Source organism: Pristiophorus japonicus, chromosome 5 (assembly GCF_044704955.1).
Source record: "Pristiophorus japonicus isolate sPriJap1 chromosome 5, sPriJap1.hap1, whole genome shotgun sequence".
Lineage (NCBI taxonomy): Eukaryota > Metazoa > Chordata > Chondrichthyes > Pristiophoridae > Pristiophorus > Pristiophorus japonicus.
Window position 1 is genome coordinate 286,880,835 of NC_091981.1, and position 144,179 is coordinate 287,025,013.

Sequence of the window (144,179 nt, forward strand, 5' to 3'; positions counted from 1 at the left end):
CGGACACTGGCAGATGAAAGCCATGTCACAGGTGTGAGTATGTTTTAATTACCACGCACAGTTAGGACAAGGGCAGAAATCCGTTTGGTGTCAGCTGCCTGAGAGATCCAAATTTGCAGGTCTGGCCGAGACTTCAAGTAGTCAGCGGAAGATCCCAGGTGAAACAATTGCGATTGGTTATATAGAAGTGTGTCTCTGTAACGTTGCAATTGATAATTGGTATAGGTTGCAAGTAACGGTCTCGGCTCAGGAGGAGCTGGCAGGAGATGTACCGCTGACAACCAAGAGGGTTGCAAGTAATGGTCTCACCCGTGAGGAGTAAGTAAGGGACATACCGCTGACAACCTATAGCTATGGGAAGTGAGAAACTCGGGTGGGGACCAGAGGGGTCTCTGACAAAGTACCTAGCACACAAAAATCGAAAACTAATTGAAATAATGATTCAACAAAATTGGAAACCAGACGGCCCACCCGCTGAACAAAAAAAATGGTGGGAGTCGGAAAAGAAACAAAAGGAGGAGAAATCCGACGTTTTATTCACTTGCACGTATTGTGCATTAAATGGGCGGACTAGACTATTGACTGAGAAAGCGACGAAATAAACCGACAGTGGGTGTGATGGTGACAGCACCCATCAGGATACATGAAAAGGACAATGATATAGAAGGGAGGGAGGGTTTAGAGAAGATCTCTTCACCCAGAGGGTGGTGGGGGTCTGGAACTCACTGTCTGAAAGGGTGGTAGAGGCAGAAACTCTCATCGCATTTAAAAGGTACTTGGATATGCACTTCGAGTGTACGGGGATGAGAAATTGAAACTGGTTTAAGGAATAATGGATGGTTATGACTCAATAAAAAGGAGAAAAGGGAAGATCATGTTTCTTTCTTACTGTTTTTCTTTGGTGTTTAAAGTTTTTGGTTCGGCATATTCATTTGCGTGGCTGTAGCTCCTCCCCCTTTTCCAAGTGGCATTGTGAAGTTTAAGATTGGAATTACTAAGATTAAGTAACCTATTAAAAATCAGACTTTTATTATGGTCATGATAAAATTCTGGTTGGTGTAAATTGTGTGGAAAGCCTTTAGTTCTGAACATAAAGCATTTCATATCAATAATTGGTATGTTTTTTTAAAATCTGACCAATGTGTAACTGGGAAGAAAAGGATGAAATGCTATTGTGTGCAAAGTTATTTTTCTGAATGTTTATTTTAAGAGTAAAAGCACAGAGACTTCACAAAAGTAAAAGTTTTCAATTGGAAAGTTAAACTGAAAAGGCTGCAGTCTGTGGAGCAAAAGTTGACATTGATTGAGAGTGTCTGTGTTTGTTGGCTTTCGAAACAAAGGACATTAACTCTTTCACAGGCAGCTTTGAACTCTGTTTTATTTCAGTTGGCGATACCATTTGAATATTGGAGATTTCTTAATTTGAAGAGAATATTTGCTCCTGCAGTAGAAGGAATTTTAGGATCATGTAACAAATTAACCCCTCGGTCTCTTAAGCAGAGTCACCAGAGATTCTCTTTTAATTTAAGTAGGTGACCATCGGGAAGAAGCGATATTGTTTAAAGGGGTTAGTGGATTGGGCCTGAGGGATCAGGAGAGCACACCACCATAACTGACTACCTCTGGCCCTGTGTAAATCTCAGGAATGGAAGATGGGGGGCCAGGTAACGGAACAAAACTATGCCAGGAAGTTTTGAACTCTTCCCTCCACATTAGAGCAAAATTCTAAAAGGGCAAAGTGTGTTCAAAAGGCAAGCCTGAAGGCTCTGTGCCTCAATGTGAGGAGTATTCTTCATAATGTGGATGAATTAACTGCGCAGATAGCTGTTAACGGACATGATGTGATTGGCATCATGGATACATGGCTCCAGGGTGACCAAGGCTGGGAACTCAACATCCAGGGCTATTCAACATTCAGGAAGGATAGACAGAAAGGAAAAGGAGGTGGGGTGGCGTTGCTGGTTAAAGAGGAAATTAACACAATTTAAGGAAGGACATTAGCTTGGATGATGTGGAATCGGTATGGGTGGAGCTACGGAATACCAAAGGGCAGAAAACGCTAGTGAGAGTTGTGTACAGACCACCAAACAGTAGTAGTGAGGTTGGGGACAGCATCAAACAAGAAATTAGGGATGCGTGCAATAAAGATACAGCAGTTATCATGGGCGACTTTAATCTACATATTGATTGGGCTAACCAAACTGGTAGCAATGCGGTGGAGGAGGATTTCCTGGAGTGTATTAGAGATGGTTTTCTCGACCAATATGTCGAGGAGCCAACTAGAGGGCTGGCCATCCTAGACTGGGTGATGTGTAATGAGAAAGGATTAATTAGCAATCTTGTTGTGCAAGGCCCCTTGGGGAAGAGTGACCATAACATGGTAGAATTCTTTATTAAGATGGAGAGCGACACAGTTAATTCAGAGACTAGGGTCCTGAACTTAAGGAAAGTTAACTTCGATGGTCTGAGACGTGAATTGGTTAGAATAGACTGGCGAGTGATATTTAAAGGGTTGACGGTGGATAGGCAATGGCAAACATTTAAAGATCACATGGATGAACTTCAACAATTGTACATCCCTGTCTGGAGTAAAAATAAAGTGGGGAAGGTGGCTCAACCGTGGCTAACAAGGGAAATTAAGGATAGTGTTAAATCCAAGGAAGAGACATATAAATTGGCCAAAAAAAGCAGCAAACCTGAGGACTGGGAGAAATTTAGAATTCAGCAGAGGAGGACAAAGGGTTTAATTAGGAGGGGGAAAATAGAGTATGAGAAGAAGCTTGCTGCGAACATAAAAACTGACTGTAAAAGCTTCTATAGATATGTGAAGAGAAAAAGATTAGTGAAGACAAACATAGGTCCCTTGCAGTCAGATTCAGGTGAATTTATAATGGGGAACAAAGAAATGGCGGACCAGTTAAACAAATAATTTTTGTACTGTCTTCATGAAGGAAAACACAACTAACCTTCTGGAAATACTAGGGGACCGAGGGTCTAGTGAGAAGGAGGAACTTGAAGGAAATTCTTATTAGGCGGGAAATTGTGTTAGGGAAATTGATGGGATTGAAGGCCGATAAATCCCCAGGGCCTGATAGTCTGAAGGCTCTGTGCCTCAATGCGAGGAGTATTCGGAATAAGGTGATGTGTAATGAGAAAGGACTAATTAGCAATCTTGTTGTGCAAGGCCCCTTGGGGAAGAGTGACCATAACATGGTGGAATTCTTCATTAAGATGGAGAGTGACGCAGTTAATTCAGAAACTAAAGTCCTGAACTTAAGGAAAGGTAACTACAAAGATTTGAGGCGTGAATTGGCTACAATGGACTGGCAAATGATACTTAAAGGGTTGACGGTGGATAGGCAATGGCAAACATTTAAAGATCACATGGATGAACTTCAGCAATTGTACATCCCTGTCTGGAATAAAAATAAAACGGGGAAGGTGGCTCAACCGTGGTTAACAAGGGAAATTAAGGATAGTGCTAAATCCAAGGAAGAGGCATATAAATTGGCTAGAAAAAGCAGCAAACCTGAGGACTGGGAGAAATTGAGAATTCAGCAGAGGAGGACAAAGAGTTTAATTAAGAGGGGGAAATAGAGTACGAGAAGAAGCTTGCCGGGAACATAAAAACTGACTGCAAAAGCTTCTATAGATATGTGAAGAGAAAAAGATTAGTGAAGACAAACGTAGGTCCCTTGCAGTCAGATTCAGGTGAATTTATAATGGGGAACAAAGAAATGGCAGACTAATTGGTTCTGTCTTCACGAAGGAAGGCACAAATAAACTTCTGGAAGTATGAGGGGACCGAGGTCTAGTGAGAAGGAGGAACTGAAGGATATCATTATTAGGCGGGAAATTGTGTTAGGGAAATTGATGGGATTCAAGGCCGATAAATCCCCAGGGCCTGATAGTCTGCATCCCAGGGTACTTAAGGAAGTGGCCCTAGAAATAGTGGATGCATTGGTGATCATTTTCCAACAGTCTATCGACTCTGGATCAGTTCCTATGGACCGGAGGGTAGCTAATGTAACACCACTTTTTAAAAAGGGAGGGAGAGAGAAAGCGGGTAATTATAGACCGGTTAGCCTGACATCAGTAGTGGGGAAAATGTTGGAATCAATTATTAAGGATGAAATAGCAGCGCATTTGGAAAGCAGTTACAGGATCAGTCCAAGTCAGCATGGATTTATAAAAGGGAAATCATGCTTGACAAATCTTCTGGAATGTTTTGAGGATGTAACTAGTAGAGTGGACAAGGGATAACCAGTGAATGTGGTGTATTTGGACTTTCAAAAGGCTTTTGACAAGGTCCCATACAAGAGATTGGTGTGCAAAATCAAAGTACATGGTATTGGGGGTAATATACTGACGTGGATAGAGAACTGGTTGACAGGAAGCAGAGAGTTGGGATTAACAGGTCCTTTTCAGAATGGCAGGCTACTGGAGTGCCGCAGGGCTCAGTGCTGGGACCCCAGCTCTTTACACTATACATCAATAATTTAGATGAAGGAATTAAGTGTAATATCTCCAAGTTTGCACTTGACACTACACTTTTAACATTTAGATATACACAGGATCAATTTTATCATGACTAAACACTTTTATTCTTATAATATCTATCGAGGAAACAGAGTACAAGCATGGTAATGACGTATGTGCGATCTCACAATCTAATTTCTGTTTTGCGCCTAAAGCTGTGGTCAAAATAGGCCATCGATACCTTTTCCCATGAAGAGAGGAACACGTTGAGAACATCACTTTAAACAACCTGAGATGGGAAGATGAAATGGAACAATATGAGATACCAAGCTGACAAGACATTCCCCGTCTCAAAGAACACTTGACGCAATTGAAAAAGGACACTGAGAAAGTAAAATGACATTATCATGCGATTCCGGAAGATTCTAACAGGTTGAATGAACTAACAGGTTGTTTGCAATGATCAACTTTTAGATTGCTTAATAGGCAGTTGAGATAATGCTAAGAATAACATGTTGACTTTGCAGTAACTGACCAAGCTAATCTGCCTGACTTAGAAATGGAACCACAAGGGGCCTCGGAGGTTAGGAAAGCGTTACAATGGGGCAGAAGTGAACTGTTAACAGGATATCACCTGGCCTGATCAAAGGTCAGGCTAATGACAATAGATTGTGGCCATATCAGTCATACGTTTCTTCTGGTAATGGAGGCAGTACCTTAATGTTACGCGAGCTAGGCAGAAAACATAGGCGAGTGATTATGTAACACGGAAGGAAATTAACCAATCAGTCACTGTGCACGTGGGCTTTAAACTAATCAAATTGTGCCAAAGGATCATTCACCAGGTTGAGCATGTACCTTTAAGTGTATAAAAAGGTTGTTTGAAGCTACGTTTCATTGGACAGTGACCTGGCTGGACCCACAGCAGGTCACGTCTCCACCGGTGCAAATAAAGACTGCTTGAATCTTTGAACGTAGACCAGGTGCCCAGTGTTTAATTTAAATACTCCACTTCAATGATCAACCAAACAGACTATTTTAGTGGCATCTGCAAACTTCTTAATCATACCCCCAACATTCAAGTCCAAGTCATTGATATATACCACAAAAAGCAAGGGACCTAGTACTGAGCCCTGCGGAACCCCAAAACACCAGTCCCAAAAACACCTATCAACCATTACCCTTGTTTCCTGCCTCTGAGCCAATTTTGGATCCAACTTGCCACTTTGCCCTGGATCCCATGGGCTTTTACTTTCGTGACCAGTCTGCCATGTGAGACCTTATCAAAAGCTTTGCTAAAATCCATATACATTACATCATACACACTGCCCTCATCGACCCTCCTGGTTACCTCCTCGAAAAATTCAATCAAGTTATTCTGACACAACCTTCCCTTAACAAATCCATGCTGACTGTCCCTGATTAAGCTATGTCTTTGCAAATGATGATTTATCCTGTCCCTCAGGATTTTTTCTTTGGGGGGAAGAAAATTCCCACGCTCAAATTTAGGGGTCTCAGATGAATGGTTTATGGCAGTATTGGTCTTGTTCATGGGGTGGTAATAGAGTAATGCAGATCCTGAAGGTATAAATCGTCATGTGACTATTGCAGTGGCAATAAGGACATTCTTTTCCCCACAGCAGATTGGAGGAAAGTATCTGTAAGGAATTTAAAAATTCTCATCCTTGTTTTCAGATCCCTCTATGGCCTTGCCCCCACTATCTCTATAATCTCCTGCAGCCCCACAACCCCCACCAAGATCTCTGCTCTCCTCCAATTCTGGCCTCTTGCCCAACCTCAATTTCCATCGCCCCGCCATTGGTGGCCGTGCCTTCAGCTGCCTAGGCCCCAAGCTCTGGAATTCCCTCCCTAAACCTCTCCACCTCTCTCTTATCCTTTGACTCCTTAAAATCTATCACTTTGTCCAAGCATTTGGTCACCTATCCTAATATCTCCTTATATGGCTTGGTGACAAATTGTATTTGATAATCGCTCCTGTGAAGCGCCTTGGGATGTTTACTGTATAAAAGGCACTATAGAAATACAAATTTTTGTTGTTGTTGTCGCATTAAAATCTACAGACATTATAAAAAGGCCGGGCCAGGAAACAAAACCCATTCGGCCTATCTAGCTCATTCCCTTCACAACTCGTGTGCCGTTTACTTCAGCACGCACTCTAATGCTTCCATTGAGATATTGTGGCTTACATCTCTGGAGACTGTCGGAGGAACGGAAGGCAGAGGGAAGGAAGGAGTGCCACAGTCTTCGGATCGTGGGTAAAGGTGAATTCGATTAAGGCCGATATACAGCACCTTTCACAACCCCAGGATACTTCGCGGCCAACGCAAGTACTTTTGAAGTGTAGTCTCTGTGGTAATGTCGGGAGACACGGCTGCCTACAATTTGCACACAGCAAGCTCCCACAAACAGCAACGTGATAATGATCAGACAAACTGTTTAGTTGTTGGAAATGGGAGGGGGTGGAGGGGGGGGGGAAGGGGGAACGGCTGTGTGACTGACAGTCAAGAATCACCCAATTGGCTAAGGGAGAGTGCACTCGCATTCTGATTGGCCGTGGGAAGGATGGATGTGTCGGGCAACCAATGACGTGAGCGTGTGGGGGGGGGGGCGAGGCATGTGATGAAACCTTCAGGAACACATCCAACAGGAGTTGGCAAATTGTCCACTTCTGAACCTTCCCATGCCCGCCCTGGCACTGGGTCCTGACATGGAAAACATTCCGATTTCGGCCACTAATCTCGCTCACTGAGGTTGGCGCAAAATTCACACCAACAGCATTCAAGAAAGGGACTAAAAAAATCAAGAGAGGGCCCGTCTCTCTTACCCTGTGTTGGACTCCTGAGTCCTCTGTGTTAGTTACAATACATCGATCATAGATCATTCACTCCTGGCCAAACCCTTACGGATGCAATTTAAGTTAATTTTACATGAATGCCATCAACACTTGCTTCAGATAACACCGTGTCTTTGGCTACCTTTACAACGTTCATTGCCCTCCATGTAACTGCAAGTCTATAAAGTTTGCTAATAATAGAACAGGAGAGGCTGACCTTTCACCTCAACGACGCTGTACGTTTTTCGCTTGTCTGTCTAAAGCTGGGCAAAACCAAGATCATTTGACAAAAACTCTGTCAGCTTCCAGCTCTTTGCCCACCCAAGGGGGCACTGTCAATGGTTATTGCGTAAAGTATCGGCCAACGCTACAGAGATAGAGGAGGAACGATGTGGGGCAACATCAGACGATCAGAGCTCGCTTCTGTCTGCTCTCTTTCTCTCTCTCTCTCAGTAACCTTCAGAGCTTCCTCCTGTCTGCTCTCAGTAACTATCACACAGCTCAGAAGGAGGCCATTCAGCCCATCATGCCATCTGATTGAAAGAGCTATCCAATTAGTCCCATGTAATGTATTTGCTTCATGGGTTCTTTGCTTAAGAATTCATAGCAACACAAGGGAATAAGGGATTATGGGGAGCGGGCAGGGAAGTGGACCTGAGTCCATGATCGGATCAGCCATGATTGTATTAGATGGCGGAGCAGGCTCGAGGGGCCGTATGGCCTACTCCTGCTCCTATTTCTTATGTTCTTATGTTCACATTGCTATTTGGACCCAGTTGGTTTATTAACAAAGGTTTAACAATCACACTACACATAACCAGTTCATCCACTAGGCTCACAACTACATACCTCATCGTGGATGACTTAGACCCAAGTGACTGGAGTTTTATTGATTCTTGTGAACATCACGTGACTGGGTAAGCCACTCACAATGCAACAGCTCTACAAACCTGTGAGCATGCTCACTGGTTCATACATTACATCCCACTTCCCCCCATCCCACGCCCCCGCACTTTCCCCGTAGCCCTGCAAGTCATTAACATAGCAAAAATGTCCCAAGGTGCTTCACAGCAGCGTAATCAGACACAATTTGACATCGAGCCAGGTAAGGAGATATTAGGACAGGTGACCAAACGCCTGGTCAAAGAGAGTAGCTTTTAAGCAGTCCTTTCAGGAATTTCAGGGCAGCCGGGTTCTGGACCTTTCCTGGACAGCTGCCTCCCTGTTGCCCTACCAGAACCTTCGGCCTTCCGCTCACATTCCTACCCTGCCCTGTGAGGAGAGATTGAGTAGATGGGGGCCTGTCCTCTCTGACGTTTAGAAGAATGAGATGTGATCTTACTGAGACATACAAGATTCTGAGCGGGATTGACTGGGTAGATGCTGAAAGAAAACAAAAAATGCCGGAAATCTCAGCGGGCCAAGGCAGCATCTGTGGAGAGAGAAACAGAGTTAACGTTTCGGGTCTATGACCCTTGGTCAGAACTCTGCCGAAGGGTCATCGACCCTAAACGTTAACTCTGTTTCTTTCTCCATAGGTGCTACCTAACCTGCTGAGTATTTCCAGCATTTTCTGTTTTATTTCAGATTGCAGCATCCGGAGTGTTTTGTTTTTGTAGATGCTGAGAGGTTGTTTCCCCTGGCTGGCGTGTCCAGAACAAGGGGGGAGCGGCGGGGACGGGGGCACAGCCTCAGGATAAAGGGTCGTCCATTTAAGACAGAGATGAGGAGGAATTTCTTCTCTCAGAGGGTTGTGAATCTTTGGAGTTCTCTGCCCCAGAGAGCTGTGGAGGCTGGGTCATTGAGTATATGCAAAGGCTGAGATAGATAGATTTTTGGACTCTCCAGAGAAATCAAGGGATATGGAGATCGGGCAGGAAAGTGGAGTTGAGGTCGATGATCAGCCAATGATCTTATTGAATGGCGGAGCAGGCTCGAGGCAGGAGTAGGGCCTACTCCTGCTCCTATTTCTTATGTTCTTTGAATATTTATCGGTGAATGCCCGATCTCTATTGAAGCCTGAGCTTCGATATGGTGACGGATACTTCATGCTTAACACCACTCAGATTTAGCGCGCTGCTAATTGATTCCCCCGGAGCGGATTGTACGGGGAGGGATCTGCTTAGTATTCTCAGACACAGCTAGTGTCAGTGTAAGACCTTCGGGCATCAAAAGGAGAAAATGCACCAGCTGTCTGCTCTCAGAATTCTCAGCTCCTACTTTGATATATTTTTTTTAACTGAATCTGAAATGCATTGCAGGAAGGCAATTTCCTCTCATGCAGTTTCAGGCCTCTCCCCGAAACGCCGGGTACATTTGTGGAGGAAGCGTGAAGGTGTGAGGGGAACGGGGACCTGATTCTTTGGGAGAGCCTTCCCTGCACGGACTGCAGCGATTCAAGAAGAAGGCACAACACCAGCCCTCTCAAGGGTGACCCAGGTCGGGAATAAATGCCGGCTTTGCCAACGACGCCCAATCCAGAGAATAAATTCTTATTAAACTCAATGGGGTGAAAATTCGGTTGGGGGCTAATTCGGGCGTTAATGGCGGAGAGGCGGTAAATTTTGCGCCGGGAAATGGTTTGCGCCTACAGCCACAAAATTCAGCAGCAGAGCCCCGAAGAGAGCACTAAGGGAGGCGTTACACACCTCTCTTAGGACACTAAGCTGGCTGAGTTTGGGAAAGTCCCGAGCTAAACAGCCGGCCTCGAAGCGGCCTGAGAGAGGCTTCCCTGGGGGGAAAAAATCGCCCCAATAAACCCAACAAAAATCATTCCCAATACCTTGCTCACCTTCACATAAAAGTAAATCGCTAAGCTAAAAAACAAACACAATCGCACTTACCTCGTGCAGTCATTCTTTCCCTCACCGTCGCCGGTATAGCTCGGAACGCCCGCTTTCCCGGGCGTTCCCACTCGGGCGCGCTGCGGGACGCTACAGGGTCAGCGCCAAACAAAAATCATAGCGCTGTGGAAACCGGGGGCGTTGCACACCGGCACAACACTCCGGGGCGGTACTGGCTAGCGCCCCCGGTAACCGGCACACTGAACATGCCGAGCGGCGCGAATGTCAACATTCCGACTACGGACCCCTTTAGCGCCCCTGGTCCGACCCTTTCCAGAGGCGCATTTCTACCCCATTGGGTTTTGAGCTGGAACGTCCGACATGGAATCATTGACTCAGCACAGAAAGAGGCCGTTGGGCCCAGTATCCCAGTGCCGGCTCTTTGAAAGATTTGTCCAATTAGTCCCACTCCCCCTGCCCTTTCCCCCACAACCCTGTAAATTCTTCCCCTTCATCCATTTATCCAATTCGCTCGTGAAAGTTACTATAAGAACATAAGAACATAAGAAATAGGAACAGGAGTAGGCCATACGGCCCCTCGAGCCTGCTCCGCCATTCAATAAGATCGTGGCTGATCCGATCATGGACTCAGCTCCAACTTCCCCGCCCGCTCCGCATAACCCCTTATCCCCATATTGTTTAAGAAACTGTCTATTTCTGTCTTAAATTTATTCAATGACCCAGCTTCCACAGGTCTCTGGGCCAGCGAATTCTACAGATTTATAACCCTCTGAGAGAAGAAATCTCTCCTCAACTCAGTTTTAAATGGGCGGCCCCTTATTCGAAGATCATGCCCCTTAGTTCTAGTCTCCTCCATCAGTGGAAACATTCTCTCTGCATCCACCTTGTCAAGCCCCCTCATAATCTTATATGTTTCGATAAGATCACCTCTCATTCTTCTGAATTCCAATGAGTAGAGGCCCAACCTACTCAACCTTTCCTCATAAGTCAAACCCTTCATCTCCGGAATCAACCAAGTGCACCTTTTCTGAACTGCCTCCAAAGCAAGTATATCCTTTCATAAATATGGAAACCAAAACTGCATGCAGTATTCCAGGTGTGGCCTCACCAATACCCTGTATAACTGTAGGAAGACTTCCCTGCTTTTATACTTTTATGGAGAAAGATTGCAAAGTGTCGCAGTACAGCGGGACCTGGGGGTACTTGTGCATGAAACACAAAAGGATAGTATGCAGGTACAGCAAGTGATCAGGAAAGCCAATGGTATCTTGGCCTTTATTGCAAAGGGGATGGACTATAAAAGCATGGAAGTCTTGCTATAGCTATATCAAGTATTAGTGAGGCCACACCTGGAATACTGCGTGCAGTTTTGGTTTCCATATTTATGAAAAGATATACTTGCTTTGGAGTTCAGAGAAGGTTCACTAGGTTGATTCCAGGGATGAGGGGGTTGACTTATGAGGAAAGGTTGAGTAGGTTGGGCCTCTACTCATTGGAATTCAGAAGAATGAGAGGTGATCTTATTGAAATGTATAAGATTATGAGGGGGCTTGACAAGGTGGGTGCAGAGAGGATGTTCAGGGTAGGAAGAGGTCATTTGAATGGGAAGAGGTTGGTGCGGAGCATAAACACTGGCATGGACCAGTTGGGCCACATGGCCTGTTTCTGTGCTGTAAATGCCATGTAATAAGACTGTTGGGTTTAAAGATGGGAGCAAGAGGCGAGGAATGACTATCCTGTCCAATGGAGGAAGGAACTGTGCAAGATATTGCGAACACAATTCAATCGGCGACCCCAACTGCAAAGATTAGGGAGACGTTGGCCGGTAAGGGGGATCTGATCACTGAAAACATACGGAAAAGCGTTGTGTATCGTGGGATGTTCTTCTTCTCTTCCTAGGCAAGCCCCCCAGAGTTGAGGATGACTTATATTGGGGGGTCCAGGCAGCTGAAGGCACGGCCGCCAATGGTGGGGCGATGGGAAATCAGGGACACGCCAGCGGCCACGACGAACAGGATGGTGGGTGGCGGGTCAGATGGACCTTGTTTTTTTTTTTGGTAAAGATGTTAATGGTTTGTTATTGTCTCCAGTGAACCACAATTCCGGCATTCCTTGTCTTTTCCCACCACGTTCAGGATTCCAGGCATCAGGCTGAGGAGAGACTGCCTGAGGTGGTCTCGAAAAGAAAAAGCTGGGCGAGGCGACCTGATAGAGGTCTTCAAGATAATGGGCCTGAATTTAATGAGGGCCTCCGCCCACCCAAAGTCCCGCCCAAAGTCCCGCCCAAAGTGCCGCCAATGGCCGCCGAGGTACCGGACGGCACTTTGGGCGGGATATTCATGGCCGAGGTCCCTCGAAGGTCGGCAGGCGGCAGATCTGCTAAGTAGGCCGCCAATCTGGGCGGCTGCCGGCGGGTGGTCTGATTCTCGGCGGCAGAGGCACTTGCCGCCCAGGCTGGAGTCGGGCCCAGGGAGGGTCGAAGAGCTGCAAGGCAAAATCACCAGAAAAAAAAAATCCATCGGAAGACCTTCAGCGGACCCCGTTGAGGTAAGTCGCTGTGAAAATTATTTTTTTTTTAAAGCTCACTAACCTTTTTGGTCAGGATCTTCATGCCTACCGTCGGGGACGGACCAGCCACCGTTCTGCCGCCGACTCCCGCCCGCACCAGAATCTGGCACCTTGGCGGGCGGGAGCGTACTTGCGCCACTCGGCCGTCCGCTGCCATCGGCGGGCGCTCCCCGGCGGCTCTCCCCTCCCTCCCGCTCCAGGCCACGACCAAAGTGGCACTGGGTGGTTCGACCAGAGGAATGTTGGCAGCAGTGGGCGGTATTGTGATCAAATTCGAGCCCAGTGACAGGGTAAGGGTAGAGAAGACGTTTCCACATGTGGGGAGGGGGAGGGGGCGGGGGGGGGAGAGACCAGAACTATAGGCCATAAATATAAAGCAGTCAACAATAAATCCAATTGGGAATTCAGGAGAAACTTCTTTACCCTGGGCGTGGTTAGGATGTGGAACTCGCTACCACAGGGAATGGCTAAGGCGAACAGCAAAGATGCATTTAAGTGGAAGCTCGATAAACACATGAGGGAGAAAGGAACAGAAGGATATTCCTCCTTCGAGATTCTCCAGGATCTCGGCGCTCCTCCGATTCTGGCCTCTGGCGTATCCCCGATTTCCATCGCCCCACCATTGGTGGCCGTGCTTTCAGCTGCCTAGGCCCCAAACTCTGGAATTCTCTCCCCTAACCTCCCTGGCACTATCTTCTCCTTTAAGACATTCCTTAAAACCTACCGCTTTGGTCACCTGTCCTAACATCTCCTCATGCGGCTCGGTGTCAAATTTTGTGTTGCTAACGCTCCTGTGAAGCGTCTTGGGACATCTCACTAAGTTAAAGGCGCTACGGGAATGCACATTGTTGTCGATGATGTACTGCCAGGGTTAGATGGAGAGCGAGTGGGAGGAGACGGGCAATGTACAATCTATGTGAGGCTCAGGTTGTGTGCAGTTCAGTTGGATGGTGCAGGAGCAGAAGGAGCAGCGTTGCGGCCTAGCCCAGAAGGCTGAGCGCCCCCCCCCCCACCCCCCCCCCGGCCTGCGAGCACCCTCGGAGCAGGCCGGGGAGCGGAAGGAACAGCACGTGCTGGAACAGGAGAGCCACGGCAGTGAAAAGAAACGTCATCAAGGTCCAGGTCGGTGATTGGAGAGTGGGCAGTTACAGCAGGAGCAGCGAGGTCGGGGCGAAGGAGCGGTGAGAGACTGTAGAGCGACGTGATCGGGGACCGGGAGAGGCGAGGGCCCAGGGGCAGCACGGGCCAGCCCACACTGCGATATGTGTGCGCACTAGGTCCGTGCAGCAGAGCTGGTCTCCAGTCGTCTTGGTTAACCCTTACCACTAAAAAAAAATCCAAGCACAGGCATCTTCCACCCTTCAAGATTTAATTCGGACCTGGAATTTTAGGTCCATCATTGAAACACCTGTGAACTTTTTGACCTGGAAGCAAGTCATCCTCGATTCGAGGGACTGCCTACGATGGTGATGATCAAGAATAAGGAAGAGAAAGTGCCACACTGCCACCTGGTGGGTCATTCCGTTCATGGCAACGAGCTCGGATTTGTGCCAGTGCAGGGCAGCCCTTTCTGCCGGGAGACTGAGGTTCTCAGCGGAGTAGGTCGGATTTTATTTCGGGGTCGGGGGAGGGGGGAAGCGGGGGACGGCGGGCGTGTTTGAATATGCTCGTGACAGACCAAAGGAATCGACTTTAAGCGGTCTCTTTATTAAATAGGAATTTTCACAGTAAGGTTGAAATACAGATAATCTTACAGGTCAAATAGAACGACGGAAAAGAAAAATCAGTCTTGATGAGCAAAAGGTCTGGAGCTCGAAGTCCAAGAGATGGTTAGGTGTCGCTGGTTACACAGGATATACGGCACAGAAACAGGCCATTCGGCCCAACCAGTCCATGCCGGTGTTTATGCTCCACTCGAGCCTCCTCCCGTCTTTCCTCATCTAAATCTATCAGCATAACCCTCTATTCCCTTCTCTCTCATACGCTTGTCCAGCCTCCCCTTAAATGCATCAATACTATTCGCCTCAACCACTCTCTGTGGTAGCGAGTTCCATGTTCTCACCGCTCTTTGCTTAAGAATTCATAGCATCACATTGCTATTAAGAACTAGTCGGTTTATTAACAAAGGTTTAACAATCACACTACACATTACAGTTCATCCGCTAGGCTCACAACTGCATACCTCATCGTGGATGACCTAGACCTAACTGACTGGGGTTTTATTGAGTCTTGTGAATGTCACGTGACTGGCTAAGCCACTCGCAGTGCAACAGCTCAACCAACCTGTGAGCATGTTCACAGGTGCATACATCACAGTGACTATCTTATGTTGACGGCCTCTAATTTTTCTCTTCCCCACAGGTGAAAACTCTCGCTGTGTCTACTAGATTGATCAATACCTTTTGCTAATGTGCACCGCAATATGCCAGTGAATATTCAGAAGCGGATATCCAACTGGTTGGTTTCCACAGGTCGAGTTGCAGAACTCACTCGCCCTGGAAGAATATCTGCTGCCCCCACGTTCTATCTATTGATCTAAAACACCTCCTTTCCAAAGAAGGAATGGTTCAATAAAAATAAATTAACTTCTATTTGACTCCAAGACGAGCTTCCGTCCACATGTCCTCCCCATCATCAAGACTACTTCCACCTCCGTAACATCGCCCGTCTCCGCCCCTGCCTCAGCCTATCTGCTGCTGAAGCCCTCATCCATGCCTTTGTTACCTCTAGACTTTGCTCCAACGCACTCCTGGCCGGCCTTCCACGTTCTACCCTACGTAAACTAGAGGTGATCCAAAACTCGTCTGCCTGTGTCCTAACTCGCACCAAGCCCCGCTCACCCATCACCCCTGTGCTCGCTGGCCGACATTGGCTTGCGGTCCGGCAACGTGTCAATTTTAACATTTTCATCCTTGTTTTCAAATCCCTCCATGGCCTCTCTATCTCTGTAACCCCGTCGAACCCTTTAACCCTCTGCGCTCCTCCAATTCTGGCCTTGCGCTTCCCCGATTGTAACCGCTCCACCATTGGTGGCCATGCCTTCAGCTGCCTGGGCCCCAAGCTCTGGAATTCCCTCCCTAAGCCTCTCCACCTCTCTCTCCTCCTTTAAAAGGTGCTCTTTAAAACCTACCTCTTTGACAAAACTTTTCTCTTTATGTGGCTTGGTGTCAAAATTTATTTGATAATACTCCTGTGAAGCACCTTGGGAAGTTTCACTACATTAAAGATGCTATATAAATACAAGTTACTGTTGCAATAGTGCACCTTTCACTATATTTAATATATATTGGAATATCTCCCCTTCATCCCTGAACGATCAGCCAGTGTTGCTGCTCCTGACCGCTATCCAATGACTCATGATGCAAGCACAAAGCACACGTGTGTTTTTGAATGTCGGGTAAGGACAAGATTTCATCTGGTTGCGTTCATCCGCGGCCTACACGATAACCGTCACTGTGTTGTTCCAAAGGTCGTGGGTTCGAGCCCCGCTACTGCAACACGTAATCCAGGCTGACACTCCCAGGGCAGTACTGAGGGAGCGCTGCACTGTCAGAGGTACCGTCTTTCAGACGAGACGTTAAATCGAGCTCCCGTCTGCTCTCTCGGGCGGACGTAAAAGATCCCACGGCACTATTTCAAAGAAAACCTGAGGCAGTTATCCCCGATCCCCTGGGCTAATATTTATCCCTCAACCAACATCACTAAAAAAGCAGATCGCATGGTCGCTGTTTGTGGGAGCTTGCTGTGCCCAAATTGGCTGTCGTGTTTCCTACATCACAGCAGTGACTACATTTCAAGAGCTGCTTCCTTGGCTGTAAAGCACTTTGGAATGCCTTGAGGTTGTGAAAGGCGCTATATATATGCAAGTTCTTTCTCTGTGCCAGAGGAAGCACTTCACGAAACTAGGTGGGACTGTCAGCTGTGAGGAGAACACAAAGGGGTAGAAACTGCCCCCCCGCCCGAAATGGGGCGTTTCAAGGGTTTTTGCCGCAGTTGTGGTTCAGGTCGCCTCTTGAGCAACATTCAGCTCTTTGTTGTTTTTTTTTCCTTGGCTCCCGAAGTCGCTCTTAATGGGGGCGGTGACTACTCCTAAGGGGCATAAGTGGGGGGCGTAAGTGGGGGCGGTGCAGAGGGACCGCCGCGATGATGTCATCACGGCGGCTACGTCACCACGGCTCTTCCCTTCACTTAAAGGGGAGAGCCTCCTCGATTATAAAACTTTGGCCCACTGGGCCACCAGGGAGGGTTTCGGCCGGGCCAGCGGCCTGGCACCCAAGAGTGGGTGCCAGGCTGCCTGTTGGTGGCCCGGCCGAACCCGGGAGCATAATTGTCGGGCCGACCTGGCAGTCGGCTGACAAAAAAAAAACATGGCTGCAGCGGCAGTGTGCCCTCCCCTTTAAGGGAAGCTACACTGCCGCTGCAGAAGGCCGCAGTCTCACTGGGCCACCGGGGAAAACAGGTTTTGGCACTGCCGGGCGGGCCGAAGATTTTCCGATGGGAATGTCACCGTCGGGCGGGGGTATATCGGCGGTGCGCACGCTGATGATGTGCTTACCACGGATCGGCAGCAGCGGAGTGGCAAGAGGGGTATCGGGGCAACACCGGGAAAACCCCGAGAGGGCTATCGGGCTCTCAGAGGCCGTTCCACGAGAAGTCTGTGGCCCCTCCACTCTGCAGCATGGCCGCCGATTAGCGGTGGTAACCGGCCTTAAGGAGAGGGGCAATTTCGGGCCCAAAGAATCTGCAAAGGGATATAGACTAAGTGAATGGGCAGTAAGGTGGCAGGTGGAGTATAATGTGGGGAAATGTGAGCTTATTCACTTTGGTAGGAAGAAGAGAAAAACAGAATATTTTTTAAATGGTGAGAAACTTTTAAATGTTGGTGTTGAGAGAGATTTGGGTGCCCTCGTGCATGAAACACAGAAAGCTAGCGTGCTGGTACAGCAAGCAATAAGGAAGGAAGATGGCATTTTGTCCTTTATTGCAAGAGGCTTGGAGTATAAGAGTAAGGACGTCTTGCTACAACTGTACAGGGCCACACCTGGAGTACTGTGTATGGTTTTGGTCTCCTTATCTAAGGAAGGATATACTTGCCTTGGAGGTGGTGCAACGAAGGTTCACCAGATTGATTCCTGGGATGATGGGGTTGTCCTACGATGAGAGATTGTGTAGAATGGGCCGATACTCTCTGGAGTTTAGAAGAATGAGAGGTGATCTCATTGAAACATGCAAGATTCTGATGGAGATTGACAGGGTAGATACTGAGAGGTTGTTTCCCCTGGATGGAGTGTTTAGAACCAGGGGGCACAGTCTCAGAATAAGGGGTCAGCCATTTAAGACTGAGATGAGGAGGAATTTCATCACTCAAGAGGGTTTTGCAATTCCCTGCCCCAGAGAACTGTGGTGCTGAGTGTCTGAATATATTCAAGGCTGAAATAGATAGATTTTTGGACTCTAGGGGAATCGAGGGATATGGGGATCGGACAGGAAAGTGAAGTTGAGGTAGAAGATCAGCCATGATCGTATTGAATGGCGGAGCAGACTCGAGGGGCCGAATGGCCTACTCCTGCTCCTATTTCTTATGTTCTTAAAGACTCTTCTGAGAGATGAGGCAAAGTGTTTTATAATTGTCCAGCTGCCCCTATTTCTGCTTTCAATCGAACGTCAGAGAGAAACTATACAGAGGAGTGTTCTCACTTATTGGCCCCAGGGTTTTTTCCGTGTTTTTTAGTTGCCTGTCCCAGGAGATTATTTGTCTGTGGGGTGGAACTTGCGGAGGGAGAGGGGGTCGGCGCAGGTACGTCTGGTCATGACACGCCCCGGCCATCATGGTGTGTGGGCCTTCCTGCCCAGCCTTTCCGCCTGGAGCCCCCAGGATTTGCCTTCAGGCAATGAGGGCGGAAACCGAGGAGGGGTTTTGAAAAGAAGTGTTAAAATCAAACCCCCTGTTCGCAGAAGCTCAAAGACAAACTCAAAGGCGGCAACTGTACATAGAAGTTTATTTGAATAGTAAAAAGAAATAGTTGAATTATTCCAATAAATATAATCTATACAATATACAGAGGGAGCGGGGAGACAAAACGAATGACAGCTCGGATATTAGTAGCCGATATTAGTGAACACTTCATACAGTCGGAGAATGTCCCCCTGTTTTAACACGGACTTTAACCTCTTTATTTTAACGGGATTAAACGCCTCACTGGAACACAGAGGATATGAGACAGCGCCTCGAGGCCCCATCTGGCTTGGCGCTATTTCCATACAGACAACAAGGGCTCTCCGCGTCAGAAGGTCGATGGGGGCTTTTCATCGCGGGGTTTTAGGGCAGGTTTTACCTCCGTGAACTGTTTCCTCATTGCGTCCGCGGCCGATGTTTGGAACCGGAAGGCTCCCGAAGGAGGGGTGCAGCCGAGGCCTGAGGCCTAGGTTACCCTCGCTGTGTCGCAGTCAGTGTATGAGCGTTGCTGTGGGTCCTCCCTTGTACCACCACCCCCCTCCACTCAGCCACGCCGCCCCCCCCCCCCCTCGCTCCCCACCCTTGCTCTCCCAGCTGAGCAGGATAAAACCAGGAATCTCTGTGGGCTGGAACATACTGGGATGGCAACACTTATAAAGGTGATGGAACTCGGCATGATTTCAGAAGAGCCCAAGTGATGAGTAAAATTAGCTTATTATATATTTCCGCCTTCCCGTCTTTTTATATTGCTTTAAGGATTAGAGCCTTACGGCACGGCAGGAGGCCATTCGGCCCATCGGGCCTGTGCTGGCTCCGTGAAAGAGCTCTCCAATTAATCCCACTCCTCTTTCCTCCCAAAAGCCCAGCTTATTCCTTTTGAAGTATTTATCCAATTTCCTTTTCGAAAGTTACTATTGAATCTCCTTTTCAGGCAGTGAATTCCAAATGGTAACAAGTGGCTGCGTAAAGTAAAAAAAAAAGAATGTCTCCACAAAAAAATTCTAGAACGTTCCTCGCGTCAGCCGGCGAGTCAGATCGTCCTCTCCTGCTCTAAGTGGAGGAAGTGCATCCGGGAGGGCGCTGAGCACCTCGAGTCTCAACGGCGAGAGCATGCAGAAATCAAGCGCAGGCAGCGGAAGGAGCGTGCGACAAACCTATCCCACCCTCCCTTTCCCTCAACGACTGTCTGTCCAACCTGTGACAGAGTCTGTGGTTCTCGTATTGGACTGTTCAGCCACCTAAGGACTCATTTTAACCGTGGAAGCAAGTCTTCCTCGATTCCGAGGGACTGCCTATGATGATGATGATGATGATGATGATGGAGGCTGAGGTAAACCTGCCGCTCAACCTGACCCGAGTTAAAGTAATCGGCAAACGATCCAGAGGCGCGGTGAGGGGGCATTTATTTACCCAGCGAGTTCTTACAATCTGGAATGCGCTGCCTGAAAGGGTGATGGAAGCAGATTCATCATCATCATCATAGGCAGTCCCTCGGAATCGAGGAAGACTTGCTTCCACTCCTAAAGCGAGTTCTTTGGTGGCTGAACAGTTCACTACGAGAGCCACAGATTCTGTCACAGGTGGGACAGATAGTCGTTGAGGGAAGGGGCGGGTGGGACTGATTTGCCGCACGCTCCTTCCGCTGCCTGCGCCTGACCTCTTCACGCTCTCGGCGTTGAGACTCGAGGTGCTCAACGCCCTCCCGGATGCACTTCCTCCACTTAGGACGGTCTTGGGCCAGGGACTCCCAGGTGTCAGTGGGGATGTCGCACTTTATCAGGGAGGCTTTGAGGGTGTCCGCTGCCCACCTTTGGCTCGTTTGCCGTGAAGGAGCTCCACATAGAGCACTTGCTTTGGGAGCCTCGTGTCTGGCATGCGGACTATGTGGCCTGCCCAGCGAAGCTGATCGAGTGTGGTCAGTGCTTCAACACTGGGGATGTTAGCCTGGGTGAGGACACTGATGTTGGTGCACCTGTCCTCCCAGGGGATTTGCAAGATCTTGCGGAGACATCGTTGGTGATATATCTCCAGTGACTTGAGGTGTCTTCTGTATATCGTCCATGCCTCAGATCCATACAGGAGGGCGGGTATTACTACAGCCCTGTAGACCATGAGCTTGGTGGTAGATTTGAGGCCCTGGTCTTTGAACACTCTTTTCCTCAGACGGCCGAAGGCTGCGCTGGCGCACTGGAGGCGATGTTGAATCTCCGCATCAATGTCTGCCTTTGTTGATAAGAGGCTCCTGAGATATGGGAAGTGGTCCACGTTGTCCAGTGCCGCCCCGTGGATCTTGATGACTGGGGGGAAGTGCTGTGCGGCGGGGACAGGCTGGTGGAGGACCTTTGTCTTACAGATGTTTAGCGTAAAGCCCATGCTTTCGTATGCCTTGGTGAATACATCGAATGTATCCTGGAGTTCAGCCTCAGAATGTTAATGAATGCACCTGTGAGTATGCTCACATGTTTGTAGAACGGTTGAGTGCGGAGGGGCGCGGGCAGGTCGGAAGGCCTCCTCGTAGGACTGATCCTGGGCACGGCCAAGATGGCCATCGACCGGTCCAGGCAGCGGGCGGTCGAGGGGGTCACTCAGCCCGACTGCCTGCCTCTCTTCCGCGGTTAGATCCGAGCCAGGGTGTCCCTGGAGATGGAGCACGCGGTGTCCACCCGTACGCTCGCGGCCTTCCGGGAGAGGTGGGTGCCGGAGGGACTGGAGTGCATCACCGCCCCCCGGCAACCAAATTTTAATTTGATTTGATAAAGTTCCCGTTAATTTGGATTTATGGGCTCTAGTGCCCTTTAAGAAATAGGGTACTTGATTAAAACTCAAAATAGTTGGAAGATCCCCATTCACCGTTTATTGTTAAAAAGTTTGTCGGTTTTAGTGCCCCGTTAATAAAGGGGCACTTGATTTATAGGTTCAAATTAAAATAGTTGTAGAGCTGTTGAGTTGTGAGTGGCCTAGCCAGTCACGTGATGTCCACAAGCCTCAATAAAACCCCAGCCAGTTTGTTCACGGTCACCCACGATGAGGTACGCAGGTGTGAATGTAGTGGATGAACTGATAATGTGTGGTTTGATTTTGCTAATAAACCAACTTGTTCTTAATAGCAATGTGTTGCTGTGAATTCTTAAGCAAAAAGAACCCATGAAGCAAATACATTACAGCTGTAACTTTTAAAAAGGAACTGGATAAATATTTGAAGGGAAGAAACTTGCGGGGTTATGGGGGAATGGGAAGGTGAGCGGGACTAATTGGACAGCTCTATCGTAGAGCCGGCACAGAAACGATGGGCCGAATGGCTGTACCATTCTGTGATTCTGTGACTTACTGGCGGGCACAGAGGAAGAACTGAACAGAAGTGACGTCAATTTCAGTCGACCTCCAGGCCAGTAATGGAGGCCTTGCGGGTCAGAGGTCGCGGCCTGGTGCCAGCTGTGGCTCAGTGGGTCGCACTCTCACCTCGGAGTCAGCAGGTCACGGGGTCAAACCCCACCCCCAGTGCAGTGCCTATGGAGCCGCACATGTCGGAGGTGCTGTGGTGTCGGACAAGATAGTTAAGCAAAGCCTGTCCTCTCAGGTAATATCCTATGGCCTACTATTTCATAGGATAGCAGGTGAGTTCCCCCTCCATTCCCACCCCACCCCCCCCGCCACCTCTTCCCTGCCCCCTCTCCATCCTGCCCCCCAGTGTCCAGGGCTAATATTTATCCCTCAAGCCACATCACCAAAAAAACAGATTATTTGGTCATGGATCATATCGCTGTTTGTGGGAGCTTGCTGTGCGCAAATTGGCTGCCGGGATTCCTTGCCTTACAACAGCGACTGCCCTTGAATGGCTGAGGTCATGAAAGGTGCTAAATAAATGCAAGGCCTTTGTTCCGAGAGGCACATGCAGCATTAAATTTGCCGTGGGCCGTGGGTATGGAGGAACAGGCTGAGGATGGGCCCACGCTGATTTATGCGTATGTACTAAAAACAGGTTCTTGGAGTAAGTTGGGTCGGGATCAGTGTACTCAGGGCCAAAGTTCCCTGTAAGCTGCGCTTTATTCTGCGTGGCCTCTTTTATTTAATGCGCGGTCCCTTTAAATCTCTGCGCATGCGCGGTCCCTTTAAACCTCTGCGCATGCGCGGTCCCTTTAAACCTCTGCGCATGCGCAACCTTCAACGTTTCCCATTAAGCTGTGTGGCGGCGAGGTGCTTTGGAGCTCTCGCTCAGGCCGCACTCCGGCTTTGAAATGGGAGAAAAAGCACGGAAATTTGAATGAACCTCTTAAAGGGACCACGCACCAACCCTCCCCCCCCCACACCCCCGCCCTCCCCCAAAAAAATTAAAGGGACCCTTGGCGTTATTGACACTGTAAAAGCTGGTGGGCCACTCCCCGCGCATGCCCACCTTAGCGGGGAACGTTGGTCAGTGTCTCAGTTTAACACTTCATCCGAAAGACGGCACCTCCGGCAGTGCAGCACTCCCTCAGTACGGCACTGGGAGTGTTGGCCTGGGTTTTGTGCTCGAGCATCTGAGGTAGGGGAGGGGTTGGGTCTGCCGGTTCTGCGCCTGTCACCCCGGTGTTTCCCAACGGGCAAAGTGCGCAGAGACGGAAATCCTCGGGACCCCCTCCCTCCTCCCCCCACCCCACCCTTATTTCTTTTTTTTTCTCTTTTTGTTTCTCTCTCTCTCTCTCTCTCCTGGCGGGAGTGCCCCATTCCCTTTTGTTGTTCTTGTTTTACTGTGGCTTCATTTCCATCTGGGCGCTGTCCTCCTCACCTTCCACCTCGTATTCATCGGCCTGGCCGCTGGTCAGCACCTTGAGCCGCTCAGACAGGTTGCTGAACCGCGTAGTCAGCACAAAGTCGTAGAGCAGGGAGGCCACCACTCCTCCAATCATGGGACCCACCCAATACAGCTGGGGGAGACACAACACAGGCGTTACAGAGCGAAGGGGACACGGGGAGCGATGCTGGTCAGGGGAGCTGTTGGCACACGGGGCGGGGGGTTAGTCTGACGTCAGGTGAGAGCGAGTCGGTGTGTGTGTGGGCTTGTGTGTGTGAGTGGGTGTGTGTGAGTGTGTGTGTGAGTGTGAGTGTGTGTGGGTGTGTGTGTGGGTGAGTGTGTATGGGTGTGTGTGTGGGTGTGAGTGAGTGTGAGTGTGTGTGGGCTTGTGTGAGTGTGAGTGTGCATGAGTGTAAGTGTGCGTGGGTGTGTGTGTGAGTGTGAGTGTGTGTGGGTGTGTGTGTGGGTGTGAGTGTGAGTGGGTGTGGGCTTGTATGAGTGAGTGTGGGTGTGCGTGGGTGTGAGTGTGAGTGTGAGTATGTGGGGGTGTGAGTGCGAGTGTGAGTGTGTGTGGGCTTGTGTGAGTGTGAGTGTGCATGAGTGTAAGTGTGCGTGGGTGTGAGTGTCCGTGGGTGTGACTGTGAGTGTGTGAGTATGAGTGTGCGTAGGCATGAGTGTGAGTGTGTGTGTGGGTGAGTGTGAGCGTGTGTGTGAGTGCGTGTGGGCTTGTGTGAGTGTGAGTGTGTGCATGAGTGTGTGTGTGAGAGTGTGAGTGTGGGCGTGAGTGTGAGTAGGTGAGTATGAGTACGAGTGTGCAAGTGTGAGTGTGCATGGGTGTGAGTGTGAGTGTGAGCGGGTGCGTGCATGTGAATGTGAATGTGAGAGTGAGTGTGAATGCGAGTGTGTGTGTGAGTGTGTGCGTGGGTGTGAGTGTGACTGTGAGTGTGTGCATGATTGTGAATTTGTGTGTGAGTCTGAGTGTGAGTGTGTGTGTGTGAGTGTGAATGTGAGGCTGTGTGTGTGCCTGGGTGTGAATGTGAATGTGTGTCCGTGGGTGTGAATGTGAGCGTGTGTGTGAGCGTGTGCGTGGGTGTACATGTGAATGCGAGTGTGAGTGTGTGCCTGGGTGTGAATGTGAGTGAGTGTGTGCGTGCGTGTGAATGTGAGTGTGAGTGTGGATGTGAGTGTGAGTGTGGATGTGAGTGTGAGTGTGCGTGGGTGTCATTGTGAGTGTGTGTGTGGATGTGAATGTGAGTGTGAGTATCTGCTTGAGTGTGAATGTGAGTGTGTGTCCGTGGGTGTGAATGTGAGCGTGTGTGTGAGCGTGTGCGTGGGTGTACATGTGAATGTGAATGCGAGTGTGAGTGTGTGCCTGGGTGTGAATGTGAGTGTGAGTATCTGCTTGAGTGTGAATGTGAGTGTGTGTGCGCGGGCGTGTGTGAGTGTGAGTGTGAGTGTGTGTGTGTGGGCGTGAGTGTGTGTGAGTGTGAGTGTGTGTGTGTGGGCGTGAGTGTGTGAGTGTGAGTGAGTGTGTGTGAGTGAGTATGAGTGTGAGTGTGAGTGCATAGGCGTGAGCATGAGCGCGAGTGTGTGTGTGTGCGAGTGTGTGTGTGTGTGGGCATGAGTGTGTGAGTGTGAGTGCAAGTGTGCGTGTGTGAGTCTGCATGGGTGTGAGTGTGAGTGGATGTGTGAGTGTGAGTGTGAGTGGGTGTGTGCGTGTGAGTGTGAATGTGAGTGTGTGTGTGTGTGTGTGCGTGGGTGTGAGTGTGAATCTGTGTGTGAGCGTGTGCGTGGGTGTGAATGTGAGTGAGTGTGTGCGTGCGTGAGTGTATAAGTGTGAATGTGAGTGTGTCTGTATAAGTGTGTGGGTGGGTAGGTGTGTGAGTGTCTGTGTATGAGTGTGTGTGTCAGCCTGTGTGTATATGTGTGTCAGTCTTTACTTGAGTGTGTTTACTTGCGTGTGTAATGTGTGTGTATGTGCGTGAGCATGTGCGTGAGTCTGTGAGTGTGTATGTGTGAGTGTGTGGGTGTGAGTGTGTGGGTGTCAGTGTGTGTGTGAGTGTATGTGAATGTCTGTGTCAGTCTGTGTGTGTGTCAGTGTGTCAGTGTGTAAGAGTGTATGTGGGTGTAAGTGAGTGTGTGTCAGTGTGTGAGAACATAAGAATATAAGAATTAGGAGCAGGAGTAGGCCATTCGGCCCCTCGAGCCTGCTCCGCCATTCAATAAGATCATGGCTGATCTTCTACCTCAATTCCACTTTCCTGCACTGGCCCCATATCCCTCGATTCCTTTAATATCCAAAAATTTATCGCTCTCTGCCTCTAATATACTCAAAGACTGAGCCCCCACAGCCCTCAGGGGTAGAGAATTCCAGAGATTCACCACCCTCTGAGTTAAGAAGTTTCTCCTCATCTCAGTCCTCAATGGCCGACCCCTTATTCTAAGACTGTGACTCCTGGTTCTAGACTCCCCAGCCAGGGGAAACATCCTCCTTGCATCTACCCTGTCCAGCCCTATAACAATTTTTGATGTTTCAATGAGATCACCTCTCATTCTTCTAAACACAGGCCTAGTCTACTCAATCTCCCCTCATAGGACAATCCTCCCAACCTTTGCACTCCCTCAATGGCAGGTATATCCTCCCTTAGGTAAGGAGACCAAAACTATACACAATACTCCAGGTGCAGTCTCACCAGGGCCTATATAATTACAGCTAGACATCTTTACTCTTATACTCAAATCCTCTTGTAATAAAGGCTAACGTACCATTTGCTTTCCTAATTACTTGCTGTACCTGTTTGTTAACTTTCAGTGATTCGTGTACAAGGACACCCAGGTCCCTCTGAACACCAACATTTTTCAATCTCTCACCATTTAAAAAATACTCTGCTTTTCTATTTTTCCTACCAAAGTGGATAACTTCACATTTCTCCACATTATATCCCATTTGCCATGAGTATAAGTGTGTCAATATGTATGTGAATGTGTGTGTCCATGATTGTGAGCGTGAGTGAGTTTGTTGGTGTGTGTGTTTGTGAGTGAGTGTGTGGGCATGAGTGTGTCAGTGTGAGAGTGTGAGTGCATCAGTGTGTGAGTGTTAGTGTGTGTGTCAGTGTGTGAATGCATGTGTCAGTGTATGTCAATGTGTGAGTGAGTGTGTCAGTGTGTCAGTGTGTGAATGTGTGTGTCAGTGTGTGTGTGGCAATGTGTGAATCAGTGTGTCAGTGTGTCAGTGAGTGCATGTGAGTGAGTGTGTCAGTGTGTCAGTAGGTGAGTGTGTGTGTGTGTGTGTCAGTGAGTGTGTGTGAGTGTGTCAGTATATCAGTAAGTGAGTGAGTGTGAGTGTGTCAGTGAGTGTGTGTGAGTGTGTCAGTATATCAGTAAGTGAGTGTGTGAGTGTGTCAGCAAGTGAGTGAGTGTGTGAGTGAGTGTGTCAGTGAGTGTGTCAGTGAGTGTGTCAGTAAGTGAGTGTGTGCGAGTGAGTCAGTAAGTGAGTGTGCGTGAGTGTGTCAGTGAGTGTGTGTGTGTCAGTGTGTCAGTGTGTCAGTGTGTGTGAGTGAGTGTGTCAGTGAGTGTGTCAGTGAGATTGTGTGAGTGTGTCAGTAAGTGAGTGTGTGTGAGTGTGTCAGTGAGTGTGTCAGTGAGTGTGTGTGAGTGTGTCAGTAAGTGAGTGTGTGTGTGTGTCAGTGAGTGTGTGTGAGTGTCAGTGTGTCAGTAAGTGAGTGTGTCAGTGAGTGTGTGTGAGTGAGTGTGTGTGAGTGTGTCAGTGAGTGTGTGTGAGTGAGTGTGTGTGAGTGTGTCTGTGAGTGTGTCAGTAAGTGAGTGTGTGTGAGTGTGTCAGTGAGTGTGTGTGTGTGTGTCAGTGTGTCAGTAAGTGAGTGTGTCAGTGAGTGTGTGTGAGTGAATGTGCCAGTAAGTGTGTGTGTGAGTGTGTCAGTGTGTGTGTGTATGTCAGTGTGTCAGTAAGTGAGTGTGTCAGTGAGTGTGTGTGAGTGAATGTGTCAGTAAGTGAGTGTGTGTGAGTGTGTCAGTAAGTGAGTGTGTGTGAGTGAGTGTGTAGTGAGTGTGTGTGAGTGAGTGTGTCAGTAAGTGAGTGTGTGTGAGTAAGTGTGTAGTGAGTGTGTGTGAGTGAGTGTGTCAGTGAGTGTGTGTGAGTGAATGTGTCAGTAAGTGAGTGTGTGTGAGTGTGTCAGTGTGTGTGAGTGTATTGATCGGGACATTTTTTAGCTTCTTTGGAAGTTGTTTTACAAAGGAGCTCCCTCTAGTGGTCGGGTTGGGGATGCACCGACCGACCCTGAAATGAACACACAGCCTGAAGAGACCACAGGGGGAGAAATTCGCATCATTTGTGCCTCCCGTTACAACGGGGAGCAAACGGATTCTCGCCCGGGGCTCGGGGCTCGGGGCCGCTACCACCTCCCACGTTAGCGGAGACGCAAACCGGCAGCTCCCCGGACCGCTGCCCCGTCGACGATGACGTCACCGCCGTGTGCAGTGACCCGGGTAGCAATGTCCCGCGCTAGCCTCTCGGGTCGCGAACTTGACCGCGCTCCGCCATTTTGTTTAAGTTGGCCACTTACCGGTTTGGCCTTTCGTTGAATATTTTGCAGGGCTCCGTGCCACCACATTGCTGCCAGGGCACCTCGCTCTCCGGGGGTGAAGAGCCGGCCCCTCGCCCCCGCCCCTGCAGAGCTCGCAGCGTGCCCCTCCCCTTTAATGGAAGGGGAGGGGCCCTGTTCTACCGCCAGCGCTGCGCTACCCCAAGTTCGGGCGCAGCCGGGGCGGGACCCCAAAGCCAGGCGCAGGCAGTCCCGCCTCACCTCGGTTCCTGCCCCCAAACGGGGCCTTACCACATTTCGCCCCTCTCTCCCCCCCCTCCCTCATCCACCTGTCACTGTGAGATGCACATCCTGGCTGCACAGTGGCAACTTTCTCTAATCTTCATTTCTAGTGAAATCGTAACAAAGCCTTCTTAAAAAAAAAAAATGTTTTACGATTTCAGTGGCATTCCTGAACAGAGCTCTTCATAAAGATATTTACATTGTCGCTGTACTCAGTAAGTGCACTGATTCTTGCCCCCAGTCAACGGGACAATAAAACAGATTATCTGGTCATTATCACAGTGCCGTGTGTGGGAGCTTGCTGTGCGCAAAATATCTGCCGCGGTTGCTACATTACCACAGTGACTATACTCCAAAAGTACTTCATTGGCTGTAAGGCGCTTTGAGACGTCCGGTGGTTGTGAAAGGCGCTATACAAATGCAACCTTTTCTTTCTTTTTCAGGCCGACTGTGGATTTGAGCCCCTGTCTGTAGGTTTCTTGCTGGTCTGAGCCCTTGGTGCATCTGGTTCAGGGAAACAAAGTAAATGGGCATTCCCTCTCCTGATCATTCTCCAGCATGTCAGCTCCATCACCAGTACCACCAACTTCCACCTCCCGAACATCACCATTCCCACCGCACCTCAGCTCTGAAGCTCTCGTCCATGCCTTTGTTACCTCTGCACTTAATTATTCCAACTCTTTCCTGTTCGGCCTCCCATCTTCCGCCTTCCATCAACTTGAGCTTATTCAAAACTCGGCTGCCTGCGTCCTAACTCCTATCAAGTCTCGTTCACCCATCACCCCTGTGCTCGCTGACCTACATTGATTCCCGGTCCGCCAACACCTCGATTTTATCATTTTCGTCCTTGTTTTCAAATAAGTTCACGGCCTCGCTCCCTCCCTGTCAGCGCCGAGCTTATGGCTCGCATCGCGCCGCAGGGAACTAGGACCCCCTTGCCGCTGGACCAAGACCTTGCTCAGCTAAGCCCGTATGGTAGCCAGTGTAGAAGCAAGTCTTCCTCGATTTCGAGGGCCTGCCCATGAAGTGATCTTTGTAATCTCCTTCAGCCCCACCACCCCACTTTAAAAAGAACTCGCGCACATCTTCCACCCTTCAAAATGAAGTTGGGGACCTGGAACGTCAGGCCTTCATGGACAACTCCAACAGCGACAGACCGGACCGGCCGCACCGCCATCGTTGCCCGGGAACTTAAGACTCCCCACCCACCCTTTCCTCCAACCACTGCCTGCCCCACCTGTGACAGAGACTGTCATTCCCCTATTGGACTGTTCAGTCACCTGAGAACTCACTTTTAGAGTGGAAGCAAGTCTTCCTCGATTTCGAGGGCCTGCCCATGAAATGATCTTTGTAATCTCCTTCAGCCCCACCACCCCCTGAGATCTGCGCGCTCCTCCAATACTGGCCTCTTGCTCATCCCAATTTTCATCGCTCCGCCATCGGTGGCCGTGCCTTCAGCTACCGAGGCTCTAAGCGCTGGAATTACCTCCTTAATCCTCTCTGTCTCTCTCCTTTAACATGTTCCTTAAAACCCATCTCTTGATCACCGGCCCTAATATCTCCTTATGTGGTTCAGTGTCAAAGTTGGTTTGATAATGCTCCTGTCAAGCACCTTGGGACATGTTAAGAAAGTGATAGGCACTATATAAATGCAAGTTCTTGACGTTACTGTAGTGGGCGTGGTCCAGTTCGGTTCAGATCCCCGCCCACGGTTGAATAGCCGACTGACACTGACATGCCTCGACTCTACACGTGAGAAAATGCTGCCCCCAGTGCCCATGGAACCCTGTCTCATGGAGGCAGCCATTCCAATTTCATGCTGCATGGCCAGGAACACCCACTGAAATTTTGGGAGCATGCTCGTACGATTTTCCCAATCACTTGAAAATAATGGTCCGAATGTAATGGGCATCGCACTCCCTAAATTTCCACTCCGCACTTCTGGCAAGCCAGATTCCCCACTGGCAGTGGCAAGTTCAAGGAATTGTCTCTCTCTCTCCCTTCAAGCAAGTGAGCATTCCAAGGAAAAAAGGGGACACCTGCATTTATGTAGTGCCTTTCACACCTTCAGGACGTCCCAAAGCGCTTTACAGCCAATGCAGTACTTTTGGAGTGTAGTCACTCTTGTAACATAGGAAACGCGGCAGCCAACATAAACACAGCACGCTCCCACAAACAGCAATGTGATAACGACCAGATAATCGTTTTTTTGTTATGTTGGTTGAGGGCTGAATATTGGCCGGGACACCGGGGAGAACTCCCCTGCTCTTCTTCAAAATAGTACCATGGGCATTTCTGAGGGAGAGCAGGCGGGGCCTCGGTTTTAAGTCTCAGCCAAAAGATGGCGCCTACGGCAGTGCAGCTCTCCCTCAGCACTGCATTGGAGTGTCAGCCTAGATTTTGTGCTCAGCGGCAGACTCTACCTAATAGAGAACTGGTTGGCTACCCAAGGGGCCCAGTGCTGCTCACAGCTCCACCAACTCACCCAGTGATCCTTGAAGTTGCCGGTGATGACAGCCGGCCCGAAGGACCGGGCAGGATTCATCCCACATCCGGTGAAGCCAATCTGAGGAGAGAAGGCAACAAAACAAGATATTAGACAACTCCAGAGAATGCTCACCTCAGCGACACTACCCACTGGATGAAAACTGACTGATTGGCCTACTCCTGTCCCTACGTTCCTTTGGGAAAGGAGCAAAAGAATGTGGATTAAAGTGGACTTTTTTTTTTTTAAACTGGGCCAGTAGGTGGCAGGTGCAGTTAAATGAAGACAAATCTAAAGTTATTTGCATGGGAGGAGACAGGAATCAAAAGTACTGACCTTGAATGGATCAGTGGAACGGGGTGATGATCAGACAGTAGATCTGGGGTTATATGGGGAATTAATAAAACCATCGCTGTCGTAAAGGAGGGTAGAAGCAGATTACTTAGAATTACATACGGCCTTACTTTCCATTTTTCAGCAAAAATGCGCGATAGCCTGCTTATATGGGCGATAGATGGGTGATCATGTGCCGAAAGTCTAGCTCGTAAAATTTTACAGCACACAAACAGGCCATTCGGCCCAACTAATCTATCCACTCGAGCCTCCGCCTACATTACTTCATCTCACCCTAATTCCATATCCTTCCACTCCTTCCTCCCTCATATACTTAACTAGCTTCCCCGTCTGTGCTTTTCGCATCAACTATTCCCTGTGGTAGTGAGTTCCACATTCTGGGTAAAGAAGTTTCTCCCGAATTCCCTGTTGGATTCATTAGTGCTTCGATTTCCCCCACAAGTAGAAACATCTTCTCACTATCTACCCTGCCAAACCCCTTCGTAATTTTAAAGACCTTTGTCAGGTCACCTGTTCTCCCTTTTCTCCTCCCACCCTACTTCATCTCACCATATCAGCATATCCTTCTGCTCCTTTCCCCCTCATGTGGTAATCGAATTTCCCCTTCAATGCACCTATGCTATTTGTCTCGACTATTCCCTGCAGTATCGAGATCCGTGTTCTAACCCCTCTCTGGGTGAAGACTCATTTTGCCTCCTAATTCCGTCTGATCTGCAAACTGGGTGATCTGGCTTTCGACGCTCTCATCGATACCATTTCGTGACAAGACAGAGCAGTTCAAATGATCCATGCCGCAGTTAGTCGCGACATCACTGGTGTGTGCTGTCGGCACTGTGCGCAATCTACAGGTTGCACTACAGCGACTCACTGGGGTCACTTTAACAGCACCTCCTCCTCTCCGCGACCTCTGGCACTGAGAAGGACAAGACCAGCTATAAGAACATAAGAACAAAAGAACATAAGAACATAAGAAATAGGAACAGGAGTCGGCCATTTGGCCCCTCGAGCCTGCTCCACCATTCAATAAGATCATGGCTGATCTGATCACGGACTCAGCTCCACTTCCCTGCCCGCTCCCCATAACCCTTTACTCCCTTATCACTCAAAAATCTATCTATCTCCGCCTTCAATATAGTCAATGACCCAGCCTCCACAGCTCTCTGGGGCAGAGAATTCCATAGATTTACATCCCTCTGAGAGAAGACATTTTTCCTCATCTTAGTTTTAAATGGGCGGCCCCTAATTCTAAGACTATGGGCCCACATGATTCGCGCCTGATTTTTAGGAGCAACTGGTGGAGAACGGACTATTTTAGAAATCGCAATTCTCCACATTTTTTTCCTGCAGTTCTAGTCAGGTAGAACAGTTCTAGTTTAGAACAGAATTTTTTTCTTCAAAAGGGGGCGTGTCCGGCCACTGACGCCTGATTTGAAAGTTTCCACAGTGAAAATGTACTCCAAACTAAAGTAGAATGGAGCAAGTGAAGATTTTTGTAGAACTGAAAAAACCTGTTCTACACATTAAAAAATCAGGCGCAGGTTACAAATCAGGCGTCCAGAACGAGGTGGGGGGGGGGAGGGGGGGAAGGGAACTCATTAAAATCTACAATAAATTCTGATTTATACTTATACAAATATTATACAAATAAATCCAACCTGAATAAACATTTATAAGCCAAGAAAAGATTAAATAAACCATCTTCCTACCTGTGTGAAAGTGCTTCAGCCAGGGAGAATTCTGCAGCCGTTCGTGCCGCTGAGCGGGAGGGGGAGAGAGAGAGAGAGAGAGAGAGAGAGAGAGAGTGAGGGGGGGGAAGGGAGAGAGAGAGAGGGGGGTGAACGGAGAGAGAGAAAGGGGAGGGAGGGAGAGAGAGAAGAGAGGGGGGGGAGGGAGAGAGAGAAGAGAGGGGGGGAGGGAGAGAGAGAGGGGGGGGAGGGAGAGAGAGAGAGGGGGGAGGGAGAGAGGGGGGGAGGGAGAGGGGGAGGGGAGAGGGAGGGAGGGGGGAGGGGAGAGGGAGAGGGGAGGGAGAGAGAGAGAGGGGGGGGAGGGAGAGAGAGGGAGGGAGGGGGGAGGGAGAGAGAGGGAGGGAGGGGAGAGGAAGAGAGAGGGAGGGGGAGAGGGAGGGAGGGGTGAGGGGAGGGGAGAGGGAGGGAGGGGGGAGGGGAGAGGGAGGGAGGGGGGAGGGGAGAGGGAGGGAGGGGGAGGGGAGAGGGAGGGAGGGGGGAGGGGAGGGAGGGGGGAGGGAGAGAGAGAGAGGGTGGGGGGGAGGGAGAGAGAGGGAGGGAGGGGGGAGGGAGAGAGAGGGAGGGAGGGGGGAGGAAGAGAGAGGGAGGGAGGGGGAGGGAGAGAGAGGGAGGGAGGGGGAGGGAGAGAGAGGGGAGGGAGGAGGGAGGGGGAGGGAAGGGGGAGGGGGAGGGAAGGGGAGGGAGAGAGAGGGAGGGAGGGGGGAGGGATAGAGAGGGAGGGAGGGGGGAGGGAAAGAGAGGGAGGGGGGAGGAAGAGAGAGGGAGGGAGGGAGGCGGGATTGAGAGGGAGGGAGGAGGGAGAGAGAGGGAGGGAGGGGGGAGAGAGAGGGAGGGAGGGGGGAGGGAGAGAGAGGGAGAGAGGGGGGACGGAGAGAGAGGGAGGGAGGGGGGAGGGAGAGAGAGGGAGGGAGGGGGGAGGGAGAGAGAGAGAGAGCGGGGGGGATCGGGTCAGGGAACAGGAGCGCGGGTCGGGTCGGGTCAGTCGGGGGGGAGGGGGAGCGGGTCTCAGGTCGGTTTGGGGCAGGGGGTGTCGGGTCTCGGGTCGGGTCTGGGGAGAGCGGGTGTCGGGGCGGGGCGGGTCGGGCCGGGTGGGGGAGCGGGTGTCGGGTCGGGGGGGGGGGGTGGGCGGGTCTCGGGTCGGGGGGGGGGGGTGGGCGGGTCTCGGGTCGGGGGGGGGGGTGGGCGGGTCTCGGGTCGGGGGGGGGGGGGTGGGCGGGTCTCGGGCCAGGGGGTGGGGGGGAGCGGATCTCGGGTCGGGGGGAGCGGGTGTCTGGTCGGGGGGGGGGGAGTGTCTCGGGTCGGGGCGGGGGGGGGGAGCGGGGGTCGGGTCTGGTCGGGCGGGGAGCAGGAGCTGGCCGTGGGAGGAGCCTCATTCACGCAGCCCCAGTGAGGCCATTGGGCCAGGGCTAGGGGCTGCGTGCTTCGGGCCCCTCCCACACAGTTCGGCGCCTGGAGCTACTGCACTTGCGTGCCGACTGTAGCGTGCATATGCAGAGGTCCCGGCACTGTTTTCAGTGCAGGGACCTGGCTCCGCCCCCCCCACAGCTCGTGCTGGCTGCGCCGAGTGCCACAGGACCTGTAAGTAGGTGGAGAACACCGAGGATTTTTTTAGGCGCCGTTTTAGGCACGAAAAACGGGCGCCCCGCTCGGAGGGGCGCCCGTTTTTTTTCTTGTGGAAACTTGTGCCCAATGTTCCCTCGTTTTAGTTTCCCCTATGAGTGGAAATATCTTCTCTACATCACCTTGTCAAGCCTCTCATTATCTTATGTTTCAATAAGATCATCTCTCATTCTTCTGAACTTTGATGAGTATAGGCCCAACCTACTCAATCTATTCTCATAAGTCAACCTCCTCACCTCCGGAATCAACCTAGTGAACCTTCTCTGAACAGCCTCCAATGCAAGTATATCCTTTCGTAAATTCGGAGACCAAAATTGTACGCAGTACTCCAGGTGTGGCCTCACCAATACCCTGTACAGTTGTAGCAGGACTTCCCGGCTTTTATACTCTATCCCCCTTGCAATAAAGGCCAACATTCCATTTGCCGTCCTGATTATTGCTGTACCTGCTGTACTTGATGTCTCCGCAAGATCCTACAAATCCCCTGGGAGGACAGACGCACCAACGTTAGCGTCCTCGATCAGGCCAACATCCCCAGCATCGAAGCACTGACCACACTTGATCAGCTTCGCTGGGCAGGCCACATAGTTCGCATGCCTGACATAAGACTCCCAAAGCAAGCGCTCTACTCTATTCCGAGGGACTGCCTATGATAATGTACCTGCATTTTATACTCACTTTTTGTGTTTCATGCACAAGGACCCCCACCCCGGTCTCTCTGTACTGCAGCACTTTGCAATTTTTCTCCATTTAAACGATAATTTGCTTTTCTATTATTTCTATTATTTCTGTCAAAGTGGATAACCTCACTTCTTGTGAGGAACATCATGGCCTCCCCCCAAGTCTTTCATCGGTCCTGGGTCAGAATCCTGGAACTGCCGCGCTAACTAATGGCATTACGGCAAACACCTTCACCACATGGACTGCAGTGGTTCCAGGACAGGGTCCACCCCAACCTTCTCAGGGACAGCCAATAAATACTGGGTTTCCAGCGACGCCCACACGCCCAGATTGAATTAAAAAGGGAGGCTTTATACACAGCAAGTTGTTGTGATCGAGAACACACTGCCTGAAGGGGCGTTGGAGGCAGATTCAATAGTGACTTTCAAAGGGAATTGGATACCTCAAGACGAACAATTTGCGGGGCGATGGGGAAAGAGTGGGACTAATTGGACAGCTCTTTCACAGTGCCGGCACAGGCACGATAGGCCGAATAGCCTCCTTCTGCGCCATAGTATTCTGTGACCTTTGAGTTCATTCCCACCTGGAATCTTTCAAGCTATAGCTACAGGTCGCCTTTGAGTTACAAACCGTGTGATGCTACCGGGTGTAAAGTTGGCCAATCTTGAACAATTTGCCGATGCCGACCAGTTTTTTCCCCGCTGGTGTCACTCACCGCCATGAGGTGGCCAATAACGACCGAAAGTCCGATGGCGAGAGGGCCGGAGCCGGAGAGATCGGTCCTTCGTTTATCCGTGGTCGCAAAGACGCAGAGAACGAGCTGGAAGGTGATGATAATTTCAACGCCCAGACCCTGCCCCGGGGTAACGCCTTCTGCCAGCTGGAAAAAAAAAGAGGAAAAACAGAGAGCAACGATGAGAAAATGTCGCACGAGTAACATCACAGACCCAACGAGCATGTTCTTTTATCAGGAGACAACACTGCCTTCTCCATGAGAACTAAGGGCCAAAAGTTCCCCAGCCTCCTAGAGTGGCGTAGTTAGGGGTGGCACGCTGACTTTTTGGGGCAAAAAAAGCGCCAAAAATGTACCTGTTCATTTGGCCGCTCCCTCATCGTCCGGATCCATCGGCATGGCACTGCAGAACATAGAAACATAGAAAATAGGTGCAGGAGTAGGCCATCCGGCCCTTCGAGCCTGCACCGCCATTCAATAAGATCATGGCTGATCATTCACCTCAGTACCCCTTTCCCGCTTTCTCTCCATACCCCTTGATCTCTTTAGCCGTAAGGGCCATATCTAACTCCCTCTTGAATATATCCAATGAACTGGCATCAATAACTCTCTGCGGCAGGGAATTCCACAGGTTAACAACTCTCTGAGTGAAGAAGTTTCTCCTCATCTCAGTCCTAAACGGCCTACCCCTTATTCTAAGACTATGTCCCCTGGTTCTGGACTTCCCCAACCTCGGGAACATTCTTCCCGCATCTAACCTGTCCAGTACCGTCAGAATCTTATACGTTTCTATGAGATCCCCTCTCATTCTTCTAAACTCCAGTGAATAAAGGCCCAGTTGATCCAGTCTGTCCTCATATGTCAGTCCAGCCATCCCAGGAATCAGTCTGGTGAACCTTCGCTGCACTCCCTCAATAGCAAGAACGTCCTTTCTCAGATTAGGAGACCAAAACTAAACATAATATTCCAGGTGAGGTCTCACCAAGGCCCTATACAACTGCAGTAAGACCTCCCTGCTCCTATACTTAAATCCCCTAGCTATGAAGGCCAACATACCATTTGCCTTCTTCACTGCCTGCTGTACCTGCATGCCAACTTTCAATGACTCATGAACCATGACACCCAGGTCTCGTTGCACCTCCCCTTTTCCTAATCTGCCGCCATTCAGATAATATTCTGCCTTCTGTGATTTTGCCCCCAAAATGGATAACCTCACATTTATCCACATTATACTGCATCTGCCATGCATTTGTCCACTCACCTAACCTGTCCAAGTCACCCTGCAGCCTCTTAGTGTCCTCTTCACAGCTCACACCACCACCCAGTTTAGTGTCATCTTCAAACTTGGAGATATTACACTCAATTCCTTCATCTAAATTGTTAATGTATATTGTAAAGAGCTGGGGTCCCAGCACTGAGCCCTGCAGCACTCCACTTGTCACTGCCTGCCATTCTGAAAAGGACCCGTTTATCCTGACTCTCTGTTTCCTGTCTGCCAACAGTTCTCTATCCACGTCAGTACATTACCCCCAATACCATGTGCTTTAATTTTGCACACCAATCTCTTGTGTGGGACCTTGTCAAAAGCCTTTTGAAAGTCCAAATACACCACATCCACTGGTTCTCCCTTGTCCACTCTGCTAGTTACAGCCTCAAAAAATTCCAGAAGATTCGTCAAGCATGATTTCCCTTTCATAAATCCATGCGGACCGATCCTTTCACTGCTTTCCAAATGCGCTGCTATTTCATCCTTAATGATTGATTCCAACATTTTCCCCACTACTGATGTCAGGTTAACCGGTCTATAATTACTCGTTTTCTCTCTCCCTCCTTTTTTAAAAAGTGGTGTTACATTAGCTACCCTCCAGTCCATAGGAACTGATCCAGAGTCGATAGACTGTTGGAAAATGATCACCAATGCATCCACTATTTCTAGGACCACTTCCTTAAGTATTCTGGGATACAGACTATCAGGTCCCGGGGATTTATCGGCCTTCCATCCCATCAATTTCCCTAACACAATTTCCCGCCTAATAAGGATATCCTTCAGTTCCTCCTTCTCACTAGACCCACTGTCCCCTAGTACATTCGGAAGGTTATTTGTGTCTTCCTTCGTGAAGACAGAACCAAAGTATTTGTTCAATTGGTCTGCCATTTCTTTGTTTCCCATTATAAATTCACCTGAATCCGACTGCAAGGGACCTACATTTGTCTTCACTAATCTTTTTCTCTTCACATATTTATGGAAGCTTTTGCAGTCAGTTTTTATATTCCCTGCAAGCTTCCTCTCGTACTTTATTTTCCCCCTCTTAATTAAACCCTTAGTCCTCCGCTGTTGAATTCTAAATTTCTCCCAGTCCTCAGGTTTGTTGCTTTTTCTAGCCAATTTATATGCCTCTTCCTTGGTTTTAACGCTATCCTTAATTTCTCTTGTTAGCCACGGTTGAGCCACCTTCCCCATTTTATTTTTACTCCAGACAGTGATGTATAATTGCTGAAGTTCATCCATGTGATCTTCGGGGGGGCGGATCTTCGCCGCACTTGCTCAGCGGGGCTTGGGCCCAGCGTCTTGGGGAGTACCAGCAGGGGGATGCATATCCATTTGAGCCTGCGCGCATGTGCAATGGGCAGTTCGGTTTGCGCGCATGCGCAGTGCAACAAGAAGCTCGGCAATCGGCCAATTAAAGGGAGAGCGTCCTCAGTATCATTGGTAATGGGACATATATAAAGGTAAGGTGTGAATAGTGATTTTGGGGTGTCTGAATGAGTGGAAAGGAGTGCTGGATATGTGGAAGAAAGGTGAGAAGTGTGATTTTTGAACATTGACTGAGTGTGAATCCAATACACGAATGGCGCAAGAGCGTGCAAGATGAACAAAGAATTTCCTCCATGAGTAAGTGGAGAAACTAGTGACTGTCATTGAGGAGAAATGGCTGGAGCTGGATATCAGCAAGAGTGGTCCGTCAAAAGTTTCACCCAAGGAAATGAGAAGATGGAACTTAGTTGCAGAAGAATGCTCTGCAGGGATCAATACCACAAGATCTGGAAGCCAGTGCAAGAAGAAATGGCAGGATGTTGGTCATGTGGTGAGTGTGAGTAATATCTTCATCTTTAAATTGAATTACAATTGAAAATGTGACCATCTGTATGTGTCCCACCCATCAGAAGCGCACCATGTCTGAAAATTAATATTTTCATCTTTGCAGATGAAATTGGCCCACAACAAGAGGGAGAGAACTGGAACAGGAGGAGGGCCGCCAAATCTGCACCAACTGACACCCCTGGAACAGAGGGTTGCTGCCTTGCTGACTCGCACCGGCAGAAAAAGAATCAGATCTGCACAAGCTGGACCCCTACGCGAGGGTGAGGGTGAGTCATTAAAATGCATAGTCGCCCTTCAAATCAACCTGCCGACAGGCCTGCTACGTGTCAGACTACTCATGCCACCCATCCTGCCCCCTCCTTTACTGCTAACCATTTGACTGTTCTGTTGTATTTTGGAGAAGAAGAAGACACTCCTCAAGATCCACCAGAGGATCCAGAAGCGTGCGCTCCAGACTAAGGTAGGTGGGGGGAGGAGGGGTCCATGAAAATGACTTCAAGGGAGAATGCTGACCGCGATATGGATCAGTCCATAGTACAGGGCATCACACTGCCAGAAATCTCCATGAGCTCCTCGGCAACATTCCATGGGTTCACACCTTCCGAGGTCGCAGGTCCCAGTGGCAGTTGAGAAATGCATCTTGGGACACCCAGTCCCCACCGTTCCAGCCTGCGCCTCACACTAGGGGGGGTGCCACCAGGCAGACCCACAGCGAGGGGAAGGAGAAGCCGACCAGTCTCTCCTGAGAGGCAGCCCTCAGCAGAGGTTTAATCAGGTTGTGTCATTGGGTGAGGAGACCAATGCCCTCACAAGATCACTCGTGGCGGCCGTCAGTAGGGTACGTGATGAGGTAACAACACTGTCGGGTGAAATTTCTGCACTAAGACGGGAAGTGAGGGCGGGCATTTCAGAGGATGTGCAAATGATGGCAGATTCCATGAGGGGGCTAGCTTCTTCAATTAGGGCACAAAGGCCGGATACTCAAATGCCACTCCCACTTCAATCCACACACCAGCCAGCGGTCAGACCCAAGCCAGGTCCCCAACCCTCCCCTACCACCATCACCGACCCTGTGAGGAAGTGCACTTTCCCCGAGATGTGGGTGAGGGATGGGTGCAACCTTTCTTTGCTGTTGTTGCTGTTGTTGTTGTCGTTGTCGTTGAAGTGCACTGTAAAATATCCAATAAAAGATATTTTGCATTAAAACTGAATCATCTCTATTAGGACCATGCAACATTTAGGGACAACTGTAAAAAGTAAAAATCCCTCACCCCTACAGTCATGCATGCCTGCCGCCCCTATCCCTGGCGGGAGGGCTAGCCAGTGCGGTCTGCAGTCGGCAAGATAGGACTGCTCTATTTTCAGTAGCTGATTTATCTTTCATTTATTTTTGATGATGTTGTGCAGCTGTTGTGCTGAAGATGTTGTGCTGATGTTGTGAAGGTCTTTAGTGCTTTAGAATCCTCTAACTCACCTTCCTCCCCCTCCGCCCCCTCCCCCAGCTATCTCTGGCTACCTGTGCTGGTTCCTTAAATGTAGGTACAAAAGTGGCCACATACACTGGCCTAAGTTAGTTTGGAGTAATTTTCAGCTGGCTAAATTTGCTTCTATGGTCAGAAGAGGCGTAAGTGGCTTGTCAATCCCCCTTTGGGAGAGAACAAACTAAACTAGAAAAAAACCTAACTAACTGACTTACACTGGAGCAAGTTAAATGGGGAAATTTGCGATTTTTAAGTTACTCCAAAAAAGCTACTTACTCCAAAAAAAATTGGCCAACTGTTGGGGAAATTTGAGCCCATAAGAAATAAGAGCAGGAGTAGGCCATTTGGCCCCTCGAGCCTGCTCCACCATTCAATAAGAGCATGGCTAATCTGATCATGGACTCAGCTCCACTTTCCCGCCCACTCCCCATAACCCTTCACTCCCTTATCGCTCAAAAATGTCTATCTCCACCTTAAATATATTCAATGACCCAGCCTCCACAGCTCTCTGGGGCAGAGAATTCCACAGATTTACAACCCTCTGAGAGAAGAAATTTAAATTGGCGGCCCCTTATTCTGAGACTATGTCCCCTAGTTTTAGTTTCCCCCATCAGTGGAAATATCCTCTCTGCATCCACCTTGTCGAGCTCCCTCATTATCTTATGTTTCAATAAGATCACCTCTCATTCTTCTGAGCTCCAATGCGTATAGGCCCAACCTACTCAACCTATGCTCATAAGTCAATCCACTCATCTCATACTTTATCTCTCTTGCAATAAAGTCCAACATTCCATTTGCCTTCCTGATTACTCACTGTACCTGCATCTCAATCCCTCCTCTCTCCAATGGAAACCACTAACACTGACACCTCAGTGCAGTGCTGAGGGAGAACTGCACTGTCGGAGGTGCCGTCTTTCGGAAGAGATGTTAAACTGAGGCCCAGTCAGCCCTCTCAGGTGGAGTAACAAATCCCACGGCACTATTTCGAAGAAAAGCAGGGGAGTTCTCTCCGGTGTTCGGGCCAATATTTATCTCTCAACCAACATCATTAAAAGCCAAATATCTGGCCATTATCACATTGCTGTTTGTGGGAGCTTGCCAAGCATAATTGGCTGCCGTGTTTCCCGACATCTGAATGGGCCTCACAGCCCGTTAAAGGGATCGGAAAAAAATGACAGGGAACATTGCCTGAGATCCTCTCCAAAGACTGACACACTCGCTGGGAACACCGGCAAATCATCATCATCATCACAGGCAGTCCCTCGGAATCGAGGAAGACTTGCTTCCACTCCTGAAGTGAGTTCTCAGGTGGCTGTACAGTCCAATACCAGAGCCACAGTCCCTGTCACAGGTGGGACAGATAGTCGTTAAGGGAAAGGGAGGGAGGGACCGGTTTGCCGCACACTCCTTCCGTTGCCTGCGCTTGATTTTTGCATGCTCTCGGCGACGAGACTCGAGGTGCTCAGCGCCCTCCCGGATGCACTTCCTCCACTTAGGGCGGTCTTTGGCCAGGGACTCTCAGGTATCGGTGGGGATGTTGCACTTTATCAGGGAGGCTTTGAGGGTATCCCTGTAACGCATCCGCTGCCCACACGCCTGCAAATAGTGACACACTCGCTAGCAACACCTTCAAATACTGACACACTCCAGGGATCTCCTGCAAATATTGAAACACTGGCGGGGGCCACTGTAAATACTGACACAATCACTAGAATTCCCTGAAATTATTGGGACACACCGGGGTTCCCAGTAAATATTGACGCACTCCCTGGTATTCCCTGTAAATATTTGACACAGTCCATGGGATCACATTTAAAATAAAAAGGTCATAGGGTCACATTCCACTCCAGACACTTGAGCACAAAATCTAGGCTGGCACTCCCAGTGCAGTGCTGAGGGAGCGCCGCACTGTCAGAGCTGCCGTGTTAAACCGAGGCCCCGTCTGCTCTCTCAGGTGGGCGTAAAAGATCCCATGGCACTATTTTGAATAAGAGTCCTCCCCGGTGTCCTTGGACAATATTTATCCTTTAACCAACATTCGTAAAAACAGATTGTGAAAGTTGCTATATAAACGTAGGTTCTTCCCATAGGTATCCTGCAACAATCACTCTGATGTTAGTTATAAATCAGGCCAAGCTATTTTTATAAATATTTATTGCGACACTTGGTGACTGAAATAATCTTTTCAACCTTGAAAGGAAGCCGTGTGCAGTTGACCGAGGTAATGACTAGTGTAGAAGGATGAACCGGTACAGTCCGGCATGACAAACCATACAGTAGGGCATGGGAACACGGGACTTATATGACGCCATTTATAGAGCGCATTTAATGTAGTAAAACGTCACATGGTGCTTCACACACGCGTCATCAGACAAATTTTGACACCGAGCCGCAGAAGCAGATATCAGGACAGGTTTTAAGGAGTGCCTTAAAAGAAGAAAAAGAGGTGGAGAGGTTGACATAAGAAACAGGAGCAGGAATAGGCCACACAGCCACTCGAGCCTGCCATTTTATACGATCTTAGCTGATCCGATCGTGGACTCAGCTCCACTTCCCCACCCGCTCCCCATAACCCCTTAATGCCTTATCGGTTGTCTATCTCTGTCTTAAATTTATTCAATGTCCCAGCTTCCACAGCTCTCTGAGGCAGCTGAAGGCTGAAGGGAGGGAATTCCAGAGCTCAGGGCCCAAGCAGCTGAAGGCACGGCCACCAATTGTGGAGCGATGACAATCGTCGATGTGCAAGAGGCCAGAATTGGAGGAGCGCAGAGATCTCGGGGGGGGGGAGGAGGGGGGGTTGTGGGGCTGGAGAAGGTTACAGAGATAGAGGTGAAGCCACAGAGGGATGTGGACACAAGGATGATCATTTTAAAAGCGAGGCATTCGATTAAAGGGCTGACCTTTCTCAATTCCTCACAGCTAACTTTACTTGGGTGTTTATTAAAAGGGGTCACGCACTAAACTATAAATGTTACAAGTATATTAACTTTACTTTTATTGGTTTTAACCTGACGATATTAACAGCGTCACATGCAGAAGATATCTCAGCCAAATGAAACATGGAGTTAGAAAAGAATCATGAGGGTAAGTTTTGTGAGGTGCGTCACTTTTCTTGGCATTCAATGAAACCATTTTCCTGGCCGTGAATTTTAATCAATGGTTAATTCAGCGATGCCACAAATCAGGCTAGCTAGCCCTCTGCAGCCCGATTCTACAATCCAGGCCCCACTCTACAACAACAACAACAACTTGTGGCCCTTACGGCTAAAGGAATCAAGGGGTATGGAGAAAAAGCAGGAATGGGGTACTGAAGTTGCATGATCAGCCGTGATCTTATCGAATGGTGGTGCAGGCTCAAAGGGCCGAATGGCCTACTCCTGCACCTACTTTCTATGTTTCTATGTAACTTGTATTTATATAGCACCTTTAAGGTAGTGAAACATCCCAAGGTGCTTCACAGGAGTATTATGAGATAAGAATTTGACACCGAGCCGCATAAATAGAAATTAACGCAGGAAACTTGGTCAAAGAGGTAGGTTTTGAAGGAGCGTCTTGAAGGAGGAAAGCAAGGCGGGGGGTTTTAGGCAGGGAGTTCCAGAGCTTGGGGCCTCGGCAACAGAAGGCATAGTCACCAATGGTTGAGCGATTATAATCAGGGTTGCTCAGGAAGACAGAATTAGAGGAGTGCAGACATCTCTACCTGAGAGACACTCTGCCATAGACTCATCGAGCACAGGACAGAATACTGCGAAACTATAGACTGCTGTAAAAGCAAGGGCTGAATTGTGTGGTGCAGTGCACTGCGTACAACGTGAAGAACACAGGCCGAAAATAAAATCACATTTCTTTGCTCGGTTTCTAGGATAAACAAATGACAGCAATCGCATGGTTTGTTTAATGGGTTTATGGGGACCAACAAACCAACGATATCACCAGTTTTTTATTGCCTACTCAGGGCTGTTATATTTGCAGGTTTTTTTATAGAATGGTCTTCACTCCCCGTGAGTGAACCTTGATCGCTCCGCTACAGATGTGAAGGATTTTGGACTTTTAACAACGGCTGTTAAAAGAACGGGTTTGAAACCCGGGATTATGGACCTTTTTTAGTGTCTGCACTTAAACAAGGCTCACGGAATGGGAGCCGCCACAATGATGTTCGCGACATAAAAGGGATGGGCTTGGTATAAAAGAGCAGAATCAGATTATCAAACAAGGGAAGGACATAGCACTGTTAAGCTTGAGCAAAGTCAGAAGGTAGGCTGGGCTCCTGTTGAAGCTGACCATGCTCAGAAGGCATCATGGGTAGTACTGCTGCTTCAGACCGTCGAAGAGAGAAAAGCTTTGCTGCCAAATCCTGTTTTTAAGATTTGCCATACCTTCGTAGGACTAGGTTAGAGATAAGGAAAGTCTTCTCAAGCTGTGAGAGAGAGTGAAAGAAACAACTTGCATTTATATAGCGCCTTGCACAACGTCAGAATGTCCTTAAACGTTTCACAGCCATTAAAATACTTATCAAATGTAGTCAGTGCTGCAAGGAATACAAATCTTACTTTTCTTTCAATGTGTATGCTGAGACCGATGTCACTTTCTCATCAACGTTCTGCTGGCCATATTTTACACTTATAAGAACATAAGAAATAGGAGCATGAGTAGGCCATACGACCCCTCAAGCCTGCTCCATCATTCAGTAAGATCATGGCTGATCTAATCTTGGCCTCAGCTCCACTTCCCCGCCCACTCCCCATAACCCTCGACTCCCTCACTTGTAATACCTACTGAGGTTCCATATCTAAAACATGTCCAGACCATTTTATGTCCCAAATATCTTACGTGACCTCAGGTCATCCCAAAGCGCTTTACAGCCAATGAAGTACTTTTTGAAGTGTAGTCACTGTTGTAATGTGGGAAACACAGCAGCCAATGTGCGCATAGCAAGCTCCCACACACAGCAATGTAAGAACACAAGAACATAAGAATTAGGAGCAGGAGTAGGCCATTCGGCCCCTCGAGCCTGCTCCACCATTCAATGAGATCATGGCTGATCTTCTACCTCAACTCCACTTTCCTGCACTGTCCCCATATCCCTTGATTCCCTTAATATCCAAAAAACCTATCGATCTCTGTCTTGACTCAAAGACTGAGCCGCCACAGCCCTCTGGGGTAGAGAATTCCAAAGATTCACCACCCTCTGAGTGAAGAGGTTTCTCCTCATCTCAGTCCTAAATGGCTGACCCCTTATTCTGAGACAATGACCCCTGGTTCTAGACTCCCCAGCCAGGGAAAACATCCTCCCTGCATCTACCCTGTCAAGCCCTGTAAGAATTTTGTATGTTTCAATTAGATCACCTCTCATTCTTTTAAACTCTAGAGAATATAGACCTAGTCTACTCAATCTCTCCACATAAGACAATCCCTCCATCCCAGGAATCAGTCTGGTGAACCTTCGTTGCACTCTCTCTATGGTAAGTATATCCTTCCTTAGGTAAGGAGACTACTGTGATGATGACCAGATCATCTGTTTTTCAGTGACGTTGGTTGAGGGATAAATATTGGCCAGGACACCAGGGAGAACTCTTCTTCAAGATCATGCTGTGAGATCTTTACGTCCCACTGAGAGGACAGACGGGGCTTCAGTTTAATGTTTCATGGCACCTCCAGCAGTGCAGCATTCCTTCAGCGTTGGCCTAGATTTTGAGCTGAAGTCTCTGGAGTGCGACTTGAACCCACATCCTTCTGACTCAGCAGTGAGCGTGCTACTCACTGAGCCACAGCCATAGTCCCAAACTTTTGGTTAAATAGAGGAATCTTCAGTCAACCTTCTGTCTGGGGTTGAACAGACTGGATGCGGGGAGGATATTTCCCCGGGTTGGGAAGTCTAGAACAAGGGGTCACAGTCTCAGGATACGGGATAGGAAATTTAGGACCGAGATGAGGAGAAATGTCTTCACTCAGAGGGAGGTGAACCTGTGGAATTCTCTACCACAGACGGCTGTGGAGGCCAAGTCACTGAATATATTTAAAGAGGATATAGATAGATTTCTGGACACAAAAGGCATCAAGGTATGGGGTATGGGGAGAAAGTGGGAATATGGTGTTGAGATATAGGATCAGCCATGATCATATCGAAGGACTGAATGGCCTACTCCTGCTCCTATTTTCTATGTTTCTATGTTTCTATGTCTCCAAATGTGTCACACAGGATCAGGCTCAACTACCTGCCCCATTTCCCCCATTCCCCATGTCCTCCCCCCATCCCATTCTCTCACCCAATGAATCATCTGCTGATGTAAGTGTCTGAGCCTCTGAGGCTGTCATGGGATTGAAAGTTCATACTAATTGAATTTGGGTACTTTCACTGAGGTTTGTTCAGGTCAGATTACATCCAACAGACAGGAAGGAGTGTTCATGCCATTCGCCAGGATTGTGCCCAGGTCCCAGAGGTGAAAGGGTAGTGTTTCACCCACCATGCCACACTCCACTGTGACATTCATTTACAAAAGGGGCTTTCAGCATATCAACCAGGGGTATTCATTTCACCCACTCAAGCTGCCTAGGCTAGCCTCAGGACCCGGCAGACTATTTGAGAATTGATGGTTCGATAAGGAATATCCATCCCCATAGATACAATCTGTATTACTGATATAACAGCAGCACTCCACTCTCATCCCCATGTAGCGTGAGGTTTGTGGTGTTGGGATCGGAGCAATGAGATATTCGCCACCCAGAGACAGGAGCCACTCCAGCAAGACTGCTCTTACACCGAGGCAACGTGAGTTACCCTTGTAGCAGATGTGGGATGGGTCTGAGCCAGGCTATTTACACATACAGATACCCTTACACATACACACACACACAACATACATACACACACACACACACACACATACAGATACCCATATATATATACATACACACACAACATACACACACAACATACACACATACATATACACACACACACATACACAACACACACACACAGCATACATACACACACACACACACATACACAAACATACATACACACACATACACAAACACACATACACACACACATACACACACAATATACACAACACACACATACACAGCATGCATACACACACACATACACACACAACATACATACATACACACACACATACAGATACCCATACATATACAAAAACACACAACATACATACACACACATACACAACACACACATAGCATACATACACTCACACATACACAAACATACATGCACATACACATGCACAAACATACATACACATACAACATACATACACACAACATACACACACAACATATACACATACATACACACACAACATACATACACAACACACACAGCATACATACACACACATACACAAACACATATACACACATACACAAACACACATACACACACAACATACACAATGCACACATACACAGCATCCATACACACACACACATGCACACACAACATACATACACACACACACACATACATACACATATATGCACACATACCTACAAACACATGTACACATGAATACAAATACACATAGAAACATAGAAACATAGAAAATAGGTGCAGGAGTAGGCCATTCGGCCCTTCTAGCCTGCACCGCCATTCAATGAGTTCATGGCTGAACATTCAACTTCAGTACCCCATTCCTGCTTTCTCGCCATACCCCTTGATCCCCCTAGTAGTAAGGACCTCATCTAACTCCTTTTTGAATATATTTAGTGAATTGGCCTCAACAACTTTCTGTGGTAGAGAATTCCACAGGTTCACCACTCTCTGGGTGAAGAAGTTCCTCCGCATCTCGGTCCTAAATGGCTTACCCCTTATCCTTAGACTGTGACCTCTGGTTCTGGACTTCCCCAACATTGGGAACATTCTTCCTGCATCTAACCTGTCTAACCCCGTCAGAATTTTAAATGTTTCTATGAGGTCCATATACATAAAGACACAAACATACATACATATACACACATACATGCATAGACACACATACATGCATAGACACACATACATATATGCTCACACATATACATACATACATAATCACACATACATAAACACACATGCATACATACACACACATATATAAAGACACGCATACACATATAAACACACATAGGTAGGAAATAATTGAAAGGCAACTTTATTTTCCTTCTTACATATAGAAACACATTGGCATTCAAAAACCTGGCGCTTTAGTTTGTCTTTAGCCTAAAACCTACCGGAAAGAGTTCCGAGGGTAAAATTGCGGCTGCTGGGGGAGAGCTGTGTGGGAGTGCGCGCCTCCAATCTCCCAGTCTGAACATGGTCAGCTTCAACATCCCAGTCAACAGGCGAACATTACTCGCAATGCCACCGGTTAAATGAAGGGGGAAATCGGCCTGAAATGATTGCCTTTTGATATTCAGTGCCTGAGGACATTTTCACAGGCGGTTGTGGTGAGGATTTCCCGGGGCGGAGATGCTGCGATTTGAGGGACTCTGGCACCACGCTGGGGCGGTGCTTTATGCATTGATAACCAAATCTGTTTTAATGCTTCTTGTACAAGAGAAAGGAGCCAGGGGATGTGTGTAAGGGGGAGTTTATCAGAGTGGGGGACACGGAGCTGACAGGATAAACACTCCCAGTGTGCACAGATGTCCTTACATTTAAAAGTGGCAAGGGTGAATAGTTTTCAAAAACAAGATTCAGGCAGACGTGAGCTGGTGCACCTTTACTGATCTCTAGGTAAACATCCCAGCTATTGTAAATAAATATTCAACTCAATCTAAAGATAAGTCTTGGGTCATTCTTGTAAATTGTATCCAGTTACCCGAGTACAGGATTTATAAATGTATACCTTTAAGTTCAATTCCTGACGCTGGGGAAACATTTGAAATGATTATTTAGGAAGAGATGTATCTGACATTATAACCATTATTGCAGAATTGGTGCCGTCTTAAAGCAGCAGGTCGCCGCCGTTTGCAAGGAGCACGGTGCACAATCCTTGCAATTCACAGGATCAGATTGTGTCGGTTGTCGAGAGGAAATACTTGCAGGGCGCTGGGGAAAGGGCGAGGGCAGTGGGACTAACTGAAGAGCTCTGTCACAGAGCCAGCACAGGCCCAATGGGCCGACTGGCCTCCTCCTGTGCGGTATCATGTTACGAATTGATTCCCTGCTTCCTTCCAAATGCTCTCTCTGCAAATATTTACGCTCAGCACTGACAACCAGACAAGACCCAGGCTTTCTAGACACGTGTTTCTTTATGCTATTGTGTTTAATTATGGATGCAAAGTTGCAATCTCCGCGATTGTTTTAAAATCATTTTTACAATTCAGACCTTTTTTTTGTGAGCCGTGCTATTTAAAAGGACAATGCTCCCCTTTATAATCACACCGGAAGGGTAGGGGGTAGGTCACCACAAGGACTGCAGCCGTTCACACTCACCACCTTCTCAAGGGCAGTTAGGGATGGGCAATAAATGCTGGCACTCACATCCCAGGAACGAATAAATAATTTTAAAAAAGTCCCTTCCCATAATAACCAGTGCTCATGTATCATCATAGGCGCTCCTTGACCTGCTTCCACAAGAGTTCGCAGATGTTTCGATGAAGGACCCGATGTTCCAGTCCTGAACTCCAATTGAGCGGGTGGAAGATGCCTGTGTGTGGATTTTTTTTAACGTGTGGTGGCCGTTGCACATCAGCCACCACACGGGCTTGACAGAGCTCGGCCTTTATCCAGTGGCAAGGATTAACCAGGACGACTGGAGACCTGCTCTGCTGCACGGACCTAGTGTGCACACATATCGCAGTGTTATGTAACTGGTGACTAATTGCCCTTTATCAAATACTAACTGAGGTTCATGGTAGGGTCCACAGGATTAAATGAACGCCAAACCCAGCCTCATGTTAAATTGCAAACTCTAGAAAGAAAGACTTGCATTTCTATAGCGCCTTTCACGACCACCGAACATCTCACAGCGTTTTACAGCCAATGAAACATTTTTGAGGTGTAGTCACTGCTGTAATGTAGAAAATGTGGCAGCCAATATGTGCACAGCAAGGTCCCACAAACAGCAATGTGATAATGACCTTGGAATCATGGAAATTTACAGCTCGGAAGGGGGCCATTTTGGCCTATTGTGTCCGCGCCGGCCGACAAAGAGCTATCCAGCCTAATCCTACTTTCTAGCTCTTTGTCCGTAGCACTATAGGTTACGACACTTTAAGTGCACATCAAGTATTTTTTTTAAGTGATGAGAGTTTCTGCCTCTACCACCCTTTCAGGCAGTGAGTTCCAGACCCTCACCACTCTCTAGGTGAAGAAATCTCCCCTCATATCTCCTCTAAGCCTCTCGCCAATAACTTTAAATCTAAGCCCCCTGGTTATTGACTCTTCTACCAAGGGAAACAGGTCCTTTCTATTCACTCTAGCCCTTCATAATTTTGTATACCTCGATCAGGTTTCCCCTCAGACTCCTCTGTTCCAAAGAAAATAGACACAGCATCTCTAATCTTTCCTCATAGCCAAAATTCTCCAGTACAGGCAACATTTTTGTAAATCTCCTCTGCACCCTTTCCAGTGCAATCAAATCTTTCCTGTAATGTGGTGACCAGATCATCTGTTTTTAGTGATGTTTGGTTGAGGCATAAATTTTGGCCAGGACACCGGGGAGAACTTCTTCAAAATAGTGCCATGGGATCTTTTAAGTCCACCTGAGAGAGCAGACGGATCCTCAGTTTAACGTCCCTTCCGAAAGACAGCACCTTCGACAGTGCAGCACTTCCTCGGTACTGCACTGGAGTGTCAGTCTAGATTCATGTGCTCAAGTCTCTGGAGTGGAACTTGAACCTATAACCTCCTGAGTCAGGGGTCAGAGCGGTACCCACTGAGCCACAGCTGCCTACACAACAACAACTTGTATTTATATAGCGCCTTTAACGTAGTGAAACGTCCCAAGGTGCTTCACAGGAGTGTTATGAGACAAAAAATTTGACACCGAGCCACATAAGGAAAAATGAGGGTGGGTGATCAAAAGTTTGGTCAAAGAGGTAGGTTTTAAGGAGCATCTTGAAGGAGGAAAGACAAGCGGAGAGGCGGAGAGGTTTAGGCAGGGAGTTCCAGAGCTTGGGGCCCAGGCAACAGAAGGCACAGCCACCAATGGTCGAGCGATTATAATCAGGGATTCTCAGGGGGGCAGAATTAGAGAAGCATAGACATCTCGGGGGGGGGGGGGAGTTTGTGGGGCTGGAGGGGATTACAGAGATAGGGAGGGGGGAGGCCATGGAGGGATTTGAAAACATGGTTGAGAATTTTGAAATCTTAAAAATAGATTAATTGTAAACACATTACCCCCCCCCCCCCACCCCACTCGCCCCCCCACACCCTATCCAGCATTGATATACGCCCCTCTTGCCTCTCCCGCTGGTCCCCACACCAGCCCCACTCTACAAAAACAAACATGTAGCGCTTTAAGGCAACACAAGCGTGCTTACCGCGTTGAGTCCGAGGGTCCCGTTGCGGGACTTGGGGGTGAGCCCGAAGAGGATGGCGCTGGCGGCCACGGCGCCCAGCATCTGGGAGATGATGTAGAGGGCGGCCCGCAGCACGCTGAGCTGGCAGCCCACCAGCAGCCCCAGGGTGACGGCCGGGTTGAGGTGCGCCCCGCTGATGTGGCCGATGGTCTGGGCCAGCGTGGCGATGGCAAGCCCGAAGGTCAGCGCGATCTGCACCACGTCGGCCGGGATGCTGCTGTCCGTCCACTTGGTGGCCGAGCCGGTGCTGAGGAAGACGAAGACCGTCACCCCCAGGAACTCGGCCAGCACCGCCCTCCAGAAGCACTTGCGCTGCACCTCCCTGACCATGGTCAACACAGAGAGAGAGGGAGAGATTAATCTTTTAATATTTACTCAAAACTTTTTTGTTTGTAGAGTTTCAGCAAGTGAAGGGGAGAGAGCAGAATTAGCAGCAAGTGCTACTGTCAAGACCTTTTATAGCGGGGAGGGTTTTATTTGTGAATGAGGTGGGTGGGGAAAAGGGCGTTTCGTGGACTTTCAAACTTGGAGTTATTGAACCTTTAACGTCTGCACTCCTGGATTTGGCTGCCCGCTTCTTGTTTGCTAGTTTCAGCCGGGATTGTAAAACAACGTCTTACAAACTTTTCAAGAAGTTCTTGCAAACTTTTCAGTAAGTTCTTGCAAACTTTTCCAGTCTTTTCAGCCTGCATTGAGGATCAGCTGCAGATTAGCAGGCAGCACACTCACCTCTGAGTCAGAAGGTCGTGGGTTCATGTCCTGCTCCATGAGATTCGAGCACAAAAATCTGGTCTGACACTCCAAGGGAGTGCTGCACTGTCGGAGGTGCGATGTCTATCTGCTCTCTCGGGTGATTGTAAATGATCCCATGATGCTATTTTTTTGAAGATGAGCAAGGGAGATCTCCTGGACAGTATTTGTCCCTCAATCAACATCACTAAAACAGATGATCTGGTCGTTATCACGTTGCTGTTTGTGGGGGCTTGCTGTGCGCAAATTGGCTGCCGCGTTTCCCACATTACAACGGTGACTACACTCCAAAAAGTACTTCATTGACTGTAAAGCGCTTTGGAACATCCTGAGGTTGTGAAATCTGCCCCGACCTGTGTGAGACCACCACCGCAGGTCGGGGCTATAAATAGAGCTGGAGCCCCGGGCCCTGGAACATCGTGGGTGAAGGTGCACCGAACGAGGGTACAGGGCCCAGAAGAGCCGAGGGCCCAGGGGCAGCACGGGCCAGCCCACACTGCGATATGTGTGCGTACTAGGTCCGTGCAGCAGAGCAGATCTCCAGTCGTCCTGGTTCAGTCCTTGCCACTGGACCAAGACCTAGCTCTGTCAAGCCCGTGTGGTGGCTGATGTGCAACGGTCACCACACATTAAAAAAATCCACAAACAGGCATCATCCACCCCCTCAATTGGAGTTCAGGACTAGAACATCGGGTCCTTCATTGAAACATCTGTGAACTCATGTGGAAGCAGGTCATCCTCGTTCGAGGGAGCGCCTGTGATGATGATGATGTTAGAAATGCAAGTCTGTCTTTTTAAATGCCTAAGAATGAATAACCACAAAGTAAGCTCGAGGAAAGACACCGGGTCAAGGCCTTCGCAAGGGTGCAGAAGAGATTTACTAGAATGGTACTAGGGAAGAGGGACTTCAGTTATGTAAAGAGACTGGAGAAGCTGGGGTTGTTCTCCTTAGAGCACAGCAGGTTCAGGGGAGATTTAATAGAGGGGTTTACAATTAGCAGGGGTTTTGATAGAGTAGACAGGGAAGGGTCAGTAATCAGTGGACACAGATTTAAGGTCATTGGCTAAAAAGCCAGGAGGGACATAAAGAGAATGTTTTTTACACAGCGAGTGGTTGGAATCTGGAATGCACTGTCTGAAAGTGTGATGGAGGCACATTCAATAGCAACTTTCAAAAGGGAGTTGATTAAATAAAAATGAAACATTTTCAGGGCTATGGCGAAAGAGCAAGGGAGTGGGACTAATTGTATCGCTCTTTCAGAGAGCCAGCACAGGCACGATGGAGCCCAGAGGAGGTTAGAGAGATCTCGGAGGGTTGTAGGGCCGGAGGAGATTACAGAGATAGGGAGGACTGTAGGGCCGGAGGAGGTTACAGAGATCTCAGAGGATTGTAGGGCTGGAGGAGGTTACAGAAATAGGGAGGGTTGTAGGACTGGAGGAGGTTACAGAGATAGGGAGGGTTGTAGGACTGGAGGGGGTTACAGAGATAGGGAGGGTTGTAGAACTGGAGGAGGTTACAGAGATAGGGAGGGTTGTAGGGCTGGAGGAGGTTACAGAGATAGGGAGGGTTGTAGAACTGGAGGAGGTTACAGAGATAGGGAGGGTTGTCAGGCTGGAGGAGGCCACAGAGATAGGGAGGGTTGTAGGGCTGGAGGAGGTTACAGAGATCGTCTCCAGTGCGCCAGCGCAGCCTTCAGCCATCTGAGGAAAAGAATGTTTGAAGACCAGGTCCTCAAATCTACCACCAAACTCATGGGCTACAGGGCTGTAGTAATACTCGCCCTCCTGTATGGATCTGAGGCATGGATGATGTATAGAAGGCACCTCAAGTCGCTGGAGATATATCACCAACGATGTCTCCGCAAGATCCTGCAAATCCCCTGGGAGGACAGGCGCACCAACATCAGTGTCCTCGACCAGGCCAACATCCCCAGTGTTGAAGCACTGACCACACTCGATCAGCTTCGCTGGGCAGGCCACATAGTTCGCATGCCAGATACGAGACTCCCTAAGCAAATGCTTTATGCAGAGCTCCTTCATGGTAAACGAGCCAAAGGTGGGCAGTGTAAACGTTATAAAGACACCCTCAAAGCCTCCCTGGTAAAGTGCGACATCACCACTGACACCTGGGAGACACTGGCCGAAGACAGCCCGAGGTGGAGAAAGTACATCCAGGAGGGCGTGGAGCTCTTCAAGTCTCAACGCAAAGAGCATGAAGAGGCCAAGCGCAGGCAGCAGAAAGAGTGCACGGCAAACCAGCCTCACCCACCCCTTCCTTCGACGAATGTCTGTCCCATCTGTAACAAGGTCTGCGGCTCTCGTATCGGACTGTGCAGCCATCAAAGAACTCACTTTGGGAGTGGAAGCAAGTCTTCCTCGATCCCGAGGGACTGCCTATGATGACAGAGATAAGGAGCGTTGTAGGGCTGGAGAAGGTTACAGAGATAGGGAGGGTTGTAGGTCTGGAGGATGCGACAGAGATAGGGAGGGTTGTAGGGCTGGAGGAGATTACAGAGGTAGTTGTAAAGTCCTGTCCCTGCAGCACAGATTCACACGAGGCACAGACTGAAGTCAAGGTCACTCAGGATCTGCACCTTTATTACACAGCTCTCGAATGCCACACTTGCCTGAGACCTGTCCTTATATACCTGTCTGAGACAGATGTCCAGTGTCTCCTGCAGGTGCACCCCTGTTGGTAAGGTAAGCTAGTGGTTACAGGTCATCTCTAGTTACAGTCATGTATAGCATGGTAAGATACAGTTATGTACAGTAGTGTGAGATACATGACATCACCCTCCCCCAAGGTCTTATTGTCTTTATAGGTTCAGTCTCTCAGGTGGTCTATGCTCTCACGTGGAGCATCTTAGTTGTGGTTCAGTTGTTTGCCTTGGTGCCTGTTTTTCTTTCAGTGTGATTGCTGGTATCTCGCCTGGGCTGTCTGTTTCATTCAGTATGATTGTTGGTGTCTCGCCTGGGCTGTCTGTTTTGTTCAATATGATTGTTGGCGTCTCGCCTGGGCTGTCTGTTGGGTTTGCCTTTTCCTCAGGTTGTTCCCTCTGTCTGTCCACCAGGTGTGGTGTGAGTTCCACATTGTAGTCTGCTTCTGGTTCAGCAGCGTTGTTGGTAAATCTACTTTTGACTTGGTCTACATGCCTCTGGCAGGTTTGGCCATTGTCCATTTGTACCACCAGTAGCCTGTTTCCTTCCTTGCCTGTTACTGTCCCTGCAAGCCATTTGGGACCCCTGCCATAGTTTAGCACAAACACTTTGTCCCCTATCTCATTCCACCTCCCCCTCGAATTTCGGTCATGGTACTCGGTTAGCTTACGGCGCTTTGCCTCAACGATTTCATGCATGTCTGGGAGGATTGATGAGAGCCTTGTCTTTAAGGTCCGTTTCATCAATAGTTGCACGGGGGGAACTCCAGTCAATGAATGCGGACGAGATCTGTATACCAGCAGCATGGGACCTTGGATTTTGAGTATGCTTTGCTTAATGATCTGCACTGCTCGCTCCACCTGGCCGTTGGAGGCCGGCTTGAATGATGCCGTCCTAACGTGATTTATGCCGTGGTCACTCATAAAATCTTGGAATTCTGCGCTGGTGAAGCACGGACCATTATCACTGACCAATATGTCAGGAATGCTGTGCGTTGCGAACATGGTTCCAAGGCTCTCCACAGTGGTAGAGGTGGTGCTCGAGTTTACAATGGTGCATTCGATCCACTTTGAAAATGTATCTACAACTACGGGGGACATTTTGCCCATGAATGGGCCCGCATAGTCTACGTGCACCCGCGACCACGGTTTGGTGGGCCAGGGCCAGGGGCTCAGGGGGACCTCCCTGGGGGCATTACTGAGTTGGGCACAAATCGTGCACCGTCGGACGCAGAGCTCCAAGTCCGTGTCAATGCCAGGCCACCAGACGTGGGATCTGGCTATGGCCTTCATGAGAACGATCCCGGTGCTCGCGGTGGAGCTCCCGGACAAATGCCTCTCTGCCCCACATCAGGCAGTCTGCTTGTAGTGACAGCTCATGCACGCGCCTATGGAAAGGTTTAATCTCCTCGGAGCAGGCATCGTAAGCCTCTGCCCAGTCACCAGTTAAGAAACATCTTTTTACTAGGGATAACGTGGGGTCGCTGGTCATCCAGGCTCTGATTTGGCGAGGCGTCATGGGCAAACCTGTGGACTCAAAGGCATTGATTGCCATGACTATCTCACAGTCCTGTTCATCAGACACTTCCGTGGTCGCCAGGGGTAGCCTGCTAAGTGCGTCGGCAGAGTTGTCTGTGCCTGGTCTGTGTCTTATGGTGTAATCGTAAGACGCCAGTATGAGTGCCCACCATTGAATGCGCGCCGAGGCGTTGGCGTTTATTGCTTTTCTCTCGGATAGGAGGGACGTGAGGGGCTTGTGGTCGGTTTCTAACGCGAACTTGGCCCCGAAAAGGTATTGGTGCATCTTTTTGACACCGTACATGCACACGAGCGCCTCCTTCTCCACCATTCCGTACCCGCGCTCCGCCCGCGAAAGTGACCTGGAGGCATAAGCTATGGGTTGTAATTTACCCGCATTATTGACATGTTGTAAAACGTACCCGATTCCATACGCTGATGCATCACATGTAAGGACTAGCTTTTTACCTGGATCAAAGAAAGCCAAAACACTGTTGGAACACAGAAGGGTGCGTGCCTTATTGAAGGCGCGTTCCTGGGCGTCCCCCCAAAACCAATCGCACCCCTTTCTGAGTAGCACGTGGAGAGGCTCCAACAGCGTGCTTAAGTTCTGCATAAAGTTCCCAAAGTAATTGAGTAGCCTGAGAAAGGCGCGCAGTTCTGAGACATTCCGGGGCCTGGGTGCCAGGCGAATTGCTTCTGTTTTGGACTCTGTTGGGTGGATTCCATCATAGAAACATAGAAACATAGAAAATAGGTGCAGGAGTAGGCCATTCGGCCCTTCTAGCCTGCACCGCCATTCAATGAGTTCATGGCTGAACATTCAACTTCAGTACCCCATTCCTGCTTTCTCGCCATACCCCTTGATCCCCCTAGCAGTAAGGACCTCATCTAACTCCTTTTTGAATATATTTAGTGAATTGGCCTCAACAACTTTCTGTGGTAGAGAATTCCACAGGTTCACCACTCTCTGGGTGAAGAAGTTCCTCCGCATCTCGGTCCTAAATGGCTTACCCCTTATCCTTAGACTGTGACCCCTGGTTCTGGACTTCCCCAACATTGGGAACATTCTTCCTGCATCTAACCTGTCTAACCCCGTCAGAATTTTATATGTTTCTATGAGGTCCCCTCTCATTCTTCTGAACTCCAGTGAATACAAGCCCAGTTGATCCAGTCTTTCTTGATAGGTCAGTCTCGCCATCCCGGGAATCAGTCTGGTGAACCTTCGCTGCACTCCCTCAATAGCAAGAATGTCCTTCCTCAGGTTAGGAGACCAAAACTGTACACAATACTCCAGGTGTGGCCTCACCAATGCCCTGTACAACTGTAGCAACACCTCCCTGCCCCTGTACTCAAATCCCCTTGCTATGAAGGCCAACATGCCATTTGCTTTCTTAACCGCCTGCTGCACCTGCATGCCAACCTTCAATGACTGATGTACCATGACACCCAGGTCTCTTTGCACCTCCCCTTTTCCTAATCTGTCACCATTCAGATAATAGTCTGTCTCTCTGTTTTTACCATCAAAGTGGATAACCTCACATTTATCCACATTATACTTCATCTGCCATGCATTTGCCCACTCACCTAACCTATCCAAGTCGCTCTGCAGCCTCACAGCATCCTCCTCGCAGCTCACACTGCCACCCAACTTAGTGTCATCCGCAAATTTGGAGATACTACATTTAATCCCCTCATCTAAATCATTAATGTACAGTGTAAACAGCTGGGGCCCCAGCACAGAACCTTGCGGTACCCCACTAGTCACTGCCTGCCATTCTGAAAAGTACCCATTTACTCCTACTCTTTGCTTCCTGTCTGACAACCAGTTCTCAATCCATGTCAGTACACTACCCCCAATCCCATGTGCTCTAACTTTGCACATCAATCTCTTGTGTGGGACCTTGTCGAACGCCTTCTGAAAGTCCAAATATACCACATCAACTGGTTCTCCCTTATCCACTCTACTGGAAACATCCTCAAAAAATTCCAGAAGATTTGTCAAGCATGATTTCCCTTTCACAAATCCATGCTGACTTGGACCTATCATGTCACCTCTTTCCAAATGCACTGCTATGACATCCTTAATAATTGATTCCATCATTTTACCCACTACCGATGTCAGGCTGACCGGTCTATAATTCCCTGTTTTCTCTCTCCCTCCTTTTTTAAAAAGTGGGGTTACATTGGCTACCCTCCACTCCATAGGAACTGATCCAGAGTCAATGGAATGTTGGAAAATGACTGTCAACGCATCCACTATTTCCAAGGCCACCTCCTTAAGTACTCTGGGATGCAGTCCATCAGGCCCTGGGGATTTATCGGCCTTCAATCCCATCAATTTCCCCAACACAATTTCCCGGCTAATAAGGATTTCCCTCAGTTCCTCCTCCTTACTAGACCCCCCGACCCCTTTTATAACCGGAAGGTTGTTCGTGTCCTCCTTCGTGAATACCGAACCAAAGTACTTGTTCAATTGGTCCGCCATTTCTTTGTTCCCCGTTATGACTTCCCCTGATTCTGACTGCAGGGGACCTACGTTTGTCTTTACTAACCTTTTTCTCTTTACATATCTATAGAAACTTTTGCAATCCGTCTTAATGTTCCCTGCAAGCTTCTTCTCATACTCCATTTTCCCTGCCCTAATCAAACCCTTTGTCCTCCTCTGCTGAGTTCTAAATTTCTCCCAGTCCCCAGGTTCGCTGCTATTTCTGGCCAATTTGTATGCCACTTCCTTGGCTTTAATACTATCCCTGATTTCCCTTGATAGCCACGGTTGAGCAACCTTCCCTTTTTTATTTCTATGCCAGACAGGAATGTACAATTGTTGTAGTTCATCCATGCGGTCTCTAAATGTCTGCCATTGCCCATCCACAGTCAACCCCTTAAGTATCATTCGCCAATCCATCTCAGCCAATTCACGCCTCATACCTTCAAAGTTACCCTTCTTTAAGTTCTGGACCATGGTCTCTGAATTAACTGTTTCATTCTCCATCCTAATGCAGAATTCCACCATATTATGGTCACTCTTCCCCAAGGGGCCTCGCACAACGAGATTGCTAATTAATCCTCTCTCATTACATAACACCCAGTCTAAGATGGCCTCCCCCCTAGTTGGTTCCTCGACATATTGGTCTAAAAAACCATCCCTTATGCACTCCAGAAAATCCTCCTCCACCGTATTGCTTCCAGTTTGGTTAGCCCAATCTATGTGCATATTAAAGTCACCCATTATAACTGCTGCACCTTTATTGCACGCACCCCTAATTTCCTGTTTGATGCCCTCCCCAACATCACTACTACTGTTTGGAGGTCTGTACACAACTCCCACTAACGTTTTTTGCCCTTTGGTGTTCTGCAGCTCTACCCATATAGATTCCACATCATCCAAGCTAATGTCCTTCCTAACTATTGCCTTAATCTCCTCCTTAACCAGCAATGCTACCCCACCTCCTTTTCCTTTTATTCTATCCTTCCTGAATGTTGAATACCCCTGGATGTTGAGTTCCCAGCCCTGCTCATCCTGGAGCCACGTCTCCGTAATCCCAATCACATCATATTTGTTAACATCTATTTGCACAGTTAATTCATCCACCTTATTGCGGATACTCCTTGCATTAAGACACAAAGCCTTTAGGCTTGTTTTTTTAACACCCTCTGTCCTTTTAGAATTTTGCTGTACAATGGCCCTTTTTGTTCTTTGCCTTGGGTTTCTCTGCCCTCCACTTTTCCTCATCTCCTTTCTGTCTTTTGTTTTTGCCTCCTTTTTGTTTCCCTCTATCTCCCTGCATTGGTTCCCATCCCCCTGCCATATTAGTTTAACTCCTCCCCAACAGCACTAGCAAACACTCCCCCGAGGACATTGGTTCCGATTCTGCCCAGGTGCAGACCGTCCGGATTGTACTGGTCCCACCTCCCCCAGAACCGGTTCCAATGCCCCAGGAATTTGAATCCCTCCCTGCTGCACCATTGCTCAAGCCACGTATTCATCTGAGCTATCCTGCGATTCCTACTCTGACTAGCACGTGGCACTGGTAGCAATCCCGAGATTACTACTTTTGAGGTCCTACTTTTTAATTTAGCTCCTAGCTCCTTAAATTCATTTCGTAGGAACTCATCCCTTTTTTTACCTATGTCATTGGTACCAACGTGCACCACGACAACTGGCTGTTCTCCCTCCCTTTTTAGAATGTCCTGCACCCGGCAATCCTTCTGCCCAAAAATTCAACCTCGGGCGCAAGAAACAGGCACTTGGCTTTCTTAACTCTGAGGCCTACCCGATCCAACCACTTTAGTACTTCCTCCAAATTGCAGAGATGGGAGTAGGTGTCCCTGCCCATGATAAGTATGTCGTCTTGAAATACAACCGTCCCCGGGATGGACTTGAGCAGACTCTCCATGTTGCACTGGAATATAGCTGCTGCTGACCTGATGCCGAATGGGCATCGATTGTACATGAAAAGGCCTCAATGTGTGTTGATGGTGGTGAGTAGCTTAGACTTATCGGTCAATTCTTGCGTCATATACGCAGATGTGAGATCTAGTTTTGAGAAAAGTTTTCCTCCAGCCAATTTGGCAAATAAGTCCTCTGCTCTTGGCAGCAGGTATTGGTCCTGTAGGGAGACTCTGTTTATGGTAGATTTGTAGTCCCCACAGATTCGTACGGATCCATCAGGCTTCATGACTGGGACGATGGGACTTGCCCAGTCGCTAAATTCCCGCAGAAGCCTGTCCAGTTCATGTTCAATCTTTTCCCTTATCACATAGGGCACAGCTCTAGCCTTGTGATGGACCGGTCTGGCATCCTGTGTGATGTAGATTTTGACTTTAGCCCCTTTGAAGGTGCCCACACCTGGCTGAAAGAGATGTTCAAATCGACTTAGAACTATTGAGCGCTCATGAGAGATTGACTCGCTCCCGTATCCAGCTCCATGTTGACGGGTATCCCGTTGAGTAGGACCCTCATCATTATTGGAGGCGTCTTGTTGTAAGAGCAGTGGCCGTTGATCGTGTTGACCCGCTATACCTCGGTGTCCCGGGTACTGTCCCCACCGTTTTCTGGTCCGCTTTCCGACCCTTCCGATTCGTATACCAGCCGAGCTGCCGTTTTTCTGCACATGCAAGTCAGATGCCCTGTATAGTTGCAGTTTCTGCAAACAGCATGCTGAAATCGACACCCCCTTGATGAGTGCCTTCCCCCACATCTCCAGCACAGACCACTTCCATTGTTTTCAAAGGATGAACTACGTCTGGCTGATCTCTCTTGAGCTTTTCTCAGTTTGTAGTTGATTGCTCGCATTGTGGGTTGATGAGGTGTGAACGGCCGTTCATGTGGCTCTTGATGGCTTCTGGCGCCACTGCCTGCTGTAGAGAGCATGCCCTACTGCCTTTGTCTGTGTGTGGGGGTAGTGGCTTGTTTCACGCTGTGAACCCATTGTTCCGATGTTTCGTTAGTTGTCGTACCCACAGTGTAGATCAACCTCGTTTCTTCTTCTCCTGCCAAGAATGTCTGTGCAACCAGTGCTGCTGCCTCTAGGGTCAAGTTCTTGGTCTCTATGAGCTTTCGGAATATGCCTGCGTGGTCTATTCCCTCAATAAAAAAAGTCTCTCAGTACTTCTCTCCTTAGTTCATCAGAGAACTCACATAAGCTAGCCAACCTCCGAAGTTCCGCCACGAAGTCGGGTATGCTCTGGCCCACACAGCGTCTGTAGTTGTAGAACCTGTGTCTGGCCATGTGTAGGCTGCTCGCTGGCTTCAGGTGGTCTCTTACCAGTGTGCTCAACTCTTCAAACGACTTGCTTGCTGGTTTCTCGAGTGCCAGCAGGTCCTTCATTAAGACGTATGTTTTCGAGCCATAGCTGGTCAAGAGATGGGCTCTTCTCTTGTCTGCCTTATCGTCGCCTAACCAGTCTTTGGTTAAGAAGCTTTGCTGGAGCCTTTCTATAAAGTCTTCCCAATTATCTCCAGCATTGTATTTTTTATCTGAGCCGTTGGTCGCCATTCTGTGGATTCTGTAATCCTGTAACTCGTCGCCACTGTAAAGTCCTGTCCCTGCAGCACAGATTCACACAAGGCACATACTGAAGTCAAGGTTATTCAGGATCTGCACCTTTATTACACAGCTCTTGAATGCCACACTTGCCTGCGACCTGTCCTTATATACCTGTCTGGGACAGGTGTCCAGTGTCTCCTGCAAGTGCACCCCTGGTGGTAAGGTAAGCTTGTGGTTACAGGTCATCTCTAGTTACAGTCATGTATAGCATGGTAAGATACAGTTATGTACAGTAGTGTGAGATACATGACAGTAGGGAGGTTTGTAGGGCTGGAGGAGGTTACAGAGATAGGGAGGATTGTAGGACTGGAGAAGGTTACAGAGATAGAAAGCATTTTAGGGCTGGAGCAGGTCACAGAGATAGGAAGGATTGTAGGGCTGGAGGAGGTTACAGGGATAGGGAGGCATGTGGGGCTGGAGGAGGTTACAGGGAACTTTATTTTTCAATCTCTATCAGTACCACATTACCCAATAGCAGTTAAGTTCTGGGTTTAACATAGAAGCTCCTCTGACTCTTTAATACGGAGGACTGTGAAGGGGCTAGAGTCACTGCCTGTTTGCTGCATCAGGTCTTGTGACAAAATTCTCGCTGTCGCACAAAGTGAAGAAGTCACTAAGTTCCAAGACACTGGTCAACAGTGTTTCCAATGAGAACAGTGCAACACTCAGTTATGCCTCAGTGCTGCTGCATTGAGACCAGGGTCTAACATGCTGTGTGCAGAGTATACATGTGGACCCCATGATTATTTCATCTTTATGCTGAAAGGTGTATTGTCATAAAGATTAGGTGAGAGAACAGAAGGGAACCCAAGGCAAAAAAAAGGGGTCACTTTACAGCAGAATTCTAAAGGGTCAAAATGTGTTAAAAAGACAAGCCTGAAGGCTCTGTGCCTCAATGCGAGGAGTATTCGGAATAAGGTGGACGAATTAACTGCGCAGACAGCAGTTAACGGGTATGATGTGACTTGCATTACGGAGACATGGCTCCAGGGTGACCAAGTTTGGGAACTCAACATCCAGGGGTATTCAGCATTTAGGAGGGATAGACAGAAAGGAAAAGGAGGCGGGGTGGCGTTGCTGGTTAAAGAGGAACATTCTGGGGACAAGGCCACTCTGTGACCTTAACTCTTTATTCACAGGACTCCAAAGACGATGACCCTGCATGGGACCTCCCTTTTTATACCTGTGTGATCAGGTAAGGAGTATTCCCACAAGTTCACCCCTTGTGGTCAAGGTGTGCATCCAGGTTGAGTGTATACAGTAATACAGTGGTGTTACATTGTGGTTACATACATGACAGATGGTAAGGAGAATCGCCCTTCGTTTGGCAGTGTCCTCGTCCCCTTCCAGCTCGTTGGCCACGAAGTATTGGTCGAGTCTCTCCACGAAGGCCTCCAAATCATCCCCTTCTGAGAACTTCTCCAGGATACCAACTGTTCTTTGCATTTTCGCGTGGCTGTTCGTTACCTCGTCGCCAATTATTACGCTCAGAATAAAGTACTGTATGCAAAGATCTTAGCTCCTGTAATTAGACTCCAGAGTGCAGGTACTGTGTGGGTGTCCTGCTTATATACAGAGGTAGGCCCTCTGGTGGTGGTGTGATACAGGTTGCCAAGGGTTAAATACATAACAGAGTATGCAGGTACAGCAAGTGATCAGGGAGGCCAATGGTATCTTGGCCTTTATTGCAAAGGGGATGGAGTATAAAAGCAGGGAAGTCTTGCTACAGCTATACAAGGTTTTGGTGAGGCCACACCTGGAATACTGCGTGCAGTTTTGGTTTCCATATTTACGAAAGGATATACTTGCTTTGTAGGCAGTTCAGAGAAGGTTCACTAGGTTGATTCCGGGGACGACGGGGTTGACTTATGAGGAAAGGTCGAGTAGATTGGGCCTCTACTCATTGGAGTTCAGAAGAATGAGAGGTGATCTTATCGAAACATATAAGATTATGAGGGGGCTTGACAAGGTGGATGCAGAGAGGATGTTTCCACTGATGGGGGAGACTAGTAGAGGGCATGATCTTAGAATAAGGGGCCGCCCATTTAAAACAGAGATGAGGAGAAATTTCTTCTCTCAGAGGGTTGTAAATCTGTGGAATTTGCTGCCTCATAGAGCTGTGGAAGCTGGGACATTGAATAAATTTAAGACAGGTATAGACAGTTTCTTAAACGATACGGGGATAAGGGGTTATGGGGAGCGGGCGAGGAAGTGGAGCTGAGTCCGTGATCAGATCAGCCATGATCTTATTGAATGGTGGAGCAGGCTTGAGGGGCCGTATGGCCTACTCCTGTTCCTATTTTTTATGTTCTTATGTTCTTAAGAGGCTCGTCTGATTCAGGCAGAACTTAATGTGTTGGGAAACTGGGCTCATGACTGGAAATGATGTGTAACTTAGATACGTGCAGTGTTATACATATGGGCGGGGCAAATGCTCAACATTCATGCACCCTCCAGGGAAAGGCATTAAAGACAGTGGAGATAGAAAGAGATTTGGGCATTCTAGTGCATACATCCTTAAAGGTACACAAGCAATGCTGTGCAGCAATAGCTAGAGCAAATAACGTGTTGGGGTGTATCCATCGGACAATGGAGTGTGAGATGAGGCGTACTGTTTTGTCCTTGTACAAGACCTTAGTCAGGCCGCATTTGGAATACTGTGTCCAGTTTTGGTCTCCTCACATTGTGGGTGATATTAAGGCTCTGGAAAGGGTGTAGAAGAGGGCCACTAAACTAATTCCAAGTCTAAAGCATCTTAGTTATCAAGATAGGCTAAAAGAGTTGGGACTCTTTACCTTAGAGAAGAGTAGACTTAGGGGGGATATGATTGCGGTTTATATGATAATGAAGTGAATAGACGGTGTTCCAGCTGACTGTTTATTTCAACTAAATAGGTTAGGCAGGACCAGGGGGCACAAATTTAAGTTGTACAAGGCTAGATCTAGGTTAGATGTCAGGAGGTGATTCTTTTCCCAGAGAATAGTAGATCTCTGGAACAAGCTGCCGTCTCATGTGGAGGATGCAGACTTGCTGAATTCCCTCAAGCAAAAGCTGGATTTGTTTCTGGCTGCGGTGGAGATTAACTCTTACAGAAGGTAGGTATTGCAGGGAATTCAAGGCCAGAGTGATTTCCTGAACTATTTTCGATCGAGTAGATGGATCGAAGAGGAATTTCCCAGATTATTTTTTCCCAAATTGGCATGGGTTTTTTTATCTGGTTTTTTTGCCTCTCCCAGGTGCTCACATGGTTTGGGGTGGGGTGGAGTGTACATGTTGTGATACACAAGGTATCGCAATTGTGTGGGACAGGCTCGATGGACCAAATGGTCTTTACCTGTCCGTCATTGTTCGAATGTGATGGAATACACTCCACTTGACTGGATGACTGCAGCTCCAATAACACTCAAGAAGTGCGACACCATCCAGGGCAAGCAGCCTGCTTGATTGGCACCCCATCCACCACCCTCAACATTTGCTCCCTCCATCACCGGCGCACCGTGACTGCAGTGTGTACCATCTACAAGATTCACTGCAGCAACTCGCCAAGGCTTCTTCGACAGCACCTCCCAAAGCCGCAATCTCTACTGCCTAGAAGGACAAGGGCAGCAGGCACATGGGAACACCGTCACCTGCAAGGTCCCCTCCAAGTCACACACCATGCTGACTTGGAAATATATCACCGTTCCTTCATCGTCGCAGGGTCAAAATCCTGGAACTCCCTCCCTAACAGCACTGTTACTTTTCTATATCAGTAAGTAACCTTTTAGCCTTGTTGTTGCCAAATTAAGTTTATCTAGGGGTTAAGTCATGGCAGGACAGCTCGAACACGTGTTATGCTCCTCCTGTACTATGTGGGAAGTCAGGGACGCTTCCGGTGTTCCTGATAACTACGTGTGCGGAAAGTGTATCCGGCTGCAGCTTCTGACGGACTGCATTGCGGCCCTGGAGCTGTGGGTGGATTCACTCTGGAGCATGCACGATGCTGAGAATGACGTGAATAGCACGTTTAGTGAGTTGGTCTTACCGCAGGAAAAGGGGACACAGCCAGATAGGGAATGGATGACCAACAGGAAGAGCAGTGCAAGGAAGGTAGTGCAGGGGTCCCCTGCGGTCATCCCCCTGCAAAACAGATACACCGCTTTGTGTACTGTTGAGGGGACTGACTCATCAGGGGAGGGCAGCAGCAGCCAAGTTCATGGCAGCGTGGGTGGCTCTGCTGCACAGGAGGGTGGGAAAAAGAGTGGGAGAGTGATAGTGATAGGGGATTCAATTGTAAGGGGAATAGATAGACGTTTCTGCGGCCACAACCGAGACTCCAGGATGGTATGTTGCCTCCCTGGTGCAAGGGTCAAGGATGTCTCGGAGCGGGTGCAGGGCATTCTGAAAAGGGAGGGTGAACAGCCAGTTTTTGTGGTGCATATAGGTACCAACGATATAGGTAAAAAAAGGGATAAGGTCCTACAAGACGAATTTAGGGAGCTGGGAGCTAAATTAAAAAGTAGGACCTCAAAAGTAGTAATCTCAGGATTGCTACCAGTGCCACTTGCTAGTCAGAGTAGGAATCGCAGGATAGCTCAGATGAATACGTGGCTTGAGGAGTGGTGCAGAAAGGGAGGGATTCAAATTCCTGGGACATTGGAACCGGTTCTGGGGGAGGTGGGATCAGTACAAACTGGACAGTCTGCACCTGGGCAGGACTGGAACCAATGTCCTAGGGGGAGTGTTTGCTACTGCTGTTGGGGAGGAGTTAAACTAATATGGCAGGGGGATGGGAACCTATGCAGGGAGACAGAGGGAAATAAAATGGGGGCAGAAGCAAAATATAGAAAGACGAAAAGTAAAAGTGGAGGGCAGAGATACCTAAGGCAAAAAGCAAAAGAGGCCACATTACAGCAAAATTCTAAATGGGCAAAGTGTGTTAGAAAGACAAGCCTGAAGGCTCTGTGCCTCAATGCGAGGAGTATTCGGAATAAGGTGGACAAATTAACTGCGCAGATAGCAGTTAACGGGTATGATGTAATTGGCATCACGGAGACATGGCTCCAGGGTGACCAAGGCTGGAAACTCAAATCCAGGGGTATTCAACATTTAGGAAGGATAGACAGAAAGGAAAAAGAGGCAGGGTGGCATTGCTGGTTAAAGAGGAAATTAATGCAATAGTAAGAAAGGACATTAGCTTGGATGATGTGGAATCGGTATGGGTGGAGCTGCGGAATACCAAGGGGCAGAAAAGCTAGTGGGAAACATAGAAAATAGGTGCAGGAGTAGGCCATTCGGCCCTTCGAGCCTGCACCACCATTCAATAAGATCATAGCTGATCATTCACCTCAGTACCCCTTTCCTGCTTTCTCTCCATACCCCTTGATCCCTCCTGAATATATCCAATGAACTGGCATCAACAACTCTCTGCGGCAAGGAATTCCACAGCTTAACAATTCTCTGAGTGAAGAAGTTTCTCCTCATCTCAGTCCTAAATGGCCTACCCCTTATCCTAAGACTGTGTCTCCTGGTTCTGGACTTCCCCAACATCGGGAACATTCTTCCCATATCTAACCTGTCCAGTCCCGTCAGAATCTTATATGTTTCTATGAGATCCCCTCTCATCCTTCTAAACTCCAGTGCAAAAAGGCCCAATTGATCCAGTCTCTCCTCATATGTCAGTTTAGCCATCCTGGGAATCAGTCTGGTGAACCTTCGCTGCACTCCCTCAATAGCAAGAACATCCTTCCTCAGATTAGGAGACCAAAACTGAACACAATATTCCAGGTGAGGCCTCACTAAGGCCCTGTACAACTGTAGTAAGACCTCCCTGCTCCTATACTCAAATCGCCTAGCTCTGAAGACCAACATACCATTTGCCTTCTTCACCGCCTGCTGTACCTGCATGCCAACTTTCAATGGCTGATGAACCATGACACCCAGGTCTCGTTGCACCTTCCCTTTTCCTAATCTGCCGCCATTCAGATAATATTCTGCCTTCGTGTTTTTGCCCCCAAAGTGGATAACCTCACATTTATCCACATTATCCTGCATCTGCCATCTGCCATCTACAAACTCTCGCCGCTCCTTCGCCCCTCCTGCTGTGCCTGCCCGCACTGCAATCAGCGACCTGACTTTGCAGCCGTCGCCCTCCTGCAGCAGCACGCGCTGCTCCCTGCAGTGGCACGCTACCGCACGCTGCTCCCCCCAATGGCTCCGGCCTGCTGATGGTCTTGCAGGCTGGGACTGCACCGATTTCCGGGCCAGGCTGCCGTACGCTGCTCCCCACAATGGCTCCAGCCACTGGTTGGCCTACAGCTTATCAGCAGAGCTACATTGATTCATTGATCCTTATCAGACGAGCTGCTGAGTGATTCCACAGCATCTCTATCTCCTCATCTCATGTGAAGCCAACCTCAGAATATTGGAATGTGTTGTTCTGCAGTTTCAACCTTGCTCTGGAATTTTAAGCTTGTTCTGCAGTTTTTAAAGATAAGCACACAGGCACAAGCTACGCCCTTTAACCAGATTTCATACCATACCATTATTTTGGTTTTAAATATACTTTTTACCGCCTATAATCCTTCCTTATGGCACTTGGCTATATGCCCAAGCAGGCCATTTCCCGGTTAATTCCTCGTGGGTGAGCCTCAGGTTTGTCCCTTCGATTGGGTAGCGCTACTTCCGACTGCAAGACCCACCTGTTGGCTTTCCCATCAAGGTTATACAAGATAAGTCCTTTCTGCCGGATGGTCTGTTTATTCAGTGTTTTAACTATTGCTCATGCTATGGCCTGCCTCTTATGTTGGTTACATTTCTGACAGACTAACAACAGCAAGATTACCACTACACATCATCATCATAGGCAGTCCGTCGGAATCGAGGAAGACTTGCTTCCACTCTTAAAATGAGTCCTTAGGTGGCTGAACAGTCCAATACGAGAACCACAGTCTCTGTCACAGGTGGGACAGATAGTCGTTGAGGGAAAGGGTGGGTGGGACAGGTTTGCCGCACTCTCTTTCCGCTGTCTGCGCTTGATTTCTGCATGCTCTCGGCGATGAGACTCGAGGTGCTCAGTGCCCTCCCGGATGCACTTCCTCCACTTAGGGCGGTCTTTGGCCAGGGACTCCCAGGTGTCAGTGGGGATGTTGCATTTTATCAGGGAGTCTTTGAGAGTGTCCTTGTAACGTTTCCGCTGCCCACCTTTGGCTTGTTTGCCGTGAAGGAGTTCTGAGTAGTACGGCTCAAGAGACATGGACCATGTACAGTAAACACCTCAAGTCGCTGGAGAAATACCACCAACGATGTCTCCGCAAGATCCTACAAATCCCCTGGGAGGACAGACGCACCAACATTAGCGTCCTCGACCAGGCCAACATCCCCAGCATTAAAGCACTGATCGCACTCAATCAGCTCCGCTGGGCAGGCCACATTGTTCGCATGCCAGACACGAGACTCCCAAAGCAAGCCCTCGACCAATACTACGCCTTGCACAACGACCAGTACATGTGATATTATCCGTATCCACGGATGTACTTGCACATTGAGTCCAGCATTCCAAAGCTTCATGTACCAAGGCTGACTAGCCAGCATCTCCCCAGTGTCCTTTTGCAGCTTGTCTATTTCTTCCATCAGAACTACAGATGTCAATCTTTGCCTCTAAATATCCTGCTGTAGTCGAGTTTGTTCTTCATTCAGTTCGGGCACCGGTTTTCCTTGTGGCCTTATGGCCTTCTCATACACTCTTCTCGGATAGTGTCTATCATTGTCCCATTGATGGCCTCTTCTTCCAGTTCAGAGTATATGATATACCCATTTATATGTCTTTTGTCAAGCGGGGTGAAGCAGAAGTCAGTATCCATGATGGTGCAGGAAGTCCCATATTACTGGTCCATCCCGATTGTCGATCCAAACCCTCACTATGTGGTCTTATGCCCGTTAGTCCGACGCTGCAATTTAAGTCCACTGTTACTCCGTGCGTCACTGTTCCTGGTTCTTTATCACAACTAATGTCGCCCGAGTCCCTGTAATGCAGGCCTTGCTGTCCCTCAGCCGGTTGTCCTCGGTATGAGGATAAGTTACCCCTGATGCACGAGCACCAGAATCCTGAAAAAAATAATATTTCCCGGTCGTCACCAGTTAGTTAGAAACGATGTCGTTTCAACTGGGACTACGCATGCACATGTGTCACTTACCATTATTACCTAATGGGGGCCGGTCCATTTTGGTGAGAACCTGCGTTTCTCTGGGTTTATCTTCACCATTACCTGACTGCCTACTTGAGGTATTTGGACCTTCTGTTCCTTAGTGTCATTCTCTAAGTCTTTGATTACTTGTTGATCTTGAGCCTGTGCGTTTAGGTTATGTAACTGCTTACAGAGTTCCATCACAAACTTCTGTATCCTGTCTTTATATGGCCCTACATCCTCGCTTCCGGTAACCACGACTTCTGGCAGTCTCATAGCCCTTCCTTTCATCAGTTCAAAAGGTGTCAGTCCTGTATTCCTACTAGGGGTTGCCCTTAATTTCATCAGTACTCGGGGTAACATGTCTACCCACCCCCTTCCTGTCTCCTCGATTGCCTTGGCTAGTGCTGTCTTTAAGGTCCTATTCATTCGTTCCACTAATCCGGATGACTCTGGGTGGAAGGGATATGGAATTTCTGTCTAATCCCTACTAAAGCACAGGCCTGTTTCATCAACTTCCCTGTAAAGTGTGTACCTTGATCATTTGGTGCTACCTGTTTGGACATATCTGTGATATATGCTCAATAGGCTCTCCTGGTTGCACTCTGGGGCTATCACATTCCCTCCCATCTTTCCTCCATATCCCGTCTATTCCTTGTTGGCTCCCCTCTGCTTCTCCCCCCCCCCACTCCTTTTCCTGTGGAGTGGCTTCTCCCTGTACCTTGAGCCTGTTTACTTCCTCTCTCCATTTTACACATCCTATTAATTACCATTCATATCTCATTCCTGATACCTGGAGGAGCTTTACTGTCCAAAATTATTACATATTAAAGATAGAAAACATAGATCAAACGTACTAACTTGGTCCCAGTCATTACACTTTAAAAAAAAATTCTTTATAACCGTTACAATTTATTTTCCTTCTGGCACGTGGGAAAACATCCCCTTACAATTAAGAAACTTAAATTAAAATAATGCCCAATATCTTTAAAATTTAATTTTGTTGTTTGGTGAATCAAGAAAAATACAGCTGTCAGCGGAAAGGGTTAACTCCTTTGCAGTTTTGTTAGATGGCATGATGTTATCACTTTTTTTTGAAGTCCCTGTTAGATCTCTTAATTTCCAATGAAATACGAACTCCGATGGTAGTTTTAACTTTTTAATCTTGGCAGAGAGTAACAAGCTGCTGGCTCATTGCCAGTTTCTTTGTCTTACTGAAACCACATGGTCAAAATGGCTGTATTTATACCTGGATCAATTTACAGAAAAGAACTCGCCTTCTTTGACCTTATTGGCTCAATTGAAAGTCTTTTAACGTTTTAATTAGCTCGCTACCCAAGGTCCGAAAATGTCAAGTTGATTGATGACTTAATGCAATGTGGCCTGTGTTTTTTCACAGCCTGTCTAAATGCAGCCTGTTTGAATTCTCTATCAATCCCCCCTTTGATTCTTTCACAAACTGAATCATAAAACATCAGGTATCACTGGTTAAACATTCCACAAAATAATTTCATAAATGTTAATAGAGTTTCCTTCTAAAATTTGTTGATGTGTTTTATCCGGACTAATAGCTTCCACACAAATTTACACCAACCCGAGTTCCATCGTGGCCACAATGGAAGTCTGGTTTTAGTAGGTTAATTAACCTAATTCCAATTTAATCCAAATCAATATCTTAATTCAACCAGTAAACAACCTCTCCTTAAGCATAACATACTCCTGTGCCACGTACAGACGGTCTGCTGGGACCTGCAAGGTGTCTCACCTGTAGGACAGCAGCTACAGCCGCCTGGTTGCAACAACATTTAATCAACATAAACAAACAATATAAAAGTAAAACAATTACAACAAATAGAATTAAACCTTCCACCAATGAAGTTCCTATTGAACCTAGCCGTTCAGTGGCTCCGCTCCACAAAGTGAATGATGGGGGTTGCTTAAGTTTTTCTACCTCCTTTTGGATATGCTCCGCTAAGTGGGTAATTTCTTCGGAGCTATGTGGGATATATGTGCAACACTCAGTTCCGAGTGGGGCGCAAGTACCTCCCTTTTCAGCCAGGATGTAGTCAAGGGCCAGTCTATTCTGTAGGGCTACTGTGCGGATTGCTACCATTTCTGCATTGATTTTAACTAGGGCCTCTGAGATATCATTGGCTACTCGTTCCACAATGGATGCCATGTTAATGGATTCCCTTGCCAGTTTGGCGGTCCCATACCTGGGGATCAGAATGGCAAAGAACCTCTCTGTTTCTGTGATAGATCTCTTAGGACAGTGTAAATGTTCCGACAGTGACTTTATATGATACATATAAGGCACAATGTAGGCTAAATAGCAGGATCCCATCCAATTCTGGGGCAGCCAAGGGTAGGCCTTGTGGCCACACACCCAATAGGTGCCATTATATGCAATGAATGTTAGCTGTTTCTTTGTCAGCAACACTCCGGGGCCTGTCCAGGCTTTTCCATCTGTTTTATTCAGAATCCCCGTTACGTTAAAAATTCCCACATCGGCCCAGTTTGGACGGTTCCGTGGCTTGATTATATTATAATTCTGGGAGCAGTTACTATACCCCATATTTTGGCCTACTTTGATGTTTCTAATCAGACAGACCGATTTCCCCGGGTCTTCCTATTCCCGTTGTATTAGTGATAACAATAAATGGGGGCCGTTTGGAATTATTGTACCACGGTTGGTATCCCCCTTCAAAGGTAGTCAGATTGTAACCTGCTGACTTCCATTTACGTGCCCAGTTTTCCGTATCCTGAAACGCATTGCCTGTTTTATTTTGATTAATTATCCACTCAGCCATTTCTGAGATATTCAAGGGAACTGGCCTCAAGGGAATCCCTCCCTTTGAGTGAATAGGAATATGTGCACACACCCAACAACTAGAAATGTTACCTTGTTTGGCATAAATGTATGACATATATAAAAAGGTATTTACATGTAATTCCCTTGCTACCCTACTATTTCCCTTTGGTGCAGAAGGTCGGCTAGTAAGAAGTAGGCCGATGCCTGGAATACCTACAATCAATAATACAGTAAATTTATACATTGTCGCAAAATATAATTGTCCTTATTAGATTTCAGCTTCAGTTACGGGTGCTCGTTTAACGTGTGAAGCGTGGATCCAGGCTTTCTTTCCTTGGACTTTAACAGCTGCCTGGGTGTTCAATAACACTTGATAAGGTCCCTCCCACTTGGCACCCAAAGGTTCTTTATGCAACTTTTTCACATACACCCAGACTCCCGGGATGATGCCGTGTCCTCCTTCGGGTGGATTACCCCAAGCTGCCGATACCTGTCGGGAAACAGAACTAATAGCATTGGTTAGGTTCTGACAGTATGATAACAAAGTGTCACTCATTAAGTGAACATCAGCTTTCCGTAAATCGATAGTTCCTGGCAGCGACATGGGTTTTCCTGTTATAATTTCAAATGGGCTTAGACCTGTAGTTCTGTTTGGGGTTGCCCTTATGCTGCATAGCACTATTGGTAGTGCCTGGGGCCATGGTGTTCCTTCTTGGTGATATTTGGTAAGCCGTTGTTTCAGAGTTCGATTCATTCGCTCTACTTGTCCTGATGATTGTGGATGATAAGGACAGTGTAAATCCCACGTAATGTTCAGTAACCTACAGACTTCTTGGCAGACAGCACCTGTGAAGTGTGTTCCCTGATCTGAGTCAATGCTACTCGGGACTCCCCATCGGGGAATGTAATCCTTACACAAGACCTTTGGCTGTGGCTCTTTTAGTTGGGACAGCTTCTACCCATCTAGAGAATCTGTCGACCATGACAAGAATGTTAGTGTATCCTTGGCATGAAGGAAGAGATATATAATCAACCTGCAGATGCTGGAGTGGTCCGACAGGGGCAGGGGGCCTCAGTTGGGGCATTACCGTGATGGGTCCAGAATTATTTTTCTGGCAGACCACACACGGTCTGTTACCAGCTGGGCATGTTTTTTAAATCCCCGACCCCACCAGCTTTTCTGGAACCGTGCCGTCATCTGTTGTGAGGCCAAGTGTCCCCACGAGTGGATCTGTTGGGCTAAAAAAGGCATAAGCGCTTGTGGCGCGACTGGCTTGTCGGTAACTCTTTGTCTCCAGGCACCATCTTCGCATAGCTTAATTCCTGCCTCAATCCATGTCCATTTTTCCTCTCGGGAGCACTCGCCTTGCATTGTTTGAAGGTCTCGTGTCAGAGTCCTGAATGCTTTCAATCTGCACATCTGTGTTGGTTCTTCTGGAGGAACGCCCTGTGAGGCGGCATCTTTAGCTGCCTAGTCGGCTAGGGCATTTCCCTGTGCTTCTGTGGTATTTTCCTTGGTATGGGCCTTACACTTCAGGATGGACACTTCCTGAGGTAATTGTATGGCCTCCAGTAAGTCTCGGACTTCTTTTCCATTTCGGATAGGTGTACCAGCAGCAGTGAGGAATCCTCTTTTCCGCCATAACATACCAAAGTCGTGAGCGACTCCAAAAGCATAACGCGAATCTGTGTAGATATTAGCTGTCTTGTCCTTCTGCTATTCGACATGCTTCTGACAGGGCCCGTAACTCGGCCTGTTGTGCTGACGTTCCTGAGGGTAAACATCCTTTTGCCACTACCTCATATAAGGTTGTAACTGCCCATCCTGCTTTTCTGGTACCATTGTCAACAAAGGAGGAACCATCTGTAAACAGGATGAGATCTGGGTTGTGCAGAGGCTCCTCTGCTGCTAAGGTTGCTTCTTCTGTTTCTTTTAAAATCTCCACGCAGTCATGCTCTTCACATTCTCCCCCCTCTTGTTCCCTCGATTCTGACATCGGGAGCATAGTTGTGGGATTAACCGGGCTGGCCCGGGCGATATGGTGATTAGGAGCTTCCAAAACTGCTGTCAAGCGGGTCCATCTAGCTGCTGTCACCTAAGACATTCTATTCATAGACAGCAAAGCGTGTACGGTGTGGGGACACTTGACAATCAGTTTTTGGTCGAGGACTAGACCCGCAGTGATCATTAACGCTCGACATGTAGCTTCCATGGCCCTTAGGCAACTTCCCCATCCGAGGGCTACCGCATCCAGTTTTGCCGAATAATAGCCAATAGGTCTTTGCCGATCCCCATGTTCTTGTGTCAGTATAGCTGTCATAAATCCTTCTTTCCCATGAACAAACAGGGTAAATGGCTTACCACTGTCGGGGATTCCCAGAGCCGGTGCCGAACACAAAGCCTTTTTCAAACTCAGGAAGGCCTCTTGCTGTTCTTTAGTGAGGGTGATGGCTTCTTTAGAGGCACGTTTCCCCTTTAAAATATCATTCAGTGGCTGAGCAAGCTGTGTGAAGGAGTCAATCCAATTTCTGTTAATGTTACACAATCCCAAAAAAGACCTTAGTTCCTGAATAGTGGTGGGTTTTTCAGCAGCCCGAATGGCTGCAGTTCTATCCTGGGTAAGTTCTCTCTTTCCTTGTGAAATCTTTTGTCCCAGGTATACAACCTCTTCTTGGGATATTTGTGCTTTGTCGATGCTGGCTTTATGTCCTTTCAGCCGAAGGTGGTCCAGCAAAGCTCGTAAATCTTGTTCATGCTGTTCTTCCATGTTTGAAGCTAGCAGGATATCGTCTACATATTGGATGACTGTGGATGACAGGGGAGGTAATTCTCGCAAATGGCTTTGTAAAGCCATGTGGAATAGCGTAGGGCTGTTGTGGAAACCCTGTGGTAACCGGGTCCAAGTATACTGTTGTCCTTGGACAGTGAAAGCAAACCACTGTCGAACCTCCGGTGCCAGAGGCACCGACCAAAATCCGTTGGCCATATCTATAACCGAGAAATATTTATATTAAAAATGGTGGAGGGATCTGCGACCAAAGGAGCTTTTTGATCAATACACTGGTTAGCTTTCCTATAATCGACAGTCAAACGCCAAGTCTCATTAGATTTCTGTACCAGCCACACGGGGCTATTGAAGGAGCTATGCGTTTTAATAAGCACCCCTTGTTTCTCCAATTGCTGAATAACCGGTAAGATTCCCGCGATGGCAGTTGGACTGATGGGATACTGTTTAATGCATGGAGGCTTGGTCCCTGTAAATGACGCAGGCTCCATCTGGAGTAGGCCACAATCGTTCTTATCTTTAGCCCATATCGGGTGTTCCTTCAATTCTTCTTTCTTCAAAGTTCTAATTGACCATGTCACCCGACCATCCTCGAAATGCAACGATGAATCTATTTGGATTAGAACATTCATTCCCAAAAGGGGTTGATCTACTGGGCCTATCCAGACCGACACGGTTAGTTCATGTGGACCCAGCCCTATAAGTACCGGTGTTGTCCTTTTAATTTCCATTTTATGGCCTCCAACTCCATAGGCTGTACGTGCCCTACCATCCAACGACAAAAAGTCTCCATATTGTAGGGGTAAGCATGTTAATTCCGCCCCTGTGTCTAAAACACAGTCCACATCCTTATCGCCCACCCTCACAGTTATATATAGCCCATCTCCCCTTTGTTGTATTAGTGCGAGGAGCGGGGCCAGGGTGGGCTCTAATCGTTTTTTGCTATCCCAAGTAACTCCTTCTGGTGTTGTATTGTCAGTTGCTTAAATGCTTCTATGAGGTCATTATCTTGTGACAAGCCTGGTTTGTTGGCTGAATTGTATCCCTGGCTACGTCCTCTTCCCCAGCCACGACCTTGCTGTTTTGCCCTGCACGTCTTGGCCCAGTGACCTTCTTTCCCACAATAATGACATTTTCCGGGTAATTTTCCTAATAACTGTTTATCGGAATCCTGGGATTTCCATCCCATAGCCTGTACAGCTCGGACTTTAGCTCCCATATCCCGATCTAATTGGTTACATCGATCCACCAATGCTGCAAAGGTAGTTCCTCTACCTTCCCAGTCCGGTAACACTACCTAAACCATTTTGGACAGTTCTGGCTTTAGACCTGCCACAAAAGCTGCTTTCAGGGGTCCAAACACTTGTTCATCCATTTCCTCATCCGTATTATCCATACCCGAATGTTCTAGCCACGTGAATCTAAACCACTCGTCATACTCCAGACCTCCTCTGTTCCTTTCTGTTGGCAGGCTGCAATTTTTCCCCAGTCTGTCTTAGCTGGACTGAAGGCTTGCAGCCAGTGTTTAATCGCCTCCCATCCTGCATCTAATTCTTGCTCATTCTGCCCCAAAGCTTCTTCTACCTTGTCGTGCAATTTTCTTCCCTGTGTTTTTGGCACCATTATGGTCAAAATTTGCACTCCGTCCCAGGGATGAAGTTGATATATATTTCTTAAGCGGTCCAATTGGTCCCATGTTTTTACTCCCCCTTTCTTTGAATTGGGCAATTCCTTGGACCATTTATCAATTTTCTCTGGGTCTGCCGGATCATGAACTAAGTATTCTTCATACACCCTTCCCTTTGTTTTTTTGGTTCCGCCCTCATCCGCAGTCTCTTCTAATTTGACTACAACTCGCTTTTTTTAAACGGGGTAAAGCGCACCCCTAATTCTTCATCATCCTCCGACACTGTATTGTCGGAGGATTCAGAAACTGTATCTATTCCTCGGTCGTGTCTTCGGGTTTGCGCTTTTAATTTATCCAAACATGGGTACCCTGGGAATTGAGCAATACATTTTCCTTTTCCTATTACTGTCTCTTGACTTAATGATTTTTTCCATTCTTTAATTTCACCTTTAAGTTCTTTAACTTCCGCTTCCAGCTTTTCAAGTTCAAGCTTTTTCTGTCGCAGCTGTGCACAAACTGCTTGCAATTGATCCTTTGTACTGGTCAGTTCTCGATCATGTTGGGAATGCATTATAATTTCATTCCGGTTTCGAATCTGGCCCATAACGGCTAGGGACCATCTAGTTCGCTCTTTATTTTTCATACGGGTCATTTTTCCCCAGACCCTTTTAATCTCGTCCAAGGACCATTGTCCTTTGGAGGTTCCGTACTTTTGCTCGATCTTAATACAGGTTTTAGATAAGTTGAATTGTTGCTCTATGTATTCTTTCAACTGCTCGAGAATTAAATCTTGCGAAACTTCAGGTGGTGCCTGCTCACCTTTAACAGTTGTCGGCAATTCTTTGTTCTTATCTCCTGCTGCCATTTCTTTACTAGGGTCTCGAGTCGTATGCTTTCTAGCCGATCAATAGGTCGGTGATTAATTAACTAACACACCGCCGAAGTTTAGATGTCTATGGGACCTCGAGCCGACTACCAACCGGAGGGTTCGCAAACCGGAGGCTTTCAGAATCGCGAAGAAGGAGAGGCGAATTTAGACTTTTGACTGAGGACTTTTTTTTTAAAAAGAGGAGTCCTTACCTCAATATGTAGGTTAATCTTGGCAGAGAGTAACAAGCTGCTGGCTGATTGCCAGTTTCTTTGTCTTACTGAAACCACATGGTCAAAATGGCTGTATTTATACCTGGATCAATTTACAGAAAAGCACTCGCCTTCTTTGACCTTATTGGCTCAATTGAAAGTCTTTTAACGTTTTAATTGGCTCGCTACCCAAGGTCCGAAAATGTCAAATTGATTGATGACTTAATGCAATGTGGCCTGTGTTTTTTCACAGCCTGTCTAAATGCAGCCTGTTTGAATTCTCTATCAGTCCCTGATATGAAAGACAAGTGCTTGCAACTTATCTTGCTCTCCCCACCTCGAGCACGACTGTCTCTCATCAGAGAATACGGCATTTCAGATTGCCTCTAAACTTTCTAGCCTTATTTCCCAACTTTAAAAAGGTTTCCAAACCCGAAATGTAAATCTCTTTTACTGAACTAGAAACTCACGCATAATTTAAAATAACATTTTCCAAACAACCAAACGACAACTTTTATTTTTCCTTGCAAAAATCATTAATCAAAGAGTGTCTTTTATTACTTTTTTCAATGTGGTGAAAATCTCATATCTGGAACTAAGGACATTGGGCTAGGCTTTCCTAAGAGCCCCTCAACGCCTGATTGCCCGCTCAGAAAAAAACGCCAATGTTTGGTGAGTAATGCTGGCGAGAATTGCCACTTTTATGTTGAAACTAATTAAAACTAATCGCCCGCCGAGAAAATGGGTGTTGCACTTTTATTGTCAGCGGTTTTCTCGGCGGTTAAAGGGAAATTTAGTAAAATTGGACAGATCTTACCGGAATGGATGGTAAGTATTTAAAATTTAGTCCGAGGCTGCGATTGGGCCTAGGGAGGGGGAAATCTTTAAAAAAAAAATTTCAATTAAAACATAAAAAAACATTCCCAAGACACTTTTACAACTAATCGCCATTTTAAAATTAAAAAAAAAAGTAAAGAAGCTTTAACTTACCTTTCTTTGAAGAGTACTCACCTACCGCCCTATTTAAGCAGCTTTTATAGGGCGGTTCCCTCAGCGATCTGGACGGGCATCCATTGAGGCCAAACTTACGCCCTGGCGATTTTTCTTGGCGTTGCGTGTCGGCGGTTTGGTCCCGGCGGGCATGTTCAGATGTGGGCGATACCACTAAAAAACTGAGGGGGAAACATTCGCCGGGCAGAAAAACAGCTGTACTGCCGAGAACCCGCCCAAAATGTGGCCACAATGAAAGTTCAGCTTTCATTGGTTAGTTACCCTCAATAATTTCAATTAAATTGAGACCACTATCTCTTTGTTTTCATAGCAATATGTTACTAACTAAACACAATACATAACAGACAAAATTAAATAAAATAGCACACAGTAAGTTACATGACCTCTCATTTTCTTCTTTCTTCAGATGCCTTTCCAGATTACTGTAAAATTACAGAATATAACTGGAGAAACATTAGTTTTTGTATTTAACAAACATCACAAACAGATTTTACACAGAAGGCAAAAGAGAGCGGAGCTTCCCTTAGCTTGTAGCTCTGAGAAATTTATGCAGGCTTTTTTTTTTAAAGGGTCTAAAGAAGACGGTGCTTTTAAAACATTTAAATTGATAACCAATTTGAAAAGACAGTGCTTTGTTACAATTCAAATTTAAAACGAGATCATACTTTTTAAATCTAAATTACATAAGACAATCGCAATTTTTTTGTATTCCAATTAAAAAGTTCATTTCATTTTTTTTTAGCAACTGTAACTGTCATGTATCTTACATTATTATATATAACTGTATCCCAACATGCTATGCATGACTGTAATAAGATATGACCTGTAACCACCAGCATACTTTACCATCGGGGGGTGCACTTGCAAGAGACAGGTATATAAGGACAGGTCTCAGGCAAGTGCAGCATTCCAGAGCTGTGAAATAAAGGTGCAGGTCCAGAGTGCCCTTGACTTCACTACATGCCTCGTGTGAATCTGTACTGAGGGGACAGGACTTTACAGTGGCGACGGGTTACGGGATTACAGAATCCACAGAATGGCGAACAACGGATCAGATGAAAAGTACAATGCGGGAGACTTTATAGAAAGGCTCCAGCAAAGCTTTGTAACCAAAGACTGGTTAGGCGACTTTACGGCAGACAAGAGAAGAGCCCATCTCTTGACCAGCTGTGTCTCGAAAACATTCGCTTTAATGAAGGATCTGTTGGCACCTGAGAAACCAGCAAGCAAGTCGTTTGAAGAATTGAACACACTGGTAAGAGACCACCTGAAGCCAGCGAGCAGCCTACACATGGCCAGACACAGGTTTTACAACTACAGACGTAGTGTGGGCCAGAGCATACCCGACTTCATGGTGGAACTTCAGAGGTTGGCTAGTTTATGTGAGTTCTCCGATGATGAGGAGAGAAATGCTGAGAGACATTGTCATTGAAGGAACAGGCCACGCAGGCATATTCCGAAAGCTCATAGAGACCAAGAACCTGACCTTAGAGGCAGCAGCACTGGCTGCACAGACATTCTTGGCAGGGGAAGAAGAAACGAGGTTGATTTAAAATGCAGGTACGACAACTAACGAAATAATGGAACAAGGAGTTCACAGCATTAGAAAAGCTGCTACCCCCACACACAGACAAAACCGGCAGAACAGGCTTTCAACAGCAAACAGTGGCAACAGACGCCATCAAGGGCCACAGGAACGGCCGTTCACACCTCATCAACCCACAATGCGAGCAATCAACTACAAAGTGAGAGAAGCTCAAGAGAGATCAGCCAGACGCAGCTCATTCTTTGCAAGCAGTCTGTGCTGGAGGTGTGGGGGTGGGCACTCATCAAGAGAATGTCGATTTCAGCAGGCTTTTTGCAGGAACTGTGAATATACAGGGCATTTGGCCCGCATGTGCAAAAAAATGGCAGCTCGGCTGGTATACGAATCGGATGGGTCGGAAAGCGGACCAGAAGACGGTGGGGACAGTACCCGGGACACCGATGTACAGCGGGTCAACACGATCAATGGCCGCTGCTCCTATGACAGGACACCTCCTATAATGATGAGGGTCCTACTCAACGGGATATCTGTCAACATGGAGCTGGATACAGGAGCGAGTCAATCTCTCATGGGCGCTCAACAATTTGAACAACTGTGGCCGCATAAAAGAGACAGACCAAAACTCACAAGGGTCGACACCAAACTAAGGATCTATACCAAAGAAATCGTACCAGTCCTCGGCAGAGCCATGCTCTCTGTCACACACAAAGGGACAGTGAACCGACTTCCCCTGTGGATTGTCCCCGGAGACCCCCCAGCACTGCTGGGGAGAAGCTGGCTGGCAAAACTAAACTGGAAATGGGATGATGTCCATGCCATGTCATTAGAGGAACGGACCTCCTGCTCAACAGTTATAAAGCAATTTGAACATCTCTTTCAGCCAGGTGTGGGCACTTTCAAAGGGGCCAAAGTCAAAATCTACATCTCTCAGGATGCTAGACTGGTCCATCACAAGGCCAGAGCTGTACCCTATGTGATGAGGGAAAAGATTGAACACGAACTAGACAGGCTTCTGCGGGAAGGCCTTATATCACCTGTGGAATTTAGCGACTGGGCAAGTCCCATCGTCCCAGTCATGAAGCCTGATGGATCCGTACGAATCTGTGGGGACTACAAATCTACCATAAACAGAGTCTCCCTACAGGACCAGTACCCGCTGCCCAGAGCGGAGGACTTATTTGCCACATTGGCTGGAGGTAAACTTTTCTCAAAATTAGACCTCACATCTGCGTATATGACGCAAGAATTGACCGAGGAATCCAAGCTACTCACCACCATCAACACACATCGAGGCCTTTTCATGTACAATCGATGCCCATTCGGCATCAGGTCGGCAGCTGCCATATTCCAGCGCAACATGGAGAGTCTGCTCAAGTCCATCCCGGGGACGGTTGTATTTCAAGACGACATACTTATTACGGGCAGGGACACCGACTCCCATCTCCGTAATTTGGAGGAAGTACTAAAGCGGTTGGATTGGGTAGGCCTACGAATCAAGAAATCCAAGTGCCTGTTTCTCGCACCTAAGGTTGAATTTTTGGGCAGAAGGATTGCCGCTGATGGAATCCGCCCAACAGAGTCCAAAACAGAAGCAATTCGCCTGGCACCCAGGCCCCGGAATGTCTCAGAACTGCGTGCCTTTCTCGGGCTACTCACTTACTTTGGAAACTTTATGCAGAACTTAAGCACGCTGCTGGAGCCTCTCCACGTGCTACTCAGGAAGGGGTGCAATTGGTTTTGGGGGGACGCCCAGGAACGCGCCTTCAATAAGGCACGCAACCTTCTGTGTTCCAACAGTGTTTTGACTTTCTTTGACCCAGGTAAAAAGCTAGTTCTCACATGCGATGCGTCAGCGTATGGGGTCAGGTGCGTTTTGTAACATGTCAATAGTGCGGGCAAATTACAACCCATAGCTTATGCCTCCAGGTCACTTTCGCGGGCGGAACATGGGTACGGAATGGTAGAGAAGGAGGCGCTCGCGTGCGTGTACGGTGTCAAAAAGACGCACCAATACCTTTTCGGGGCCAAGTTCGCGTTAGAAACTGACCACAAGCCCCTCACGTCCCTCCTATCTGAGAGCAAGGCAATAAACACCAACGCCTCGGCGCGAATTCAACGGTGGGCACTCATGCTGGCGTCCTACAACTATACCATAAGGCACAGACCAGGCACAGACAACTGTGTCGACGCGCTCAGCAGGCTACCCCTGGCGACCACAGAAGGGTCTGACGAACAGGACTGTGAGATAGTCATGGCAATCAATGCCTTTGTGTCCACAGGTTTGCCCATGATGGCTCGCCAAATCAGAGCCTGGACGGCCAGCGACCCCACGTTATCCTTAGTAAAAAGATGTGTCCTAACCGGTGACTGGGCAGAGGCTCGCGATGCCTGCCCCGAGGAATTAAAACCCTTTCACAGGCGCATGCATGAGCTATCACTACAAGCAGACTGCCTGATGTGGGGCAGCCGAGTAGTCATGCCTCTGCGAGGCAGAGAGGCATTTGTCCAGGAGCTCCACCGCGAGCACCCGGGGATCGTTCTCATGAAGGCCATAGCCAGATCCCACGTCTGGTGGCCTGGTATTGACGCGGACTTGGAGCTCTGCTTCCGAAGGTGCACCATTTGTGCCCAACTCAGCAATGCCCCCAGGGAGGCTCCACTGAGCCCCTGGCCCTGGCCTACCAAACCGTAGTCGCGGGTGCACGTAGACTATGCAGGCCCATTCATGGGCAAAATGTTCCTCGTAGTTGTAGATGCATTTTCAAAGTGGATCAAATGCACCATTTTAAACTCGAGCACAACCTCCACCACTGTGGAGAGCCTCGCAACCATGTTTGCAATGCACGGAATTCCTGACATAGTGGTCAGTGACAATGGTCCGTGCTTCACAGCACAGAATTCCAAGACTTTATAATTGACCACGGCATAAATCACGTCAAGGCGGCACCGTTCAAGCCGGCCTCCAACGGCCAGGCGGAGAGAGCAGTGCAAATCATTAAACAAGGCATACTTAAAATCCAAGGTCCCACGTTGCAGGGTAACCTGTCGCGACTGCTGTTGGCATACAGATCTCGTCCGCACTCACTGACTGGGATTCCCCCGCGCAACTGTTGATGAAAAGGATTTTAAAAACAAGGCTCTCATTAATCCTCCCAGACATGCACGAAATCGTTGAGGCAAAGCGCCGTAAGCTGACTGAGTACCATGATAGAAATTCGAGGGGGAGATGGAATGAGATAGGGGACAAAGTGTTTGTACTAAACTATGGTCCCAAATGGCTTTCAGGGACAGTAACGGGCAAGGAAGGAAACAGGCTACTGGTAGTATAAATGGACAATGGCAAAACCTGCCGGAGGCATGTAGACCAAGTCAAAAGCAGATTTACCAACAACACTGCGGAACCAGAGGCAGACTACAATGTGGAACTCGCACCACACCTGGTGGACAGACAGAGGGAACAACCTAAGGAAAGGGCAATCCCAACAGACAGCCCAGGCGAGTCAACAACAATCACACCAATCAAAACAGACAAAACAGAGATACCAGCAACCACACCCAAAGAAAAACAGACACCAAGGCAAACAACTGAACCACAACTCAGACGCTCCACGCAAGAGCATAGACCACCTGAGCGACTGAACCTATAAAGACAATAAGACCTTGGGGGAGGGTGATGTCATGTATCTTACATTATTATATATAACTGTATCCCAACATGATTGTAATAAGATATGACCTGTAACCACCAGCATACCTTACCACCAGGGGTGCACTTGCAAGAGACAGGTATATAAGCACAGGTCTCAGGCAAGTGCAGCATTCCAGAGCTGTGAAATAAAGGTGCAGGTCCAGAGTGACCTTGACTTCACTACATGCCTCGTGTGAATCTGCACTGAGGGGACAGGACTTTACAGTAACTTCAAGGCTAAAGTTTTATCATTTGTTAAACAACCCGCCTTTTGTGCGTTTCATGGCTCCGTAAATCAAAATAAATCCGCACCTGCATTTCTAACTTAAAATCTAATTCAATTCTAGGTGCACAATGAATATTTTAACACTCAATTTATTCATACTTTCCCAGATCCAATACAATATTACAAATGGTTAAAAAAGCTTTCAGCTCCATGTCTGAAAAGTGGGGGAGCTAAAAGAAACATACAGATAACCATTTCTCTTTTAAAATCCAGCTTTCAGACAAATGAAAAATTAATTAACTCCCACCTCAAATAAATCACCGTCTAGAAAACTTCCACACAAACACACATAGAAACACAGAAAATAGGTGCAGGAGTAGGCCATTTGGCTCTTCAAGCCTGCACCACCATTCAATATGATCATGGCTGATCATGCAACTTCAGCACCCCATTCCTGCTTTCTCTTCATACCCCTTGATCCCTTTAGCCGTAAGGGCCACATCTAACTCCCTTTTGAATATATCTAACGAACTGGCCTCAACAACCCTCTGTGGTAGAGAATTCCACAGGTTCACAATTCTCTGAGTGAAGAAATTCCTCCTCATCTCGGTCCTAAATGGCTTACCCCTTATCCTTAGACTGTGACCACTGGTTCTGGACTTCCCCAACATCGGGAACATTCTTCCTGCATCTATCCTGTCCAATCCCTTCAGAATTTTATATGTTTCTATGAGATCCCCTCTCATTCTTCTAAATTCCAGTGAATATAAGCCTAGTCGATCCAGTCTTTCGTCACATGTCAGTCCTGCCATCCCGGGAATCAGTCTGGTGAACCTTCGCTGCATTCCCTCAACAGCAAGAATGTCCTTCCTCAGATTAGGAGACCAAAACTGTACACAATTTTCAAGGTGTGGCCTCACCAAGGCCCTGTACAACTGCAGTAAGACCTCCCTGCTCCTATACTCAAATTCTTTCGCTATGAAGGCCAACATGCCATTTGCCTTCTTCACCGCCTGCTGTACCTGCATGCCAACTTTCAATGATTGATGTACCATGACACCCAGGTCCTATTGAACCTCCCTTTTTTCTAATCTGTCACGATTCAGATATTATTCTGTCTTCCTGTTTTTGCCACCAAAGTGGATAACCTCACATTTATCCACATTATACTGCATCTGCCATGCATTTGCCCACTCACCTAACCTGTCCAAGTCACCCTGCAGCCTCTTAGCATCCTCCTCAAAGCTCACACTGCCACCCAGCTTAGTGTCATCTGCAAACTTGGAGATATTACATTCAATTCCTTCATCTAAATTATTAATGTACATTGTAAATAGTTGGGGTCCCAGCACTGAACCTTGAGGTACCCCACTAGTCACTGCCTGCCATTCTGAGAAGGACCCGTTTATTTCTACTCTTTGCTTCCTGTCTGACAACCAGTTCTCTATCCACGTCAGTACATTACTCCCAATACCATGTGTTTTAATTTTTCACACTAATCTCTTGTGTGGGACCTTGTCAAGAACCTTTTGAAAGTTCAAATACACCACATCCACTGATTCTCCCTTGTCCACTCTACTAGTTACATCCTCAAAAAATTCTAGAAGATTTGTCAAGCATAATTTCCCTTTCATAAATCCATGCTGACTTGGACCGATCCTGTCACTGCTTTCCAAATGCGCTGCTATTACATCTTTAATAATTGATTCCAGTGGGGTTACATTAGCTACCCTCCAATTCATAGTCTATAGAATGTTGGAAAATTATCACCAATGCATCTACTATTTCTAGGACCACTTCCTTAAGTACTCTGGGATGCAGACTATCAGGCCCTGGGGATATATCGGCTTTCAATCCCATTAATTTCTCTAACACAATTTCCTGACTAATAAGGATTTCCTTCAGTTCCTCCTTCTCGCTAGACCCACCGTCCCCTAATATTTCCGGAAGGTTATTCGTGTCTCCCTTACTGAAGACAGAACCAAAGTATTTGTTCAATTGGTCTGCTCTTTCTTTGTTCCCTATTATAAATTCACTTGATTCTGACTGCAAGGGACCTACAATTGTCTTCACACACTTTCATACAAACTGAAACTTTTAAACAACATCCTTTCATTCAATAAATGTTATGTCTTTCTTTCTCTCGGTTGCTTTTGTGTTGGTTTTAACTTGTAAGTTTCTCTTTGATTAGTTTCACATTCTTCTCTGCTAACCTATATACCAGAGACCCCTCTAGTCACCATTCTTTCCCATTGGCCATTTTATTAAGATCGCTGGGGTTGTCATCCCACCCCAGTAGGTTAGTATTGTACTCCCTCTTGTTTGCACCGTGCATGGTTAATACAGGTTCATTAGTATTAGCTCTTCAGAACATACTCATAACCTAAGTCGTTCTTATCCCTCGGTTTCCGTCCTTCTGTGGTTCGCTATAACTTAGTTATTTATAAAGATTACCTTCTCCGTCAATGTTTCAGCTCTAACTTGTAGATGGTATTTAGCTGCCACATCGTCAGGGTCGGAAAGTCAAGATCCTGTTCATGACGCCAATTGTTGGGGTAAAAAGAAGGCTTTTCTTCTTCAAAGTGGATTCCCTGAAATAAGGAATTGACACCGGCTCTTCTAACGACCACGGAATCAAACAGACGAAACCTTGGATTCACTTTTACGTTCTTTATTCAAGCAAATGCAGGGGAAGCTCACAGTCGTAGCCGCCTAAGACGGGATCTTCCCCGATTGATAGTTCGACACACAGTTATACAGTTTCTGAGGCGTAAGACCCTCGTGCACAACCTTCTACGACCTCCGGTTGGCCTATAGCTTATCAGCGGAGCTACATTGATTCGTTAACCCTTATCAGATGAGCAGCTGCATGGTTCCACAGCATCCCCATCTCCCCATCTCATACGGAGCTGACCTCAGTCTACTGGAATGTGTTGTTCGTCAGTTTTAACCTCGCTCTGGACTTTTAAGCTTGTTCTGCAGTTTTTAAAGATAAGCACAGAGGCATGAGCTATGCCCTTTAATCTGATTTTGTACCTTATCCTTATTTCGGTTTTAAATATACTTTTTAACCCCTTACAGGTCAAAATTATAACCTGAAGATTTTAAAAAAAAGAGAGAGAAGAGTGCAAAATGTGGTAAAGATAACAATAATACACCTCCGCTTTAAATTCCGCCCCACGAGCAGAGGTTGGCCCAGTTTGCGACCCGCGAGGTAGGCACCGACACTGATCACGACAGCCTCACGGGGCCGGCAGGCAATTTCCACCTTGGGGCGCAAAGGGTTCGCCGCACATGACTCCCTACTTCCCTCCCTGGGTAAAAACAGGTTCGCGCCCCGTTAGAGCCCCCCCTAGAGGCGCTAACGGGAGGTACACAACAGGGGACTTCTCACTCCCTGTGCATCTGCAGCTGTTTCTGTTTTTGTTAAAAGTTACTGTTACAGCTCCACGTAAAAGCTGTGGAATTCCATGCGACCCATGTCCTGCCTTGTCAGGAAGCTGCTAATATTCTTCAACTTCGAGAAACTGGTGATTTATTTCAAACGGAATAATTTTGCAACAGCTAATAAAAAAAAATCCTTTATTTAACGCCTTATCACGTCATTGAAAGGTCTCAAAGTGTTTCACACAACGAGCCCTGCTGAAATATGGGATTCATTTAGGCAGGCCTCCAACTGCTGGGAAATAGTCCACCTTGCAAAATGATGATCATGTGTTCCAATTACCCAATTCCTGAAGTGAATTCTAAAGGTTGAGATGCCGGTATGTTGGGCCGCAGGTATGCAGTGCATTATTAGTACTTTCTAATATCCTGTTAAACAGGCTGACACTTTACAGTCGGTTAACCAAATGCAGCTGGGTGCTCCATGTAGCACTATTGTTAGAAGTAACGCAAAGAGGAATGTTACACTGAGAGATGCTTCATGTGGTTTGTCAAAGAGGAAAAAATAAATAATGCATTTTAGAGCAAAGATCATTATTAAAGTGCAATAGTTGGTTTGGGGAAAATGATTTGTACTCCTTGCAGATTTACTAATAATACCAAGCTACGTATTATATCCATGGGCACTAATAACAATACCAGTTCTGACTGTTTTATCATAAGATTCTGGTACCCTAATTCGGGCTCAATTTGTATTGGTCAGATTGAATGGAGCTGTTAAGTGTGCATGTCTTTATATCATGAATACGTAGTTGGTAGGAGGATTAGAGGGGAAATGAGGGGAAATATCTTCACCCAGAGGGTGGTGGGGGTCTGGAACTCACTGCCTGATAGGGCGGTAGAGACAGAAACCCGCACTATATTTAAAAAATACTTGGACGTACACCTGAAGTGCCGTAACCTACAGGGCCATGGACCAAGAGCTGGAAAGTGGGATTAGGCTGGATAGCTCTTTGTCGACCGGCGCAGACACGATGGGCCGAAATGGCCTCCTTCCGTGCTGTAAATTTCCATGATTCTATGATACTGCGGGAACACAAAAGGTTGGTTGTTTTTACAGCTTCATGCTCTTCCCTTGGAGCACAGTGTGGAGCAGTGGTGGGATTCACAGGCTCATTAACAGTCTGACAGGGGGTCGTGTTTATTATTTTTGTTCCTTCCGTGGTCATAACCATGTTTATACCCTTGTGAAGGGTAGGTCACTTCTGACTAATCTATGTGAATTTTCTGAGAAGGTCACTAACATGGTGGATAGGAGCGTGTGCCTATGGATGCTGCCTATATGGACTGCTAGAAGACATTTGATAAAGTTCCGTACAAGAGATTATTAGCAACAATGAAAGAGCATGGAATTGGAGGTCAGGTTGGGACATGGCTTGGTAATTTGTTAGAGGTAGGAGATGGCTTGGAGTTCAGTCTCTGAATGTGCGCAGACGCAAGCGTCGTCTGTTTACTGTAGTTCAACGACAGAGGGTGGGACAGACTTGGATCTGGCCTGGAGACGACGAAGGTTGAACAGGTTCCCACTGGTTCTATAGTTTAGTTCCACTCCAGCAGGGAGCTTGTTGAGAGTGAGGTGGAGCATTGCAGCGAGGAAGATCGAGATGAGAGTTGGAGCGATAACGCAGCCCTGCTTGACCCCGGTCCGGACGAGAGGCGCCTGATGGATTGGAGTGCATCATCACCCCCGGCAACCAAATTTAAATTTGATTAAAGGTTTTTGTTACAGTTTTAAATTGTTAATTTGTGGGCCGAAAGGGGGCACTTGATTTAAAGTTGCTACCAAAATAGTTGACCCCGGTCCGGACATGGATTGGATCTGTGGTCGATCCGTTGGTCAGGATCACGGCCTGCATGTCATTGTGGAGCAGGTGGAGGATGGCGACAAACTTTTGTGGGCAACCAAAACGGAGGAGGACGCTCCATCGTCCCTCACGGTTAACAGTGTCGAAGGCCTTTGTAAGGTCAAAGAAGGCCATGTAGAAGGGTTGGTGCTGTTCCTGCATTTCTCTTGCAGTTGTCGCGCGGTGAAGATCATGTCCTTGGTACCCCGTAATGGACGGAATCCGCACTGTGACTCCGCGATGAGCTTCCACCCTCCCTTTCCTTCAACCACTGCCTGTCCCACCTGTGACAGAGACTGTAATTCCCATATTCGACCTGAGAACTCCCTTTTAGAATGGAAGCAAGTCTTCCTCGATTTCAAGGGCCTGTCTATGATGATGATGAGAGGTATGAGACAGAAATCACAAATAAAGGGAATCAAGGGATGTGGGGATCGGGCAGGAAAGTGGAGTTGAGGTAGAAGATCAGCCACGATCTTATTGAATGGCGGAGCAGGCTCGAAGGGCTGAATGGCGTACCTCTGCTCCTATTTCTTATGTTCTGAAAAAAGGCTATATATTCTAATTGATGGGATGTGATAAGTGGGGCTTCCCAGGTATATGTACCTTGGCCTCAGCTTTTCCCCATACAGTTCCTGGATAAAGGAATAGAGAGTTGTGTGTCCAAGTTTGTAGATGACACTAATTTAGGAGGGTCATTAAGTAGTGTAGATGGGAGCAGGAAGTTACAAAATTCACAGACAGATTGAGTGAGTGGGAAAAGGTGAGTGGGCAGATTGAGTTCAATGCAGGGAAATGAAATCTTGCATCCACTTTGGACCCAAGAAATACAAATTTGAATAGTTTCTAAATGGTGAGAGACGAGGAACTGTGGAGGTGTGAAGGGATTGGGAGTCAGATCACTAAAAGCTAGTGCACAGATACAACACATGTATCTGAAGGGGGCTGGAATACAAAAGGGAGGAAGTGATGCCTCAGTTGTACAGAGCTTTGGTCAGACCCCGTCAGGAGTACAGAGCTCAGATTTAGACGCCTTCCCTCAGGAGGGATAAATTGATCTTGGAGGGGGTGCAGCGCAGATTTAGCAAAATGTTATCAAGGTTGAAAGGGTTCATTTATGAGGACAACTTGGCTAGTATTTGCTTGAGTTTAGAAGGTTGAGGTGTTTAAATGATATAGAGATTCGATAGGCCCCAACCCCTTTTTTCGGCGCACTTACCTTAAATGCTCTGCCGAGTCTCCGGCGTCCCAGCGTGGCGTAGATAGTGAAGTGGGGGGGGGGGGGCGGAGCAACAGCCCGGCGCAGAAAACACTGTCAGCAGCTGCGCGCATGCGTAGTGGAGTCTGCGCGCATGCTCCTCGGCCTCCCAGCGTGCCCTGCGGGTTGTGAGCAGGACCCGATGCTCGCAGCCCCTATCCCTGGCCGAAGGGATGCCCCGATCTTCGCTGCACTCGATCCCCGGCTGAGTGGCCTCCCGCACCGGTCGGCCGGCCCACTGTTCCCGGGCCGAGGAAGGACTTGAGTTTTATTTTTTATTTATTGATGGTTGTGCTTTAGTTAGTGAGGAGAGTTTTGATTGGGCGCGGGTGGGGGCGGGGAGGAGGAGTGTTTTGATGGGGGGTGGGGGGACTTTAAAAAAAAAACTTGTCTCTGGCATAAAGGTAGGACTTCTATTTTTTATTTGTCATTGAATGCTTTCTATAGTGTTTTTTAAGTCTTGATGCTTCAAATGTACTAACCTACAGCGAATTCTTAACTGCCCTCAAGGTTTTTCACATAGAAACATAGAAACTAGGTGCAGGAGTAGGCCATTCAGCCCTTCAAGCCTGCACCACCATTCAATAAGATCATGGCTGATCTTTCACCTCAGAACCCCTTTCCTGCTTTCCCTTCATACCCCCTTGATCCCTTTAGCAGTAAGGGCCATATCTAACTCCCTCTTGAATATATCCAACGAACTGGCATCAACAACTCTCTGTGGTAGGGAATTCCACAGGTTAGCAACTCTCTGAGTGAAGAAGTTTCTCCTCTTCTCGGTTCTAAATGGCTCACCCCTTATTCTTAGACTGTGTCCCCTGGTTCTGGACTTTCCCAACATCGCGAACATTCTTCATGCATCTAACCTGTCCAGTCCCGTCAGAATTTTATTTGTTTCTATGAGATCCCCTCTCATCCTTCTAAATTCCAGTGAATAAAGGCCCAGTCGATCCAGTCTCTCCTCATATGTCAGTCCCGCCATCCCGGGAATCAGTCTGGTGAACCTTCGCTGCACTCCCTCAATAGCAAGAATGTCCTTCCTCAGATTAGGAGACCAAAACTGAACACAATATTCCAGGTGAGGCCTCACCAAGACCCTGTACAACTGCAGTAAGACCTCCCTGCTCCTATTCTCAAAACTCCTAGCTTTGAAGGCCAACATACCATTTGCCTTCTTCACTGCCTGCTGTACCTGCATGCCAACTTTCAATGATTGATGTACCATGACACCCAGGTCTCGTTGCACCTCCCCTTTTCCTAATCTGCCGCCATTCAGATAATATTCTGCCTTCGTGTTTTTGTCCCCAAAGTGGATAACCTCACATTTATCCACATTATACTGCATCTGCCATGCATTTGCCCACTCACCTAACCTGTCCAAGTCACCCTGCAGCCTCTTAGCGTCCTCCTCACAGCTCACACCGCCACCCAGTTTAGTGTTATCTGCAAACTTGGAGATATTACATTCAATACGCTGACCCAAGTCGATTTGGAGTAAGTTTTAGCTGGCCAAAGTGGCATAAATGGCCAAAACTGATGTAACTGTCTGGGAGCGCCCCCTTTAGAAAAGAAACACTCAACTAAAAAAAATCATACCTAAAACTGAGTCACCATGGAGCAAGTTTATTGGGGAAATTAGCGTTTTTTAAACTTACGCCAGAAAACCAACTTACTCTGAAAAAATTGGAGCAAGTCATGGCCAAAATTGGGTCCATTGAAATTATTTCCTGTGATGGAGAAATCTAGAACAAGGGGGCACTACCTTAAAACTGGTGCTAGGGGTTGAGCTTCAGACAGCCATGATCTGATTGAGTGCAGGCACAGGCTCGAGGTGATAAATGGCCTCCTCCTCTTCCTTTGTTCCAGTGACTGAAATCTTCTTCGCACAAAGTGTGACCAGAAATTGGAATGGACTTCCAGAAAGGATGGTGGAGGTGACAACCCTGAGGTGGTTAAGAAACAATAGGATACTGCAGTGGTGTTGCCTATATAAAATATTAAGGGAGCAAAATTGCCTCTTTTTTATAGCCCCGTTAGTGCCTCCGAGGGGGCAATTTTCACCCAGGGAGAGGGGTGCTACCGCCTGGTTTTGGGGGTGATGATCCGGCAGCAGTTGGTAACCCCTTGTTCTAGATTTCCCCATCACAGGATATAGTTTCAATGGGCCCAATTTTGGCCATGACGTGCTCCAATTTTTTTGGAGTAAGTTGGTTTTTCTGGCGTAAGTTTAAAAACCGCTAATTACCCCAATAAACTTGCTCCAGTGTAACTCAGTTAGTGTTTTTTTCAAAAGGGGGCGTTCCCAGACACTTACGCCAGTTTTGGCCATTTATGCCACTTTGGCCAGCTAACACTTACTCCAAATCGACTTGGGTCAGCGTATTGAGTGTAATATCTCCAAGTTTGCAGATGACACTAAACTGGGTAGCGGTGTGAGCTGTGAGGAGGATGCTAAGGGTGACTTGGACAGGTTAGGTGAGTGGGCAAATGCATGGCAGTTGCCACGTAACCGGCGATGACATCATCACAGTGCACGGCGACTTGTCACTACTCCGTACCGACCCCTGGCGCGAGTAAACTGGCTGACTCCACATGTCCGCTCTGAAATAGGTTCCACATGTGCCATGTGTAGGGAGGTGTCTATATCCAATATTAGAACATAAGAAATAGGAGCAGGAGTAGGCCATATGGCCCCTCGAGCCTGCTCCGCCATTTAATACGATCATGGTTGATCCGATCATGGACTCAGGTCCACTTTCCGGTCCGCTCCCCATAACCCCTTAATCCTTTATCGGTTAAAAAACTGTATATTTCTGACTTAAATTTATTCAATGACCCAGCTTCCACAGCTCTCTGAGGCAGTGAATGCCACAGATTTACCAACCTCTGAGAGAAGAAATTCCTCCTCAGTTTTAAATGGGCGGCCCCTTATTCTAAGACTATGCCCTCTAGTTCTAATCTTCCCCATCAGTGGAAACATCCTCTCTGCATCCACCTTGTCAAGCCCCCTCACGTTTCGATAAGATCACCTCTCATTCTTCTGAATTTCAATGAGTAGAGGCCCAACCTACTCAACCTTTCCTCATAAGTTAACCCCCTCATCTCCGGAATCAATCTAGTGAACCTTCTCTGAACTGCCTCCAAAGCAAGTATATCCTTTCGTAAACATGGAAACCAAAACTGTACGCAGTATTCCAGGTGTGGCCTCACCAATACCCTGTATAACTGTAGCAAGACTTCCCTGCTTTTATACTCCATCCCCTTTGCAATAAAGGCCAAGATTTCATTGGCTTTCCTGATCACTTGCTGTACCTGCATACTATCCTTTTGTGTTTCATGCACAAGTACCCCCAGGTCCCGCTGTACTGCGGCACTTTGCAATCTTGCTCCATTTAAATAATAACCTGCTCAGTGATTTTTGTTTCTGCCAGAGTGCATGACCTCACACTTTCCAACATTATACTCCATCTTGGTGGAGAGGGACTGCTAAATTCATTAATGCTATTTCGTGAGGATGGAATCATAGTTCACACATTGTAGCCCCTTGAACTATGGGGAGAAGGTCTCGGATTGCAATATCTGAGTAATTCAGCGGGGCTCTCCGCTCTCGGGGCGGTGTTTACAGCGGCCTGGGCCGCCATCTTTTGTTTGTCGGCTGTCTCTCGGGTCAGCCCGACCATGGCAGCCCTGGCGTGGGGTCCGGGCCATCATCGTGCAGCCTGGCGCTCCGTCTTGCTGGCCCGGCCTCACCCCTCCCTGGTGGCCCAGTGGCGGCCGTCAATGGGTCCATTCAGCGTGCGCAGCGGCCCTCCCCTGTAATCCAAGGGGACAGCGTTGTCGCGCAGTGTTACGCGGAGCATCCACGTTGCGCTGCACTAAACGCCGCAATAGCACCCCGGGACCACCCCCAAAGGAAGCGGAGTGCCAGAAACTGCGCCCACTTCCTCTGAGGGGCGGCAGGCCCAATTCAGCGTCGGGGGCAGGACTTCCACACCGGGCAGTTTCGCCCCCTGAGATCTCAGTTAGAGCAGTGTGCGCAATATTGGACTCCACACCATAGGAAGGATACTGAGGCGTTAGAGACGTCACAACACAGATTGACTAGAGCGCTGCCTGGTATGAGGAAATACCAACCAAAGAAAAACTTGAAAAACTTGTTTTGTCTTTCCTATAGGTTACGGGGAGATGTGATCGAAGTGTTGAAAATTAAGAAAGGACGGGACAGGGAAGGTAGAAGAAGACTGTTTGCAGCAGTTGGCGGGGGGGGGGTCTAGAGAAAGGAGCCAGAGACACGAGATTAAATGGAACAGAATGAGTACAGAGGAGCTTCTTTTACACACAGAATTGTGGAATTCACTTCTAGGGTTAGTGGTTGAGGCACAGACGACATCAACATTCAAGATTGGTTTGGATAGGTGGAGGAAGCAAAGCAGATGAAGGGATAAGGGAACAAGGCAGGTGAATGCAATCAGAACAATGTTGTTCTTAGAAGGTAAATATGAACATGGACTTGAGGGACCGAATGGCCTGCTCCTGTGTTGCAACTTCGATGCATTTCTATGTGGGTTGATTCTGAATTGGTAAACAAATGTAGGCTAGATGGCCTCCAACTATCGCTAATTGTCTGAAGATCTTGTGAATAGCAGGAATTCAGCACAATCAGGAGGTACAACGTGCCAGTAGTCAGGAGAAGTTAATAAAGGAAGGAACAGGGAGAGAGTGGGTGAAGGAGATTGAGTTGAAACATTTATCGGCTCTTTTCAAATTGAGACAACAAGGTTTGGTCAAGAGTGGACAAGGCAAGGTATGTCAGGTAGTAGTGCTTAGCTTATGTAGACTGTTAAGAGCCTGAAATTATGTAACTAAGGAAAGACTGAGAGAATTAATGGGAGCCACGGTTTTGAAATTCTGGGAAATAGGAAATAGTGCAAGGAGTCTTGATTTCAGCAGATTAGGAGAGCATGTAAGGCAGTGTACCCACAGCTTCAGAGGGACAAGAGAGGAGTACTATTCCTAGCTCTTTAGACAAGAAAGGTTGCACAGGAGAGAGACAAGTTGGCTTGAAAGGATCGATGCCGAGAGGATGTTTCCCCTGGTTGGGGAGTCCAGAATCAGGGGGCACAGACTCAGGATAAGGGGTCGGCCATTTAGGACAGAGATGAGGAGGAATTTCTTCATTCAGAGGGTGGTGAATCTTTGGAATTCTCTACCCCAGAGGGCTGCAGATACTGAGTCGTTGAGTATATTCAAGGCTGTGATCGATAGATTTTTGAACTGTGAGGGAATCAAGGGATGTAGGAAAAGTGGAGTTGAGGTCGAAGATCAGGCATGATATTGAATGGCAGAGCAGGCTCGAGGGGCCGTATGGCCTACTCCTGCTCCTAATTCTTATGGTGTTATGAGACTAGATATAAGAAAGTTGCCTATCAGACCACTAAGGTCTTAGATTCTGCCCCGACCCAGGCTAGGTTACGTGATCTGAAATCACCACCACCCTTTCAGTCAGCACGTTTCAGATCACAACTCGCTGCGTAAAAAATTTCTCCTCACCCCCACCCCCCCCCCCCTCTGGCTCTTTGGCCAATTACCTTCAATCTGTGTCCTCTGGCGACTGACCCTCCTGCCCAGTGGAAACGAGCCAGAATTCACACACCCGATCCCTCATCATAGGCAGTCCCTCGAAATGAGGATGACTTGCTTCCACGCCGAAAAGGGATGAGTTCACAGGTGTTTCAATTCTGGATCCCGAATTACACCTTGAAGGGTGGAAGATGCCTGTGCGTGGATTTTCTTAACTTGTGGTAGCTGTTGCACACTCTGATCACTAACCAAATGACCGTACTGGTAAGAGCATGTTGGTGAGCAGCCGGTTAAGACACGATAGGTCTCTTCTATGATTCCCCTCTACCACCCCATGGTTTCATGAGCTGCCAACTTTCGTGTCTAGACCCACGATTGAAGAATGATCACATGGGTGAGACACCATAGAAGGAAAGAATTTGCATTTCTGCAGTGCATTCCACAAGCTCTGGACGTCCTAAAGTGTTTTTAGAACCGATGGCGTACTTTTTGAAGTGTAGTCACTGTTGTAATGTCAGAAACACGGCTGCCAAATTGCGCACAGCAAGCTCCCACAAACAGCAATTAAAATAATAACCAGGTCATCTGCTTTAGGCTGAGGGGCGAATATTGGCCCAGGACACCAGGAAGACCTCCCATGCTCGTCTTCGAAAGCGCCTTGGGATCTTTTACGTCCACCCAAAAGACGCCACCTTCAGCAGTGCGGCACTCCGTCAGCACTGCACAGAAAGTCTTAGCCAAGATTTGTGCAAAAATCCCAATGCGCCATTTTGAAAATAAAAACTACGGGAATTTTCTCTGGCCGACATTTATCCCTCAACCGGCATCACGTAAAATCAAATCATCTGGTCATTTATTTAATTGAAGTTGGTGGGATCTTTAGATGCAAAAAATTGGCTGCCACAATTCAACAATGATTGCACTATAAAAGTGCTTCATTGGCTGTAAAGCATTTTAGGATGGGTGGTGAAAGGTGCTATATAAATGCAAGTCCTTTCTAAGTAGAGGTCAAATAAATTAAAAGTTGTGCACAAGTGGTCTATCGCTACCTGAACGCCGAAGAATCCAGGTTTGCTGCAGCACTGATTTGCGCTCCGCGCGGTATCACAGTGAAGCATTGCAAGGCTACACCTTCAGGGAATCTCACTTTTCTTTGCAGACTCAAGTCATGTGCTGACTGGGGTTGGCAACTCTCTAGGATTGGCCTGGAGTCTCCAGGAATTGAAGATTAATCTCCCAGGACAAACATCCATACAACCATAGAAACTGACAGCACGGAAGGAGGCCATTTCGGCCCATCGTGTCCACGTCGGCCGACAGAGCTATCCAGCCTAATCCCACTTTCCAGCTCTTGGTCCATAGCCCTGTAGGTAACGGTACTTTAAGTGCACATCCAAGTATTTTTTAAATGTGGTGAGGTTTCTGCCTCTACCACCCTTTCAGGCAGTGAGTTGCAGACCCCCACCATCCTCTGGGTGAAGAAGCCCCTCTGCAAATCCCCTCTAAACCTTCCACCAACCATCTTAAAACTATGCCCCCTCGTAATTGACCCCTCCACCAAGAGAAATAGGCCCTTGCTATCCACTATGTCCAGGCCCCTCAAAATGCATGGCAGATGCAGTATAATGTGGATAAATGTGAGGTTATCCACTTTGGTGGCAAAATCATGAAGGCAGAATATTATCTGAATGGCGGCAGATTAGGAAAAGGGGAGGTGCAACGAGACCTGGGTGTCATGGTTCATTAGTCATTGAAAGTTGGCATGCAGGTACAGCAGGCAGTGAAGAAGGCAAATGGTATGTTGGCCTTCATAGCTAGGGGATTTGAGTATAGGAGCAGGGAGGTCTTACTGCAGTTGTACAGGGCCTTGGTGAGGCCTCACCTGGAATATTGTGTTCAGTTTTGGTCTCCTAATCTGAGGAAGGACGTTCTTGCTATTGAGGGAGTGCAGTGAAGGTTCACCAGACTGATTCTCAGGATGGCAGGACTGACATATGAGGAGAGACTGGATCGACTGGACCTGTATTCAATGGAGTTTAGAAGAATGAGAGGGGATCTCATGGAAACATATAAAATTCTGACGGGACCAGACAGGTTAGAAGCAGGAAGAATGTTCCCGATGTTGGGGAAGTCCAGAACCAGGGGACACAGTCTAAGGATAAGGGGTAGACCATTTAGGACCGAGATGAGGAGAAACTTCTTCACTCAGAGAGTTGTTAACCTGTGCAATTCTTTATTGCAGAGAGTTGTTGATGCCAGTTCATTAGATATAGTCAAGAGGGAGTTAGATATGGCTCTTACGGCTAAAGGGATCAAGGGTTATGGAGAGAAAGCAGGAAAGGGGTACTGAAGTGAATGCTCAGCCATGATCTTATTGAATGGTGGTGCAGGCTCGAAGGGCTGAATGGCCTACTCCTGCACGTATTTTCTATGTTTCTATGTTTATACACCTCAATGAGATCCTCCCGCAACCTCCTCTGATCCAATGAGAACAAACCCAGCCTATCCTGTGCTCATAGCTAAGATTCTCCATTCCAGGCAGCACCCTAGTAAATCTCCTCTGCATCCTCTCCAGTGCAATCACGACCTTCCTATAATACGGCGACCAGAACTGCACGCAGTACTCTAGCTGTGGCCTAACCAGAGTATTATACAATTTAAGCATAACCTCCCTGCTCTTGTATTCCATGCCTCGACCAATAAAGGCAAGCATTCCGTATGCCTTCTTAACCACCTCATCCACCTGGCCTGCTACTTTCAGGGATCTGTGGACCTGCACTCCAAGGTCCCTTTGTTCAGCTGCACTTCTAAATGGCGTACCATTTAATGTGTATTCCCTTCCCTCATTAGCCCTCCCCAAGTGCATTTCCTCACACTACTCTGAATTAAATTCCATTTGATCCCTGGAACCATTCCGGTAAATCTTTTCTGCACACTCTCTAAGGCCTTCACATCCTTCCTGAAGTGCGGTGCCCAGAATTGGACACCAGACTCCAGCTGGGGCCGAACCAATGTTTTATACAGGTTCATCATAACTTCCTTGCTTTTGTACACTATGGGGGAGGCATTCACTATCGCCCCATTCAGGACGCAAATTTTTTAAAGTTTGAAAAATTAGTGCCAGGCGCTAACGATTGCAAACTTTTAAAAAAATTGCCGTTTGCATTGCAAGAAGGAAGTGCAGTGTTCCACTTCATCTTGGAGTGCAATGGGCAGCAGGCGGGACACTGGGCCGCGATCAAAGGCTCCTTGCCTCCCGTACAGGGAAGGGCCATCGCTGCAGGCTCTACAAAATAAAAGTTAGCTACCTGGAGCTCCAAGGCAGTCGCGATCCCTCGCAATCAGCCCGGCACTCAAGCAGAGTGAACGATGGCGGGCCGGAACTCGGGGAAAAAACTGGAAGAAAAAAGGGACGTTTTTTTTTACTGACCTCGGTTACCTCGCCGTCAAACATCGCCCCCAAAGCGGCCGGCCGCCCGCCTGATGCACGCCTCCTGCGGCTGTTGGTGTTCTCGCCCGGCGATGCTGCCGGGGGGGCGGGGAGACGGTGGGCGGAAGGTAATTTCGGGTCCGGGACGCTACCGTGGCGATGCGCACGGCGATGACAGCGCGATCTCCTGGCGGGGTGCAAAGCCGTAGCTCCACCACAAAACTCCCGCCAAATATGCTGGGAATCGATGCCATCGCCACGCCCGATCGCAAAGCCATTTGTGCCTCGTTAGCTCCCCCGGAGGCAGTAACAGGAAGTACAAAGGCACCCAATTTCCCCCCCCCCCATCCCTCTATTTATGAAGCTCAGGGTCCTGTAAGCCTTTTTAACTACTTTCTCAACCTGCCCTGCCACCTTCAATAATTTGTGCACATATACCCCCAGGTCCCTCTGACCATGCACCCCCTTTAGAACTGTACCCTTTAGTTTATATGCCTCTCCTCATTCATCCTACCAAAATGTATCACTTCAGATCTTTCTGCATTAATTTGCCACGTATCCACCCATTCCACCAGCCTGTCTATGTCCTCTTGAAGTCTATCACTCTCCTCCTCACTGTTCACTGTACTTCCAAGTTTTGTGTCATCTGCAAATTTTGAACTTGTGCCCTGTACACCCACATCATTTAGGAAGGATAAACAGAAAGGAAAAGGAGGCAGGGTGGCATTGCTGGTTAAAGAGGAAATTAATGCAATAGTAAGAAAGGACATTAGCTTGGATGATGTGGAATCGGTATGGGTGGAGCTACGGAATACCAAGGGGCAGAAAACGCTAGTGGGAGTTGTGTACAGACCACCATTCAGCAGTATTGAGGTTGGGTACAGCATCAAATTAGGGATGCATGCAATAAAGGTACAGCAGTTATCATGGGTGACTTTAATCTACATATTGATTGGGCTAACTGACATGTATGTAACCAGCATACTACTATAACCCTTATACAATTGTAACCCTCAGGTAACCACTACATACTGTACATACTTACTAGAAATGCACATCTTGACCACAGGGGGTGTACTTGTGGGAGACACTCCTTTCCTGGAGATTCAGGTATATAAGGGGAGGTCCCTCGCAGGGCCAGCTCTCCTTGGTCCAGGTAATAAAGGTGAAGGTCACAGAGTGACTGTGTCTGCAGTACATGCCTCGTGTGATTATGTTTAAGAGTTAAGGATTTAACACCTGGCGACGGGAAACGGGAATCACTGAACCCAGAGGATGGCCACCGGTAGCTCAGAGGAACGTTACTGTGTGGGTGAAGACTGGGACGATTTTGTGGAGAGACTCCAGCAGACCTTTGTCACGAAGGACTGGCTGGGAGAGGATGCGGCGGACAAGCGGAGGGCGCATCTACTAACAAGCTGCGGGACAAAAGCGTATGCACTGATGAAGGACCTGCTCGTACCCCACAAACCGGCCGACAAGTCTTTTGAAGAGCTCAGCCAGCTGATCAGCGAACACTTAAAACCGGCGAGCAGCATACACATGGCCCGGCACCGGTTCTACACACACCGACGTCGGGAAGGGCAAAACATCTCGGACTTCGTGGCAGACTTGCGGCGCTTGGCCAGCCTCTGTAAGTTCTCAGACGCCTGCAGGGGGGAGATGTTAAGGGATTTTTTCATTGAGGGCATTAGCCATGCCAAGGGCTTAACTCAAGAAGGGGCAGCACTGATAGCTCAAACTTTCATAGCAGGGGAAGAAGAGACCAAGCTAATTTACGCGAGTAGTCCTGGGTCCAACGAGGCGACGGACCAAGGAATTAACGTGATAAACGCGGCTCAAGATCTCGCAGTCAGACAAAGGCATTTTGAAACTGCCCAAGCTGAAACCGACTCTAAGGTGGGCCCCCGATAGGGACAATGGAGAGGGGAGCGGCAATTCACGCCATCAAGGGGACCATTAACACCCACCATCAGAGTGTTTAGAAACAACCAAGGGAACAATCAGAGACGAATGCCTGCTATCAGTCCTTTTGTGAACAACGATCTAAGCCAATGCTGGAGATGCGGGGGCAGACATTATGCGAAAATATGCAAATTTCAGCAGTTCGTCTGTAGGAATTGTAATACCAGAGGACATTTGGCTAGGGTTTGCAAACAGCCGGTAGCGAGGCTAATCTATGAAACAGAGGAATCAGGCGAGGGGCTTGCAATGCAGGACAATGTCTGGGGTAAAGCCATGGATGCTGAAGTTCAGCGGGTTCATGTGGCTGACATCCACAGCTCATACACCAAAACGCCACCCATGATGATGAAAGTTTTATTGAATGGCATCCCGGTGCGCATGGAGCTGGTCACGGGAGCTAGCCAGTCCCTCATGAGTGCACAACAATTTGAGAAACTATGGCCACACAGAGCTAGCAGGCCCAAACTGGAACGAATTAATACGCAGCTACGGATGTACACCCAAGAGATCATTCCAGTGCTAGGCAGTGCAAACTTGTTAGTAACACACAATGGGTCACAGAAACGGCTGCCACTCTGGATTGTTCCGGGAAATGGCCCCGCGCTTTTGGGAAGGAGCTAGCTAGCTGAGATGAACTGGAAATGGGGGGATGTGCACACCATTTCATCTGTGGAGAGAAGCTCATGCTCACAGGTACTACAAAAATTTGGGTCACTGTTTCAACCCGGTGCCGGAACGTTCAAGAGCACAAAAGTAGTTATACGCATCACCCCGGACGCCAGACCAGTGCACCACAAAGCTAGAGCGGTGCCGTACGTGATGCGTGAGAAATTTGAAAGTGAACTGGATAGACTGCTCAGAGAGGGCATAATTTCACCCATTGAATTCAGTTCCTGTCCTTAAAGCAGACGGCTCGATTAGTATCTGCGCTGACTACAAATCCACCATCAACCGGGAGTCCCTGCAGGACCAATACCCACTCCCAAGGGCGGAGAACCTTTTTGCCACGTTGGCAGGTGGCAAGCTGTTCACTAAATTGGACCTCACTTCGGCCTACATGACTCAGGAACTGGCTGAAGAATCCAAGTTTCTGACCACCATCACGACGCACAAGGCTTTATTCATCTACAACAGGTGTCCTTTTGGCATCTGTTCGGCGGCCGCCATCTTTCAGAGAAACATGGAAAGCTTGCTGAAATCCATTCCCGGTACAATCGTATTCCAGGACGACATCCTAATAACGGGTCGAGACACCGAGGAACACCTCCACAACCTGGAGGAGGTGCTATGCCGACTGGACCGGGTAGGTCTGCGGCTGAAGAAGGCCATGTGTGTGTTTTTGGCCCCAGAAGTTGAGTTTTTGGGCAGGAGGGTTGCCGCAGATGGGATCCAGCCGACCAAATCCAAAACGGAGGCGATCCATTGAGCGCCCCGGCCCGGCAACACATCGGATTTGCGATCGTTCCTGGGACTTTTGAACTATTTCGGGAACTTCCTGCCGAACTTAAGCACATTGTTGGAGCCGTTACACGTGCTTCTACGTAAGGGTTGCGAATGGTTTTGGGGGGACTGTCAAGAACGGGTTTTCAACAGGGCGCGGAACCTGCTTTGTTCTAACAAACTGTTAACGTTGTATGACCCCTGTAAAAAACTATTTTTAACATGCGATGCATCATCATACGGGGTTGGGTGTGTGTTGCAGCAGGGTAATGGAGACGGACAACTCCAACCGATGGCTTATGCCTCCAGGTCGCTCTCCCAGGCAGAGCGTGGGTATGGCATGGTCGAAAAGGAAGCACTCTCTTGCGTTTATGGTGTGAAAAAAATGCACCAATACCTTTTCGGCAGACCGTTCGAGTTAGAAACAGACCACAAGCCGTTAACTTCTCTGTTGTCCGACAGCAAGGCGATCAATGCAAATGCGTCAGCTCGCATACAGCGATGGGCTCTCACGCTGGCTACGTATGACTACACCATACGGCACCGGCCAGGCACCGAAAACTGTGCTGACGCGCTCAGCAGGCTTCCCCTGGCCACCACTGAGGGGACGGCGGAGCAAAGCGCTGAGATGGTCATGGCAGTCGAGGCTTTCGACACTGCAAGCTCCCCAATCACAGCCCGCCAGATCAAACTCTGGACCAACAGAGACACCCTCCTATCCATGATAAAAAGTGTGTCCTGACTGGGGATTGGGCGCCCGCACACAGGGCGTGCCCCGAGGAAGTCAGGCCGTTTCAGAGACGGATGGATGAGCTCTCCATCCAAGCCGACTGCCTGCTATGGGGCAGCCAAGTGGTCATGCCCCAGAAGGGGAGGGAAGCATTCATCAGGGAACTCCACAGAGAGCACCCTGGCATCATGTTAATGAAGGCCATTGCCCGGTCACATGTATGGTGGCCGGGGATTGACTCAGACCTGGAACACTGGGTTCGCAGGTGCACGACGTGTGCCCAGCTGGGCAATGCCCCCAGGGAGGCCCCGCTTAGCCCGTGGCCCTAGGCCACTAAGCCTTGGTCACACATTCACGTGGACTATGCGGGCCCGTTCATGGGGAAAATGTTCTTGATAATTGTCGATGCATACTCGAAATGGATCGAGTGCATCATATTAAACTCGTGCATGACATCCATCACCGTGGAGAGCCTGCATACGGTTTTCGCGACCCACGGCTTACCGGACATTCTGGTCAGCGACAATGGCCCGAGTTTCACCAGCCATGAATTCCAGGAGTTTATGTCGGGTAATGGCATCAAACATGTCCGGACGGCACCGTTCAAGCCGGTTTCCAATGGCGGAATGTGCGGTCCAAGTCCAAGCTCCGCATCCAAGGACCCTCTCTGCAGTATTGCCTATCGCACCTCCTGCTGGCCTATAGGTCCCGCCCGCACTCGCTCACGGGAGTCCCGCCAGCGGAACTCCTCATGAAACGTACGCTCAAAACACAGCTGTCCCTCATCCACCCAACCCTGGCAGACATTGTTGAGGGCAAGCGCCAGTCCCAAACCGAGTGCCACGATCGTAACTCAAGGGAGAGGTGGATAGAAATGGATGATCCAGTATTTGTACTTAACTATGCATTGGGACCCAAGTGGCTGGAGGGCACCGTAATTGGTAGAGGGAAACAGGGTCATAGTGGTCAGACTCAATAATGGGCAGATATGCCGCAAACATTTGGACCAAGTAAAGAAAAGGTTCAGCAGAGACACCGATGAACATGAAGAAGAACATGAGATGGCAACCAGACCACTGCCAGTGGATGAGCAACAAGGACAATCACCAGCATGCACAGTCCCTGCGGCCAGCCCGGACAGGCCGGAATCACCTCAGGTGACAGAAACGCATGCCAAGGCTCAGCCACCAGAGCCTCAACTGCGGCGCTCCAGGAGAGCGCGTCGACCACCTGATGGACTTAACCTTTGAGTCAAAAAGATGTGAGGGGGGAAGGTGATGTCATGTATGTAACCAGCATACTACTGTAACCCTTATACAATTGTAACCCTCAGGTAACCACTACATACTGTACATACTTACTAGAAATGCACACCTTTACCACAGGGGGTGTACTTATGGGAGACACTCCTTACCTGGAGCTTCAGGTATATAAGGAGAGGTCCCTCGCAGGGCCAGCACTCCTTGGTCCCGGTAATAAAGGTGAAGGTCACAGAGTGACTGTGTCTGCAGTACATGCCTCGTGTGATTATGTTTAAGAGTTAAGGACTCAACACAAACCAAACTGGTAGCAATGCGGTGGAGGAGGATTTCCTGGAGTGTATTAGGGATGTTTTTCTAGACTAATATGTTGAGGAACCAACCAAGGAGCTGGCCATCCTAGACTGGGTGATGTGTAATGAGAAGGGACTAATTAGCAATCTTGTTGTGCGAGGCCCCTTGGGGAAGAGTGACCATAATATGGTAGAATTCTTTCTTAAGATGGAGAGTGACACAGTTAATTCAGAAACTAGAGTTCTGAACTTAAGGAAAGGTAACTTCGATGGTTTGAGGTGTGAATTGGCTAGAATAGACTGGCAAATGATACTTAAAGGGTTGACGGTGGATAGGCAATGGCAAACATTTAAAGATTACATGGATGAACTTCAGCAATTGTACATCCCTGTCTCGAGTAAAAATAAAACGGGGAAGGTGGCTCAACCGTGGCTAACAAGGGAAATTAAGGATAATGTTAAATCCAAGGAAGAGGCATATAAATTAGCCAGAAAAAGCAACAAACCTGAGGGCTGGGAGAAATTTAGAATTCAGCAGAGGAGGACAAAGGGTTTAATTAAGAGGGGGAAAATAGAGTACGAGAGAAAGCTTGCCGGGAACATAAAAACTGACTGCAAAAGCTTCTATAGATATGTGAAGAGAAAAAGATTAGTGAAGGCAAACGTAGGTCCCTTGCAGTCGGACTCAGGTGAATTTATAATGGGGGACAAAGAAATGGCAGACCAATTGAACAAATACTTCAGTTCTGTCTTCACGAGCGAAGACACAAATAACCTTCCAGATGTATGAGGAAACCGAGGGTCTAGTGAGAAGGAGGAACTGAAGGATATCCTTATTAGGCGGGAAATTGTGTTGGTGAAATTGATGGGATTGAAGGCCGATAAATCCCCGGGGCCTGGTAGTCTGCATCCCAGAGTACTTAAGGAAATGGCCCTAGAAATAGTGGATGCATTGGTGATCATTTTCCAACAGTCTATCGACTCTGGATCAGTTCCTATGGACTTGAGGGTAGCTAATGTAACACCACTTTTTAAAAAAGGAGGGAGAGAGAAAACGGGTAATTATAGACCGGTTAGCCTGACATCAGTAGTGGGGAAAATGTTGGAATCCATTATTAAGGATGAAATAGCAGCGCATTTGGAAAGCAGTGACAGGATCGGTCCAAGTCAGCATGGATTTATGAAAGGGAAATCATGCTTGACAAATCCTCTGGAATTTTTTGAGGACGTAACTAGTAGAGTGGACAAGGGAGAACCAGTGGGTATGGTGTACTTGGACTTTCAAAAGGCCTTTGACAAGGTCCCAAAGAAGAGATTGAGGTGCAAAATCAAATCACATCGTATTACGGGTAATGTACTGGCGTGGATAGAGAACTGGTTGGCAGACAGGAAGCAAAGAGTCGGGATAAACAGGTCCTTTTCGGAATGGGAGGCAGTGACTAGTGGAGTGCCGCAGGGCTCAGTGCTGGGACCCCAGCTCTTTACAATATACATTAATGATTTGGATGAAGGAATTGAGTGTAATATCTCCAAGTTTGCAGATGACACTAAACTGGGAGGCAGTGTGAGCTGTGAGGAGGATGCTAAGAGGCTGCAGGGTGATTTCGACAGGTTAGGTGAGTGGGAAAATGCATGGCAGGTGCAGTATAATGTGGATAAATGTGAGGTTATCCACTTTGGTGGCAAAAACACGAAGGCAGAATATTATCTGAATAAGAATTAGGAACAGGAGTAGGCCATCTAGCCCCTCAAGCCTGCTCCGCCACTCAACAAGATCATGGCTGATCTGGCCATGGACTCAGCTCCAGTTACCCGCCCGCACCCCATAACCCTTAATTCCCTTATTGGTTAAAAATCTATCTATCTGTGATTTGAATACATTCAATGAGCTAGCCTCAACTGCTTGCCTGGGCAGAGAATTGCACAGATTCCCAACCCTCTGGGAGAAGAAATTACTTCTCAACTCGGTTTTAAATTGACTCCCCCGTAATTTGAGGCTGTGCCCCCTAGTTCTAGTCTCCCCGACCAGTGGAAACAACCTCTCTGCCTCTATCTTGTCTATCACTTTTATTATTTTAAATGTTTCGAAAAGATCACCCCTCATCCTTCTGAACTCCAACAAGTAAAGACCCAGTCTACTCAATCTATCATCATAAGGTAACCCCCTCATCTCCGGAATCAGTGAATCGTCTCTGTATCCCCTCCAAAGCTAGTATATCCTTCCTTAGGTAAGGTGACCAAAACTGCACGCAGTACTCCAGGTGCGGCCTCACCAATACCCTGTACAGTTGTAGCAGGACCTCCCTGCTTTTGTACTCCATCCCTCTCGCAATGAAGGCCAACATTTCATTCGTCTTCCTGATTACCTGCTGCACCTGCAAACTAACTTTTTGAGATTCATGCACAAGAACCCCCAGGTCCCTCTGCATCTCAGCATGTTGTTATTTCTCCCCATTCAAATAATATTCCCTTTTACTGTTTTTTTTCCAAGGTGGATGACCTCACATTTTCCGACATTGTATTCCATCTGCCAAACCTTAGCCCATTCGCTTAACCTATCTAAATCTCTTTGCAGCCTCCCTGTGTCCTCTACACAACCCGCTTTCCCACTAATCTTTGTGTCATCTGCAAATTTTGTTACACTACACTCTGTCCCCTCTTCCAGGTCATCTATGTATATTGTAAACAGTTGTGGTCCCAGCACCGATCCCTGTGGCACACCACTAACCACCGATTTCTAACCCGAAAAGGACCCATTTATCCCGATTCCCTGCTTTCTGTTAGCCAGCCAATTCTTTATCCATGCTAATACATTTCCTCTGACTCCGCGTACCTTTATCTTCTGCAGTAACCTTTTGTGTGGCACCTTATCGAATGCCTTTTGGGAATCTAAATACACCACATCCATCGGTACACCTCTATCCACCATGCTTTTATATCCTCAAAGAATTCCAGTAAATTAGTTAAACATGATTTCCCCTTCATGAATCCATGTTGCGTCTGCTTGATTGCACTATTCCTATCTAGATGTCCCGCTATTTATTCCTTAATGATAGTTTCAAGCATTTTCCCCACTACAAATGTTAAACTATAGTTACCTGCCTTTTGTCTGCCTCCTTTTTTAAACAGAGGCGTTACATTAGCTGCTTTCCAATCCGATGGTACCTCCCCACAGTCCAGAGAATTTTGGTAGATTATAACAAATGCATCTGCTATAACTTCCGCCATCTCTTTTAATGCCCTGGGATGCATTTCATCAGGACCAGGGGACTTGTCTACCTTGAGATCCATTAGCCTGTCCAGCACTACCCCACTAGTGATAGCGATTGTCTCAAGATCCTTCCTTCCCACATTCCCGTGACCAGCAATTTTTGGCATGGTTTTTGTGTCTTCCACTGTGAAGACCGAAGCAAAATAATTGTTTAAGGTCTCAGCCATTTCCACATTTCCCATTATTAAATCCCCCTTCTCATCTTCTAAGGGACCATCATTTACTTTAGTCACTCTTTTCCGTTTTATATATCGGTAAAAGCTTTTACTATCTGTTTTTATGTTTTGCGCAAGTTTACTTTCGTAATCTATCTTTCCTTTTTTATTGCTTTCTTAGTCATTCTTTGCTGTTGTTTAAAATTTTCCCAATCTTCTAGTTTCCCACTAACCTTGGCCACCTTATACGCATTGGTTTTTAATATGATACTCTCCTTTATTTCCTTGGTTATCCACGGCTGGTTATCCCTTCTCTTACCGCCCTTCTTTTTCACTGGAATATATTTTTGTTGAGCACTATGAAAGAGCTCCTTAAAAGTCCTCCACTGTTCCTCCATTGTGCCACCGTTTAGTCTGTGTTCCCAGTCTACTTTAGCCAACTCTGCCCTCATCCCACTGTAGTCCCCTTTGTTTAAGCATAGTACGCTCGTTTGAGACACTACTTCCTCACCCTCAATCTGTATTACAAATTCAACCATACTGTGATCACTCATTCCGAGAGGATCTTTTACTCGGAGATCGTTTACTATTCCTGTCTCATTACACAGGACCAGATCTAAGATGGCTTGCTCCCTTGTAGGTTCTGTAACATGCTGTTCTAAGAAACAATCCCGTATGCATTCTATGAATTCCTCCTCAAGGCTACCCCGTGCGATTTGATTTGACCAATCGATATGTAGGTTAAAATCCCACATGATTATTGCCGTTCTTTTTCACAGGCCTCCATTATTCCCTTGATTATTGTCCGCCCCACCGTGAAGTTATTATTTGGGAGCCTATAAACTACGCCCACCAGTGACTTTTTCCCCTTACTATCTCTAATCTCCACCCACAATGATTCAACATTTTGTTCATTGTTCATGGCGGCTGATTAGGAAAAGGGGAGATGCAACGAGACCTGGGTGTCATGGTTCATTGAAAGTTGGCATGCAGGTACAGCAGGTGGTGAAGAAGGTAAATAGCATGTTGGCCTTCATAGCTAGGGGATTTGAGTATAGGAGCAGGGAGGTCTTACTGCAATTGTACAGGGCCTTGGTGAAGCTTCACCTGGAATATTGTGTTCAGTTTTGGTCTCCTAATCTGAGGAAGGACGTTCTTGCTATTGAAGGAGTGCAGCGAATGTTCACCAGACTGATTCCAGGGATGGCTGGACTGACATATGAGGAGAGACTGCATCAACTGGCCTTTATACATTGGAGTTTAGTAGGATGAGAGGGGATCTCATAGAAACGTATAAGATTCTGACGGACGGGAAAGGTTAGATGCGGGAAGAATGTTCCCGATGTTGGGGAAGTCCAGAACCAGAGGACACCGTCTTAGGATAAGGGGTAGACCATTTGGGACTGAGATGAGGAGAAACTTCTTCACTCAGAGAGTTGTTAACCTGTGGAATTCCCTGCCACAGAGAGTTGTTGATGCCAGTTCATTGGATATATTCAAGAGGGAGTTATATATGGCCCTTATGGCTTAAGGGATCAAGGAGTATGGAGAGAAAGCAGGAAAGTGGTACTGAGGTGAATGATCAGCCATGATCTTATTGAATGGTGGTGCAGGCTCGAAGGGCCGAATGGCCTACTTCTGCACCTATTTTCTATGTTTCTATCCAAGTCATTAATATATATCAAGAAAAGCAGTGGTCCTAGAACTGACCCCTGAGGAACACTACTGTGTACCTTCCTCCAATCCGAAAAACAACCGTTCACCAATACTCTCTGTTTCCTGTCACTTAGCCAATTTTGTATCCATGTCCCTTTTATGCCATGGGTTTCAACTCTGCTGGTAAGACTATTCTCGAATTGGCTTACCAAAGTAAGCACTTTGTCAAATACCTTTTGGAAATCTATGAAATCAACTGTATTTCCCTCGTCAACCTCATCAAAAAGCTCAATAAAGTTAGTTAAACACAATTTGCCTTTCACAAATCCATGCTGGCTTTCCTTTACTAATCCACCCCTATACAAGTGACAGTTAATTTTGTCCCGGATTATCGTTCCTAAAAACTTCCCCACGACCGAGGTTAAACTGAGTGGCCTGTAGTTGCTGGGTTTCTCCTTATCATCCATCCTTACCAGCAATAGATCTCAGTGTCTCATCTGAACCCATTTATACTGCCCACTTCACTGGCCCTTTCAGCTGTATTATCCTTTGGATGGAAAAGTTCGGCTTGACTTTTCTCCTTAGCTGTCTAGGCCCTGAGCTCTGGAATACCCTCCCTTAAAATCTCAGCAACAACTTGCATTTACATAGCGCCGTTAACGTAGTAAAACGTCCCAAGGCGCTTCACAGGAGCGTCATCAAACAAAGTTTGACACCGAGGCACATAATGCGCTATCAGGACAGAAGCTTGGTGACTGCGGTAGGTATTAAGGAGCATCTTCAAGTAGGAGAGAGAAGTGGAGCAGTTTGGGGAGGGAATTGTTTGGGGAGAGAGCTTAGGACCCAGGCAGCTGAAGGCACGGCCACCAATGGTGGAGCAAAGCAAGTGGGAATTGTTCAAAAGGCCAGAATTGGAAGAGCGCAGAGATCGTGGAGGGCTGTAGGGCTGGAGGAGGTTACAGAGATCTTGGAGGGTTATAGGGCTGGAGGAGATTACAGAGATAGGAAGGGTTGTAGGGCTGGAGGAGATTGCAGAGATAGGGAGGGTTGTAGGGCTGGAGGAGGTTACAGAGATCTCGGAGGGTTGTAGGGCTGGAGGAGATTACAGAGATAGGGAGGGTTGTAGGGCTGGAGGAGATTGCAGAGATAGGGAGGGTTGTAGGGCTGGAGGAGATTACAGAGATAGGGAGGGTTGTAGGGCTGGAGGAGATTACAGAGATAGGGAGTGTTGTAGGGCTGGAGGAGGTTACAGAGATAGGGAGGGTTGTAGGGCTGGAGGAGGTTACAGAGATAGGGAGGGTTGTAGGGTTGGAGGCGGTTACGGAGATAGGGAGGGTTGTAGGGCTGGAGGAGGTTACAGAGATAGGGAGGGTTGTAGGGTTGGAGGAGGTTACGGAGATAGGGAGGGTTGTAGGGTTGGAGGAGGTTACAGAGATCTCAAAGGGTTGTAGGGTTGGAGGAGGCTACAGAGATAGGGAGGGTTGTAGGGCTGGAGGAGGTTACAGAGATAGGGAGGGGCGAGGCTATGAAGGGATTTGAAAACAAGGGTCTGTACCTCCCTCTCATTTAAGACCCTCCTTAAAACCTACCTCCACCTGTCCCAATATCTCTTTATCTGGCTTGGTGTCAAATTTAGTTTGATGGCGCTCTTGTGAATCACTTGGGACGTTTTACTACATTAAAGGTGCTACATAAATGTAAGTTGTTGTTGTTACCTCACTTGCCCCATTTATAACATTGGTCGGGGTCGAGGGTCATCACGCATGGCAGAGTATTATTTAACTGTTGTAAGGACAGATATTTGCAGGAAACAGACTGTTGATGAGCATTTCCTAAGGCAAAGGCACCTGCGAAACATATAATATGTATGTACAAAATGGCTGCTAGAGAAAACTGCAATGCATCAGGGGAACTTAGCTAACAGACATGGCCACATTCCTAGCTCGCTGATAGTTGCTTCTCCTTACACAGGAACACACAGAAAGAGCTTGTTCAACAGATGTCTTCTATCAGCAACCTCCAGGCCCCAGACAAGATGTCATGGTGGAAGGGTGTACCATGGTACTCCTATAAACAGGATTAAGATAAGGAGGCCGCGCTCCATAGATAGTAGATAAGAAAAGGGCCTGGAAAACATCACAAGACCCTGAGCAACCCCGAGCTGAGCACGAAGTGATCATACAGACACATACTCACTAGGGGGGCAATTTGATTGGCCTAGGTAAAACTATATGTAATCTGTAATCAATGTGATTGGATATGTCCAGCCGAAATGGGCTGAAGTAGCTGTAGTAAACTGTTGTAAAACATATAAATATCCATGAAATCCTTTGCACGGTGGAGTGGAGTGCCTGGAGTTGGACCAGAGACTTCCTGCCCACCGGTGTGATAAAAACTGTTTTGTTGTATGGAACCGACCCAGAGTGACGAGTGATTCTTCCAGAAAACATTCGCGCTTACACAGACTTTGAGAGAGAGTGTGACAATTAGGAACCAGCAGCACCAATCAAAATTAGTCCCTTGTGTTCCTTTTCCTTAATGGAAGGGAAGTAGTTATTATCCCCCGACAACATTTCCTGTACACTCCCGGGTTCTCACACAACAGCCTGTAACTGTGGGCCGTGGGTACCATGCTAGCGAGGAAAACAAAGAGAAGAATTTCATCCCCAGGGAAGTGTCAAAAGTCAAAGCAAATCACAAAAAGTAGCAAAATCGGCAGATGTTGCTTGTTGCAAAAATGTGTTTCCTTAAAAGACATTAGGGACAGATGTCAAAGCCTGCAGCCCAGTATTTGCAAAGTTATTTATTTCAAAGTACGTGACTGGCAAGGTCATAGAGTGGGCTCTGCACCTCTGTCCAGTCGCTCAAAAAATCCTAATTTTGTAGCTTTGTCTCAGTTCCATTTGTACCAGTCGCTTTTCAGGGCTTCACCAGAATATCAGTATTCAAAAGTGTGTGTGTGTGTGTGTGTGTATGTATTTGTGAGTGTTTGTGTGTGTGAGTGTGTGTGTATATGTGTGTGAGTGTTTGTGTGTGTGAGTGTGTGTGTATATGTGTGTGAGTGTTTGTGTGTGTGAGTGTGTGTGTATATGTGTGTGAGTGTTTGTGAGTGTGAGTGTGTGTGAGTGTATGTGAGTATGCATATGTGTGAGTGTGTGTGTGTGAGTGTGTGTGTGTGTGTGAGTGTTTGTATGAGTGTGTGTGTGTGTGTGTGGGTGTGTGTGAGGGTGTGTGTGTGAGAGTGTGTGTGTGTGTGTTTGTGTGAGTGTGTGAATATTTGTGTGAGTGTGTGTGTGAATGTTGGTGTGTGTATGTGAGTGTGTGTGCGAGTGTGCGTGCGTGTGTGAATGTGTATGTGTGTGTGTGTATGTGTGTGTGTGTTTGTATGAATGTTTGTGTGAGTGCGAATGTGTATGAGTGTGTATGTGAGTGTGTGTGAGTGCGAGTGTGTATGTGAGTGTGTGTGCGAGTGTGTGTGCGTGCGTGTGTGTGAATGTGTATGAGTGCGTGAGTGTGTGTTTATATGAATGTTTGTGTGCGTGCGAGTGTGTATGTGAGTGTGTGTGCGAGTGTGTGCGCGTGTGTGTGTGTGAATGTGTATAAGTGCGAGAGTGTGAGTGTCTGTGTGAGTATGAGTGTGTGCGAGTGTGTGTGCGTGAATGTGTATGAGTGTGTGTGTGTGTGTGTGTGTATGAGTGAGTGTGAGTGTGAGTGTGTGTGTGTGTGAGAAAGTGAGTGAGTGAGTGAGCGAGTGTGTATGAGTGTGTGTGTGTGTGTGTGTGTGTGTGCCCGTGTGTGTATTCATGTGGCAACTTCAAAGCCAGACTTGGAAAGGACACTGACCTCTGGAGAGGTGTGATCGGCAGAGAGGGGGTAGAGAAATCCAACTCCAATGGTACCCTCCTCCTGACAACTCCCAGTGACCCAGGGACGCAGAGTATCCACAGTGCCTGGTCGACCCTCAAGGCCTCCATGCGGAGGAACTTCTTCATCCAGAGAGTGGTGAACCTGTGGAATTCTCTACCACAGAAAGTTGTTGAGGCCAATTCACTAAATATATTCAAAAAGGAGTTAGATGAGGTCCTTACTACTAAGGGGATCAAGGGGTATGGCGAGAAAGCAGGAATGGGGTACTGAAGTTGCATGTTCAGCCATGAACTCATTGAATGGCGGTGCAGGCTAGAAGGGCCGAATGGCCTACTCCTGCACCTATTTTCTATGTTTCTATGTTTCTATGTTTCTATAATTAGCACCTGTGAAGTGGCGCTTAGTCAAACACTGACTGGTTCGATGAGAACAACAGGAGATCCAGGAGCTAATATGCCGCAAGCGCAAGGCATTCTTGGACTGGAAACAGCAACACAACTCGAGGACAAGAAAGCAGCTCTACAGATGTCTGAAGGCCGAGGTCCAACAGAAAATCCGTGACCTAAAGAACAGATGGTGGGTGGAGAAAGCACAAGAAATCCAACAGCTAGCCAACAATCACGACATGCGAGGATTCTTCAGCGCAGTCAAGACGACTTACAGCCTAAGCACCCAAGGCCCTACCCCACTACTGGCCAAGAAACATCATCTGAAAACACAGCGTCAGTTTCCACTTGTTCCCTGATGACACCCAGCTCTACCTCACTACCACTTCTCTCGACCCCTCTACTGTCCCTAAATAGGCAGACTGCTTGTCCGACAAAAAAATGTTCTCCAATTAAATATTGGGAAGACCAAAGCCATTGTTTTCGGTCCCCGTCACAAACTCCGTTCCCTGGCCATTGACTCCATTCTCTTCCCAACTTCTGTCTGAGGCTGAACCACACTGTTCACAACCTTGGTGTCATACTTGTGAAATATTGTGTCATATTGGCCTTTATTACAAAGGGGATGGAATATAAAAGCAGGGAAGTCTTGCTATAGTTGTACAGGGTATTGGTGAGGCCACACCTGGAATACTGCATTCAGTTTTGGTGTCCATATTTACGAAAGGATATACTAGCTTTGGAGGCAGTTCAGAGAAGGTTCACAAGGTTGATTCCGGAGGTGAGGGGTTGACTTATGAGGAAAGATTGAGTAGGTTGGGCCTCTACTCATTGGAATTCAGAAGAGTTAGAGGTGATCTTATCGAAACATGTATAAGATTATGAGGGGGCTTGACAAGGTGGATGCAGAGAGAATGTTTCCACTGATGGGGGAGACTAAAACTAGGGGACATAGTCTTAGAATAAGGGGCCACCCATTTAAAACTGAGGAGAAATTTCTATTCTCAGAGGATTGTGGATCTGTGGAATTTGCTGCCTCAGAGAGCTGTGGAAGCTGGGACATTGAATAAATTTAAGACAGAAATAGACAGTTTCTTAAACGGTAAGGGGATAAGGGGTTATCGGGAGCAGGTAGGGAAGTGGACCTGAGTCCATGATCAGATCAGCCAAGATCGTATAAAATGGCGGAGCAGGCTCGAGGGGGCGTATGGCCTACTCCTGCTTCTATTTCTTACGTTCTTATATTTGACCCTAAAATGAACTTTCCACCACATATCCACAGCATAACTATTCCCACCTCCGTAACATCACCCATCTCCGCCCCTGCCTCAGCTCATCCGCTGCTGAAACCCTCATCCATGCCTTTGTTACCTTTAGACTTGACTATTCCAACGCACTCCTGGCTGCCCTCCCACGTGCTACCCTACGTCAACTACAGCGGCCGAAATTGGGACGCAGTCAGTGTTTTTTTTTTTCTTTTTTCTCCGCCCCTATCCATGGGGCAGAGTCTGGATCGATTTTCAGCTCATTTAAATGTAATTTTTGGAGCGTGGGGTGTACCGGGCGGCTGCGGGGTGGAAGTGCCGTTCTGTCAGGTCGGCCGGCACTCCGAGTCATCAGCGGTGCGCTCATGACGTCAACGCGATGTGGACATGCCGCCTCGACCCGTCACAACATCTATCCCTCCCCCCTCAGTTAAAGGGGAGGGCCGCTGCAAACTCTGCGTTGAGTTTAGTTAGGCCCACTGGGCCACCAGGGAGGGTTTTAGCCGGGCCAGCGGCCCAGTACCCAAGAGGCGGGTGCCGGGCTGCCTGTTGGTGGCTCAGTCGGCCGACAATTAAGATAAAATGGAGGCGTGCCCACTCCTTTAAGGGCGGACAGGCCACCCAGCCACACACAGCACCCTGCCGGGGAGAGCTGCCAGTGGCACCGACGGCGGCTGTACCAATCCCGCGGGGCAATTTGCCGTGGGGGGGGGTAGGAAAGGGGGTCGCCACCGGTCGGTGTTAGGTCGGCGCCTGCCCAACGTGGAAACCCGTTCTCGCTGCTTCCGGCCCCCATCCGTCTGGCCCCAGTCAGTGAGGTGTCTCGGCTCCATTCCCACCTCTCAGAGGCAGCAATGGTGCTTATAGGGGGGGGGGGGGGTAATTTCAGCCCCGAAGTCATCCAAAGCTCCTGACTCGCACCAAGTCCCGCTCACCCATCACCCCTTGTGCTCGCTGACCTACATTGGCTCCAGGTTAAGCAACACCTCAGTTTTAAAATTCTTATCCTTGTTTTCACATCCAATATGGCCTCGTCCCTCCCTATCTCTGTAATCTCCTCCAACCCAGCAACTCTCCGACATGTCTGCGCTCCTCTAATTCTGCCCTCCTGAGCATCCCCGATGTTAATCGCTCGACCATTGGTGGCCGTGCCTTCTGTTGCCTGGGCCCCAAGCTCTGGAATTCCCTCCCTAAACCTCTCCGCCTCTCTAACTCTCTTTCCTCCTTTAAGACGCTCCTTAAAACCTACCTCTGACCAAGCTTTTGGTCATCTGCCCTAATTTCTCCTTACGTGGCCCAGTGTAAAAATGTTGTTTTATAATACTCTTGTGAAGCGCCTTGGGAAGTTTTACTAAGTTAAAGGTGCTATATAAATTCAAGTTGTTGTTGCTGTTGTTGTGCATTCAAGATCATAACTTGCTGCTTAGAAAAATGTTTCCTCGCGTTCTTTTGCCAATCGACTTAAATCTGTGTCCTCTGGTTACCAACCCTCCTGCCACTGGAAATAGTTTCTCCGTATTTACTCTATCAAAACCCTTCAAGATTTTGAACACCTCCATCAAATTTCCCCTTAACCTCTGCTCTAAGGAGAACAACCTTCTTTGAAATCGTGGCCAGGGGATCTTTTACATCCACCTGAGAGGACAGAGGGGGTCTCCGTTTAACGTCTTATCTGAAAGACAAATGGTTGGTCGAGGGAATGCTCCCTGGTTCAGAACAAGAGTGAAGATAACAATGAAATAGGAGCAGGAGTAGGCCATTTGGCCCCTCGAGCCTGCTCTACCATTCAATAAGACCATGGCTGATCTGATCATGGACTCAGCTCCACTTCCCAGCCCGCTCCCCATAACCCTTTACTGCCTTATCGCTCAAAAATCTGTCGATCTCCGCCTTCAACCTATTCAATGACCCAGCCTCCACAACTCTCTGGGGCAGGGAATTACATAGATTTACAACCCTCAGAGAAGAAATTCCTCCTCATCTCAGTTTTAAATGGGCGGCCCTTTATTCTGAGACTATGTCCCCTAGTTTTAGTTTCCCCTATAAGTAGAAATATCCTCTCTGCATCCAGCTTGTCGAGCCCCCTCATTATCTTATATGTTTCAATAAGATCATGGATGCAGACATGGATGATCAATTACTGTGCGAAGGCCTGATAGTCTTCATCCCAGAGTACTTAAGGAAGTGGCCCTAGAAATAGTGGATGTAATAGCAGCGCATTTGGAAAGCAGTGACAGGATCGATCCAAATCAGCATGGATTTATGAAAGGGAAATCATGCTTGACAAATTTTTTGAGGATGTAACTAGTAGAGTGGATAAGGGAGAACCAGTGGATGTGGTGTATTTGGACTTTCAAAAGGCTTTTGACAAGGTCCCACACAAGAGATTAGTGTATAAAATTAAGGAACATGGGATTGGAGATAATGTATTGACGTGGATCGAGAACTGGTTGGCAGACAGGAAGCAAAGAGTCGGAATAAACGGGTCCTTTTCAGAATGCCAGGCAGTGACTAGTAGGGTACCGCAAGGTTCAGTGCTGGGGCCCTAACTATTTACAATATATATTAATGATTTAGATGAAGGAATTGAATGTAATATCTCCAAGTTTGCAGATGACACTAAGCTGGGTGGCGGTATGAGCTGTGAAGAGGATGCTAAGAGGCTGCACGGTGACTTGGACAGGTTAGGTGAGTGGGCAACTGCAAGGTAGAGACAGTATAATGTGGATAAGTAAATACAGAGGTTTTCCGCTTTGGTGTCAAAAACAGGAAGGCAGATTATTATCTGAATGTGACAGATTAGTAAAAGGGGAGGTGCAACGAGACCTGCATGCCATGGTACATCAGTCATTGAAAGTTGGCATGCAGGTACAGCAGGCAGTAAAGAAAGCAAATGGCTTGTTGGCATTCATAACGAGAGGATTTGAGTACAGGAGCAGGGAGGTCTTGCTGCAGTTGTAAAGGCCTTGGTGAAACATAGAAACATAGAAACATAGAAAATAGGTGCAGGAGTAGGCCATTCGGCCCTTCGAGCCTGCACCGCCATTCAATGAGTTCATGGCTGAACATGCAACTTCAGTACCCCATTCCTGCTTTCTCGCCATACCCCTTGATCCCCCCAGTAGTAAGGACTACATCTAACTCCTTTTTGAATATATTTAGTGAATTGACCTCAACAAATTTCTGTGGTAGAGAATTCCACAGGTTCACCACACTTTGGGTGAAGAAGTTTCTCTCATCTCGGTCCTAAATGGCTTACCCCTTATCCTTAGACTGTGACCCCTGGTTCTCGACTTCCCCAACATTGGGAACATTCTTCCTGCATCTAACCTGTCTAAACCCATCAGAATTTTAAACGTTTCTATGAGATCCCCTCTCATTCTTCTGAACTCCAGTGAATACAAGCCCAGTTGATCCAGTCTTTCTTGATATGTCAGTCCCGCCATCCCAGGAATCAGTCTGGTGAACCTTCGCTGCACTCCCTCAATAGCAAGAATGTCCTTCCTCAAGTTAGGAGACCAAAACTGTACATAATACTCCAGGTGTGGCCTCACCAAGGCCCTGTACAACTGTAGTAACACCTCCCTGCCCCTGTACTCAAATCCCCTCGCTATGAAGGCCAACAGCCATTTGCTTTCTTAACCGCCTGCTGTACCTGCATGCCAACCTTCAATGGCTGATGTACCATAACACCCAGGTCTCGTTGCACCTCCCCTTTTCCTAATCTGTCACATAGAAACATAGAAACATAGAAAATAGGTGCAGGAGTAGGCCATTCGGCCCTTCTAGCCTGCACCGCCATTCAATGAGTTCATGGCTGAACATGCAACTTCAGTACCCCATTCCTGCTTTCTCACCATACCCCTTGATTCCCCTAGTAGTAAGGACTTCATCTAACTCCTTTTTGAATATATTTAGTGAATTGGCCTCAACAACTTTCTGTGGTAGAGAATTCCACAGGTTCACCACTCTCTGGGTGAAGAAATTCCTCCTCATCTCGGTCCTAAATGGCTTCCCCCTTATCCTTAGACTGTGTCCCCTGGTTCTGGACTTCCCCAACATTGGGAACATTCTTCCTGGATCTAACCTGTCTAACCCCGTCAGAATTTTAAACGTTTCTATGAGGTCCCCTCTCATTCTTCTGAACTCCAGTGAATACAAGCCCAGTTGATCCAGTCTTTCTTGATAGGTCAGTCCCGCCATCCCGGGAATCAGTCTGGTGAACCTTCGCTGCACTCCCTCAATAGCAAGAATGTCCTTCCTCAGGTTAGGAGACCAAAACTGTACACAATACTCCAGGTGTGGCCTCACCAAGGCCCTGTACAATTGTAGCAACACCTCCCTGCCCTTGTACTCAAATCCCCTCGCTATGAAGGCCAACATGCCATTTGCTTTCTTAACCACCTGCTGTACCTGCATGCCAACCTTCAATGACTGATGTACCATGACACCCAGGTCTCTTTGCACCTGCCCTTTTCCTAATCTGTCACCATTCAGATAATAGTCTGTTTTTCTGTTTTTACCACCAAAGTGGATAACCTTACATTTATCCACATTATACTTCATCTGCCATGCATTTGCCCACACCTAACCTATCCAAGTCACTCTGCAGCCTCATAGCATCCTCCTCGCAGCTCACACTGTCAACCAACTTAGTGTCATCCGCAAATATGAGATACTACATTTAATCCCCTCGTCTAAATCATTAATGTACAATGTAAACAGCTGAGGCCCCAGCACAGAACCTTGCGGTACCCCACAAGTCACTGCCTGCCATTCTGAAAAGTACCCATTTACTCCTACTCTTTGCTTCCTGTCTGACAACCAGTTCTCAATCCACGTCAGCACACTACCCCCAATCCCATGTGCTTCAACTTTGCACATTAATCTCTTGTGTGGGACCTTGTCGAAAGCCTTCTAAAAGTCCAAATACACCACATCAACTGGTTCTCCCTTGTCCACGCTACTGGAAACATCCTCAAAAAATTCCAGATTTGTCAAGCATGATTTCCCTTTCACAAATCCATGCTGACTTGGACCTATCATGCCACCTCTTTCCAAATGCGCTGCTATGACATCCTTAATAATTGATTCCATCTTTTTACCCACTACTGATGTCAGGCTGACCGGTCTATAATTCCCTGTTTTCTCTCTCCCACCTTTTTAAAAAGTGGGGTTACATTGGCTACCCTCCACTCCATAGGAACTGATCCAGAGTCTATGGAATGTTGGAAAATGACTGTCAATGCATCCGCTATTTCCAAGGCCACCTCCTTAAGTACTCTGGGATGCAGTCCATCAGGCCCTGTGGATTTATCAGCCTTCAATCCCATCAATTTCCTCAACACAATTTCCCGACTAATAAGGATTTCCCTCAGTTCCTCCTCCTTACTAGACCCTCTGACCCCTTTTATATCCGGAAGGTTGTTTGTGTCCTCCTTAGTGAATACCGAACCAAAATACTTGTTCAATTGGTCTGCCATTTCTTTGTTCCCCGTTATGACTTCCCCTGATTCTGACTGCAGGGGACCTATGTTTGTCTTTACTAACCTTTTTCTCTTTACATATCTATAGAAGCTTTTGCAGTCCGTCTTAATGTTCCCTGCAAACTTCCTCTCGTACTCTATTTTTCTTGCCCTAATCAAACCCTTTATCCTCCTTTGCTGAGTTCTAAATTTCTCCCAGTCCCCGGGTTCGCTGCTATTTCTGGCCAATTTGTATGCCACTTCCTTGGCTTTAATACTATCTCTGATTTCCCTTGATAGCCACGGTTGAGCCACCTTCCCTTTTTTATTTTTACACCAGACAGGGATGTACAATTGTTGTAGTTCATCCATGCAGTCTCTAAATGTCTGCCATTGCCCATCCACTGTCAACCCCTTAAGTATCATTCGACAATCTATCCTAGCCAATTATGCCTCATACCTTCAAAGTTGCCCTTCTTTAAGTTCTGGACCATGGTCTCTGAATTAACTGTTTCATTCTCTATCCTAATGTAGAATTCCACCATATTATGGTCACTCTTCCCCAAGGGGCCTCGCACAATGAGATTGCTAATTAATCCTCTCTCATTACACAACACCCAGTCTAAGATGGCCTCCCCCCTAGTTGGTTCCTCGACATATTGGTCTAGAAAACCATCCCTTATGCACTCCAGGAAATCCTCCTCCACCGTATTGCTTCCAGTTTGGTTAGCCCAGTCTATGTGCATATTCAAGTCGCCCAGGATAACTGCTGCACCTTTATTGCATGCACCCCTAATTTCCTGTTTGATGCCCTCCTCAACATCACTACTATTGTTTGGAGGTCTGTACACACCTCCCACTAACGGTTTTTGCTCGTTGGTGTTCTGCAGCTCTACCCATATAGATTCCACATCATCCAAGCTAATGTCCTTCCTAACTATTGCATTAATCTCCTCTTTAACCAGCAATGCTACCCCACCTCCTTTTCCTTTTATTCTATCCTTCCTGAATGTTGAATACCCTTGGATGTTTAGTTCCCAGCCCTGATCATCCTGGAGCCACGCCTGTGTAATCCCAATCACATCAGATCTGTTAACATCTATTTGCACAGTTAATTCATCCACCGTATTACGGATACTCCTTGCATTAAGACACAAAGCCTTCAGGCTTGGTTTTTTAACACCCTTTGTCCTTTTATAATTATGATGTAGTGTGGGCCTTTTTGTTTCTTGCCTTTGTTTACTCGCCTTCCACCTTTCTACGATCTATTTCTGACTCCATATTACTTCGCCCTGTCTCGCTGCATAGATTCCCATCCCCCTGCCATATTAGTTTAAACACTCCCGAACTGCATTAGCAAATGTTATCCCTGGGACATCAGTTCCAGTCCTGCCCAAGTGCAGACCGTCCCTTTTGTACAGGTCCCACTTCTCCCAGAACTGATTCCAATGTCCCAGGAATTTGAATCCCTCACTCTTGCACCACTGCTCAAGCCACCTATTTATTCTAACTATCCTGCTCCCTCTACTCTGATTAGCACGTGGCACTGGTAGCAATCCAGAGGTTACTACCTTTGAGGTCCTACTTTTTAATTTAACTCCTAGCTTCCTAAATTCAGCTTGTAGGACCTCTTCCCGCTTCTTACCTATATCGTTGGTACCTACATGTACCATGACAACTGGCTGTTCACCCTCCCTCTCCAGAATGCTCTGCAGCCGCTCCGAGATATCCTTGACCCTTGCACCAGGGAGGCAACATACCATCCTGGAGTCTTGGTTGCGGCCGCAGAAACTCTTATCTAGTCCCCTTACAATAGAGTCCCCTATCACTATAGCTCTCTCATGAACCTAGCTGCTAGTGCCTTCCACTGGTAAGTCATCTCCCCCAACAGTATCCACACTTTGAATATTGCAGTTTTGGTCTCCGAATCTGAGGAAGGACATTCTTGCTATTGAGGGAGTGCAGCGAAGGTTCACCAGACTGATTCCCGGGATGGCAGGACTGATATATGACGAAAGACTGGATCGACTAGGCTTATATTCACGGAATTTAGAAGAATGAAAGGGGATCTCATAGAAGCATATAAAATTCTGATGGGATTGGACAGGTTAGATGCAGGAAGAATGTTCCCGATGTTGGGAAAGCCCAGAACCAGAGGTCACAGTCTAAGGATAACGGGTAAGCCATTTAGGACCGAGATGAGGAGAAACTTTTTCACCCAGAGAATTGTGAACCAGTGGAATCCTCTACCACAGAAAGTTGTTGAATCCAGTTCATTGGATATATTCAAAAGGGATTAGATGTGGCCTTTACGGCTAAAAGGATCAGGGGGTATGGGGAGAAGGCAGATATGGGGTACTGAAGTTGCATGATTAGCCATGATCATATTGAATGGTGGTGTAGGCTCGAAGGGCCAAATAGCCTACTCCTGCACCTATTTTCTATGTTTCCTGCGCGCTGGGACCATGGAAGGTGGCAGGCCAGGTAGGTAAGGTGGCGAAGAAGGTATACAGAATGCTTATATTCTATGCCTCGGCCAATAAAGGCAAGTGCAGGGATGTTATGCTTGAACTGTATAAAACACTGATTAGGCCACAGCTGGAGTACTGCGTGCAGTTCAGGCCACCACATTACAGGAAAGATGTAATTGCACTGGAGAGGGTGCAGAGGAAAGTTTGCAAAGATGTGGCCAGACTAGAGAAATTTAGCTATGAAGAAAGATTGGAGATGCTGGGTCTGTTTTCTTTGGAACAGAGGAGGCTGAGGGGAGACCTGAATGAGGTGTATAAAATTATGAGGGGCCTGGATAGAGTGTATACGGAGGATCTATTTCCCTTAGCAGAGGGGTCAACAACCAGGGAGCATAGATTTAAACTAATTGGTAGTGAGAATTAGAAGGGATTTGAGGGGAAATTTCTTCACTCAGAGGGTGGTGGGGGTCTGGAACTCACTGCCTGAAAGGTTGATAGAGGCAAAAACCATCACATTTAAAAAGTACTTGGATATGCACCTTAAGTGCCGTAACCTACAGGACTTCGGACCAAGGGTTGGAATGTGAGATTAGGCTGGATCACTCTTTGTCGGCCGGCACGGACACGATGGGCCAAAATGGCCTCCTCCCATGCTGTGACTTTCTTTGATTCTATGATTCTATGAGGTGTCATCTGCAGAACACAAGTGGTCTGGGTCGGTTCAATGCAGACTGCACTATTTGACATCCCGCTGATTCGTTATGTTACAAGAGGTCAGTGGGAAATCACACCGGAGCTTTATCCTCTTGCAAGTTTGGCTTGTGATTAATGATCTCCTCCAAGAGACTAAACAAATTGGGTCGGCTTCATGAGAAAGCAATGAAATGACCTTTTCCCCACCCGTATTTTCTCAGGTTCTGACTGTGAGATAATGAAGGCCGCCTCTCCCAGAGACCGAACCGACAACGTCGCGAAGGCTGCAGCAGTCCGCTGGTATGAACTTTAACCGTTGGATGCCCCTCAGGCCAAGCTGCAGTGGTTTGGGCTTCTGCCTGCGTGTTTCTGGGGGGGGCACGCTGCCTCACATCAGGCCAAATGGAAGTGAGATTGTGGGTGGAGTGAGGAAAATCCAGGATGAGGATCGTCAAAATAAACAAGCCCAACGCCAGAGAAAGCAAGATCGAGGTCAGAGTGTTGTATCTGTCAGCACTCTAGTAATGACTCCATGAGGTAAGGTATTGCACTTGAACTGTTGTGACCTTAGTCCATTTATTACAGCTCCTGAGTGAGGGTACAGTAAGGTGAGCTCTCTTTTATACCTGGTTACCTGCAGTGTACAGGTGACCCCTAGGTCTCCACCAGTTGCACCCTCTGGTGGTACAAGCATACAGTGTGAAGATACATTCAGTGGGCTTATGTAACTGTACATTGAGTGTACAGGGTATATACTTATATTATACATACATAACATCACTCCCCCCTAAGTCTTCTGCCACTGGCCTTTGCACTGTGTGCTCTGGCCCTAGACTTGGCCCAAAGCCCTTGCACCTTGTCTGGGCTTGGGAATGGCTCTCTCCCTGTAGACCCAAATCCTTATTGCCACACGCTCTTTGCGTGAAGAGGCCAAGCGCAGGCAGCAGAAGGAGCACGCGGCAAACCAGCCCCATCGATCCCTTCCCTCGACGAATGTGACAGGGTCTGTGGCTCTCGTATCGGACTATTCAGCCATCAAAGAACGCACTTAGGGAATGGAAGCAAGTTTTCCTCGATTCCGAGGGACTGCCTATGATACGATATTTGCGCTACCTGCCAAGACCAATTTCATCCTCTGTGTTGCTACAGGTTAGGGGAAGTCCAGAACTAGGGGACATAGTCTAAGGATAAGGGGTAAGCCATTTAGGACTGAGATGAGGAGAAACTTCTTCACTCAGAGAGTTGTTAACCTGTGGAATTCTCTACCGCAGAGAGTTGTTGATGCCAGTTCATTGGATATATTCAAGAGGGAGTTAGATATGGCCCTTACGGCTAAAGGGATCAAGGGGTAGGGAGAGAAATCTGGAAAGGAGTACTGAGGTGAATGATCAGCCATGATCTTATTGAATGGTGGTGCAGGCTTGAAGGACCGAATGGCCTACTCCTGCACCTATTTTCTATGTTTCTATGTTTTTAAGTTAGCGTGGGTACTAATGGCATCACTGCACTGAAGTTAAAAACATTTCTCGGCACTCCTTCGCCCCGACCGTGGAGCGATGTGATCAGGGCCCAGGGGAGGCGCGAGTTCAGGGCCCAGAAGAGGGGAGGGCCCAGGGGCAGCACGGGCCAGCCCACACTATGATATGTGTGCGCACTAGGTCCGTGCAGCAGAGCTGGTCTCCAGTCGTCTTGGTTAATCCTTGCCACTGGATCAAGACCTAGCTCTGTCAAGCCCGTGTGGTGGCTGGTGTGCAACAGCCACTCCACATTCAAAAAATCCACGCACAGGCATTTTCCGCCCTTCAAGATTGAGTTCTGGATTTGGAATATTAGGTCCTTCATTGAAACACCTGTGAACTTTTTGACGTGGAAGCAAGTCATCCTCGATTCGAGGGACTGCCTATGATGATGATTGCCACAACATTGGGAAATGGTCAGCAGTGGACGGTTGGAGGTTGTAGCGGGGGTTGAGTGGGTTCTGGGTGTGATCCATGTGTGTCCATGGCTACATACATCCATTTCCCGCCCCCGCCCCATACATAGACCATTTGTGTGGCTCAACACCTGCATGTGCATACATGTACAGAGAAAAAAAAGAAATAGGATTAGTTACATCACTTTTTGGGTCTTGCAGAAGTGGAACAAATACATTTTACAGGTAAGGTACATATATGGTATCACAGTCTTGCCCCTGGGGTGTAGGTGTAGGTGCAGGTGAGTTAGGACACTAGTTCCAGAGTAACCGGACTGTGTCCAGGTTGTCTGATGGCGACGCTGCACCCCCTGCCAGCTGGGTGGGCTCGGATCGCTCACCTGGCTGAGTCTCAGGGCCTTTGCCGTTGCCTAGTGGTGGGCAGAGCCACAGGAGTGTGTGGCCACCCTGTCCTTCTTTGAGGGCTGCAGTGTCTTCCTGCTGCCCTTCAGCGGTAGTAGGAGCCTGGTCATCGCAGGAGGGAAGAGCTGGAGGGTGCTGGCCTCTTGCTCCCGGTGCTGGCCCTGGTGGCCCGAAAGATAGGGTCAATCTGGGGCAGGGTGTCAGTGGTGGTGCCTGTGCTATCCGCTGATTGCTGGCCCTACAGTGGGTATGGTCCCTGTGTACGTGGCCACACTCCCTGGGGCATCATATTGGTCCCGGAGGCGCAGGCTACACGATCGGGTATCCTGCTGGACCTGGGTGCTTCTGACGGGAGGTTGCCCTTGGTTTTATCGGCATGCATATAGAACCTGGCATTGCACATCATTTCTTCATTTACTGTCATAATACATTGGCTCCGACCGCAATCACCCGACTCGACACTGTTAGTTGTCTTTACATATTCGCATTTGTCAATTACATCTTTTCCATGTGTACTACCGGCATCGCTGTACAAAGAGTGGATTTGTCCCTTTAATTGTTCTGGGTTGCTGGTCTCTTTTAAGCGAGCCTTGCAATCTTTATCCCAATCCGGTTCGCTGCTCGGCATCACGTGTTGCTCCCTCAACGCTGCCCCTCGTGGTCTGGTCGCTGCCATCTTCTTTCTCTTCATCAGCGCTAGAGCCCGGGTGATCGGCCAACTCTTCAGCGACTCGGTGAGTAAGATTTCTCTTGCACATTCACTGGAGATGGCCTTTCGCGTTACAACTTTTGCAAGTATAGTCTGTGTAGCGGCACTAGTGGTCCCTGTGATTTCCTCCACAGCGCCAGCATGGGGCTGGCCGGTTGGCCCCATGTGGCCGACTCAGGGTTGCGGGGCTCGGGGTAGCAGCCTTGCCTCTAGAAGGCGGCAGTCGGTTCACGGTACTTGCCGGGTTAGAGTCCTGGGGGTGAGTCATCAACCTCTTGGAATCGCAGGCCGAGGCCATGAACGCCTGGCTGATGTTAACTGCCTTCTACAGGGTGACCGTGGTGTCCCACAAAGAAAATTGAGAATATTTCCTTCTGGAATGGAAAGTTGATGAAGTGATTGATCAAGAGCAGTTCATACCGTGTTTCCTAAATATTAAGGAGCGCCCATGGATGAGGGTTTCAGTAGCGGATGAGCTGAGGCAGGGGTGGAGTCGGACGATGTTACAGAGGTGGAAGTAAGCGATCTTGGTGATGAAGAGGAGATGTGGTCGGAACTCATCTGGGGGTCAAATTCCACACCAAGGTTGTGAACAGTCTGGCTCAGCCTCGGACAGTTGCCAGGGATAGGGATCGAGTTGGTGGCTCCGGAACGGAGTTTGTGGCGGGGACCGAAAACAACGGCTTCGGGCTTCCCACAATTTATTTGGAGGACGTTGCTGCTTATCCCGTACTAAGAACAAGAATTAAGAGCAGGAGTAGGCCATTCAGCCCCTCGAGCCTGCTCTGCCATTCAATGAGATCATGACTAATCTTCTACCTCAACTCCACTTTCCTGCCCGATCCTCAGATCCCTTGATTCCCCTAGGGTCCCAAAATCTATCGATCTCAGTCTTGAATATACTCAACAACTGAGCTTCCACAGCCCTCTGGGGTAGTGAATTCCAAAGAGTGCCAAGCTCCTGAGTGAAGAAATTTCTCCTTTTCTCAGTAATAAATGGACCAACCTTATCCTGAGACTGTGACCCCTGGTTCTTGACTCTCCAGCCAGGGGAAACAGGCTTTCAGCATCTACCCTGTCAAGCCCTCTAAGAATGTTATACTGGATGTCGGACAAGCAGTGTGCCAAATTAGAGAGAGTGGAGGGGGTCGAGCAAGATGGTGTTGAGGTACAGCTGAATGTTGTCAATGTACATGTGGAACCAAGGGGCAACATATAGATGATAAATAGGAAGGGGCCAAGGTTGTAAAATGTCCCAAGGTACTTTGCAGGAATGTAATCAGATAAAATTAAACACGAGCCACAGACAGAGCTATGAGGACAGGTGATCAATCGCCTGGTCAATGAGCTAGGGTTTAAGGACTGTCTTAGAATCATAGATTAGTGTAGCACCAAAGGAGGCCATTCGGCCCATCGAGTCTGCTCTGGCTCTTTCGAAGAGCCATCCAGTTAGTCCCACTGCCCGCTCTGTCCTCATATCATTGCAATTTATTCTCCTTCAAATATTTATCCAGTTCTCTTCTGAAAGCTACTAATGAATCTGTATCCACCAGTGCATTCTAAATCCTAACCAGTCGATGCGCAAAACATTTTTTTTCCCCTCACGTTGCCAATCTGTGCCAAATGTCTTAAAGTGTGAGAGCGAGGTGGAGAGGCACAGAGGTTTAGGGAGCGAATTCCAGAGCTTAGGGCCTAGTCGGCTGAAGGCACGGACACCGATGGTGGAGCGATGGAAATCAGGCATGCCCAAGAGAGCAGGATTGCACTCGCATATTTTGGATCTTATGCCTGGGCTCACACATGGACAGATGGCCGCTCGCGGGGCTGGTGTCCTGCAAGAGGCAATACCTCCCGGGGAGAGGTGAGGGGAAATACAGTGGGGATAACAAGAAAATGACTAAACATGCCTTCAAAATGAAAGGAATGCCGTACTCTAACAAGAATATCCATGAAAAGGTGGCAGAACAGCAAAGCATCCAATTAATGGGAATACTGGTCAACGTGCCTCACAATAACTTGCATTTATATAGCGCCTCTAACATAAGAAAAAGTCCCAAGGCACTTCATGGAAGCATTTCCAGACAAAAACTGTGTGCACGGCATACAGTTCTACATAAGTACATAAGAAATAGGAGCAGGAGTAAGTCACATGGCCCCTCGAGCCTGCTCCGCCATTTAATAAGATCAAGGCTGATCCGATCATGGACTCAGCTCCACTTCCCTGCCTGCTCACCATAACCCTTGACTCACTCATCGCTCAAAAATCTGTCCATCTCCACCTTAAATATATTCAATGACCCAGCCTCCACAACTCTCTAGGGCAGAGAATTCCATAGTTTCACAACCCTGGTCACAACATTACAGGAAAGATGTGATTGCACTGGAAAGGGTGCAGAGGAGATTTACAAAAGTGTTGCCTGGACTGGGGAATTTTGGCTATGAGAAAAGATTGGAGAGGCTGGGTCTGTTTTCTTTCGAACAGAGGAGGCTGAGGGGAGACCTGTTTGAAGTGTATAAATCTATGAGGGGCCTGGATAGAGTAGATAGGAAGGATCTATTTCCCTTGGCAGAGGGATCAATTTAAAGTAAAGTAAAGAGGGGGCATAGATTTAAATTAATTGAGGTTTAGAGGAGATATGAGGGGAAATTTCTTCACCGAGAGTATGGTGGGTGTCTGGAACTCACTGTCTGAAAGGGTGGTAGAGGCAGAAAGCTTCACCACATTTTTTAAATACTTGGAGGCACACTTACCATAGAAACATAGAAAATAGGTGCAGGAGCAGGCCATTCGGCCCTTCTAGCCTGCACCGCCATTCAATAAGATCATGGCTGATCATGCAACTTCAGTACCCCACTCCCTCTTCATATGTCAGTCCTGCCATCCCGGGAATTAGTCTGGTGAACCTTCGCTGCACGCCCTCAGTAGCAAGCATGTCCTTCCTCACATTAGGTGACCAAAACTGTACACAATACTCAAGGTGTGGTCTCACCAAGGCCCTGTACAACTGCAGTAAGACCTCCCTGGTCATATTCTCAAATCCTCTCGCTATGAAGGCCAGCATGTCATTTGATTTCTTTACTACTTGCTGTACCTGCATGCCTACCTTCAATGACTGATGTACCATGACATCCAGGTCTCGTTGCACCTTCCCTTTTGTCACCATTCAGATAATAATCTGCCTTCCTGTTTTTGCCACCAAAGTGGATAACCTCACATTTATCTACATTTATCTACATTATACTGCATCTGCCATGTACTTACCCACTCACCTAACCTGTCCAAGTCAACCTGTAGCCTCTTAGCATCCTCCTCACAGCTCACATTGCCATCCAGCATAGTGTCATCTGCAAACTTGGAGATATTACATTCAATTCCTTCGTCTAAATCATTAATGTATATTGTAAATAGCTGGGGTCCCAGCACTGAACCCTGCAGCATCCCACTAGTCACCACCTGCCATTCTGAAAAGGACCCGTTTATCCCGACTCTCTGCTTCCTGTCTGCCAACCAGTTCTCTATCCACGTCAGTAAATTACCCCCAATACCATGTGCTTTAATTTGCACACCAATCTCTTGTGTGGGACCTTGTCAAAAACCTTTTAAAAGTCCAAATACACAACATATACTGGTTCTCCCTTATCCACTCTACTAGTTACATCCTCAAAAAACTCCAGAAGATTTGTCAAGCATGATTTCCCTTTCATAAATCCATGCTGACTTGGACCGATCCTGTCACTGCTTTCCAAATGCACTGCTATTACATCTTTAATAATTGATTCCAGCATTTTCCCCACCACCGATGTCAGGCTAACCAACCTATAATTCCCTGTTTTCTCTCTCCCTCCTTTTTTAAAAAGTGGGGTTACATTAGCTACCCTCCAATCCATAGGTACTGATCCAGAGTCCATAGAATTTTGGAAAATGATCACCAATGCATTTACTATTTCTAGGGCCACTTCCTTAAGTACTCTAGGATGCAGACAATAAGGCCCTGGGGATTTATCGGCCTCCAGTCCCATCAGTTTCCCTAACACCATTTCCTGACTAATAAGGATTTCCCTCAATTCCTCCTTCTCGCTAGACCCTCTGTCCCCTAGTATTTTTGGGAGGTTATTCGTGTCTCCCTTACTGAAGACAGAATCAATGTATTTGTTCAATTGATCTGCCATTTCCTTGTTCCCCAAGTTTGCTGCTTTTTTTGGCCAATTTATATGCCTCTTCCTTGGATTTAACACTATCCCTAATTTCCCTTCTGAGCCACGATTGAGCCACCTTCCCTGTTTTATTTTTACGCTAGACAGGGATGTACAATAGTTGTAATTCATCCATGTGATCTTTAAATGTCTGCCATTGCCTATCCATCGTCAACCCTTTAAGTATCATTCTCCAGTCTATCTTAGCCAAATCACGTCTCATACCATCGAAGTTTCCTTTCTTTAAGTTCAGGACCCTAGTCTCTGAATTAACTGTGTCGCTCTCCATCTTAATGAAGAATTCTACCATATTATGGTCACTCTTCCCCAAGGGACCATGCACGACAAGATTGCTAATTAATCCTCTCTTGTTACACAAGACCCAGTCTAGGATGGCCTGCTCCCTAGTTGGTTTCTCGACATATTAGTCTAGAAAAACCATCCCTTATACACTCCAGAAAATCCTCCTCCACAGTATTGCCATCAGTTTGATTAGCCCAATCAATATGTAGGTTAAAGTCACCCATGATAACTGCTGTACCCTTATTGCACGCATCCCTAATTTCCTGTTTGATGCCATCCCCAACCTCCCTACGACTGATTGGTGGTCTGTACACATCTTCCACTAACGTTTTCTGCCCTTTGATATTTTGCAGCTTGACCCATATAGATTCCACATCATCCAAGCTAATGTCCTTCCTTACTATAGTGTTGACCTCCTCTTTAACCATTAATGCTATCCCATCTCCTTTTCCTTCCTGTCTATCCTTCCTGAATATTGAATACCCCTAGATGTTAAGTTCCCAGCCTTGCTCACCCTGGAGCCATGGCTCCATAATCCCAATTACATCATATCCGTTAACAGCTATCTGCGCAGTCAATTCATTCACCTTATTACGAATGCTCCTCGCATTGAGACTCAGAGCTTTCAGGCTTGTTTTTTTTTTTAACACTCTTTGTCCTTTTAGAATTATGTTGTAATGTGGCCCTTTTTGATTTTTGCCCTTGATTTCTCTGCTCTCCACTCTTGCTTTTCTCCTTCCTACCTTTTGCTTCTGCCCCCTTTTTACTTCCCTCTGCCTCCCTGCATAGGGTCCCGTCCCCCTGCCATATTAGTTTAACCCCTCCCCAACAGCACTAGCAAACACTCCGCCTAGGACATCGGTTCCGGTCCTGCCCAGGTGTAGACCGTCCGGTTTGTACTGGTTCCACCTCCACCAGAACCGGTTCCAATGCCCCAGGAATTTGAATCCCTCCCCCTTGCACCATCCCTCAAGCCACATATTCATCTGAACTATCCTGCAATTCTTACTCTGACTCGCACGTGGCATTGGTAGCAATCCTGAGATTGCAGAGCAGGCTCGAGGGGCTAGATGGCCTACTCCTGTTCCTAATTCTTATGTTCTTATGTACTACCTTTGAGGTCCTACTTTTTTATTTAACTCCTAGCTCCCTAAAGTCAGCTTGTAGGACCTCATCCTGTTTTTTTACCTATATCATTGGTACCTATATGCACCACGACAGCTGGCTGTTCCCCCTCCCCTCCAGAATGCCCTGCAGCCGTTCTGAGACATCCTTGACCCTTGCACCAGGGAGGCAACATACCATCCTGGAATCTTGTTTGTGGCCGCAGAATCGCCTATCTGTTCCTCTTACAATAGAATCCCTTATCACTATAGCTCTCCCACTCTTTTTCATGAACTTGGCTGCTGCTGTCTTCCCCTGATGAGTCAGTACCCAAAATGGTGTATCTGTTTTGGAGGGAGATGATTGCAGGGGACCCCTGCACTACCTTCCTTCCACTGCTCTGCCTGATGGTCACCCATTCCCTAACTGCCTGTGTAACCTTTATCTGCGGTGTGACCAACTCACTAAATGTGCTATTCACGACATCCTCAGCATCTCGGATGCTCCAGAGTGAGTCCATGCGCAGCTCCAGTGCCGTAATGCGGTCTGTCAGGAGCTGCAGCTGGACACACTTCCTGCGCACACAGTAGTCAGGGACACCGGTAGCGTCCCTGATTTCCCACATAGCATAGGAGCATGAAATAGGTCTGGGCTCTCCTGCCATGACTTAACCCTTAGATTAACTTAATTTGGCAACAATGCCAAAAGGTTACCTATTGATAAGAAAAGAAGAAAAAGATCAAATTCTCAACAATCCACCAGCCAATCACTTACTGCTTGGCTGGGACATCACACTTCGATTTCTCTTTACTTCTTTGTTTACCTCTGCTCCTGCCCATGCACCAGCTAGCTCCTTGATCTCCCACTGGCTGCCCCTGTGGCTGCTCCCCAATGGTCGCGCCCTTTTATGGGCCGCTCCTCGAACTCCCGCTGGCTGCTCCTATGGCTGCTCCCCAATGATCGCGCCATTTTATGGGCCTCTCCGACTGCCGCTCGCTGCTCCTTAAAGTGCCGTAACCTACATGGCTACGGACTAGAGCTGGAAAGTGGGATTAGGTTGGATAGCCTCTTGTTGGCCGGCGCAGACACGACGGGCCAAAACGGCCTCCTTCTGCGCTGTAAATTTCTATGATTCTATGAAAAACTGACACCGAGCCAAAGGAGATATTAGGATAGGGGAGGCAAAAAGCTTGGCCAAAGAGGTAGGTTTTAAGGTGGGTCTTCAAGGAGGAACGAGAGGCGGAGATGTCTAGGGAGGGAATTCCAGAGCTTGGGGTCCAGGCAACTGAAGGCACGGCCACCGATGGTGGGGCGAGAGAAGTTGGGGGATGCTCAGGAGGGCAGAGCTGGAGGAGCGCAGCGATCTCAGCGGGCAGGAGAAGGTTACAGAGATAGGGGGGGGGGGACATAGGTTGCCGAGAACTTAAATCCCTATGTTAGGAAACATACAGGAAAGGATAACATTCGATAAACAATAACGCTGGCCCTTTGAGCCAAGCTGTAGTAAAACTCAATTTGTTTTTAGTTTCTTACAATTTCTCCTCGGACTGTAAACAAACGCTCGGGGTTTGCTGGGAAAGGCCTGGAAGCCACTGGAAGCCGTTTCCAACACGCCAAGCAGAGGCTGGGGAAAAATGTGGCCAACCACACCACAGAACAAAGGTAGCGTGACTCCATTACGCGGATGCCAAAAACAAACCAAAAATAAAAGGTTGCTGTTGCTTCTTCACAGATTAATTCAATTTCTATGAGAATACCGTAAGCACTGTGAACAATAAATCTTAGTGGGTGACCAACGGCCTGGGTACCTCGTGGTGTGTTCGAAGTGCAATAAATTCTCGGTCACACGCAGTTCCTTGAACTAACAGCATTGGCTTCATCAGCCCTTCATTGTCTGTGTTCGGTGAGAGGGAGAAAGAACATGAAAGTGGCCCCACTGTTACATTTGAAATAAAGGCGTTGTAAAACATCCACATAGTGATCGAGGGTTTTTATTCATATCTCTTGATCTCCACACCTTCTTAAAGGGCCACAATCTTCACCAAGAAGTCTTACATAATGTCTGCAGCACAGACACAGGCCATTCGGCCCAACTGCTCTCTGCCAGTGCCTATACTCCATGCCCACTCTCATCAACTCTTCCTACTCAAGCATGCAGGAGTGAGAAGGGTGAAAGAGGTACAGTATCACAGTGGTTGTGTTACTGGACTAGTAATCCAGAGGCCCGGACTAATGATCCGGTAGACGCGAGTTCAAATCCCACCACGGTAGCTGGGGAATTTAAATTCAGTTAATATAAAAAATCTAGCATCAGTAATGGTGACCATGAAACTACCGGATTATCTTAAAATCCTAACTGGTTCACTAATGTCCTTTGGGAATGAAATTTGACTCCAGACTCACAGCAATGTGGTTGACTCTTAACTGCCCTCTGAAATGGCAGCTCACCACCATCTCAAGGGCATTTAGGATTGGGCCATAAATGCTGACTATGCCAGTGATGCCCACATGGCAGGAATGATTTTTTTTAAAGGCCTCTTCTCAAATGCATCCATTCCACTCCATGTGGCAACAAGTTCTGCATTATCACCGTGCTCTCTGTGTAAATAAATTGTTACTAAATTCTTTATTTGATCTAAAAACAGAACATGCGGGAAATCTCAGCGGGTCAGGCAGCATCTGTGGAGAGAAAAACAGAGTTAACGTTTCAGGTCGACGACCCTTCATCAGAACTGGTGAATGTTCGAAAAGAGCACATTCTTAAGGAGCGCTGAAAGGGGGGAGGGGAGGAAAGAACAAAAGGGAAGGTCTGTGATAGGGTGGAAGACGGGAGAGATTAGCAAGACAATAGGGATGATGGGCCGACTTGAAATGGTAATGGCAGAAGTTAGACAAAGGTTAGTCTAGATAGGGTGTGAATGCCAGCTGCCATTGGAGACAGAGAGAAAAAAATTACATAAAATCAGGAGGAGGGGTGGGGAGCCAAATATGGGCAGAGGTTCTGGCCTGAAATTGTTGAATTCAATGTTGAGTCCAGAAGGCTATAAAATGCCTAAACAAAAGATGAGGTGCTGTTCCTTGAGCTTGCGTTGAGCTTCATTGGAACACTGCAGGAGACCGAGGACAGAGAGGTCAGAGTGGGAGTGGAGGGGGAATTAAAGTGACAGGTGACCGGAAGCTCGGGGTCACACTTACGGACTGAACGGAGGTGTTCCGCAAAGCAGTCACTCAATCTGTGTTTGGTCTCCCCAATGTAGAGGAAACCACATCATGAGCAGTAAATACAGTATACTACATTGAAAGAAGTACAAGTAAATCGCTGCTTCACCTGGAAGGAGCATTTGGGGCCCTGGACGGTGGGAAGGGAGGAGGTAAAAGGGCAGGTGTTGCATCTCCTGCACTTACACGGGAAGGTGCCGTGGGAGGGGGAGGGGATGCTAGGGGTGACTGCGGAATGGACCAGGTGTCACGGAGGGAGCGGTCCCTTCGGAATACTGAGAGGAGGTGGGGGCAGGATGGTGGGGAGGGAGATGTGATTAGTCGTGGGATCATAGTGGAAGTGGCGGAAATGGCGGAGGATGATCCATTGAATGTGGAGGCTGATGGGGTGGAAGGTGAGGACGAGGGGAATCCTGTCGTGGTTCGGAGAGGGAGGGGAAGGGGTGAGAGCAGAGGTGCAGGAAATAGAATGGACGCGGTCGAGGGCCATGTTAACTACGGCGGAGGGGAATCCTCTGTTGAGGAAAAAGGAAGGCCCCCACCCCATCCAATCTTATGCTTTTTCTCTTGCCTCCAATGGGAGCTGATCATTATTCTGACATTCACACCCTATCTAGACTGACCTTTTTCTAACTCCTGCCATTACCATCTTAAGTCGGCCCATCATCCCTTTTGTCTCTCTAATCTCTCCTATCTTCCACCCCATCACAGACCTTCCCTTTTGTTTTCTTCCCCTCCCCCTTTCAGTGTTCCTTAAGAATCTGTTCATTTCGAATATTCACCAGTCACTGACCTGAAACGTTAACTCTGTTTCTCTCCACAGATGCTGCCTGACCCGCTGAGGATTCCAGCATCCGCAGTATTTTGCGTTTGTTTTTATTTGATCTATTGGACTCACCCGCAAGTGGAAACGGCTTCTACACATCCACCCTGCTGAGATCTTTCATAATTTTAACAAACTATCAGATCATCGTCAGAGGCAGTCCCTCAAAATCGAGGAAGATTTGCTTCCACTCTAAAAGTGAGTTCTCAGGTGACTGAACAGTCCAATACAGGAATTACAGTCTCTGTCACAGGTGGGACAGACGGTCATTGAAGGAAAGGGTTTGCCGCACGCTCCTTCCGATGTCTGTGCTTTCTTTCTGTATGCTCTCGGCGATAATCAGATAATAACATAAGAAATAGGAGCAGGAATAGGCTATTTAGCTCCTCCAGCCTGCTCCGCTATTTAATAAGATTGTGGCTGATCTATTCTTGGCCTCAACTCCACTTCCCTGCCCGCTCCCCATAACCCTTTACCCTGTAGTTCAAGAATCTGTCTATCTCTGCCTTAAATATATTCAATGACCCAGCCTCCACAGCTCTCTGGGGTAGAGAATTCCAAAGATTCATGCCCCTCTGAAAGAAGAATTCCTCTTTATCTCCTCCTTAAATGGACAGCCCCTTATTCTGAAACTGTGCCCCCTATTTCTAGATTCCCCCCACGAGGGGAAACATCCTCTTTGCATCTACCCTGTCAAACCCCCTCAGTAACTTATATGTTTCAATAAGATCACCTCTCATTCTTCTAAACTCTAATGAGTAGAGGCCCAACCTGCTCAACCTTTCTTCATAAGACAACTCCTTCAACTCAGGAATCAACCTGGTGAACCTTCTCTGAACTGCCTCCAATGCAAGTATGTCCATCTTGGTCTTCTCTTTTCTAGAAGATAGAGCCCCAGCCTGTGCAGTCTTGCCCGATAGTCATCCTCTCAATTGCGTAACATCCTTGTAAATCTTTTCTGCACTTGGTCCAATGCTTCAATATTCTTTTTTCAATATGGATACCACAACTGCACATAGTTCTCTTAGTGTGGTCTAACCGAGGTTCTAGATAACTTAAACATTACCTCCTTGCTTTTGTATTCTATCCTCTGGAAATAAACCCCAGTACTGTGCTTGCATTCTTTATGGCCTATCAACTTGTGCTGCTACTTTTAGTGGTTTATGTACTTGTATTGCCAGATCTCTTTGCTCCTCTGTCCCATTTAGTGGCCCCCTTAATCCTCCTACTAAAATGAACCACCTCCCGCATCACTCTATTCAATTTAATTTACCATTTATCCACCCACTCTGCACTTCTTTATGTATTTTTTTGCAGCCAGCTGTTCAGCCGTGGTTCAGTGGGTAGCACCCTTGCCTCTGAGTCAGAGGTTGTGGGTTCCAAGCCCCAGTCCAGGGACTTGAGCACATAAATCTAGGCTGACACAGTGCAGTGCTGATGGACTGACTTTTGGTTGAGACATTAAACCGAGGCTCCATCTGCTCTCTGTGGTGGACATAAAAGATCACACGGCATTATTTTGACGAAGAGCAGGGGAGTTATCTCCGGTATCCTGGGTCTCCGCCATGAGTCCTTTACATGGCACCTTTTCGAAGGCCTTCTGCAGATCCATGTACACCACTTCCACTGCATTTTCCCTGGGCTACTCTTTCTGTTGTTTCTTCAAAGATTTCAGTAAGATCGGTTGAGCGCGATTTTGCTTGTAAGAAAATCCGCACGATTTTGTCCAGCTAGAAAATCCATCATTGCCAAAGACTTGAAGCCGATGACCCAATTCACCTCAAAAAACGAACCACTGCCTTGTGGAAAACGTTGCGCTTCTTGGTGTTATCGTAAACAAAGTAAGGATGTAAGCAAAGGTCAGGGTACACACAGGCCATTCGACCATCAAAGCAAATCATCGAGTGCATTGTTGCAGCAACTTGCCCTTGAAATTCATCGGGGCTGCGTCCGTTTGTCAGGTGCAGAATGGACACCTAGACCTCCAATATGGGGGACGGCATGCACACGTTCATTGTACGCTGAAAATGCGACATCCGGCATATTGGATCAGGGTTCTCCAGGCGTGTCGAAAGTAAAACAAAAAATGAAACATTTAAACAAGGGTCCAACACTTGTAGGACCCTTTTGTGATATTGGTCTGTCCCAGTGCCTGACTCACCGTGTGATAAACTCACTCCGCACATCTGGCACCAACAGGCCGAAAAGGCTCATCCACTACTTACAGGTTAGTTGCTGGTACATCTGGACCTTTTTAAGACCTGTTTACTGACATTAACTTAAATCTAATGTCTGAGCTTGCTGGTGCTGGCCGGCTTTTTGGCTGCTCTCAAAACCATTTTCAAAGCAGTCACGGCTGGCCTGGTAGTGCCTGGAGGATGAAGGGGGATCAGCAAGCAAGACAGGAGAAGCTGGGAGGATTTCGGGAGGAGGCAGCGCGGGGCAGCGGCGCAGAGGACCTACCCGCAACAAGTCTTCGGGGAGCACTTCTCCGACCTCATCTTCGCCGAGGAGCAACGTACGGGAGGCACGGAGCTACGTCACCGAGCTACTGCAGCCACAACTCGAACCTCACACCAGGGACTGGACAGCACTGTGGCTTTCAAGACCAGTGAAGCCCTTAACTTTGGTAGCCTGTGCCCTCGAAGAGCATCCGAGTCCTCTGCAGCAGAGTTAGTACGTGATCTCACCCTCCAGCGAGCTAGCACCTGTGGTGTCTTACCCCACTGCATGCTTGGCTGGTAATGTGGTGCCACTCAGAGTTGGTGCTTGCTGGGATTAGATTGAGTGTCGGTGCATCTTCAGGAAGACTGGCCTCCAACTCTAAAATATAGGGGGTGAAATTGCCCCTTTTTAAAGCAGCGTCAGCGCCTCCGGGAGGGCGCTAACAGGGTGGAGGAGACCTTTCACCGCGTGCGTCGACCCCTTAACGCCACGCAGGGGAAAATGCCCCAGGGACCGCGAGGCTGATGTGAGTGGATGTTAACACCAGCTTTGCAGGTTGCGAAGGTGGCCGACATACGTTCATGAGGTGTTCCTTAAAGGAGAGTGCGCCGGTGCCCTGGGCCGACATCTTTCCTTAATTGCTGACTCTCAGGTCAGCTCTACGCTGGCGGCCCGAGCGTGGTCCGGCCGCCATTGTGTACCCCCGCACTCCGTCTTGGGTGGCAGGCTGCAGGTCCAGTCCCACACTGCCCTGGTGGCCCAGTGAAGGCAATGCAGGGTGCACAGCTGCCCTCTCCTTTAAGCGAAGGGGAAGGGTGTTGAAGCGTGTCAGAGCACCAGTAGCGTCCAGGTAATTGCCCCCTAAAGGAAGTGGAGCCCGCGAGATTGCGCTCCGCTTCCTTTGAGGGGCGGTGAGCCTGTCATGTTTGTAACTACAATTTAACTGTACACACTCAACACAGATGCACACCTTGACCACAGGGGGTGAACTTGTGGGAGACATTCCTTACCTGATCACTCAGATTTTTAAAGGGAGGTCCCACGCAGGGTCATCACTTCTGGAGTGCTGTAATAAAGAGTTAAGGTCACGGAGTGGCCTTGTCCCTGGAATGTGCCTCGTGTGGTTTCATGCTGTAGAGTAAGGACTTTACATTGGCGATGAGAAACGGGAATTCACGACCGACGAGAATGGCCACCGGTAGCACAGATGAACGGTACTGTGTTGGGGAAGACTGGGACGATTTTGTTGAGAGGCTTCAGCAGAGCTTTGTCACGAAGGACTGGCTGGGGGATGCAGCGGCCGACAAGTGTTGGGCTCATCTTTTGACCAGCTGCGGGCCAAAGACTTATGCGCTCATGAAGGACTTACTGGCACCCGAAAAGCCGTCGGACAAAACCTTTGAAGAGCTTAGCAAGTTGATTGGGGAGCACCTCAAGCCGGCGAGCAGTATACACATGGCTCGACACAGATTCTACACCCACCGACGTCGTGAAGGACAGAGCATACCGGACTTTGTAGCGGACCTCAGGCACTTGGCCAGCCTCTGTAAGGTCACAGACGCCTGCAGGGGGGAGATGCTAAGGGACTTCTTTATCAAGGGTATCGGTCCTGCGGGGATTTTTCGCAAGTTAATTGAGACCAAGGACTTGACCTTGGAAGCGGCGGCGTTGTTGGCTCAGACTTTCATGGCGGGGAGGAAGAGATGAAAATGATTTACGCGTGCAATTCTGCCTCCAATGCGGCGATGGATCAGGGAGTCAACGTCCTCAATGCTACTCAGAGCCCCGCGGGCAGGCAGGGGCAGTCCGACATTCATCAGGCAGTAATAGACCCCAGAGTAGGACCTCAACAGAGACAATGGCAGGCTGAACGGACGTTCACGCCATCACAGTGGAAAATGCGGCCCGGGATGGAGCCATTGACACCTACTAAGAGTACTTAAGAGCAGTCAGAGGGACAGTCAGTGTGGAATTCCTGGCCACAGCCCTTTTGTCCCCAACAATGGAAACTTTAGCTCGTGCTGGAGGTGTGGGGGAAAACACTCAGCCAGATCTTGCAGATTCCAACAGATTGTCTACAGAACCTGCAACCTCAGTGGCCAATTAGCTCGTATGTGCAGAAAGCCTGCAACCAGACTGATATATGAGGCAGATGGACTAGAAGAGGGTTCTGTGAGGCAGGATGACTTTTGGGGCAAATCGATGGATGCCGAGGTTCAGTGGGTCCATGCGACGAATATTCATAGTTCATACACCAAAACGCCACCGATGATGATGAGGGTTTTATTGAACGGTATCCCAGTACGCATGGAGCTGGACACGGGGGTCAGCCAATCACTCATGGGCGTTCAACAATTCGAGAAGCTATGGCCACCCAAAGCCAGTAGATCCAAATTAGAACGTATCGAGACACAATTAAGGACTTACACCAAAGAAATCATTCGGGTGCTAGGCAGTGCAATGTTGGTTGTCACACACAATGGATCAGTGAACCGGCTGCCGCTCTGGATTGTCCCGGGCAATGGTCCTGCACTGTTGGGGAGGAGCTGGTTAGCCGAGATGAACTGGAAATGGGGGGATGTTCTTGCAATGTCCTCGGTGGAGCGAAGTTCATGCTCACAAGTCCTACAACAATTCGAGTCACTT

General features: G+C 47.9%; 1 protein-coding gene across 2 annotated transcripts; it reads right to left on the reverse strand.

Annotated features, from left to right (window-relative positions):
• Positions 1-4,652: 4,652 nt before the first annotated feature.
• On the reverse strand, positions 4,653-52,399 carry LOC139264735 (aquaporin-1-like). Of its 2 annotated transcripts, XM_070881747.1 has the most exons (5): positions 51,972-52,399; positions 35,874-36,038; positions 30,759-30,839; positions 23,427-23,565; positions 4,653-4,768 (listed from the first exon to the last, which is right to left on the reverse strand). In XM_070881747.1, the coding sequence occupies exons 1-5, from the start codon at positions 52,338-52,340 to the stop codon at positions 4,755-4,757; spliced, it is 768 nt and encodes a 255-aa protein (XP_070737848.1). In that variant the 5' UTR covers positions 52,341-52,399; the 3' UTR covers positions 4,653-4,754. The 2 variants fall into 2 exon arrangements, with proteins under 2 accessions (XP_070737848.1, XP_070737847.1); XM_070881746.1 differs by lacking the exon at positions 4,653-4,768 and having other exon boundaries at positions 23,274-23,565.
• Positions 52,400-144,179: the final 91,780 nt, after the last annotated feature.

Coding starts and splice junctions, on each gene's coding strand:
- LOC139264735 (XM_070881746.1), bottom strand. CDS start 52,340: ATGGTCAGGGAGGTGCAGCGCAAGTGCTTCTGGAGGGCGGTGCTGGCC. Junction 30,840..35,873: donor TTATTGGCCACCTCATGGCG/GTGAGTGACACC, acceptor TTCTCTCCTCAG/ATTGGCTTCACCGGATGTGG. Junction 23,566..30,758: donor GCAACTTCAAGGATCACTGG/GTGAGTTGGTGG, acceptor TGTCTCCCCCAG/CTGTATTGGGTGGGTCCCAT.